This window comes from Struthio camelus, chromosome Z (genome assembly GCF_040807025.1).
Source record: "Struthio camelus isolate bStrCam1 chromosome Z, bStrCam1.hap1, whole genome shotgun sequence".
In the NCBI taxonomy this organism is placed as follows: Eukaryota; Metazoa; Chordata; class Aves; order Struthioniformes; family Struthionidae; genus Struthio; species Struthio camelus.
This window is the reverse complement of record NC_090982.1, coordinates 37853741-37997919: the sequence shown is the minus strand read 5'-3', so window position 1 is coordinate 37997919 and position 144179 is coordinate 37853741. Positions and strand designations below refer to the sequence as shown.

General features: G+C 37.4%; 3 protein-coding genes and 1 long non-coding RNA gene across 10 annotated transcripts; 3 read left to right on the top strand and 1 right to left on the bottom strand.

Moving 5' to 3' along the window:
• Positions 1-17544: 17544 nt before the first annotated feature.
• LOC104150272 (long-chain fatty acid transport protein 6) lies at positions 17545-40739 on the top strand. 5 transcript variants are annotated; one of them, XM_009684421.2, is made up of 13 exons: positions 17558-17815; positions 18364-18559; positions 21879-21925; positions 22316-22794; positions 23744-23956; positions 24764-24922; positions 26674-26798; positions 30095-30289; positions 31726-31816; positions 34300-34498; positions 34946-35043; positions 36918-37048; positions 39999-40739. In XM_009684421.2, exons 4-13 carry the CDS (start codon positions 22317-22319, stop codon positions 40173-40175), a joined length of 1866 nt encoding a protein of 621 aa, XP_009682716.1. In that variant the 5' UTR covers positions 17558-17815; positions 18364-18559; positions 21879-21925; position 22316; the 3' UTR covers positions 40176-40739. The 5 variants fall into 5 exon arrangements, with proteins under 5 accessions (XP_009682718.1, XP_009682715.1, XP_009682719.1 ...); XM_009684423.2 differs by lacking the exon at positions 18364-18559 and having other exon boundaries at positions 17545-17815; positions 31771-31816; XM_009684420.2 differs by lacking the exon at positions 18364-18559 and having other exon boundaries at positions 17545-17815.
• Positions 40740-63154: 22415 nt separating this feature from the next.
• LOC104150303 (long-chain fatty acid transport protein 6) lies at positions 63155-103969 on the top strand. The gene is made up of 10 exons (XM_068927264.1): positions 63155-63674; positions 72923-73129; positions 75234-75392; positions 76444-76568; positions 87690-87884; positions 95786-95876; positions 97675-97873; positions 98485-98582; positions 100078-100208; positions 102827-103969. The coding sequence occupies exons 1-10, from the start codon at positions 63191-63193 to the stop codon at positions 103001-103003; spliced, it is 1866 nt and encodes a 621-aa protein (XP_068783365.1). The 5' UTR covers positions 63155-63190; the 3' UTR covers positions 103004-103969.
• On the bottom strand, positions 89134-117646 carry LOC138064472 (uncharacterized). 3 transcript variants are annotated; one of them, XR_011137729.1, is made up of 5 exons: positions 117485-117642; positions 116887-117078; positions 115210-115392; positions 99558-99685; positions 89134-90357 (listed from the first exon to the last, which is right to left on the bottom strand). It is a non-coding gene; the product is annotated as an uncharacterized lncRNA (long non-coding RNA). The 3 variants fall into 3 exon arrangements; XR_011137731.1 differs by lacking the exon at positions 99558-99685 and having other exon boundaries at positions 116887-116977; positions 117485-117646; XR_011137730.1 differs by lacking the exons at positions 89134-90357; positions 99558-99685 and adding an exon at positions 113451-114042 and having other exon boundaries at positions 117485-117602.
• Positions 117647-117823: 177 nt separating this feature from the next.
• LOC104150273 (isochorismatase domain-containing protein 1) lies at positions 117824-133329 on the top strand. The gene is made up of 5 exons (XM_068927265.1): positions 117824-118300; positions 126942-127061; positions 127210-127413; positions 127802-127918; positions 131883-133329. Exons 1-5 carry the CDS (start codon positions 117839-117841, stop codon positions 132027-132029), a joined length of 1050 nt encoding a protein of 349 aa, XP_068783366.1. The 5' UTR covers positions 117824-117838; the 3' UTR covers positions 132030-133329.
• The last annotated feature ends 10850 nt before the right edge of the window (positions 133330-144179 follow it).

Below are 144179 nucleotides of genomic sequence, written 5' to 3'. Positions count from 1 at the left end.
GGAACTACACAGAACTGCTGCATCGAGTGCATGGCACTATGGATTATAACGGAGCTGGAGAGAGGCGAAGAATCTGAACAAAAAGGTGACATCTGGTCTAAGGAGCACCTGACAAGCTACAGGTTAAAGAAACTGGCTCAACTAGAGGTGAACACCACAGTGAGGGTAATGGGAGAACTAAAGCATCCAAAAAGGTTAATTTGAATGCAGACTATATGCACATATATAGTTACATACATGTACACGCCTACAGACTATAAATGGTATATGTCACTGTCAGACTCAAGGAGGCCTTACACGGCACCTAACTTTTAGATAACTAAGTTGAGATAAAACCAACCTTTTGTGCTAAAAATGAAGAGAAATTCTAGTAAACAAGGAAAACAAACAAGCAGGCTTTTATACACTCTTTGTGTAGCCCACGTGAAAGCCAAAACCAACTCAAAAGTACAAAAATAAGCACCTGTATAAATCTTTCTATGCTTAGGGTTCTAATTTCTGTGTCCTCATAGAACCTGAATGTTCTACTTAATTAGAGTTTGACTTACTAAGCACACTCCATGTAAGTCAAGACAACACAGATTTTCTCATTAGAGATAATCAAATGTCACTTTGGTGTAATCATAACTTATAATAACAACAAAAATGATACACCTTTTTCTTTAAATAAGTTGTGCTAGGTATGATACGTTCAAATGAAAGAAACAAATTTCCTTTGAAAACTGCTTTTAAGAGAAAGTATCCATGATATTCAACACGTTATGAAAAAATATCTTACTGCATGTACATATATTTCTTTTCAATATAACATATTTCTCTTAAAATACAATATGCTTATTCACTGGGAACTGTATGCTGCACTAAACCTTTTAAATCTTGGACTAATGTCAGAGTGCATGACAAAACATAAGCACAAGGAAAATGACATCATTCTATTTTCTGCAAATAGATCAACCTTTGAAAAAGCAGAAGAAATAATACATATTTTTCTGATGTTCAAACAACTTGTCAAAAATTTTCACACTGTTTTGAGTTCTGGTGAAACTGCATCACAACATTTACTTCACACTTCAAAAATTGTTAGCAGTTCTGGTAGAAGGATGAAAATCAACACGTATAGGAATGTAGGACTAAAATTAAGAAAAATTTGGTATTTTATTGCTTATAGTCTTCTAACTTCAATTAAAATGATTGTGGCAAGAGAGAGGTCAGTCTACTGAAAGGAAATTCATCTGATGGTAACAGTGATGACTGTTTGCCAGTCATGTACACTATCACGAGGTAGAAAAATGTAGAGATAGAAATATATAGAGATAGAATAATTTGCCTGTGCTGCATACTATTGAATAAATGGTACCAGTACTCCTGCTGATGCTATAACTGATTAACAAAATCTGCAAGAATTCATATTTTCTTTCCAGAGTGTGAAGCATGGTGGATTTTTATAATTCCTAATTCAGTTGGGTTTTACTTTAATTTACTTTTACTTTTACTTAACACTTACTCTACCTTGAAAGTATCTTAACACTACATAATTATAGTTTGATGTGGTCCAGTATGCCACTACATATATTACAACTTTACTTCCCTGAGTTGTGGACCAGATGGGATACATTCTCCTTAGGCATCCAGACAGCTTCTATTTAAAGGAAAATGTAACCATTTAAATTTTTTCACAGGAGAACGACTGTCTGATTTTAGTACTCGGCATTCACAGGATACATTTTAGGCCAAGTCATAAATCTTAAATCAATGTGCTATCTTTGGTATGAAGTTGTGGGTTTTTGTTTTAATTTCAGTTTTGTTTTGTTTTGTTTTGCCAGCTCAGCTAGTTCACACACAAAATTGCGTTCAAAAGACGCACTTTACATAGAATTTTCTACAAAGTGCAGCCTCATAAAGCAAAACAACTGTTAACTAAATTCTAAGGGAGATAAAGGTAGATATTTCTCATAACATTTTCTATATCCTGCATGCTAGAAATAAACCTAAATTGCCATGATTGCATCTCTCTCTCTTCCTGGAAGTTTCCCACACTTAGGAGGGGATGAGTCCTGTGAGCTAATTCTGAACAATTTGTATCTGCACAATAATGGATTCTTGGGGGGGGGGTCTTTCAACTTTTGTTTGCAAATGGAATAGGGAATTTCAGGAAGCCCAGTTCTTATTAATAGGTTGTTCAGGTTATCAAATTATCAGGGAAAATGTAAACAAAGGTAGTGAATTCATAACTACAAGCTGGACAAAGAGATCAATCTTTTTGTCTTCATTTTCACAGGTCGTACAAAATCAAAAAGATTTTCTTCTTTCTTCTTCAAACCAGGAGGCAAAATGTGGTCCAGAATCCATACTGCAATCTTTTGAGTCTGCCACTGTAGAAGTACAGCAAGGTAAGAAAGCCCCATGCTCTTCAAAATAGTAAAGATTTGGGTCAAGGAAACAGTCTTAATTTGCTACCAGATGCCCCTGCAAAGGGTGAATGGCTGTTTCCTGCGAGTTTTGTGAGAAAAGGAACCAGCAATCAAAGTGCTTCTCTTATAGCTTTGGAGCATGCAGTTCAGCCTATTTCCAAATCGGTGTCCATGAAACTGATTTCATTTCAGTATTGACCATGGACTGCTCATGCAGATTAAAACAAAGATGGACAGATAAAATGAATTTTACACATAATCTATAATAATTATAGATTATAATAGGGAATAGTGTTTATAGTAAGGTTACAGATAGTCTACAAGGAATGCACGGATTACAGATCACAGATAATAAATAAGGATTTTTACATACAGTCTATACACCTGAGGAAGATCGTTTTTTTTCCCCACTAGGTGAACAGGCAGCTGAACACAGATGGCTGACTGAGAGAAGTGAGAGTTATCTCACTGTCCCATTTTCATATCTCTAATAGCTAGCAGCAAAGAAAAATGAGAAAGCGAGATGCCAGATGTGTGTCCTAGCACGCTGACGTGAAGGAAACTTTATAAAGACTGTTGACATTTTGGCATTCATGACATTGTTCTGACTGGGGTCTAAGTGCTGAAATGTCAACATTCTTCACTTCCTCCTAGTAAAATATTTGCTGTAAAGTGTAAATAAAGACTATAGAGTTTTTCTTCACATTAGCTTGCTGAAACATCTGGATTTGTGTTTACACTGGTCTGCACCACAGGCTTATCCTTCAAAGCAACTTGCTTTTATTTTCTGTTTTTTTTTAATGGAACCCCTCAAACATACAATGTTTTTATAAGTAAGACAATATTGTTTGACTATGAGAATAGTCTTACATATAATGTGAAAAAATCCTAGAAGAAGGCCCCACTGAATCTGTAGGATGCTCTTGTGAAAGCAGGTGAAATATTGTATAATGTAGCATGTACAAAAGATGTTTACACTGTTTTTTATGGAGAAAGAACCTTTTGGCTACAGTTGCTTGACTCATGCAGCTGCAATCATGTGAAAACTCATATTTGTGAAAATATCTTTGGCATATACGTCCAATCCTTGAGGTCTAACCATGACACTGTTGAAAAACTGATAAGAGCTGCAACATAAAATGCTGGCTACCACCATGTAGTGAACTGTACAAAGTCTCCAGAGGAGAAGATGATAAGAAGTGATTGAAGCATGTATTTTAAATGAATAGGAATTGCAGTTCTCCTAAGTTTACAATGGGAGGAAGATATCATATGCTGAAATGATACAAATAAGGGTGTGTAATGGTTAAAGCAAAGGTAATAAGGTAACAGAAAAGCTCCTATTACCCAAAACATATGGGTGCTCTCCAGAGGATAACACTGTTCACCAAAATGCAGACATAAAACACAGTTCCAAGCATTAAGACAAGCCGTAAATATTAGTCATTTGGCCTCAGTAAATAAGAATAGATTTCTATTTCCTTTTTCTCTACAGTCAATATTAGTTCTCTAGCCTAGGCTGGCCAACGGAGAAAACCCATACAAACATATCATATAATATACTCATGACACCATGTCTCCAGATCTCACAACACCTTGACACTAGTTTACAAACAGCAATTCTTTTTTACCTAATTAACATTACACTGAAACAGCAGCAAGAAAGAGGCTTCATGAAACAACCATTTCATAACAGATGATCAGGACAGAGTAAATCTTAAAGCTACCAGCAGCAGATCAAAAGCTACACCCCAAAAAGTAATATCCAGAAATTCTACTTTGCTCAATGGCTGGTGATCATCCATGCCACAGCAGTTAGGAAGTATTTTTAGCAAGCTTGTCAAAGACTCCAATTCTCGTTTTAAACTTGCCCCAAAAGTCCTTCAAAGTGTTAACCACCATGAACCTCCAATAGTTCTGGGACAGTTCAGTGCAGTCAGTACTTTGCTTTGCAGGCTCAGGAACACAGACTGCAAAACCTTTTCTACTTCCCAGTTTGCAGGTTGGTTATCATGATCAAATTGCTAGTGTCTGAGTTGAAAGGTTTTAGATCTATTTTCCCCCCATGATAAATGCACACCTCTGTGTTCTATGATTTTACTTACTAGTGCTTCTGTGACTTATGCATGTTATGCATGCACATGAACGTAGGAGAAACTAAACTTGGTAAACAAAAGCTCAAAATCTCTAGTGAAGTACTGCTACTAATTCACTGTGAAATCAATGAGTTAAAAAAAAACACAGGTAATGCTCAATATGAGATCACTGTATCATGCATGACTGAATTGTGAGCTTACTTAATGTTGTGTTTTTGGAGCCACTATATATGTGTTGAACCAGAACAGGTTAGCCTGACATGCGATAGAAAGAAGAACAAGCATAAACCATATTTTCTAGTACACCAATATCCACCTATTGCTTTGATAAATTATGTCACATGAAACAAAATACAAACCAACCACTTTCTTTGTTCTACTGTAAATAATGTAGTGAAAACAAACAGTATGTTTTTGGACTGTTAATTCAAGCTGGATAAAATATGTCAAAGACATTCAAGATTTTAAGAGACAATGGCCCTCTCATACACATTTTATGTCTTTTATCTTTTAATGCTTCTCTTTTAGTTATACCCAGTAAAATAAGGAATCAAAATACTTCTTTTATTTTATACCGAAAACTGAGATCACCCAAAACAGAAACTCTAAAAAAGAGGCTTGAATTCAGAGAACTAAAATGAAGTTTTAACAGATTTATGTTAGCAAATACTCCGAAAGAGTGAAGTATTTTAAAAAGATAGAGTAAAATAAAGAGAAAGACAATAACCATTTCATCTGAGAGTAAAATTTTGTCTGATCACGTGAAAGATCTGCCCTATCCAACAAATATATAAATCTCTTCCTAACCTGAATGACAGAACAGAAATATTGAAGGCATTTACAGCTTATGTTTCTACAAACTAAACAATGACAGATTTGGACTCTATTTCCCTGTTTTTCATCTAATGCCTTTCCTACTAGTTATCATGTTTTACTACATAGGCATTATAAAGACCAGTGACATCACTGAACAAAGGAAAGTCTTTTGTTACCTTCACTTTCTACCACATATACAAATATATTTTGACAGCATGAATAAGTGATTAAAATAATACAGTGATAGAAACTCATAGCTGGTTTTAAATATGATAGCACGCGCTTAAATGGAATGACTCTTTTGTTGTTTCATTCAGCGGTTCTTTAACCGGTATTTGCATTTGAGAAGTGAAGAAGCCACCTAACCTTGGTCCACACTGAATGTGTTCATAAGTGCTCTGACTTGTGGCTTTTATTTGAGCTTATTGTTAAATTCAGCAGTTACAGTAGCATTCTTACTCCCTAAGAAATTATGGGGAAGTGTAACAAATTTTATGGCTGTTTAGCTCCAGATATTAGGACATGCAAATGCGGACAAGTAGAGACATTTGCACTGTCCACAGAATCATTTATAAGCCATAATTTGCTGCTTTACATAGATTTCTAAATCTTCATTTAAGAAAATGCTCATTATTTAAATATAATTACAGCTTGTCATACCAGTTTCTTTTTCATCATGGACTAAAACAAGCCTCCGTCATTTATCCTGGCACAAACTGAGCTCTGTCTCAAGCTGCTGCTGCTCACTGTCCTTCAGTTTCATCCAGACGTATCCTTCAGACTGAAACAAACATGAAGAAAATCCCTTACATACAGCAAGGCTTTCACTGCCAGCAGCTCTAGTGTTTTAACTTCAGAGCAACAAGGTATTACTGAGTTTATATCTTTTTGTCATATTGGATATACTTCTCGAGACACTGATTAATTTTAATGTTAAGAATGATATAATTTGCTATTAAATTTCAAGCTCCCGTTAGCCACACTATTGAGCTTTCAGAAGCTCTTTTCTTCTTTTACTCCAAAAAACAAATGCTAGCACCTGTTCCTTTTTCCTTTTAATTTTCTAAGATGCGTTTTCAAGACAGAAAAAAGGATGTGCACGACTAAAATCTGTATATTGACAACCATATTTCTGTGATTTTAAGAGCTTTGGGTCAAAAGCGATACATTTGGCGTATATTTACATGCTATGCAGCATTACAGAAAATTGCTATCAGACAGAGTCTTCCAAGCCCTACAGTAATAAAAATAAAAAAAATTAAACAGTCCAAGATAATTTAGAAAAGCCAAAATTTCCTCAGTGATTTTCAGCCTCACTCCAAGTTATATCTGCCTCTAGAATTAGCTTAATGTAAAGCTATCAATTTATTTGAGCTTACTCTTCTTTAGTGTCTTTACATTCATTATAGCTTAACCCAACTGTATACTCCTCCTTCACGGCTAGCTTCTCTTGGCAAAAAAGGGCAAAAAGCCCTGTAATGGTGGAACAAGAAGGTAGGTGATTAGTAATCTTGTTGTTACAAAACCCAGACCCTCATAACAAATCCATGCAATACTTAAACAAAAAAATAAAACTGGACCTGTAATTCCTCTTTGAAATAAAATCTATTGAGAAGAAAAATACGCAATGTGAGAGACCTCTTTTAGTAAAGATAGTCATACTATTGTCTTATTCATTTGCTGACTACATATAGTTAGCTGACTACAAGGATCTTTTCTTTTCCATTCCTACGATACTTTTTATGGCAGTTCAGTGCACTTAGCGTACATATGTATACATTTTTGTATAAAAATTAGTAGTATGCTGCTGGGGTCTGTTGGTCTGTCTGTTTATTTTATATGTGTATATTTATATGAGAAATATTTTAGTTATTAAACTTTACGTCAATGAAAAATTAACTTCCCAACACGTTTTTATACAGTAGATCTTATATTATGGTTATAGTCAGGAAAGTGACTCTGTAAAAATCGTTCTGTTTATCAGCGTACCAGTTCCTGTGTGTCTTCAAGTCAGTGGGAAGATACAGTAATGGCTCTGTAGTTAAGGAAAAAAATTGCAGACTTTACTCTAGGGACACTAGCATCTATTTTCCAGCTTTTTAAAATGCTTTAGCTTAAAGAATTCCAGCTTAGCATAAACCTACATTCAATTTATTAGCAGTACTCTAGTCATCAATGAAAGACACTTCAGAGCTTGATCATCTTGATTCAAAACTGTTGAGACTCATTATATCTGCTAATAATCTAGGAGTGGAATAGGCCCCAGAATTGTTAAGGAAAGGATGGTAGGAGTTTATTTCTCTTCCTATGGAGAAGTCAACATGGCACGTGGGAGATATGCCGTAGCAGCGCATGCAGGGAGACTTTTCTGATTTTCAGATCTTGATTTGAGGCAAACGAAAAGAATTCAAAATAAATCAGAGAAACCTCAGACTCAAACAAGGGGAAAAATGAGAACTGTTTGGATTTGGCTTTGCAGCAGAGTGCCAAAGGAAGAAAACTTCACTGCCAGTCAGAGGGAATGATAGCTGACTGTTGGCCTGACTCCTAGTCAGGTATAAAGTTTCCAGGGAGTGGAAAGTGAAGATAATTATTTTTTCTGACATGTATGTCTTTTTGTGCCATAACACATAACCAGTCTGAGCACCTACCTGAGCTAAATTAACAGTTACATATAAAGGAGTACCTATTGTAGGTAAGAATGAGATTTTTGGCATGCATGGTTGAGAGGTTTTTATTGTCTTTGTTACTGCTCAATTCACACTGCCTCGAAAAGCCACAGATTTATTTTTTCTTGCTTAATTCTCATTTTGGCTTTCGTATATTGGTTTGTTTTCCTCATACCTCCTATTACATAACTCCTGGACATAGTAAGCAAAACTTTCAAATATGGACTTTGCTTGACTGTGTGTTTTTCTTCATATATGTGACTGACTGCAGCTGCATGTTCTCAAAATGACCACAAAGTGTAAGTGACATATTTGTCATGCAGAGATATAGAAATGCAGCTATACACAGGTATATGTGTGGCTTTCTACTCATGGTACTTAAAAACATTGTGTCAGAAATTACAGTTGAAGACCTTTCAATAGTCGCTGAGTATCCCACCTCTTTCAGGCTCTGCTAATGAAGACCATGAGGACTAGTTAGGGTGAGTATTTTGGCCAAGTCAATGTCTGCCTTGGAGACCACAGAATGTACTGAAGGCAGATAACTTCTTGTAGCTCTATCTCACTGACTGACTGGCTCTCTTGTTTTGATGCTCAAAGCGGAAAAATTCATTCAGATTTGCCTGAATATCCTTGCTCTCACTAGAGCTGGGATAGAAAATAAGCTGAAGTAGTGGCAAAATTAGAAATGAGTGATATTAGGGCACTTGTGAACTACAAAACTGCAAAAAAATGTTAAGGCAAGTAGGGAGAATTGCTGTTTTGAAGAGGGGAAAATTTAACAGCTTACTGACTTGCTTCTGACAGACAGAAAGATGAAGAAAGATGCCAACATAAGCCCAATGAGCACTGCAGACAAATGAGGCGAGACATAGATATGCATGCAGGATTTGCTCTGAACTGCGTATTTATTTCTCACATTGTGGTAGCAACAACTCATTTCATGGCTGTATACAAAATCTGCATGCTTTATGCAATGCTTCACGCGTGCTCCGGAACATCCAGACTATCCACTACAATACTGTCATTTGGAAAAGTGCTGTGTTTAAACTAACAAAAAACATAGGGGTGAGCAGTGACTCTAGTGGTTTTGTGATGAGGCAACAGACAGTCTGTACTCCGAAAATGTGCTGGAGGGACCAAGGGAGAAAAAGTGCTTCAGCCCATTTACAGTACATCCACATGCTCTCCTGCAGACAATCCAAGTCTCTCTGCCTGTGCTTCTACTCAACTGGATGCCAGCCAGCTCTGAACTGGAAACCGCTGTCAGTACAGCGCTGCGCCCAAGCTAATAAGCCTTGCTGAGAGACTGACTTCAAGTTCAGAGCTGGATCACAGCTGGCAGACAGAGTAAGTTTAGGTCTGTCTGCAAAAGACTGAGTAGACATAGCTTTAGGGTAAAGGAAATCTGAGATTATACAAAATCATTGGATTAGGATTTTGCATAGCACAGCTCCCCCATGGGAGCTCCAGATAGGGGGAGCACTACCCAGGCTGACATAAACACACGAAACCTTGCTAAGAACAAGACAGGTTCGTAGAATCACTGCGAGAGCTGAACTGGGACTTCTCTAACTGAGACCCCTTCTGTGGACCAATTGATCACATTTATTTTGGGGACATATTTCTCTACTTCAGACTGATTGAGAATAGATACCAGAGCATATATTTGAGATGAATCCTACATTCAGTTTTTATTATTTATACATTCATGTGTGCATATGGCGGCTCCTCTGATCATACAGTTTGTTTGCCAAACTGAGTATTTATTACAATACTATATTTATGAACAAACAGCAATAAAATGAGAACAATACTAAACAAACACCCATTGATTTAAAAAATTTATGAACAACTAATTCTATCTAAGCATATTTTAAACCTTCTAAAAATCATTTATTAAAACTAGAACATATTTGAAAAGTAAATGCAATTATAGAAAAATGGTTGGTCTTAATTGCTTGTCTATGCCTGATAACGAATAGTTATGCCTGCTTTGAATTTTCTTCTCATGGCATTATTTTATTTAAGATTGTACGCAAAAGAAGATTTTTTTCTCTGCGTTTTTCATGCCAAACTATGTAGAGGTCTTATAAACTATGCCTTTTCATCTCCAGACACTTCACTTTTGGAGCATGTTCGGTGTACTCGATAAATATACAATCTCAGAATTTACCATGCTGTCCATTTTCTTCTAATCAGTCACACTGATGGTGAAATGGCCAATCGATATACTTTTTTTTTTCTAAGGGAGCAATCCAGTTGGTTCATGCAAAGGTAAATCTTTTTTTGAAGAAACAACAGAAATGCTGTTGAGTGCCAGAAGTGAGAATATCAAACGATGGGCTGGAGAAAAGTTCTTCGACGTCCAGAAAGACTGAAAAGAAATCCTTTCGAGCCCCACCATAGCAATAGGAGTAAAAGAAGCCAGAAGCCAACTTTACATGCAGACCCCATGAGGGCAAGACACAGGAGGGCAAGACACAGGATAAAGAAGAAAGCAAGACTGTGCAGATCCTTAGTCTGTGGGAATTATGTAGCTAAAAGGTATCTACAGATTTTTTTTTTAATTTCTGCAGTTTCTTACTCCAGTAACAACAGATCTTATTTTTGTATAAGGTGAAGAAACATTACAAAGACATCTCCTATTACGAAGACATACTGTTTTAGTCTAGAGTGAGTAAAGCACGACTAATATTGCTCATCCAAACAGATCAGTTTAAAAAAAGATCAGTGCAGCTATAACTGATACCAGAAAGTAGAAAAAAAGGCTATGTAACAAAATGTCCAAGAAGTTAAATGATACAACTTAGGTGTTGAAATATCAGAATTGATCCCATATTGATCAATATGGTAGTCTCTTCAACTTAGTTTAACGACTCAACAATAATGTCATAATTGTAGTATCTTTTCTCAAGACAGTTTAGGGCTAATATTACACATTATATCGCTACGGAAAATCTCGAACATTATAGTTTGAAAATTAGGTCTGTACAAGGCTGCTCTTTCAGCTTTGTTGATGACCCAAAGTAAAGACCCAATTTTATACTGAAGTAAGGAAAACTAAGGTTTGGATTGAATGAAATATTTGAGTTGTCTGAAGAGTTCATTCTAATAGCTTCATTTTGGGGTATATAGAGTAAATAAATGAAAGAAAGGAAAGCAACAAAGTTTTCTGAATTTTTGAGTACTTTCCAGACTCCTCCTTGTCTTCCCAGATAAAACAAACTTTAAAATAAATTATTCAAAGGGAAACCAACAAAAAAAAAATCACACAGCTCTACTTCCATTATTACAAAGCTTCAATTTATAGCCAATAACAAATTTCAAGATACTCCATATTAAACTACTGGATGGTCCTACTAAGAACAGTATATCATGGCCGGATTGTAGGAGCTGGGAAGAAAGCTTTTGGTACAGAAGAACTAGTTCTTTGGTATACATTACTGAAAACTTACGTGTTGCAAAAGGAAAAAAAAATAAAGTCATTTTCTTTTTCTCTCCCTTTCCTTCAGAATAACAACTATATGTTAAATGTTGGGTTTCCTCTGTCTCTAGCATGTACGCTTTTGGATTACATTTCGCTTTATGCTTTCAAACTATCCTATGCAGCCATAAGGACATGAAATTTAATTTTATAAAGTACATGAAAAAGCATTAGTAGGCTACAGTAACTGGGACATCAAGAAAAAACCCAAGCAACAAGAAAGGTTTTTTGGTTTTTTGTTTTTTTTTTAAATAGATGGGTGGATGGATATTGAGCTAGATAGATATATATGGGTTAATTGAAAATTTACAGATGATGGCATGTAATAGGTGTTCTCCTGTTCATCATCTACCATTTTTTTTCACATGTATTCATATATTTCCTTGCATCCAAAATGAAATTATTATGTTCAGTTGTTCATAGTTAGGAATTCATAGGCAATGATTGAAAACAAATTCTGCAGTTATGTAGCATTTAACTCTAATCCCCCCAGTAGTTGTGCTGAGACACTTAAATTGCATGCAATTTCTCAAGTACTGAAATCCCGCTTTGTCTTTCGATACTCTACACAGACAGTAGGTCTTGCAACACTGCAGTGTTTTTTCACACTAGCACAATAATTCCATTATTATGTGTACCTAGTGTACTCTCTTTGAGGCAATTTTGTAAATGTTCTCATTCGAGGAGGACGTACCATGTGGATAGGCCCCTTAGTCTATTCTAAACGTTGCAGACTATGCCTGCTATAGATTCTTGGTGGTGTCTGTTTCTCAGCATTAATATAGTATATTTTAATCATCAGTGTGACTCAGGGCAAGAAGCATTTGACCTAGATTCGTATTCAGCAGACCTCTATGCTGACAGCATTTGTCAGTGTTTTACTCTCAGTTTGTCAGGCTTAATTTGTAATCTAACATTCAAGAATAGTTGCCTACATTTTTCACATGCCGGCATGCATGGAATTGAACACAATATTAAAGAAGGTACACATGAACATATAGAGATGAAAATACACCATACGAGACATTCATTTTTTAAAAATCCAATGATGTAATTAAACTAAGATATATGTTTAGCATCAGGTATGATGATGAAACCAAGGGTGTACACTTCAATGTTTACTGAGATACTTCTTTAACTTACATTTATGTTTTTAACTTGCTCTCAGCTAACTCTGTACATGTTTTTGCTTTAAATAGTGTGTCATTTTTCTCAGCTGGAGCTATTAAAAATGTAAAGATGGAAGAAAATACTGAATATGGAGGCTGTCTTGCTACTCCTTTGAAAGTGCTCTATTGCTTTAAAAAGAAAGCAATGCCATCCAGACTCTGGAAATAAATGGATAAATAGCACAGAAATACCCTACTTCATGCACTTTCAGAGCTTGTCCTGCGAGACTTTTCTATATTGTGAGATTCAGAATGGGTATCAGGATACTATCCCCTCCTACAGATCTGGCATTGTGTTCAAGTGCTTTCTCTAATGATCTCACAACATTACTACATCAATGTTTAAATATGTTGTGATTTAAAGGGTATAGATCCATTGTGGGCGTTCGCAATTCTGCAGTTCTTAGCTGAAAACTAAACTCACAAAACTTAGAAGACTAGCAAAAACAGCCAGTCAAACAAATGTGTTTCTTGCAGTGATGGGTAAATTCCAGAAATGTAGTTTGATATAACAATAACAATTACAGTACACAACCAAAACCCCCACAATTTCACCCTAACACCCAAATTAATGCTTTCAGAAATAGTGTCTTTTTCCTTGGAAGTAGACATACATATGTGACTAATGTGCCCTTTGAACCAGTGCAGCTCCAAATAGACACAGAACTGTGCATATTTTCACATATCTACACACAATACATACATACACTATTTCAGGGTCCAGGGCCACATTTCAATTTTCCACTCACAGTCACTCTAGCTGCAAACATATTGGAAGAGACAGTTCCAGGATTTCACAATATTCTACAACATTCTGATACTTACCTTTGCTCATTTACTTGCAAAAAATCAGTAGGTCACCAGCTATCAGCTGAGACATTTTGCAGACCTAGAAATGGAAGGTTTATAAATGAGATGCATTTCTACGCATACAGTTAAGCAGTTTATTTTAACTGCATGTGGTAACTGCCTGTGCTTTAGTAAAATTCCCCAAGGATGTTACCTTTTTGAATACGAGGTGTTGTAGTTAAAGTTATTATTTTTTAATTAACTGAAAGAAAAATGTGTTAATTACTTGTAAGACTGCTTATATCATACTTCGGAAGTTAAACGGCATGCGGGGCAGAAGAACAAACCAGAATCAGAGAATGTTCTCAGGCCCCACAAGCTGAACCACTCAAAGCATAGTAAAAGTTGGGAAACTATTTGTCAAAATTAATGAAACACTGCCCTCTTCTGATTAAATCTAATCTTGAGGTAACTGTTCTTGCAATGAAAGAAAAGAGATCTGTGAAAGAATAAATGCATACAGATGAATGTATGGCTTGGCAAATAGGTTAGTCTTCTGCGGTGGTAGTTAAGTATTGAACATGCATAATCTCTGAGTGGCAAATACATTGACCCACATCAAAGCAAGAGACACAGATAGCCTAATCAAAAGCAACATGCAGTGTATCTGCATATTTTTAGGATACTATGGTAATGAAAAGAAAGGTGGTGTGAAATGCAGCTAGCAGATGGATGAAGGCAAACAGAAGGAGGCTATTCTTCTCACTTCTCAGTAATTAAGCTGTGGAACTCTTTGCTGCCAGGTTTTGTGGATGCTAAGCTTTTCAAATATTCAAAAACAAGGAATCAGAATCTCAGAAATAACATCACATTATAGAGCTATTAAATGTAAAGACACGTTCAGGAAGTTTACCAAATGCTGGCTAAGTGTTCTGCAGAAACATCACTATTTGCTTTCCTTAGTTTTCTACTCTTTGCTAGGTATTCACTACTGGAAACTATCAGTGGCTAATTTCCAATGTCTCCCATATACCTTGCTGAAGTATCTCTTTAATTGCAAAAAATGAGTTGCTCACTAGCTGCCTGCAGACCTACAAGTAGAACAAGACTCATGAATGCGATGCAATCCTACACAAATTTCTATGCACCTTTGGTCTGATTTAGTTTGACTAATTTCATGCTAACTTCCTTACAGAGAACATCTATATTTCACACCAGACTGACATGTAACATTGCTTTAGCTGTGAAGGACCACATACACAGAAAATACAACTGATTTTTGGAGCTGTCACAGAAAAGACTGGAAAATGAGGGTCTTACTCTTCTCTGAGTGTCGGCAGAACTAATAGTCTAGATGAGGCCTAATCCTTCTCATATATCCTGCATCTTCTGCTGGGCAGAAGAAAAGTTCTCTTGCTCGTTCTTTTCTTTTTTGACTCATTGGAAACCCCATGGAGAGAACTGAGGAAGCAACCCCTATGCTCCCATCACAGAAAGATCCACAATTCTACTCATCTTTTACATGCATCAAACAAAATAGAAACAAGCATATAGGGAAACTCCTGATTTCCCTCCGCCATCGTGCACTGACATGGAAAAAAAAAGAAAAAAGGAGGAGTTCTGGCATGCCGAGTTGTGAGCTACAGTCTGTCCTTAGGTACCCTGTTGTGAGTGAGAGCAGAATCCACATCACAGAATTCTTAGAGTAGACTTGGTATAAAAGCTTAGTTGCAAAGGAGCCAATGTAAGTGGAGTGGTTTGGACCACTTACAGTAACTGCTACGCTCATTTATTAATACGACTTACAAGGAAGAAATATTATCTTGCACTTAGCTACATTTCTTCACAAAGCAGGCATTTAAGAAGGTTTTTTATGTCATGTTAGAATGATTAGTTGCAAAACCATGAAAAAGATGATGTTCTGTGGCCCAATATTGTCATGGTTAAAAAAACCCTCAGTTAACTTCTGCTTTGGTATCTTGGCTTAAGCTACTACGCTAATAGTCTACACCGGAATACCGAGCCATTATATTATGGAACTTATATGTACAATCCATGTGGCGGCCTAAAATATTCCATAAAATATTCCAACACAAGCAGCTGGGGCAGATGGAGAGAAGAAAGAGCGGGGGTGTTTCCCATGGCCATTTCTGGAGTATATGCCATGCAATTTAACTGGGTGTCATATGCTTTAAGGGCATATCAGTTTCCAGATTCTTCATTTTTGACTTAAAGGATTTGTAGGCCTTCATCAGGTTCTGACCGCTGCTGGATATTTTGAGAAACTCATCCAAAATTCATCCTCAATGGAGTTTCATGGGGCCCAGATAAGTTGCTCGTACATATGAGGACTGCAAATGAGGACAAGTAGTAATTTAACTGTTTTGTTCCAATTTCCTTTTTTTTCTGCCTCAGACAAGTAAGCTTGACCCCTATGAGCATTTTCTTAATGTCTTTTCCTCCTTCAGAACAGTGATTTTGTTTACCAAGTTGTGAATAATACAAAGCTTCCTCCCAATGCTCCTAACCAGTTCTCGCTCCTGCTCTTTTGCTCTTACTAACCTTTGTGACTGTTAGCACCGAGAAATTCTTGACCCTCACTACTAGCCATTTGCTGCATGTTCTTCTTGCTCTCTAATGGACCGTATATATTTTTGCCCAATCTATTCCATAGTCATGATCTCCGTTATACTGCATCTTTAATCATTTCCTCCAGCCAGGATGATAACCTAATCCTTACCTAAAGTGCCAGTGTGCGATATGTCCAGCCCAGAATTATGTGTCCTCCAAACACAATAAATAATTTGACAAATTTAGTGTGTGAATGGAACGAAGTCTATAAGCCAAATCTGTTAATTATGCAATAAAATAAGTTGCATAAAAATAATGTCTTATGGATTTTCTAAAAACTGAATACCATAATTATTTATTGTAAATTATTTATTAGGTGATTAATCAACCCTAAAGTTCATTGATGCATTTTAAACTGATAAATAAATGGTGATTAACTAACACCTGTATGCACAAAATACATTTAGATACAAATAACTGAATAGATATGAAAATATGCTAAGCCAGTAAACACTCATACAAATATGGAAGACATCTCTTATAAAAAAATGAAGCCAATGCAGCCCAATCTGTATGTATTTAGCAACCAAAAAGCTATTCAGCTTGTAATTTTGACTTTCAGAGATTAGAGGTTTGGTCCAAATGATTTGAATTGTTAGCCAGCAGTGTATACGCCTTCTTCTATTCAGGTAACCTTACAAAGCTCTGTACTGAATTAGGGAGCAAGTAACATATATTCCTTGTATGGGAAAACGCAGAAGAATGTTGAGGAGACAGGCGACGGAAGCTAGCCAGATCGTTCCGTGGGAAAAGGAGCATCAACAGGCCATGTTGACCCATAGTCACGTGGCTGAGCCAGTGCCAGTGTGGCGCTGCACCTGAGCTTTGAACTGGAAGTAGCGATGAGCTCAATATGCTTACTGCGTATGTGTGTAGTCCATAAAAAGCTCATATAGCGCTCCCCCTAGAATTCCTCGCCAAGGCTCGACGCTCAGCGGTGCTAGGGGTTCTCCTGCTCTATTATTACCTCGACTGGGAAGTCTCTAGGGAACCCCTGCTCAGACGCAGAGGTAATAAACGCTCAGTATCGACCCTAGGATGCCTTGTGTTTGTGTATCTGTCCCTGCTGGGAGTCCAGGCGGTGCCCCCGCCTTACCCTTACAATTGTGTAACACAAATATCCATTGAAGTTTCTAGGACTAAGCTTAAAAATGCATTAATCAGAAAATATTATGAAACCTAGTAACATTTTTGTATCCATTACAGAGAACATCTGACAACATGGGAAAAATTCTGTAGAAACATTTGCTCTATACTCAGTGTCGTATAATGAGGAGTATACAGAAACATGACTGAGCTTTTTCCATCACACTCGTACTGTGTGATTTTGGTTTAACTCTGTCTTGCTGACTACAGTCGTTCTAAAGTAGATCATAGATCAAATCAGTTTGATTTCTTTCTCTTTTAAAAATTAACTTTCATTACAGTCAGCAAGCACACTGAGTTCCAAAGTACCATATTCCAATTCTCTTTTACTCACATGCTCCAATACAGATGCAAAGCTGACAAAATAAAGATCAGGAAACCTGGGACATGCAGGTGACAGACACAAGCCTTTATCTGTATGTTTAGTCATACAGACACCACTGAAACACCATATGGATGTGGAGCTTCAGGAGAACATCCTCTACTGGATAAAATGAGCATATTTTAATTACCCATGCAGCCTTCCTATGAGTGATAAACAGAGCCAGGAAGGATCTAACTGAACACAGAATGCTGATCAAAATATATAATCAAAGTCGTGGTAAGGAAATGCTTATTTGGTGACATTACTTATCATTTGGAAGCTGGATAAAGCCTTAGTGGTAAAGTTAGGTAAATGTCTGCATTTCTTTTATAGGTTATTTTCTCATTATTTATCACAAAATAGTGTTCACTATATGCATCTAAAATCAGATCAGATTCATTCCTTTATTTGCTTGCATTTATACATTTTTCTAAAGTCGACTTTGTCTCCCTGCTTCAATGAGATAGATATATTAAATAAATATATTAATTTTTTTTGTATTGATCAAACAGTACATTGAGCTTCAAAACTGAACTGCTGCTGCCTAATGATTAGCTTGCTTTTAAGCAAAGGCAGCACATTGTTTTACTGAAAAAGATAACGGAATACTGGAAAGACAGAATATTAATATGTAATTTTAGTGAATGGTTGTTTTCACTGCATTTGGAAACCTTTTCATTTCCTGTTCTTCATTATTCATGTGGTTGCCTAAATACTGAAAAATAGCTGATTGTGCATTTCAACATCATTGACTACTTTCTTAGTCTCTTGTGTTTTCCTTCAAGCTCAAGCCCTAAATATCAAGAAATCATTAAGAATTTCAGTTTTCATAAAAATCATGTTTCCAGTTCTTGTGATTGCAAAGGAAAAGCTGAAAAGAAGCAAAGAGGAAGAAAGCAGAGAGAATAAGTAAATAGAACTCCAGGCTTCCATAACTCCTTACTTTCTCGATCCCAAAAGCCGAGAGCCAAGAATAATAACGTAAGATTGGTGATCAATTTTCTTCAATTTCATTATGATTTTGTTAGCAAAATGCTGACTAAAATATTTTAATAATAAAAATTTCATAGTAGAGACTTTGTAGTGTAATACTAAGGCTATCAAAATGCTATTTCTACCTTGAAAATACAAATTTTCCACAGCAGAAATTTAGGCAGCTGGGTGGATCACTATCAAAAGTTCATGTCCAAGACTCTTAGTCCAGTACTTACTTCTAGTGTCATTGTAGTATTAACTGTACAGTCAATCACAAAAAGGGCAGAGCTCTCAGAAAACTAGGACACGCAGTTTACACCAGGGGCAACACACAAGGCTGTTTACATCCCCTAGTGATTGGCGCAATGCTGCCATCAGAACATTTTCTGGAGGGTCTTGACTTCTTTTAACCGGACTTAATGTTTTCTGTGGGGTTTCTTTCTCTCCAGTATGCCCCCAGCCTGTCAGAGCTACTCTGTATGTGCCCACTAAGCTGTGCTTGCATAGTAGGTCTGCGTCTGATGTGGCAGCTCTGTTGGTTTTTTTCCCCCCTTTTTTCCCCCCTAAGAGAATAACCCCAGGTCAGAGCCAAGAAGAGAGAAAGGGAGTTCAGTCCAAGAAGAGCTTGCAGTCAGTTTTCATTAAAGTAATACTTTTTGGCATAAGATCATTCTCATCTGGTAAGCGAATGAAGACAAAGGACTGGAAATACCAGATTGCCCATTAATTAATAAAACGCTGAGGGAATTACTTGGTTATTTCACGCTAATTGCTCAAATGCCCTTTCCAAGACATCAGGGAAAATATCCCAGAGCGCACTGACTCATAAGAATAAATAGGTCTATTTCTGACCGTGCAGGGAAACAAATCTAGGTATATGTGCAAGCAAAACTCCATTGTGTGAAATGTAGTCACAGGAATGCAAAGGAGAGATGAAGCAGTCCAACTTCAAGGACATTTATCTTACTTTGACAGAGAGCCTTGTCAAAAAAACAAACCAAAGCAAAACTCAACAGTAGGTGCGACTGTAAGATGACGACAAAGCTTTTGCAAATCAAGGATGCATTTGATAAAATCATGAGCTCACTGAGCTGTTTGCAATTATGCCTAAATCTTAAGTTACTCATCAGTGCATTAATATGTGCATTAATAATTAAAACACTTTTTTTCCAAAAGGTACTATGCTATGAGTTTGTCTAAATTAATAAAATAATTCCCTGTCCTGAGCTGCTCCTTCTTTTGAACTGTGGATTAGATAGCTGTGCTCATACATTTTCTGAATGTTTTGGGGAATCCTGCAGGCCAGGACTCAAAAGTAAGATACGCGGTTGTGCCAGGACATTGCAACCGAAAGCAGGCATCAGGCTTGTCATTATAAGCACAGGGAAGATCATGGCAGTGCGGCTTCTGGACTGCAGCTGACTGTATGACTGTAGTCTCACTCAGAAAGAGGCATACTCTTTCCTAATATTCACTCTTTCCTAATATTCACTGCTTTCTTCTCCGTCTATAGAGTCGACATTTTCCCTTTCATTTCTTCTGTTTAACCTGGAGATTTCTGTCTCATGGACAGTATTTTGCTTGAACAAATTAATGAGGACAGATTGGTGGGCCTTTCCATGCACATCCAGCTGTGAAAAGGGTGAACCTAAATTAATTCTGAAAGAACTTTGGAGACTAAGAGTTGTTTCATGTAGTCCAGTCTAGTCTTTGTCTGTTTTACTATACTACTAATTCTCACTTATACACCATAGCTATATTTGGGCATAAAAGTCACATAAGAATGTTACAGCAGGTCTATTATTTACTGAGTTTACTTCTGATCTTGGCTAAAAGAAAATTAAGGCTGCTTCTAGTCTTGCTCCATCATCCCTTTCATTTATTTTCTTACAAAATTATGTCTATGTGTTTATTGGTTCAGTTTATAAACTCTGACTTTTTTCACATCCCCTGGAACTAAATTTACTGTTTGGAGCTATAGTGAATCTTGCACAATTGTACAAAGTGGCAAAGGGAAATTAATAACTGCTTAGAAGCCACAGTCAAGGAGAACTCAATAGCGATGAATGGTATGAGGTCTTCTGTGAGTTCACTTGGCCAGACAAGTAAGTAACAAATATTCTGAAAAAGCCGAAAAATAAATATGGCAGCCCTATAAGTAAATGACATGGTGTTTCAAGGGCATATCTACTGTAAGGTTAATTTTGAGCTAATTCCATTTTTTTATATATTAAAGAAATATTTTAGCCTGATATGTGACCTGACAAATCCCACCGTAAAGGAGAATAATTGGGAAACTTGAGGTTAAGTAAAATCGTCACTTACAAATTAGAGAGTTCAGAAAGAAGCCTTCTTGTTTTTAATTTTTGTTAGACTTCAAAGTGTTATGCATGACATACTTTAATTTGTTTTATATCTTTGTATGCAATTAATGCCACAGCGTTTTCATTTTTAAAGTGCTCTTTTACCCCTACAACATTACAGAGGCTTTACAGTATATACAAGATCCTATTTGCTGCAAAAAATCTATGAGCTTGTATATTCTTTAAATATTGTTAAAAATGTAAACTAGCTTGAGAAACTTAGCCCTAAGTAAAGCTTGTCAGGAAAATATTTCTAAACTACAGAGTGGAGGCCACATTATTTAGAAAAGCCTCACAGACTGCTTAAGTGTTCCGAATACTACACTGACATATAAAAATGTTTGAAATATTTGTAGTAATCATGGCTGAAACTTTAAAAAGGAGACTGGTGAATGTTATACATTTCAAACTGTAGGGGTCTTGCATGATCTTTAGGACTCTCCTTCTAAATACTCTTGGAAAATATGGCAATTAATGATTGAAATATTTTAATGAAGTTAATAACTCCTTTGCTCTAGAGATATTCCTTCAACTCTTAGTATGTGCTTCTGTAGCAGTAGATTCATGATTTTGTTTTAGACTTCTGGGTAATATTGTAAATAATACAAAAAAAACCCCACAGCTATTAACTGCCATTTACTACAAATTTCAGAGAATTCTAGGTGAAAATTGGCTGCTTTAGAAAATGCAGAAGGGTCACCATGTGTCATCCGAAATTTGTGGATGTTCAGCAGACTACTCAAACCTACTATCTGTGGAGGATTAGAGATGGCCTCAAATTCTACCTGGACCATAAACAAAGGCAGTAAAAGAGAAGACAGTAAAAGAGTAGATATAGTGCAGATATTTGGTGTATCTTGCAGATACAGGGACTTAATATACTGTATAATATGCTTTCATAACATACATATAATATACGTATGATATTACATGATTTAACTGTTTGTTTCCTTCTTTTTTAGGATCTGCCCTGGTACAATAAATAGTCTAGACAGAATCCTGACTTCAGGTTAAAAAACTGCGTACCATTTTTTTCCTGTGTTTATATCTTCTGTTGTTCACTCTTCAGACACTTTTCAAGCTTCCTAATTTCCATCTTGTATTTAATTGTCAATATCTTAATCATTCTGCTGTCACACTGGCCACATTTTAACAGATTTTTTTCTATCTGAATGAACTCCTCTGTTCTTATCAACTGTACAATCTTCTTTATTTCCATTTTTTCTGTTCTGGGACTCTGGTACTTGGTAAACTCCAAAATGGCATTTTAAAGAGTTCTCAAGGTAATTGGTGGAACTGTAATGAGATTTTTGTCTTTCAGTCTCTATCTTCCTGAAACTTGTTACCAACTGTATAAACACACTGTGTTTTATAACCAAACTATTATTTCCCTCCCCAGCATGCTATACACGTGGCTTTCAACACTTGCTGGAGGAGCACTGGTACTATATGTCTCTCTGAAGATATTTTTCCCATATTTCTGGGAGGATCTTCTCTACTTCTTGAGACGGAAGAGGTTAAAAGCAATAACAAAGAAAAGGGCAAAAAATGGAATTCTCTCAATAATTCATCTGTTCATGCAGAGAGCAGAAAAGATTCCCCATAAGCCATTCATCATCTATGAAGGGAAGGTGCATACCTACCAAGACGTAGACAAGAGAAGCAACAGGGTGGCCCAGGTCTTCCTCCACCATGGGGCTCTGAAAAAGGGTGATACGGTGGCCCTGCTGATGGGCAATGAGCCAGACTTCATCCACGTGTGGTTTGGACTGGCCAAGCTGGGCTGTGTTGTGGCCTTTCTCAACTTCAACGTCCGCTCCAGGTCTCTCCTGCACTGTATTAATAAATGTGCAGCAAAAGCACTTGTGATATCAGAAGGTAAGTCCTGTGTCTTGTTCGATTTATTACTGACTTCCTACTGCTTTATGCATTTTCTTTTAAATAGAAAATAGTTCAAAGCTTCAAGCACTTCATATATGTATACACATATTTTGGCTATAAAAGAGGGGAAAGTGATAAGTTTGTTTGAATTTGAAGGGTATAAATACCAGAAATATGTGGAATTAATCAGCATAATAAAAGGCTTCAAGCTGAAACTCTCAAAGTACTGCACAATGGACCAGTAGAAACAATTGTGCATCAGAAAGGGAACAACCTGGTGAGAAACTTTAGCAGAATCTCATTTCCATTTCTATTTATTGGCCTATGTAGATATAAGTCCACTGACTCCAAAAAGACTTGTGTTTCCTTTGTAAGTGATTCCTTTTCAACTAACAGCTTGCACATACAAATTTACAATCACTTTCACATCGCTTAAAATTAGTTGTCCTGAGGTAACATTGCTTGGAGCAAAGAGTACAGTGTATTGAGCTATCTTTCTGACCCTGTAACTTACATATTATGTAATATTGAACAAAATTTAACTCTTCTTTTCCCACCTTTGGGAAAGACAGGCACTCCCGAGTGGCACAACTTCCATAATTCACACATGCGAATTATGAACCCGTGAAGGATCATTAGTTGGTATATCAACCATGCTTTAAAACATAAATGCTATAACATACTGATTAAAATAAATCTGATCTTTTAGTATCATCAAGTAAGATCAGTGAGTTTAACCCATTACAGTTAAAATGAGAAGGATAGGGAAATTAGCCTTCATGAGTATTTTTTTCACTATCCATAGGACCTCACAGGTGGGGTTATCTTGATGTGTGGAGTGGTAGGTTCACTGTATGTGTGGGAGAGCACGTAACTCCAGTGCAGGTAATCAGGGCTGTAATTGCAATTGTTTCAATACTAAACATATATTTCTTTACATTGGCAGATTGTTTTGGAATGATAGAGAAGGAGTTTATTTTCCATCTCATGGAAAACAATGTTACTATCTGGCTGATGAGCACCAGTTCTCCTTTCCAGCATGTTGGTACTATACTGGACAAACTAGACAAGGTCCCTGATGACCCTGTTCCATCTCACCTTAGATTTGTGACTAACCAAGGAAACACAACTATGTATATCTTCACATCGGGAAGTACAGGTGAGGATGTGTGCTAAGAACATACTACTGGAACTACCTTAGAATTCATGTGGCATAAATTTGGAGCCAAGACAGGCACACAAAAAGATAGAAGTTAAATTTTTAAGTCACGACAGTGAACTGCACAAGAATTCATTTATTTAAAAGATATTTTTGCCTTGACATAACAAGGGCATTAAGTCCAGTTAGAGAACTTTTGCATAGATATTCCATGGCTGATTTTAATTCCTTAAGTATAAGGCCCGTAAAGTCAGTCTCTAGCAGCTGCTCAGATTTCATAGTGTCAAAATTGCACAGATCTATACTAAAAAGAACTATGGTCAGCACATGTGCTTGGGCCTTGGGGTAAAACTCTTCCTCAGTGATTGGCCTGAGTAATAAAACTTCACACTACTTCACTGGGAAAGAAAGGGGAATTCTTCCTCCAGCCAAGCCGGACAATGTTGTAAAAGTTATTCCTATTGCAAATAGCAGCTGAGCGGCACAACTCTTCAGAACCTTTTCAGTTCTTGCTTTGTGGTGAGGGAACACTGTGTACGCAGGGAATCTGCATCTGCTTGTGATGTGAAGGGACTTTCCTTCCCAGACAGAGAAGAGGACATGATCAAATAGCCTTAAAGGCAAACAGACCAAATAAGCTGATAGACTAAGAAGACACAGTCCTGATCTAAAGGCTGAAGGATGGGACAGGTGCAGGCTCAGAAAAAGGGATAGTTCTACTTGTACATTCCAAACAATTCTGAACAGCAGCAAAACTGTGAATGCAAACAGCACATTTATAATGTTTTCCTCTCCTCACTTTGACAGGTTTCCCAAAAGCTGCTATCATTACTCACCTAAGAAGCCTATCTGCCTCTTTAGCCTTTACTCAGTGTGGGGCAGTTTGTCAGGATATTATGTATGTCACTCTTCCTCTGTACCACATCAGTGCTTCTCTTCTCGGCATCGGTGGATGCATTCAATTAGGTAATATTTGCTCTCCGGTGAAATTTCATTAACTTTCATTAACTGACGACCTCAGATGCTTTGGTTTCTTACAAATCATTAAGGGAGTTGTGAGGGCAGGCAAGGGAAGGGTAAAGAGAAAGAGGGAGAGAGAAAAGATGATTTGATCTAAAATTGCATGCTGCTTGTTACATACTTTTTACTAAGTCTCCCATGTGACAAAGAACACAATGAAGATATAGTTCACTCTATATTCAAAAGATTAACAGCAAATACAATATAGACAAGACAGGAAATACAATACAGACAAGAAATACAATATAGAGATGTGCTGAATACATCTCTCCCATTCTATTGACATGCCAGTACATGTATAACTGTCAACGCTGTATCATTTTATTATTTGGTGAATGACCAAATTATGTTTTGTAATTATTTTGTAATTCATTATGTTTTGTAAGTAACAAATGAAGAGTTGAATTTGTGGAAATAAAACACATAAAAAGGGAAGTGGCTCACAGTCATCACCTTTCTTGGATGTAAAATTGTGATAAACAGAAAAAAAAAGGAAGGATCTGGTAAGGAAATCTTTCCTTAAAATATTATTTCCTCAACTATGCATTCCTACTAACTTACAATTGAAATTCAGTATCTTAAGCATTCCTCTATTATTTTAAATGGTGCTTACTGTAGCTTGAAGATATTTTAATGGATATTTACTTTCTGAAATCATATCATAAACATTTGTGTACTCATTCCTAGTAAGCATTTGCTATTTATGTAAATATCAATAAACCTTTTTCAGAAATTTTATTCTATGCCTGCCACTTCCTCAACTGGAAAATAGTGAAAAAACAGAGATCTTGACCATGTTATAAAAGGCAAAGTCTCAAAATGTAAAGCCAGATCCATAGCGGTTTTCTAGGTATACACCCTCAACTCTGGGTGTGTTTTTCTCTGGTTAATTTTTATTAAAAGACTCGACCTGTTTAGTTTCTGTCTTACATGAAAACAGTTTTCACTCACAGTTAGTGTATAATGTTCCTGTGTAAAGTTTTGTTTGATTGTTTCAGCCTTTCCTTTACTCGTATGACAAGTAAATTAAATAAATTATGTCTCTTAAAATAAGAGATAAATACTACCACTTCTTACACAAATTCAGAAAACTGCCAGCTCCCTTTTCCCCCATGCCAACCTCTCTTTTTTTTCAGACTTACACTGGTAACAATCTTGAAAGAAATATAAAGGCTTTGACCTATTGCTGGAAATTGGAGACCACTAAAAGGTTGTAACAGTTTGTCCTAGCTGAAACCTGCCTAACTAACACCTAATGATCTATATAGCATATGACTAAGAAGAAAATATGGCCACAAGATTTCTTCTGCAGTTTTACATAGAAAAGAAAGAATGGGGTAGGATGCCTCCTAATATTTCGATTTAAGTGTGAAATAAGAGGACAGCGAAGCAAAAATTTCTTAAGATGAAAAGCGTCATTACAAATTTGAGTATGAAACTGGTATGAGGGGAAATCAGGTTTGCAAAGTACAATTAATTCCTACTCCTTTCTCCTTTTCATACTGTAAGTTTTTAGATTCTAGTCAGAAATCCAAGAAGAAATGCTCCATCATGCTAGGCACACTTAACAAAAAGACCTTGCTGCGAATGGCTTACTTTTTGCATTAGCTGAATTAAGAGTACGTTGACTTTTTTGTGGAAGATAGAATAGATTGTAATGGTTATTTTTAATTTCCTTGTTTGTTTTCATCATCTAGGAGCAACTTGTGTTTTGAAGAAGAAATTTTCAGCAAGCCAGTTTTGGAATGACTGTAGAAAATATAATGTAACAATGTTTTTGTATATAGGGGAGCTTTGTCGTTACCTTTGTAACCAGCCCAGTGTAAGTTCTGGTTTGTAACTGTAGCTTCAAAACATAGCAAATCTATATTTTAAGTTATATGGATTTACCTATTTCTTGGTGGTATAGTCCTTTTTATGCTTGACAGTTTTCTTCAGAGTATACAAATATGCAGTCTTTGATTGCTTGCAAATATAATGGAGTTACACAAGGATAAACCAGGCAGGACTGGACAGTTATGCTCACATACTAGCTTTAATCCTTCTATAAAGCCAAGCTTGTTTAGCTTTTCATGTGAGTGAAAATGATAACGCAGGGCAGGTCAGTAAGGAAAAGGTAAAAGCAGTATTATCAAACCCGATAATAACATGCAAGTAAGAACCAGATTAAATGATTAACCATCTGCCCTGCAGTGTTCCAAACTAGCTACTTATTAAGAGAAGGTTACTTTATCTCGTATTTAATATCTGATAAAAAAATCTCTGCAGGGCTTTGAAAGTGTTGAATGAGTTGTTTATTTTTCTGAAAAGAATACATTTACTTTGCTCCAACAGCACCTTTTGCTTCCCTGCTGTATATATAAGGATAAACCCACCCTTATAAAGGCATGCCACTACTAGTGCGGTAGAAAGTCTTGGTTGCCCCAGGATAACAGTACTGAAGGACATGGAGATAAATCTTGATCAGATTTAGGACAAAAGTAACATGTCACTGAGCGCAGCAGCAACAGAAAAGCAAACATGTAAGCCTGAAAGCATTTATTATACTTGCAATACTTGCTTCTGGATAATGATGGAAAATTACTAAGATTGGTTAACTGTCCTCGTATTATATTTGGGAGTTTGGAAGTTGCTGAAGGGAGGTGGCAAGAAGGATTCCTACCTACCACAGAAAACATCACGTACAAGTACGAGGTTCAAATGCTGTCCACCTGCGTTAGTTAGAGAATGGCGCAAGGACTAGCAACAAAGGCACAACCGAGTCCATTAGCTCATCTGAACAGAGCCTTATTGTTGTGTGGTCCGGATGTGGGAAAGGAGTCAAAGAGAAAAAAGGCATCATCAGACCATAACCAAGCCAGGAAAGCTGTTGGCCAGAACTCCAGCCCGTACAAACATGTTGTCAGTACACAGATCAAACAACAAAGGAATGATTAGCCAGGCCAGACTAGTTGTGTAAAGGTCTCTTCTGCAGGAAAAGGCAGGAAGAACTTTCTTTATTTGGCTCAATGACTGGAATTTAACAGAGAGGATATTGATATTTAACTGGCAACTAGTAAGAAGAGTGGAAAACAGAAAGCGGGCCTAGCTAAGTTCAGAGTGTTGAGGATGCCAACAGAAGTGGATCAGGGTAAAGGCAGACTCCTATCAGAGGGATTAGATACTATGCTGATCCATAATGTAGTGTATCATGCACATTCTTCCACAGTGAGACAAGCCTGTGCAGGCTAATAAACCAGGCAGCCACATTTCACTTAGCCTCCTCTGCTGTGGGATGCCAGAGCATAGCCCAGTCCTGGTGCTGCCCAGATCAGGGCTACCTAGAGGAGGGACTGCTCGGAGTAAGCTCCCTCTCACATCCAGGGCACCAGGCCCTGCTTCCTTTCACAGAGCATGAAATCGGGTAAGAACATGGATGGGGGAACCAGGAAGCACTCCTGAGTTTCTTAACATAGACATAGACTCCAGAAACCTCTCTGACTAGCACATATCTATAGGAAGGTTAACTGGCATCCATGTACCTATCAGAACTAGTAAGTGTGAAATCTGGTACTCCACAGGAACTAACACAAACAAAACAAAATATTTGCTGAGGAATGTTTTTACAGAGAACCACATAGCTTTTAAAATGAAGATAATCTAAAATTCAGAATAATGCAGGGAAGTCTTACAGACTCTGTTATATCAGAGACTAGACAAGGCAATCTTAGTCGTTTTTCCTAGCTCTACAATCTCTTGAGCTCCTGAAATTTACTCAGTCCAAGTCCTACAGTTGCACAAGCTATTTTGGAAAAAGAAACATTGTTTCATCTTGAAGCCTTGCAGCATAGAAGAAGGGTCAATATCAGCTATCAAGTAACTACTGCAGCCTGCCCACCATCTGGTTCATAATTGGGTTCGATCACATTGACGCGTGCCACGCTATTCCTTGGGGTTAATCGTCACAATTGCAAAAGAAAGCAGGGCTGGTTAAGCGGAAGAAGGGAAATCTCCATTCCTGGTTTTAACAAGTGAAAGTCAGCCTGCATTACAGCTTATTGAGGCAAAACATGTATAATTTATCTGTCAGAAATGCAGTTCTGGATCAGATGAAATTGTCTGTTAATTGTCTATCTGACCCTATTAGAGTGAGCTCACAAAACTATTTCATACAAATATTTTTAAATGTGAAAAAGTAAGAATATTGATTCTATTAAAATATTTTGATATGATTCTTAGGTAAGCTATTTCAACTTTCCATTTAGAAACCACCTTTATTTTATTTAGAAATCAACTATACTATACAATTTTCAAAATTCAAAATGACACCAGAAGGGAAATAAAATGCACTGATTTAGCTTGAAGAAATCACTTTGCTGGACCTGAAATAATTCATTTTCTACTTTCTGTTGTTGTTCATTCAGGGAAGTAACTTAATCAATCAGTTCTACCTACCTCTCCAAAAAAGTGATGTTTTTTCCATGGTCAGACTCTTGACTCCACTTCTTACCTGGAGCTTAAATGTCCTTAAATGTGCAAGGTGCTGAGCAGTCTGGCTCAGTGCCGAAACTATTCGCTTACATAAGCATCTGAGTAGCATGTCATAATAGTGACATAGCTGATGTGTAACAATGACGTGTTAACAACCACATTTTGACTACAGGTCTGATTGATAGGAGCTTTGCTGAATATGGACTTCATCACATGTAGAGCTGACTATAAGCTGTCACCAGTGTTTTCTAAGATAGTATGTTCTTTATGTAATCGGTTTGGAAAGGAATTTCCATTCTATGGGAAATGGCACTATTTACAGAATATATGTTCACATTTCCAACATAAGACGATTCTTTTAAATTTTGTGACATAGACGTCTGATAGAATTTGGAAGTGAAAACGCAAAGGAGAATGATAGGAATGAAGAAAAACTGTTCACATTTTATGAAAATCTTTCAACCTTAGGCAAATAAGAATTCTCACAATTTTCTGGTTGATTTTTATAAAACCAATACCGTCCTGTGAGCGTGTTTGTCAAGTTGCATTATCTAAAGGAAAACTGTTCTACTAGGAAATTTTAGATCAACTCTACATATTTAGACCCCTTATCTCAGTTGCAGTGTATTTCTTTTTGGCTGTTCACAGAAAGAAGGGGACAGGGTTCACCAAGTGCGCATAGCTCTAGGAAATGGCATAAGACCTGCTATCTGGAAAGAATTCCTGATGAGGTTTGGCCCAATTAAAATGTTTGAATTCTATGGATCCACAGAAGGAAATTCTTTTTTCTTAAATTATACAAATAAAATTGGAGCTGTGGGCCGTGCTGGCATCTTTTCAAAGGTAAGTGTCAGCAAGTCAACCAATCAACTCCCTTTTCCCCTTCCCCCTCCCCCCCTCAAAAAAAGCAGGTCAAACAAATAAATATGTAAGAAATTATATAGTCAAGGAAAGTGTATAGGGTTTACCTAAAAGAAACTGCTTTTCATGGAAACCAAAACCTTAGTTTTACCCCCTCCATTGACTCTATTCTCTGAGCGTACATTGTGAAGTTAAAGTATACAGAAGTACAGAAGTCTACAGAAGCTAAAACTACAGCACTCATATAACAGAGATTTCCCCCCAGAACATATGAAAAATAACCCCACTGTATAGAAGTGCCTATGCACAGGACCAATTAAAGATAGTTTTAACTGAAGTTTTTTTGTCATCCTAAAAACTCAATATATATTAAGTGATGAGGCAGAAATCAGTTTTGATTTGACTTTTGGTATGAATTAGGAGATATACACTCCAGAACAAACTCTTACACAAATTTACTCTTTGATTGCATCTTGATTCATTAAAACTCGCATCACGCCTTGTTCTCTGAAATAAGATAAGCAGAAGAGCCAAACACTCAGAAACTCATCAACCAAGAAAGATAAATATAAATCTCAAAATATCTGAAATATAAACTTCAGATACATGAGTATTGTTGAAATTCTCATTTGAGATACACATCTTCCACTCATAAAAATGCTTTTACAGTCTCAAATGTTTTTCCTATTTGTACAGACTCTTTCTGAATCATGAAAATTAAACTACAATAAAATATTGTTCAAATGATACTAAAGATTCAGATCAGTTAACATCAAAACCAGATTAATGATTTCCAAATGATTTCTGCTTTTAATCTGAGACGCTGAAAATGCCTTCCCCTGGCCATAATAATAACTCTGCAATGCTTTTGATCTTTTAGCAATCTTAACTATGCGGACAGGGGATGAAGGCAGGAAAGCCTAAATCAAACCATTGTGCTGTAAGTTTCCACTTCGATCTGACTGGAGTAATTTTTGAGATGTCTGTAAATTTAATTTGGATTTTTTTCAGAGAACCTTCTCGATTTGCATTCCAGTAATGTTAAGCCATTACTTAGAAGAGGATGGAAGTTTTTCAGCAAAATCAACAGTTTGATCAAAAGCACTGTCCTATTTTATTTTATATAAATAATGTGAATCAGAGCGTACTCTAAAACAATGGATTTCATTTCTTCTCTTCATCAAGAAAGGAGACAATATTTTCATCTGTATATTTAATGTTGCTCACCACGACACGAATGTGTTCTGACAAACATCTGATTTCTTCCCAGTAACAGTGTCAGTATATTTCAGGCTGTTCCAAACCTTCCAAAGTTAATACGGGATTATCTGTTATTTTAAAGTAATTTTAATCAGACCAGCTGGAAACTGTGTAAGACTGTGGGTTTTTTAAGTATGCGTATGCATTCTTTTATTTAGTTCCTATATTCTTTTGAATTGTTGAAATATGATGTCTGGAAACAGGAACTTATGAAGGATGAACATGGAAGGTGTAAGAAAGCACCCATAGGTAAGAAAAATTATTAGTTATCTATTAATTAACAAACAACTCTACCTGGTGATATTTTAGGGTAAGGATTAACTTAACTCTCTGCTCTGTGTGCAACACAGAGCAGTGTGCTTCTTGACATAATTAAACATTGAAAATTATATCGGGGAAACATCAACAGATATAGATAATACATCTGTATCAACAGATCTGTATCAACATATATAAATAATATCAAAAAATACAATCCTGTAAGAGTGTAATCTATACTCAAGGCTCAGAATGATTTTGCTCTCACCTGCAGGAACGCACATTTGAGTTCCTGAATAAATAAAGTATCTGAGTATTTCTGTTTTTTCCAAATAAAATGGGCAAGTAACTTATAGATAATATTGTATTTTGAGACCAGATGCTTTCTAATCTCTAAATTAAGAGTTTTGAGAAAGAACAAAGTGCCTTTACAAAATCTGCAGGGTATTTTTCACATTTTTACATTCAGCAACTGAAGCAGATTTAACTATTTAATGCCAGAGTTGCATAGAATCTCCAAATCCTACTTTGAATAGGACACTAAATCAAAGAGCTGAAGCTCTCAGATGGAAAATAGCACATCTTCACAGCTGAGAGTGTCACATTTGAGAAAAACCCAGAAAAACTGCTCTAACAAAAGGCATAGTAGGGCAGCTTAGTAAAGTTACCTTAAATCTGTGTGTGTGTTAGTATGTGTGTGTGTACGTATGCATGCATCTATGTTTGACAAAGTTAACAGTTCTGGGAAAAAATCTTTAACATCTCTAGCTTTGATAAGGTAGATTTAACTATCATCAAGATAAAGTTCCAGAAGTCAAAAAAGGTGCCTTAGCAGCTGAGCAAAATAATATTTGCAATAATAACATCAAACCTCAACGAAACATAGTAGTATTGGTACTCAAAGTAATAATCATTATTAATGATTTCTGAGACTATATTATTTTTTGATAATATCTAAACTGAGCAAAAGTGATTTTTTTTCTTGAAAAAAGGCTAGGTTAAAAACTGGACAAAATGTCTTGCTTTCATAATGAAATTGGTAAGATGCACTGGTTTCAGGGCACAACTAAAACAACTGCAAATTTTTTTGATTTTTACATGTATTTTTAAAGCCATCAATCAACGCAAAGTGAGACAGCAATGACTGTGAAGTCCCAAACTGGAATAAATAATCATCATGTAAAAACGGCTAGACCATTGGACAATTCTTTTTTTTAATTCAACATCTTTAGATGGTTTTATTCTTTTGTTATAAAGCACACATCTTATTTGCAGTGGTGTGAGTTCCTCTGGACTGTAATATGAGCTTTCATCCCAGTTTCCACATCTAGAGTTCAAAACAACAAAGAGGATTTCATATAAGAGACAGCTATGCAGCTATGAAGAAAACTATTTGTTTGAGAAACATCTCCATACATCTCCATTTCCTTCAACATCCTGTTGAAGGAAAAATAATAAAAAACTTTGGAAGCTGGAAATGTCTTTTAACCTCAGAAGCAGACTGGGAAATAAGCCAGTACCTACCATAGACATAGAACAATGAAAATGCATTTACAAGGGGTGTTCCGAGCCAATTCCAGTGAAATTAATGGGATTTTTGCCCTTGATATAAATGGGATTCATACTGTCAGCTGTAATGAGTGCTGCCCAGTAGGAAAACCCAGCAGACTCTAGGGGCTCCAGGATGTTCTTCGGAACAGGCACACCATCAAACTTCTCACCATGGCCTCCAGCGTGCGTTCCCCACATTGACATCATGCTGAGAGCAGTAACAAGCCTGTCCTTTAGAAAAACACAAAGCACAAGAAGTCAGACACGGTGTTTTGCCTCCATGTGTGTTGTCTGACTACCAGCATCCTTTTCAGATGACAAAATAGTTGTCCGATCCTTGGCAAACGCTCTTCCAGGGTGAGAGAAGAACATTGGGCAGGCTGTGAATAATACAATGGAAGAGTGGAAAGGTTCTTGGAGGAGTACCTGGAGGGATTCTTGTAAGAAGAAAATATATTTTAGTTCTGTTTCCCTACACTCCAGAATGAAGGACAAGCACTATCAGGGGAACAGGCTTCAGACACTGAAGCCGAAACCTTCTGGAAGAGCCCAAGAGGCAGAAACATGCAATCCTGCACTCCATGTGAGACTTTTGGGATGACATACTATCCATTCAAGTGCAAACAGAGAAGAATAAATGGTGGAAAAGAATCTTATGGAGATTTCATTCATAATAAGTGGATTGGCAGGCTCCAGGCTGACAAAGCTCTTCCCTAAGGTCTAGCTTTTCAGGAGAGAAGGAAGCAATATTATGTTCCCTCTTCCACTCACCTCTTTCTGCTGCTCAGGAAATAGTTATGGAAACATAGCAATAAGATGAATAGAACAGATGTGGCTTTCCAAAAGATTTTCAATATGATACTTTATGTTCTAAGTACTTCATTGTAAATACAGTTTTTGCCTCCTCCTTTCATGCCCTGCAGGTGAACCTGGCCTTCTGGTTGTCCGGGTGACACAGGAAACCCCATTTTCTGGATATGCTGGAAATAAAGAAATCTCAGAGAAGAAACTCCTGCGTAATGTGTTTGTGAAAGGAGATGTGTACTTTGACACAGGAGATCTCCTGGTGATGGACCAGAATGGCTTCCTTTACTTCAGTGACAGGGTGGGAGATACTTTCAGGTGAGATACAGAGTTACCAGTTAATCCAGTAAGATGGAAGGAAATCAATTTTCCTTGAAGGACATCACACATATACAGGACTGGATAGCACAGCTCAGACCAGAACCTTATGAACACTTTTTTGGTTTTAACAAAACCATTAAGGATCTCTTCCAGGGTACAAATGTTCAGACCCCTAGAATAGTCATGGTGGACAATTTTTAAAACTTGAGTCAAATGGCACTTCCTTTTCTTTTAAGGCTGGAGGTTCAAATTAGATGGCACTAAATCAGAACTGGGATTTCAACTAAGATGGCACTAAATTAGAAGTGGTTTTATCTGTCTACACTTCTCAGTTAAGAATAACAGTAGTCTACATAAGCAGTAGCGCTCCATCACACATAGCCATTTATAGAATAAAAAATTGTTAGCTAATATATATGTTATTTTAAAAAATATTTTCAACAGATGGAAAGGAGAAAATGTTGCCACTGTAGAAGTCTCTGAGATCATTGAGATGATGGATTTCGTTCAAGAAGTCAATGTTTATGGTGTAAGCGTAAAAAGTAAGAATCCTCTTACAGTTTGTAAATATTAAATGAAAGTAATAATTAATTTTCCTACTCTGTCTTTTCTGTTCTTATACACAAATGCACACTTATATGTAAGGATATCAGTGGAGTTAATTGGGAAATTCAGGCTTTCTTAAAGTGCGTTGAAATTTCTGTTTCAAAGAAACGGAGTATTTAATAAAGATGACACGCTGAAAGTTTATAAGGAACAACAGAAACATTTGGTTGAATTGAAACTCGTAACACAGATGTGAGAAATACAAAATTATAAACTATAGAAGACTTCTGTTAGAGTAGAGCCTTTCATCTGAAAAATGCTAAACCAGGGAGCATACTAAAACATGACGTGTGAAAACACCTGTCACCATCTCATAAGCACAGTCCTAGAAGATACCTATTTTTTTCACACTTGGAATGCTCCCAATGGCCTATGGGGCTCTATAAATGTACAATATCAAGCTGAAAAGATGTAGGCCACTGAGTTACAAGCTGAGGTGAAAAAGAACTCAGAAGATGCATCCCCTGCATGAACAGTTTGAGGAGAGCAAACTCTTATGGCATTGAATAGCTGTTCTGTGCTTCCCATGGATGAAAGCAAACAAAATCCAACATTAAAAAAATCCTGTCACTTGAAGAAGCAGCTAGCAAGATACAAGCTATTACTTAGCATCGAGAGAAGGGAGATCCGGTGCATTCAAAAAGAAACAGGATATATGAAAACTGAATAAAAAGAAGGCCAAAATCTGAATGGCTGGCCAGCAGGTGGCTAGGAAATAGTAATGGAATATGTTCATTTGGGGGAGATGGCATCCTCCTTCAAGTGGACACAAATAAAATCGAAAACTCACGTGGATAGCATACCCCATTCTCAACAATGATTAGAGCTGACAAGCTCTCCTGAATGGCTGCAGCTATCCGGAATTTTATGGCAGAGAATAACATGCACCATCAAAACAAATCCCCTAGACCTTAAGAATCACATTCATCCTTGGCTATCTTAAACTGCTTTGAGTATTAGTATAACAACATGATGGTGTTTCGTACTTCTGAATCAACTTGAGTCTCAAAAACTGCCAATCACCAATTAAACAACTCCAAGTTAATCTCCATGAAAAGGGAACGCCCACATTTTATCCTTTCAGTGCCTTGATCACACCTCAAAGCTGCTATTTCCCTCTGGACAGACTCGATCCTGGCAGCTCACTTCTTCTAATTTAAATGTTTTGTCCATTTGGAACTTTCACTTGTGTGTGAATAAAGAGAAAGTAGTAACTGTGTTTGTTACATCTTTCTTAATAGGTTTTTGTCCCTGTTTTCATGTAGAACATAATGTACTGCTTGTAATTTACTATGAGGCATTTGGCACTATATTTGTTACTAATCTGCCCACGGAGGAGAGCAGGAGCCAATTACTCGGCACTGCTTATACAATGTACAGTAGCCATTAGAGTTGGTATATACCACAATGCATATTCACATGTGACCACATACTCACTAGTCTTCGTGGAAGTGCTTCCAGCTTTTTATTGACTAGTGGTCACTCTGATTTTAGTAGACCACTATGTTAAAAATGGAAAGATTAAGCAAGGCAGGAAGGAGAGTTAGCAGCCAGCTTCAGCTCTACAGAATTCCTAATAAAAAGAAGATGCTGAAATTTTTTAATTGAGTAAAAACCCTGGAAGTAAGTAAATCTTCCAAAATAAAATATTTTTTATCTTCTACTGAATGATGCCTGAGAGGATAGGACAGATACTACAAAGGCTCAAAATCCTTGCTGACCAAAGCTAAATCCCTCCAGAAGTGACAGAAGATACCTCTTTCATGCAGATAACTTGTGTTTGTGATAATATTTTTCAATGCCTTTATAGATTACGAAGGAAGAATAGGGATGGCAGCTATTGTACTTAAGCCTGACCAACCCTTTGATGGAGAAAGACTTTACAAGCATGTTGTGGACTTCCTTCCAAGTTATGCCCAACCACGCTTTGTGAGAATCATGGTAAGACAAATCAGTTGTTTGCATTTATCTTTGGTCTGATCTGGAAATTGGTCCCTATAATTGTGGAAAGTAGAAAGTAACTTACAAACAGTTTCAAGAAGTCAAATGCAAAAGTAATACTAAGCTAACATTCAGAAAAAATTATTCTGAAGTAATTACTTGATGAATTAAAAATATATTTTGCTTTATGAATCCATTTGCACCTAATGATCTTAGATGTGCTTAATAACTTCGCAAAGTCATATTTTCCTTTCAAATTGATCACCTTTAACCAGCTTGTTTTTGCCAATGGATGACAGAGCAGAGACACGAGTGATGCTACACCTAAGAGCATCCACCTATGAAAAGATGACTCAATCCATTTAAAACCTTTTCCTAACACGTTTGATCCTGAAGTGATCATTATTCATTATTACTGACACAACATCAAAGAAATACCTAGTACTTTGCAATAAATAGCAAGATAAATACTCTTCAGTGAGGATCTCATAATCAAAGAACCAGAATGCGCCCATATGCTCTGGGGTATAAAAGTAGATCTGAGATACAAATCTTTTCCAAAGTGCATTTTAAAAGTGAAGGGATTACATCCTTTGCATGCTCCCCACAGTATGAACTCGTGCAACAGGACAAGAAAGTGTGAACTGCAAAGAGGAGGAAAGGCCCCCATGTTATATTTTCTGAAAGTTTGCAGCAGACAGCTTTCTGCTGCCAGGCTGTGCTAAGGGGCGTTCCACACTTCTCACTCTTCCTGAATACAGATGCTACGTCTGAAGGCCACAAGTTGGACTGAGAACAGGATGGGAATGTAACACAGAGTGAGATAATATAACACAGAAAGAGGAGAAAGAGAATATTATTGTTATATATTTATTTGAAGAGATAATATGTACATTTAGAGGGAAGTACGAGTATTGAAAGAGTTTCAAGAATTGAGGAAGGTTCATTTTTTAACTAATGGAAGCTACTGCACTAAGTAAAAGTATCTTTAAATACTCTCTTTAGTGCCTAAGGACAGCACTGCCCTCTCCTGGGAAAAATCTTTGGAACAGATTTGTCTTTATGTTTTTTTTCCATACCCAGGAAAAAAGCTATGAGGAGCTCCACTGCCTACGCGATCTATCATCGAGCTGTTTAAACTTGATTGAATTTATATGTTCTCTGAGAAAAGCTTTTTTTAGCTAATCGAAGGAAGCTATCTAGCTAAATCATCTTTGATGCTGTTGTTGAAAAGTAAGATATTGCCAGTAATAATTAATGGATATCTAAATATCCATAAAATCTCAGTAAAAGAGATAAAACCAATTTTATAATAAAATCAAAAAGATTTAAAAAATTACTTTAAAAAGCATCCTAGTGGAGGATAATAGAAAATTTCTAAAGGAAGAGCGAAAATTTTCTGAGTGGAGCTGGTCAGAAAATAAAGTCCCTTTTCTGGGGGGAAAAAAAAAGAGGAACGGTTCATCCTAATCAAGAGTGAGAAATAAAAACACAAAATTCCCATGCAAAATTGGATTTCAAATAAAACCTGTCCTAAAAATTTTTCAGCTGTCCATACACAGGCTCCTTCTAATTTGGCTTGCAGACCTGGTCAATTTTGTGAAAAACGGAGCAAACGAGAGCATGAACTGTTTTTCTCAAACTCTCTGACTCTAAAAATGAAGCTGAGGCCCAGAGAGAGCCATGCAGAGAATTAGGATACTTGGAGGTAGCAGATTATTTCTAGACTTTTGCTAACTTCATTTTCTATGTGGAGGAAGAAATTACAAAGAGGTTTCTGAGAGCATCCAGGGAGTTATTCCAGTTTTGTGTTTTTGTTCTGTTCCGCCCTCCTTCCCCCAACAGTATTTCTCTGTGTAAAACTCCGACTTTCTACAAATAGCATCAGGGGATCATTTCATTAGAAAAATTCAGCAATCTCTATTCACAATATATGTTTGAAAATACTTAATACCTATTTTTATTAAACTTTTCATCTTAATCATTGCAACTTTTAAAATAACCACCAAGAAAAGATGTTGGCTACTCAATTTGAAGCAAGCCCAGTTGGTAACGATTGAATCCTATTACCATCTGGCAGCTATTCAGTGCTTGTGTGAAATGACTTGGTGGTCTAAGTGTGGTTCCTATCATAAGTGCTGCCAAAAACAGTGAATTAACTGGCAAACTTACTAGCAGTCTCAGCTTGAAAGCCAAAGATTAAATGATCTGAGACTTCTGACTATAGAGTGGCAGGGGGAAGAGGAAATTAGTTATATTACGGATCAAGAGGAAAAACAAACAGGACCTGAAAAGTTGCCTGTTTCAGTTTGAAAAGAAAATTAAAATTTTGGCTACATTGAAAACAATGTACAAGTAAAAATAATGCTTAAGAATAAGGCTTCTTTAACTTTTCCCGTAATAAGAGCCACATTTTAATAGATTAATTTATATATCGCTTCCGCTCTTGAACACTGACTATCGTGTGCAGACCAACTTGCTCTTGAACTGGCAATTGTAGAACTTCGGTCCAGCAACTGCAGCAACTGCTTATACAGAGAAATAACACAGGAAGGTATTTAACATATTTGTATTTAATGTCTTAAATGCAATTTAGCAGCTGGAAACCAGAGAAAGGCCAGCACCATAAAATCAGCCAGCTCTCTGCAGACCACCACCAAGTGTTCCATAAACTACAGATTTTGTGATCAACTGCATTAATGAAAGTTTAAAAAATGCTTATTTTAAAACAGAAACTTGTGAACTTGAATGTGGCTTTGATACAGAATATGAAATAAAAGCTGCCTTTAGATTTAGGTTTCACCGCATCTGTGAATCAGATCACTCTTTCTAACTCAAGCCATTCTACAGCAAAACTGTACAATCTATTTTCTTCAGTAACTGTATTTTTTTTTCAGTGATATAAGCAGAAATGGAATGTTGGACTTTACTCAAATTGTTTCTTTTTTAGGATGTTATGCAAATTACTGCAACTTTCAAGCATCAGAAAATGCATCTGGTGAACGAAGGATTTAATCCAGAAATTATATCTCAACCACTGTATTTCTTACATGAGCCTGCATGTTCCTATATTCCTTTGACAAGAGAGATATACAAAAAGGTGATTTCCGGTGAAATACGTTTATAAAGCATATATACAAAAAATGCTCTACAGCACAGAGAATAAATTTTAAATATATTCCTGCACATATTTCAACAAAAGCCAATATACCGTATTTGTTCTAAAACCGTAAAATAATCAAATTTTCTCATTGTGACAGTTTGTTCCATCATAATAAGACAGAGCCACAATTGTTATGCATATTGCTTAAGCTGCACCTCATCTGTTCAAATTATTTCCACTGCTCACACATACAAATTTTTGTCTTACGTTTCTCAGTGATTCAAATTACTATTTTTGTCTAAGCTACCTGCGGCCTAACTTAGTTGAATATCTGACTCCTCCATTAGCTCTTAATACTGGTTCTGCTTCTAGAATGCAGATACTTGTAATAAAATTTTAGATGAATAATGTCATAGACATTAATGAAATACAAAATAGGCAATCAGAAGCATAAGCAAAATACTGCACTAGCAGTTCATGTAGACTTCTGTTCAATGGTTGTTAATTATAGCGCGTGTATCTAATTGCAGTATTTTATGTTATGTGTAATTTCAGATTTTTATGGGAAATAAACATACAATGCTGAAGTATTGTTACAGTATTTAATTACCGGCATAATTCACAACTTGCCCCAGAACTGACACAGTTTAAACTATTCACAAAGATTCATCCATGCTGGCACATGACTTCTTCCTTTACTTACTGATTGTCTTACACCTGAAATGGAGTTCACGTGAAAGGAGAACAGAAAAGGCGATAACTTCTATAACTTGTTGTCTTCCAGCTTTTGCTGGAAGCGAACACCTAGAATTTGTTAAAAGGTGCTACAAAGATTCCCTGGCAGAAGCAGATCAGAGACTGCAGTATTAGCACATCTACCGGATGGACTAAAATGTTTGATATGTACTTTAAATATTTGACTACATACAAAAATCAAACAAATCCATACTTAGGCAAGCGAAAGCATCTCTGTAAATCTTCTTAAATTCACATTAGCTTTCTTTTGTCTGGATAAATAATATAGCTATTGTATTAAGGTCTTCTTCCCCATTCTTTCCATTTAAAGGCTTGCACAGTTAGCCTTTTCCTGAGCATAACATGAAGCTTATTTGTTCCTAGGTTTCAATAGGTACTACTACTACCACTGCTACTATTACTACTGCCGTTACTACTGCGTAATGCTTTGAAACATAATAACTGATCAGAACACTATTGCTTCCTATTGTGCAAACACAGAAGAGACTCTGGTCCTGCCCCACAAAAGCTTATTACCTAACATAAGAAATAATTTGACTAACAAAAAAACTTGGCTCTGATCATAAAGGCCTGTGATCCACCGTGTTCCCCAGCAGACAAAGTACTATGCAGTGTGTCCATTATCATGCCTCTGCCATTCCAGCCTCTGAGATGGACAAGACCTGGGGGACAAGACCCGACACGGCAGGTGGGAACGGGCTGCCGGAAAGCTAGAAGCTGACAATTAAAACGAGTTTTACAGAACCAGAAAGTGGCAGCACCCTGCATATAAGCATGGCCCCCTGAGATCTCCCATGAGACTCACAAGGGTTCTGAGCTCGGAGATAAGCAGAGCTCCGTGAGCAAAACAGTCTCAGAAGTCCCTACTTGTACGAATTCACCATTTGTGGATCAGGAAGAATACTGAGCACAATACGGGGTCAAGGAGGGCCCAAGGACCTGCAAGGGGTTGGAATTTAATGTGCGACTGTAAATCACCAAACACTTCCTATGACTGCAATGGAAGGGAACGAACTTTATTCGGCTTGCTGACAGTTCTCAACTCATGGGCATCGTAGTGTCAAGGATCTATCTTATAAGTTGACATCCTTTTTCCAAAATGTCAGACATTCTCAGACCATGATGTTTTATTGAGAGAGCTCTGAACTGGTTACAGTAAACAGAATATTTGTATTTTTCCTGCCATCTAATACCTATAAAACACACGCACACCCCTCTGCATAGATGTATCATTAAGCTTTATGGGGGCTATCCATGTATAACTGTTAATACCAGTAAACACAACTAAGTTTGCAATACATGACATTGAGAGAAATCCCAAAAGTTCAGACAAAACTGGTTGTCTATCTGACTTTTATTGTCACAAAATATAGTGCTTTAATATTGCTTGTCTAACCATTATTTCTTCTTTCCTTTCTGACCATTTTATCCTCTACATTCAGCTCTTTTCCTGCATTCACTCTTCAGAAAAGCAAAAATAATGAAGAACACAAGATAACAATTCCATCCATGGCTGCCCAATCAAAAGTTAATAGCTTATTCACCCGTGTATATGCCAACTGGAAAAGATTTACATATAATTTGCATTTATCTTAATAGAACTGACAGTAAACATAAAACATCACTGGAAAGCATTCATACAATGCATCAAAGAAATGCTTCACAGAGAGATACTTGAAACACTATTACTGATTTGTAGTCTGATTTTTAAAGGAACAGTAAAACATTACATTATCGTTAAAGATTACTAAACTTGTTATCATGATTTACTAATCTCAAGAAAAATATTTCAAGAGCTACAGACAATAGAATAGTTTTATAAGGTAGGTATGATCCTGTATTTAACAAACTATAGAAAAAACTTTTAATATAGCACAATCTTGTAGATATAATAATGCACTGAGATGATAAATGCTGCATTTACTACAGCATGCTGCATTCAATACAGTATGTTGTGCACTAAATCAAACAAAATAAATTACCAGCATAATAATTTTATACTGAATATAAAGTATATTTAGCGATAGTATTTCAAACATCTTTATTTTATACACACTGTAATCAATAAACCTCAATATATACATTTTTAGTAAAACAAATTGCTAATGTATGCTCTCTAATGAAAAAAAGAAAATCTTTCCAGTAATGAAATGATAATATAAACAGATACTGACATAATGCTTAATACCAGGAGAGTGACACTTAGAAAGACGAGGTGTCATGTGCCATCAAAGCACTGTATTGCAACTACAAAATCAATGGCAATAAAATATTTACAAAGCATTACAAGAGACATTAGTTGTTATCAAGTCATTATATTCATATATTCATGTTAAAAGCAGGACATCAATTGTAAGCTCTCCACAGCAAAGGACGTCCTTTTCTTCTTCTGCTTTGCGTATGACCCCTCACCATGGCATTTGGTGTCATAAATAAATCTTTCATATGCCAGTAGACTACAGATTACTTACTAGTCATTTATAATAACTTGTTGTAAAGTATTTAACAGGAATTTCATTTCAAAAACAAAAGTCTAATCTACTGAATGGAAATACTACAGCAATATTAAGGATTCACAACACTACTTTGAGAGCTCCTCTTAGCAGGCCCATACACATTTTGCATAATTACATACTACTTGGGTAAGGAGTTGCCTTTAACAGTGCTATCTGTGTACTCGGTCATCTCAAGCACCACAAGATGGTAGCATTTCTGAACAATATTGCCACTCACTTTCCTCTCCAGTAAGTTTCAACCCGCAGAATTTTCCAAAACAGTAATACTTAGATTTAGTTTTTTAATAGAGATTTTAAACATATTTATTATCCTTTTAAAATAATAAGCATAATATAACTTAACATATTGGTCCGTATTTACAGGCAAAAAAGGATGTCCTGCCTCACTACCTCTGAAAGTGACTATCCAGTGTACCTTCTAAAAGCGCTAGAGAAAGTGCTGTTTCGTGTCCAGCTCAGTTCAATATTAGCATATGAATTAACTCTCCGGCTAAAGGAACAAAAGATATACTAATAATTTTCTGTCCACAGCAACGCAGGAGTTACCAGTACTTTGGAGGACATAAATAGAATGCAAAACAGTCTTGATAAACTGGAGACCCAGAGAGATGAAATTCAATAAAAATGTGTAAAGATCTAAACATAAGAAAGAGTCAGTTGTACCTATGCAAGGAGGAAAATAACTAAGCAGCAACACTTTGAAGAGGAGGGTTTACTGCTCAAAATGGTGAAAACCTCAGGACATTTCTTCAAAAGTAGGTACAAACAAACCTGGTTGTTCATTCTCCAAGGAGGCCACATAAAGCAAGCTGTAACCACAAACCATCGCGGTTATCCTGACTACTCAGCACTGTACTCAAGTTAATTTGACCTGCATGAAAGCTTATTTTTTCCGCAAGGCTAACATAGTTAACGCTGCTTCCAGAATAGCTCAGAGTGCAGAGACGAGGGCTCAGCTATAGCTGCACTCATCCATGAAGAGACAACTGAGACTGCTAACAGGCAATATTCATGATCTACAACTGTTGACATACAACCCGCCTAACTAGGCATGCAAGCTGCCTCTGAAAGCTCCTACCTCTTTCTAGTAATGACAAAGCCTTTCAACTCTGGGTGCTTTGAGCTGCAATTAAATTAGATGCCTACAAAAGACTGGAAGTAAGAAACTCTGAGCTAAGGGCAAAGACCCTTGAAAAGAACTCCATTTTCCCATGGGTCTCCCCTCATTCTCCCCGGGCCCCACAAAGGCAGAGGAGCAGCACCGACTTTCACGAGCTGCAGAGCCGAAGCTCAGAAAGGCTCTCAGGATAAAAAGCTCTCAGTGGCCTGGGCTCGACTCTGAACCACAGGCTGCTCTCAGGGTGAGAGAAGAAAACAAGGCAGTTCAGTATTATGAAACACTTTCTGACACGAAGTGTAGAAATTGGTAGGTTGCTGAGGAGAGCTATATGTTGTTGAGAGCTTTTAAAAAACCATGCCCCAGGCTTTTGGCTAGGCCATTTTCAATAGCTTGCTAGGGACCTACCTGAGGACATGATACTGTGACTACAGCAGGTTGCCACCCCGTCACAATGGCATAACAGGAGATCAGGGATGCTCATATGGGCACCAGGAGTGGTCACGTGAATTATTCCGGAAAGCCTTATCTTTTGGTGAGGTAGACAGCAGGAATACCTGGTTTACAGCTGACAGGCTTTTAAAGTGAAGATGTACTAGATGACTTCTCAGAGCCCCTTCCAGCCTTAAGCTCTGTAACTTTCATTCAAAAAGTAGGAGTTTTACCTCAGGACTGAAAGTAATCTGCTTTGTAAGCATCGATAAGGTCTAGGTGACCTGGCAAAATCCAGGATCTGTGAGGTTATTCTGGTAAGAATAGAAGTGGATGGCGGAGTCGGGTATTTTTCCATACCTTTCATCTGCTTCACAGTTCAGAGCCTTTATCAGTCACCTCTTTCAGTGTCAACCTTTCTTCCATGTTTTCTTGCTTTTCCTAGCATACTTTCCGTGATTGTATCAGACTTCAGCATCTTGTCTGCTTTTTTCCGTTGTTTCTTTCTCATATGACTGAATATCTTGTTCAAAGCAATACCAGTAAAGTCTCTTCATTTGCTACTTCAGATTTCCATTGGATGCTTTTGTTTTGGAGGAAGACAAGTGCATTCCATTTGGGAAATGATATTACTTAAGAAACTTACTTTCATAAAATAATTGAAGGGACTGTACAACTACCTTAAACAAGCTGAAACCAACTCTTTAAATCAGATTCAAACCAATTATTATAAACATTAATTAAAATATTATGAAAAAAAGGCTTTTAAAATACAATTTTTTAATCTATGTTGTAGAACAGTGTTAAACAACACTGACCTATAGAATGATACCCCTAAAGAAATGGAGGGATTGAATACTTCATATGCTGACCAAAATACTTGTAACAATAAGATAAAAGTTCTACAAGAGAAAAAATAAATACTTAATACTTTCAACAATAAGTAGAACATTCATTTCTTTACTTGAAATCTGGAATACCTTCAGCTGTAAGGATACTAAGACTTTTATCTGCTGACAATGCTGCCTTTCTGTTAAGATCTGAAGAAATCAGGTGACACTTACATGCTTTTGCCATGCTACAGGTAAAGAGAACCTCTGAAAAGAAGTTCAGAAGGAAATGTGTTCACATATAAATATATGTGCTAAAGCTGTACTTACACAGAAATGTGTATACATACTACAAGTGAGAAAGCCTTTCATTAAGCTTATCTATCAGTAAAAGGGACAGAAAGATATGTATCTATTTGCAGTATGCAAATTATTTCGCAAAGACATGCCTCTTGTCATCTCTGCCAATAAATTTTTGACATTAGTCTCAGAAAGTTTGCTATCATCACCGACCATTTTTTCCAATATAACTCTCAACTGCTGATCAAATTGCAGAGTCCAGTCCCCACAGCAACACTCCCCACCATCAAGGCTCCTGTCTATGCTGGGGTCACACACATAACAGTCCTGCAGACCCTAAGAGGATGCTCACAGTCCGGGCTGATCTGCAGCAAAACAAATTCATCATTCTACTGTTTGTGCATGTGATTTAACTTGCGTAAGAACAATCTCTACCTATGAATAAATCTGTATTTACAAAATTGAATCAAGTCGGAAAATAAGCCAAATATTCAAAATATTCCCCGAGAGACTGGAGAAGAGAGTACGTAACGGAGGGGAAGGAAGAGAAGGCATTAAAAAAGTAAAATGTTTTGGAAGAACTAAAATTAGAACTTTTTAATTATTCACCCACAAATCTTTGGACTCTCATATTCCTACAAAGCCAGGCTGCCCACAGTCACATCATTTGAAAGCCCAGACTCTCCAGGAGCCTGCAGCTTGACAGCTGTGGAGCACAGGAACCTGGAAGCCTGGGAAGTCCAGAAACCTGGGAAGCCATTAGTCTGTGCAAGGGCATGTGGGAGCTCCGTGATGTGGGCAAACAAACTGGCAGGAAAGCAGGCTAACCTCATTAGCAGTTCAGGGGAACGGAAGGGTTGCATAGCATTCTGCTTCACATTCTACACACCGATTTTAGAAAGTAACAAAGTTTTTATGCAGCATTACCAATTTTCTCTTAGGCTTAGAAACACTTATTTTTCTATGCTTGCTTCCAGAGAGCTAGAAAGAAGTATAAAAGTTTTAACATGAGCTTGACGTCTTGCAACATTTTCTACAAATGGGAGTTTTCATTAAAAGGACGCTTACAGAAATCACCATTCTATATACCCTATATATCATTGGCAAAAATTCTGCCAAGTTACACAAATGACCTCGGTTTAGGTCAACAGCAACATATATCCAAAATGAATGAAAACATAAATATAATTAGCAAAGGAAAGGACAAACTAAAGGTTTACTCCCACGTTCGTTCAAAGAAGTTTCATAAATGATGGTTTGCAATAAGCAAACCAAGCACATTTTGCTACCTACATCATGCTTAAACTTTGAAAGTCAGACCAAGAGAGAGTCACGTCTACTGCAAATATGGTGTGTTTGGCTTCTTGAAGAATAGTAGCATATTTACCAGTTTTGCTTACCCCAGTCCAAGTAATTCTGAGCTGCTCATGAGGCCTCCTGCAATAAAGCAACATGAGAGCAGAATTTGGTCCTTAAACATACTGAAATTGGACAAAAGAGTGAAATAAAAGTTCAAAGATGAGGGATCCCTAACTGCAGAGAAGACAGGCTAATGACAAACAGACTGAAAGTAGAATTTCAAAGTAAACTGCTTATACTGCTTATTTTACTGTTACTTCTCTTCAGGAATCATATTTATACTATTTTCCAAGGTCCCACAGATAAACCACAAATTCTGAGAGACCTCAAGCTTGAGTCAAGGAGACGGGAATATGTACAGAAATAAGACAAAATGTGAGTTTTAAGCTGTTCACTGTTTCTTAAGATCTAGAGTTAAATAACATGCCTCTCAAGATTTAAAAAAACATGATAGCATTTTAAAAACCACAGTGTGTTTACTACTAGACAATGCTTGCTTTAATATATTTGCTTTAATATGCAAAAGGTTTCCTTGAATTTTAACAAATTCAATAAAGCTCATCAAATTTTTCTTTGAAAAGCTTTGAAGGAGAGCATCTAAACTAAACAATGCTGGAATACTGCATTTTAAATAACAGCCTAGAAATTGCATGCACTGCAGTCTTTAAATAAGATCATCCTGGAATTTGGAGAGATGAGTTAAGGGAAGTGTTTGTAAAGAAATGTATTGCGTTTTTAGTAACAGAAATTTGGTAACAACACGGCTTCTACCGTGTTTCGCTTTGCAGGCACTGACATACACATTTACCCTTCATATAGGATATACAAAATTTTCGAATAGTGACTTTTTGTGAGCAATGCACGTGCTAGGTTAAGAAATTGTTCCAGAATGACTACATTAATTTCAATGTGTTCTAGTCAATTATGGTAATGCAACTACAGTATGAAGTTATTGGCCTATTTTAGTAACAGATAATGGAACTACGTTTTATATTGCATGCCTCTTAGAGTGCATTCATTCCTACATAGGGTGACAGCTGTAGTTCTCAAAGTAAAAATACTGAAGAAATCCTTTCAAAGTCTAAATAAACTATTAGATCATGTTCCCCGCCAGGTAGAACGTACTTTACAAGTAAACTCACGCGTAGGCTGTTTCTTGCTCCAAGACATATAAATCACGCTAGAGTGCACAATACTTTGAACTTTAAATAGTAAACAGAATTACACATAATTAGCAGGCTAGGATTGCCTCTATTTAAAAAGCTTGTTATTTACTTGTACAAAGTAAGTAATATAAAAATTTAATCTATTCTCACTATATACGTATATAAGCTTATTTTTACATGATTTTTTTTTTCTATTAAGTGGATATCCATACTGACACACAAATACTCACAATGCATTTTGGTATAGAGACTAACTCTATATTTTGGTATAGAAAGAATCCTTATCCAAAACTCTGTGTACTTTTTCTAAGGGATTTAAAGACAAACAAACAAAGCTAGAGCCGTAACATTGATCTACTTACCTCAGTAAGCAGAAAATTAGGGAAATAAGCAAAAAATAATGGGAAAAAATGTTCATCCACACATAACAATAAACTATGAGCCCCAGCCTCCTTCCCCGAAACATGGGAAATAGGTGGTACTACAAGGACAAACTAAGGATAAACAGACATAGACAATCTTAACACAAGTACCGTTTTCGTGGTAAAATAAACATCATACAGTATGCCCCGAGGCCTGGGCCTTTTTTGACCTTAGAGTTCAAGCTCAGAAACAATATTTAATTTCAATTGTAACAGTACCCCATGATCTTGCAATGATCTTGGCAGCAGAATGGCAAAGACAAAATGGCAAAGGGATTAAGGACATTCAGAGATAGAGACGCATTTTCAGCCTCACAGTGGTGATTTGTGAGACAGTTGGAAGGGATGAAGATACGTGGGAAGGTTGCATGTGCCTGCTTCTGCATGTTAGAGACAGTAAATGCATGTTTGGGGTCTGCCTCTCGTGAGGAGGAATCGAGAAAGGCATGGTCCAGCAGCAGGTCTTTATTTTAATTCATGTCCACAAGCCCTATCAAATGGCTTTTCTATACACAGGATAGATTCAATGGCAACAGAAAGCAATATTTAGCAATCACCACTGAAAATATTGTAAAAATCTCTGTGTTAAAGCATAGTTAAAAAGTAACAGATTCCCAATTGTGAAATCCTTAACAGCGACGTCTATTAAGTGGTTGTTCTTCTAACTTCTGATTATATTGTTTACCCACATCTCTCATACCATTTTTCTACTCTGTTTTTAAAGCTTCAAGGAGAAGATTCTTGAAAGGAATTTGGATTAAAATACAACATTGATACACCATCGCACTCCTGCATTTCTGGTAACGCAGAGCATGTACCCAGCCTTGCTGAGGCAATGTAGTGCCGACGGGGAGAGGAGAGAAAGGGAACAAGATAAGGAGTGCAGCATGTCATTAGCCTCTGTATCCTTCTTTCTGTTGCTGACGTGGCCTTCCCCTCCCATCTCCTACATCCTCTGTGCTCCTTCCCCCCATCTCCTTCTTCTTCCCTTCCTGCCCCCATTGCCAGAAGGGTAGGGCAAAAGCTCACTGGTTTTTTTGGGGGTGGTATTCTTCACTTGAAGCTGCTCAAAGAAGGTAGTGCCTGAAGGAAGTGATTTATTGGCATGCCTGAGCCAGTGCTGTCTAGGCGGATTGCCATAGTCACTACTACCACAATGGGAAATACTCTCTTCTGCAAGCTGCGTTTTTTTCCCCCAATTAGGCAATTCTCTGCTTTGCTTATTCCAAAAGCTAATCAGGCACAAACTCTCCTGCCTTGGGATCTCCTGCCTGCAAAAGGAATTCTTCAGCTCACCTTCCCAAGCCGTTATTTTGCAGCTATCATGGGTCACAAACAGACTGAAATTTAGGAAGACGTACTAACCACAAAGACCCCAATCAGACATAGGGCAGGCTGCTCATCTTTGTACATCTTTGCACATCCAGCTGACCTGTGGAGCGCCTCCTGAATTCCTTCTGCTTTTGGTCATAAACAGCGTCAACTACTTCATGCTATAACAGTTTTTCACTGTCGTCAACACAGTGGCACTTTAGATGTAGTCGACAGCGGGCTAGCTGAGAAAATACAAAATGGAGTTACCTCAACGTGTATTAATACTTTATTGGCCACTAATACTCCTTCTGCAAAGGGGGACTCTGAACACTGTAAGTTGAGATAGGAGTACGAAGTTGTGATTAGTGACACTGAAAAATCAGGCCATTTATTAAATGGTCATTGGACTAGTGTACAATACTGTACAATAAGGTGCTAATGTACAATACAGTAAGTCCTTTATAAAAATTTGGCCCCTGCACACAGGCATATCCTTGAAAATTGCATTTTCATCATCCTGGCATGAAGGCTACATTTTGCAACAAGATCATTCATACAGATATAAAAAGTTATTAAACTAAATCCAATTGAAGATTTTGGCAGGAAAATCTCTTTCAGAAACAAGAGCATAGTTATTTGCTCACATAATGCTGATTTTTCATAAGTGTCTACGCTTGCCTTGTTGTTACCATTTTCTTTTTTCTTTTATTGCCAAGCTAGCGTTTGGAGATAACTACATGTTTACCCTCCCCATTCATAAGATAACCAGTTAATAACACAGACACATCCCAAGCAGTTGGAAACTGAAAACGGCTGATTTGTGTGAAATATTCACGGCCTACAGCTTAGAAACACCATGAAGTGACACATACACATGCAAAAATATTTTCTGTGCATGCAGTAGTGACTAGATTAAATCAATGCAAAGTTAATGACATATTAAAATATGTGATTGAGTCATCCTGTTTCTCTTCAGCCTCATGAGGTCTATCAATCAAGGTAGTGGCATATGACAGATCTCATTTACTTTTCATATGAGAAGTTACATAAATGAACATGAAGGATTACTTTTTCAGAAACACTTCTCAGAAAACTAATAAACACTTTCGATGCCAGCTGGAATCAGCAGGTGCTGGAACTTCTTAGGACCTCTGAGAATCAAAGCCCAGGTGATGTCAGGATGGGCAACGGCCTAACTGGCTGTCAGGCCCTTGCCAGCATTAACTGGCTTTAATGGCCCTGATGTGCCTCACCTGGGACTGCCACCTACAAGCCCCCTGCCTATGGGCTCAGGAGCTCTATTTAAGCTCAGAAAGAGCAGTCTGCTGTTTTGTCTCCTAGGTAGATCTTGGTGTATCCTTGTTTCCAGTCCTACCTCTAGCCTCATCTCCTGGATTGACCTTGGATCTCATGCATCCCCTTGCCTCGTCTGAGCCTCTTGATGAGTCCTTAGACCCTGCTGTGTTTAAGTGCTGTGGGACTACCTCCTGGCAAGGGGTGGGCACTGCCTGTGTTGGGGGAACTGCTGGCAGTTGTCCCACCTGCCTTGTTAAACAGCACTGCTCTTGCTGCTCCTTGATACTGGCTATGTGAAATGTAACTACAGAAATGTAAGTAGGTATTTTTTTTCTTTAGATGTCTCTCAGAGCAAGTGTGCTTGTGGAGGGGGGAGAAAGAGGAATGGGAGAGAACAATGAGCATGTCAAAGCATTGCTTCAAGCAAGCTTGAATTTCTGCTGTACCAGAAACTACTGGCTGTAAAGAACACAAGCTTAATACAGAAGACTACAAGAGAAACTGTGGTCTACAGTCTTGTTTTTTGTAATCATGTTTTAGGTAGAAGATGCTTGAGGAATGAGTCTCCCATGCATCAAAATGACTGTGGTTATAAGGATTCAGAAGAAATGCCCAAGTACCTTTAGGTTACTTAAAAGCTCAAATACTATCTAAAATTCTCTTCTTCTGATGGTGCTTTGGCCCCTGGGGGAAGAGAGTTTCCCCTCTTCATTTCCAGAAAACAAAAAGAGCATGTGATGAGAAGAAAATGGAAAAACTGAGCATAAGTTTTTGCCATAGAATTCACAGAAACTAGGCTTTTATCATGCAGTCTAGTTATGCCATGATGACAAAGTACTTCTGAAAATGGTGTTGCATGTAAGATGCATGTGATCTCTCTTAATGTTGTGCTCACAGATTCAGAATTGGGTGTATGTGTACAGGAAAACTGCTAGCAAGAAGAGGCTGTGGGAGGGAGGGAATCTGCTATATTAGCTATCATTAAGAATAACACCTTGAAAGTCAGGTAAATTGACTTTAATGAAGTCAATCCGAGTGCAAAATAATGAAAGAACAAATCAGTGACAGATGTTCTCTGGCATACTGTTTAACTTCATGATGGAAACATGAAAGCTGGGAAAACAGACAAGTTGAAAACTATCTTAGGCATGCCTGAAGGCTCAAGAGGTAAACACCTTGTTCCATTCCTTTGAAGGATAATTTCAAGTGCACTTTCACCTAGAAATTCAACAGGATAATAAAGACTGAATGTTTCCAACTGGTAGCTATTCAAAATGCCCTAATTAGAGTTATGGTTGATGCTTAAAAATAAACTCTGGTTTTTCTAGCAAGTGCCCACAAAACAAGAGAGCAAACAATGGAAGTGCTAAGCCTCTAGCTCTGAGATGGTTTCTTAGAGCTAGAATTAGTCATGTTTACTCATTGCTACAGTTTTTGCCCAGGACCTTCAGGTTTCAGATGTGCTCCTCAGTTTTGTCAAGAAACTTGCCTAGGGATCACTGGAAGACTTTTCCTGCTAGGTTTCTGTGTTATCCTATTCCAAGACAGATAAAATCAAATAAGTGTTTTGACACCTCTTAAAAACGTATTGGGATACTAGACTCTTAATAGCCTAAAACAATTATGAGGGTAACCAAAAATGAAAGGGAATGGGATGCCTGCATGTTAGCTGTGTACCTTGAAATTGCCTGAAACCTGAGCTAAGTTTCACTAACAATCAACAAATACTTAGTTAAAGGATCCAAAGCGGTGCTTTATTCTAAGACAAAAATCTCTTTTTCTGTGTCCAGCTTGTTTCCTTTCTGGCTTTCCCCCATGCTTTAAACTTTTTTGTGTACCTTACATCTGAGACTGTATTCTCCAGAGTACCCTTTAGTCTAACCCTTTCTAGAGGGGTTACATTCAGATTCAAATTTTCATCTCAAAGTTAACTGACTCTGAAGAGGTGCTTTTGATATTTCACCGCAAATGATTAGCGGTCCTCAAGAGCTGAGAAAGGTAAGGATCCCTCTTACAGATCAGGTACTACTTCTATATTTGACTAACAAGCCAGCAGTTGTGTGGGGAGTAATTCCAAAAACGCATTTGCCTGAGCCTATCAGGGTAAAATGGAAAACTCTTCCGTGCTGTCAATACTACTTTGTCTCAAATACATAAACTGACAAGTAAAAGCAAAAAAGTGATGTTTATCCATGTAGATTGTTAATTCTTCATTCAGATCCCTTCTGCATGGCAGTGAAATAGAACCCATGTCTATACTTATTCTATATTTGGGGATCCAAAGAAAACCAACTGTGGATGCCTGTCTTTCAGCGGTCAACACAACTGCTCAAGGAGCAAGACAATCTGAATGCTATGCCTTGATTTCCTGGGAGGTTATATCTGAATTTCACTGGAGTATGAAGAAATTATCATAATACATAGGCAAATATCTCCTAGTACAAACATACCTTATACTAGCAAAACTGCAACTCTAATAGAGCTTATTCTAAGGAAATTAGTGCACAAAGTACTTTTTTATGGTCTACTCAGTAAGGCTTTCTGTTAACACAACTACATTCATCAGAGATGATACTTCCCTACACCCTAGGAAAGCTGACAGAAGTCTGTAGTGTTGATATGCCATAATGAATGACCTGAGCATCCTAAAAGATTACAAAAGTGATTCTTCATTTCTTATGGATTTGAGGCCTAAATGCTTTGCAATGATCAAACCCTCCCATGATGTCTCACCTCTGCCACTGCAACAACCTCCTCAGGTCCCCATGATACCTTTAATGTGAGTACTCTGCTTGTGTTTCCCAAATTAGCACATCCCCTTACTTAACAAGAGTTAATGTTTGTGAGGCTGGCTTAGTATTATGACTTAATCTTCTGGTAACTTAGCTTAGGAAATACTACCTTATGAAACATGACTAGAAAATTGAGACAGTTTCATGTTCCTGAATTGATTTATACTGCTCAGTCATGAAGGAGAAAGTTTTACTTGTTAGTGGGCTGCATGCCCTTCAGAAGGGCTAGGGAAGAAAACACTGACCTCAATTCTACTTCTAGTCAGAACACAAATGCATTCTTTCATACAGTCACTGTAATATCTGTACTTTCACTCCATAGCAACTTTTAAGTGGTATATCATGGTGAAAATGCTTTAACTGTTCAGGAAGGAATAAATAATACAGTGCCATTTTCTCCTCCTGGGTGGGCTACTTGTGCTAAGAAATTCTATGGCAAGGCTTGCATAGTTCCCTATGAAGCATGTTCATAAGAATGGCCAGAACATGAAAACACTTGTTTTATATGCCAGAAATCAAAATGCTGCAGTAGGTGGAGAGCCATGATAGAGTATCTCTTCTACTTCTCTTCCCTGCTGTTACACGCATTCCTGATCTCCTACAGTAAAGGCAAACTGAGATTTAAATTCTGCCCCTACTTTACCAGCTGATCCTGGGCTCCTGCAATTATTTTCTTATGTGGGGTCTACAGAAGTTTAGTCTTACAGAATAACATCACTTAATGTATAAATTGGTGCATCTCCCATAGATGTGACCATAAGACCTTTTGAGGTGTTTATTTTTTTCTGCACTAATAAAAGGTGCCACTTCTGTCTCTTCTCAAACCCTCTGATGCAATTAATGCAATTGCATTAAACTGAGAGCAAGTATTTCGTAGCTGTCATTAACTTGAAATTTGCTGCTGATGTTTCAGATTAAAGAAAGGTTTAAAGAAGGGCTTGTGTAGCTGGAATAGAGATCTTTCAAGCTCATTTTGTCTCAAAATACTTATCTATACAAACTTTGCCTCACTGAAAAGATCTTTAAATACACTTCCTGTAATGTTGTTTATGTTGGACAGCAGTGCTGGATTCTGCTTTAATCCTGTCTTTGGACTGTGAGTTCTTTCTAATGTCTGGTTTGGTCTTCAAGTGATATAGCAACTGCAGAACAAACAGTAAGTATAAGAAAAACCTCCAAACCCCAAGGATGTATGCATTTCCTAGTGATCTTACATAATTTTCACTTAATGTTCTCCACTACTGCAAGGCTTTCATTTTCTGATGAATCTTACAGGAAAAAAGCCTATGAATCCTTTCCTGTTCTAAAAATATAGAAGCTGTTATACCTTCTATTGTGTATTCACCACATGGCTAGGACCAATTTCTGTCCATTTTGTGTAAATTCCACAACTTTAAAGAAATTTTAGTGCAGATTTGAATAGCCATGTACAACCCCATTCTATTTTAAGAAGTATGAGCCAGATTCTTCAAATCTTCAATATGCTTTTAGATTGTAAGTTAATTTTTTGATTAACTGAAAAGCTGCATTCCAGTGCCTGATAGTCTTTTACTAACTGTCTTAATTTGCATTTTGGTCCCTCTGAAATGCAAGTGTGCAATAGGAAAGGGTCAAATAATGCAGTATAAAGCCTTGCAAATCAATGGATGAGCTGTTGAAAATATTTAGCAGTGTGAGACATTGAAAACAATTCTTAGGGAAAAGCTAAAATACAAATAAGCTGAAATAGCATACAATCTTAGTTACCCAAACTGCTTGCTTTACCAGGATACTTACAATCATAGTAAGACCTATTTAGAAAAAGCCTAAAACAATCTATCTCTACTATTATTCAGTCATTCATTCCAGATTTGCTTTTTTCTTGTTTAGTTTCAAATTCTAGGACTTAATTATGTTTCCACAATTTATATCTAATAATCTAATTTAAATCTAACAATTTCTCTCTAATAGAGAGGTAACTGATTAGTGATATGTGAAGAGTTAGACTGCATTTGCAAGGAATATTTTATGAATTGCATATATTATGCAACTGTTCTTAAAAATAGAAAAGGATTCAACAGATCCTAAGAAGAATTCCCTGGTGGTGAACAATCTGCAAGACAACCACCACTCTGGTGCTGTTTTCTTCCCTCTCTTTGCTTCAACTTTAATCACATTTTACAAGAAGAAAAATTTTCAATCGAAAATTACAACTCCTTATACTTCATTGATGCTCAAGAGTATAGTGTGACCCAATAATGTTTTCTGCTGGAGAGAAACTGAGCAGAATAATTACAGAATACTAAATAATCCAGGGCTCAGTGATTTGTCTGTGTTAAGAGGTCTACATAAAGAGTAAATTACATTCCAGCTCATGAAATATTACAAGAAGCTGGTTAATGGGTAAATTTCTTGTTACACTTTTGGGCTCTTATTTACTTAAAAGTATATATCACATCTAACATTTTTTAGAGTTAAAATTATCAATGGGCCTTAAAGATTTTTGTGCAGTATGAATTTACCACCTGCAAGCATGTGTTCTTTGAATAATTTTAACTTCATAATTGCATACAATTTCTCCCAGAGGACTACTGCTTTATTCAAAGCATGTAATAGCTGATACTCCCTTACCAGTAATCCAGCATTTCATGTTGCGCAGACCAATGCACGCGGGAAACTTAATTTTAGGCTTAATGCCAGCTAGCTAATACCAGCAGCAAAGACAATTTTATTGATTTCTTCTTGAGCCTTTCGAATGCTGTGTTATTTGTTTCAGAAAACATGAACGTGCATACTTTTGCATTGGGTGAAAAGATGGAACTGCCCTTCAGGTAGAAAGCCAAGTTACACAATGTGGGATTCAGCTCCCCTAAACTCAGGGGCTAGACTCAGCCACCTAGCATTATGTGTAAAAATACGGCTCCATCTTAGACTTCATCTGTAGTTGTGGAAGCAATGACCAAATCCAAGAGTCTGAGTGCCTTGAAGGCTAATGTTAGGCATAGAGCACTGCTAAATCACCCTCAGTTTGAAGAGGGCATAAATGGTTAACCAATATCACATGGGATTTCTGTGGCACAGGTAGAGAATAAATCTAATTCCAGTATTGGTTTACTTACATTCTATGACCATCTCGTTTTTATTGAAATCTACCGCCTCAACTTATCTAGTCTCAACAAATGAGAACTACTGAAAGTCAATGCACACTATACAAATTCCCCTCTCCCTTGGAGGGGAGAAATTAATGCTTACTTTTTACAAAGGAAAACTTGGATAATGAGTATAGAGCACTAATAGTTGCTGTGCACAATTCAGAGGAACAGGGACAACAGATCACAAAAACAATCCTCCTTTAAAGCTAAGTATTTCAAAGTATCAGAGACTTTATACCGGGTTCTGGCTCATCATTTCTTTTCTCTGGGATTGGCAGCACAACAACATCTGAAGCACAAAATTCTTTCTCTCTGGTCTTATGACTAATGTCTTTGATATGCTAGTCATTAGTCACCCTAGTTAATGCAATCTCCTGCTTATTTGCCTGTCTCAGAGCAGTATAGTTATAGTATAGCAGCTTTCTGCCTTTGAGGTAATCCTTGCAAATGTAAGTATCTTTCAGCCTCCCTCCATCTTTCAAAGCAACACTTAAGCATACATCTTCTATAAAACAGTTTTCCATTGCACATTATTTATATGCATTCATAGTTAACCATGTGAATCTCTAAACAAAAAACTTCACAATTTGTATATTACTTTAGGCACAGGTTACCATAGCATTTAATTTAATAAATAGTTTTAAATGAAAACTCTGGCCCAGGAGGCTAGTCACTTAAGATGAGCAAATAAAAATCTGTCTCCTCATGAAAGGTCTGTCTTGAAGTGATACAGAACAGCTAAAAACTGAATACTGCTGTCTTCCTATAAATGTATGTGATAACCCAGAAGCAGATACTTTCTTTGCACCTGACAATTATATAAACTCTAATACATCAATGCAAAAATACCAGCCTACTGCTACTGTCCCCTTTGAAGAGCTATCAAATCTATTTGTAATCAAATCTTGCATTATTTAATTTGCCTGAATTGATTTCCAGTGGATGTTCAGACAGTACCTATATAGTAGTGTTACGTCTGTATTTTGTTCATGAAATCAGGCCTCTCAGTGGTTAAGACAGAAAAAAACAGTGCTACTGCCAGTTGAGAATGCAGGACAGCTTTGTTCTTCTCCCTTTCTTTACAGCATAGCCTAGTGAGTTAGCCTGGAACTAAACTTTACAATATTGTAGTCAGTGAAAACCAGAGTTTTGAGCTGAAGTAATAGACTCTAGTGTGGAGCTGAAAAAGAGATCACTCATTATTAACACAGTTTGACTACGCAGTGAAATAAGGAGAGGCCCCAAGAGGGGGTTAGGGGAGCATTCTTAGGGTTGAAAAGTGGTGTAAGAGGATACTGCTAGCCACTTCTTGCCCACCTATTGCTGCATCTCAGTCCACTTCTTTTACCCTGATACTGTTGTTCCATTTTCAGTGCACAGGGGAGCTCAGGCAAGATGGTGCTTATGACTGTTTACTTTCAATGCGGGAGCTAAAAAGCTTTCTCAACTCGCATCAGAAGTGGGAGCATGAAGCTGAACTCTAGCCTGAGTCAAACATATAGTGCAGACATCTAATAGTAGATGTCTGCTAGATGTTACCTACTTGAAAATCCTCCTGTTATCGATAAAACAATCTATTTTCAAACAGATTTTTCCATGAAACTGCTACCAGTAGGTATAATATTTCAAACAAAGGAGTCTTTTTGCAAAGGTGTTTGACATTTTCTGCCAGTGTTTTGCCAGTATCTGGGCAATTCTTGGGATATTACTGGAGTGTAAGAACACTTTTTTATATAGTATATGATAATTTTGACACTAAAGTATTTATTTTGATAAGTAGCTATATTCTGGAAAGTTCAACTACATTTAATTTTACTAAAATTGAGTTTTATTCTTAATTAAAATACCAATTCTTTCACTTTCCAAGCTTGACTGACTGTTAAGAAGAAATGGTCTCAATTTCACTTGTATTGGACTTTCTGAAATGTATGTGAATAGTGAAAACATTCTAAGAAGGTCCATGCTATGCAATATAAATAAGTAACTAAAAATTAAATACCTGACTCACTTTGTATGCTTCTCCATCCTCAGCCCTTCAAATCTTGTCTGTGCGAAAGTGCTGCACACTGTAAATGAAAATACAAAGCAGTTCCCTTTCTATTCAACAGCATTGAGAAAGTTGAAGCATTTCTAACAAATTTCACCTTTATTCTTTCTATTCCTTTTTTGTCTTAGGAATTTGAGCAAATTGGGCACTTTGAGGTAATCAAATTTACCTTTTTAGCATTAAAATGTGGACTGGGCATTATCTAATTGTTACAACAGTTGGAGTACCCAAGTGCATTTAGTAGTTTTGGACAACCTGAAGGGGATATTTACCTTGTATATCTACCCAGCAAGCTTCACTTCTGTTAAAATGAAAGATTGCAGCAGGTGTTGGTATTGTAGGAATAAAAGCAGATGAGTCAGATGTGCCTGAAAAATCACTGCAAAAATACCATCATGCTACCTATGTAAAACCCAGCTCAGCATTACCTGCACCATTAAACAGCCCTTGTCTGTGTTTCATAAAGTATTATGAAGCTCATAAAGCTCTTCTCCCAAGGAAATTGCTGATTCACACCCTGAAAAGGGGAATCTGAGAAAAAGGAATAGAGGACAGGACCACTTTCACAAGAAAAAAAAAACAAGCACTGGCAACTCCATTCTAGCAAATTTACCTATAGGAAAAAAGCCAAGTCATGTTTTTAATTTGTTTTATATCTGTACAAATCAAATTTTCATCATGTTATATAATAGGCAGAATGAAGTTTTCATTATTCCATGTGTTCCATCTCCTCAGTTTCACAGGCATGAAAAGCAGAATGAACTGTACTTTTTCTACTAAGATTAGTGGGGGACTGGTAGATAATCTACATCCAGAAGAAGACTGAATCAAGTCTTTCCCCTTAAACAAGTACCTGCTCTCAGACTGCATAATGTGGAACATCCACTGAAAAGCCTCAGGAATAAATGAATGATTCATTGGTTCAGTTGTTATCCTTTTATAATAGCTCTTTCAAACAGAACTTTTACATCAACATTAAGGAAGGTGCTATGGATTGTGATTTTGAGTGATCTTTATTCATAAGCTTTTGTGTTTACAAAATAGAAATCTGTATCATTTACTAGGGAGGGGGTAGTCTTGTTGTAATACTAATTTGAGAAATCTACTTACTTTTGAATTAAATCTCCTGGGTTCTTCATTAGTTCTATTGCAATTATCTTGGTCTAATGGGAGAGCAATGGCATGTGTGATGTGCTGCACCTGTGTTGCTGCCATCTTGTGAGGATGCAGGTTTGTTCCTTAAATAGTCCTTTGTGCTGTGGTCTAATCAGTGTGGGCCTTTCCAGGCTTGCCAGACACAGCATGTTCCTCAGTTTGATTGCATGGGAGCCATGTTCTTCCACACAACTCACCTTTTTAGGCCCTTTTTGCTGTTGCTTTCTCACACACACTTCCATTCATGCTTCATTCATATCACTTATCACTTCTGTTGCAAGCCTCTAAAAGAGGCTGAGGAGATCCTCGGACACAGAGGAGACAACTTGAGCAAAAGAGGGCAAGATGCTGACAGGACTTCATAGCTGAGGTAGCCAAGGCTAGCTGAGGAACCCACAAAGGTTAGAGAAAAAGCTTTGTTTGAAGTAGGGAATTTTTCCAAGTAAGTTAACTATTGGAAGAAGGCCTCTGGAAGAACTCATATAGTTCACTTACTGTATGTAATGTTTAAATAGCATAATGGTTATATGTATTTACAATATCTGAACACTTGGAATGGTGATATGCAAACTCAGTATATGTCAGAAAAGCAATATAGTATAGGCTGTTTTACAGACTGGAAGAATGACTGATATTCAGAGCAGGAGAAAAAAAGCTGTAGGCTAGTAGGAATAGAAAAATGGCTGGCTAATGGAGAGTTAGAATGACAGACAAGGATGACAGGCTAGATGCAGGCTGAATGACTGGGATATCAGATGAGTTAGAGAAAGAAAGATCAAGGCTGTTATGCAGTGAGAGTGGAGGCACAAGTGCTCAAAGAAAAATGGAAAATGTGAGGAAGTCTTGTCTAGAAGTAGTAAGGCAGGATTCTAGAAAGAAGTACTGTCATTGGTCAGGCTTTGTGCTCAAGGTTTCTACTGACAATTGTGCTAAAGAAGGTTGGCACAGTCTTTCAGATATCCCCTTAACTCTGCTCATAAAATCCAACAGGAGTCTGGAAGATACCTCTGGGATATAAGATCGTCATTGCCTAGAGAAAGAAGACATTCCTTGACAAATTCCAAAGTGCGCAAATGACACGGCAGGCTGGTTTGGTACCTGAAGACGACAAGGGAAATGAGGGCTGTGCTGTTGAGCAGTCAGATTTCAAAATTAAGAGAATTTCTTTTGGGAAGAAGAGAATTTCAATAGTAAGTGTAAGTTGGTCTGATGAGAGGTACCTTCTCGTTGGTACTGCCAGAATGCTCAGGAGCACCAGCTCTTGACTACATTGTTTTGGTGTAATATTGGCAACTTGTAGGCCTGTGGTGTGAACAGAGTTAGATGAGGTGCAGAAAAGGAACAGACAGTGCAGAGGTGTCTAGGCTGTGAACTGCCAGTACTTAGAAACTAGGGAACTGACTTCAGAAAGTCAAAATTATCCACAAATACGCTTACATCCTGTAAGTAAATACACTTGCTAGAGTCTACACTTAAATACCTTCTGATCTTTATTGGGCTGCAGTGGAGTTACACTTTTGAATTTTTTTTGTGACAAACCTGAGGGCAGAGAGGCTGCCATTTGTAAAACATGACCTCAGCTTCTTGGGGTGCATGTAGTTTCAGGCTCTGCTGCCCTAGAACACACAAACACCCCATGTCGTATGACTCACCAAGGGCAACTGCTGTGGATGCCTGGCTCCAGCTGCATGTGGATGCACTTGAGGTGACAGACCGGAACAGCAGCGGGGCCAATGTCGCATGCGGGCGCTGACTGCTGCTTGCCGGAGATTTCTCTGCCAGCAAGTCAGTCTTGGGGTGAGGGGTGTACTGACCCCCTGGTCTAGACCAGCCACTTCCCTGGAGGGGTGGAAGTTGTGGAGGTATCTCCGGGACCCTGGTGAGAGGTGAGGGTCTCATCAGTCTAAAACTGCTTCTGAGCCCCAGGTGCTCTGGCTGGCCGGGGCCGAGGCCTGGACAGCCCTCGGCGGCGCCCTGCCGGCTGCCTCAGCCCAGGGCAGCGCACCTGGGCGCGCGGCGGGGCCGTTACGCGTAACGGATACCGCCCCGCCGCCTTCCTCAGAGCCGCCGGGCTGCGCGGGGGCGGGGTGGAGCAGCGCAGGCAGGAGCGAGCGCCTTATGCAAGCGGCTCAGGCAGCCGCCGCCGCCTCGCCTGCAGCGGCCCGTGAGTGCCGGGCGAGGGGGCGGCGGCGGCGGCCCTGGCCCTGAGCAGCGAGGGAGGGCGGGCAGGCGGGGCTCGGCTCGGCTCGGCTCGGCGGCTGCCTCCGCCCCTGCCCACCTGTTGCCCGGCGGGAGGGAGGCGCGGGCCGCTCAGCGCCTCTCGGGCTTTGCCCTCCAGCTGCGCTGACCGCCGCCCCGGGCGGAGGGGAGGGGAGGGCGCGGCGGGCCCGCCGCGCTGCCGCCACGATGCTGCCCGCCTGGGTGCCGGGCGCCGCCGCCGCCGGCGTCGTGTGGCTGCACCTCCTGCAGAGGCTCCTCTTCCCCTACTTCTGGGCCGACCTGAGGTACCTGCTGAAAGTGCTGAAGTATGGGCTGCGAGGGGAGGTGTACCGGCTGCGGGGGAAGATCGTCACCGTGCTGGACAAGTTCGTGAAGCTGGCTGAGAGGCAGCCCCACAAGCCGTTCCTCATCTACGACGGCGTGGTGCACACCTACCGGGACGTGGACAGGAGGAGCAACAGGGTGGCCCAGGTCTTCCTGCAGCGCGGCACCCTCAGGAAAGGCGACACGGTGGCCTTGCTGATGGGCAACGAGCCGGACTTCATCCACGTGTGGTTCGGGCTGGCCAAGCTGGGCTGCGTGGTGGCTTTCCTCAGCTTCAACGTCCGCTGCCGGTCTCTGCTGCACTGTCTCAGTAGCTGTGAGCCCAAGATGCTGGTTGTGGGAGCAGGTAGAGTATACACCTGATCTGTGCATCCAAAGCTTTCAATGTCACGTTCCCCCCCCCCTCCCCCCGGGTCTACGCCCCTCCAGCTGCTTTGCTGAAAACTAGATTTTCCCGGACGGTCGTGGAATCAAAGAAATCTAGGGCTGGAAAGGGCTTCGGGAGATCGTAACGCCTAAGCCGTTTACCCCCGAGACAGAATCGAGCATACTGTTCTCCAGGGGATATCTATTTAACCTGCTCCGAAAAAATGTACGTTGCAGGAGTGTTTACAGCAGCTGAGCGCGGCTTGCTACAAGTGCTTAAACAGCTCAATAGTTGCTTAATGTGTCTCAGAGAAGATTAAAATGGCATATTAAGAATCATTTCCCATTCCTAACTTTTTAAATAGTCGATTTTAATCTTACTGAGACTTGTTCTTTCTTTTCCTGTACTACACCACCATCCTCCTGGTGATCAAAACTACCGTGAACTGGGAGACCTAAGTTACAGGTTGTACAATTTTTGCTGCACAGTTATTTTTGGAGGTACGGTTGTCTTCTGCGGGCTACGACATGAGAGTTTTGTTTTATAGGCATGGCACGTAGGAGGTTGGTTTGAAACAACCAACTTACTGCTGACATTGGATTGTAGAAGAAATTGCTTTGCTTTGATTGAATAGGCAGTAATAGTGTGCTTTGTGTTAGTTTCCAACTTACTACACTTGTATTAAGTGCTTCAAAAGAATTAAAAAAAACTTTGACCTAGTATTGTAATTGGGTTTTAATTATAGAGATGCATAAACCAAAACCTGAGATCCAAAATTGAAACTCAACTTGTAGAGGCTTTCAGCATTTATGGTCAAAATTTGCAAGTGAACCTGCAATGCTAAAAGATTGCATAGAACCTTTTGTCTTTTTCGATGAAGGAGGATATTTCCAAAGATCAAACATTAATGTTGTCCCGCCTCGAGAAGTACTCTTCTTGAGTGTACTCTGCCCTGTTTCTAGTTCACCACTTCTGGTCCTATTGTTATTATGCAGTTAGCAGGCTGTTGCTACCGTGACACCTAATCTGTGCAATTTCCTTCCATCTGCTCTCTGCTGCTGCAAATTTGTGCTTTAAAGAAACTTACTTAAGATTTTTCTCTTGCAGATTGTTAATTATAAATGTTTTTATTCTGATTGTACATATTATGCTCATTAAAGAACAGTAATTAAAGCAAGCTCATGAAATGAGAGCCAACTTAAGTATGGTCACAAAACAATGACATATTTCTGAACAGATGGTTTTGCATTTCACCTTCTAACTTAATAAAAAAATCTTGTTTAAAACACTATCTTGCTCTTGAATACGTGCTTTTCAGAGTATGGCTTGAGGAATGGAATTCGTCTTCAGGCAGTTCTTGCTCATCGATGGTGATTAAGGAGAACTTTGGGTCAGAACTTGTATCTAAGAAGAGTTTTTAATAAAACGAGGTTAACTAATGAATGAGAAAAGTACTGGTGAAGCAGGAACAGGGCCCGTATTTCTCAACTTTTAGTCTGCTAGCTGCAGCTAACAAAAACAGAACTATGGTGACCTAACTTGTTCTAAGACTCCTACTGGGCCAGTCACCCTTATACCTCTGCCTACTAGAGAGGAACGATCTGCAGACAGATAATAAAACAGAGAAACCAAAAAAATCAGTCTCAGAGTTGATCCTGTGTGAGCTGGTAGTCTTCCTCTCTTTGTGGGTTTTGGTCTCTGCATTAAGTTGCTCAGACCCTAGAGCGTGGTGGATTCTTCCCAATATTCTTCCTCAGGATTTAGGGACTCTTTTTTATCTCTTGTGAAAGAAGATGAAGTTCTATGTACCTTGATTATTGGCCATGCCATATGAAAAAGGAGCTCCTCCTCCAAAGGGGTCCAGATTTTGCATGGAAGATTTGTATGCTGTTCTGCGGCTGAGGGTTAACTCATGTAACTCATTTTGCATCATAATATGGTTTTGTCTGATTATTATACATAAAACCTTCTCCCGAAGTTTTATAAAAATTGTTGTTCAGTAGTTAAGACTGAGGATGCGTAGTCAGTTGGACAAATTCTCAGGTTTCTGTTAAACATCTTTTTGTCAGGTGTTAGTACATTTTTTTTCAAGGACTTCTGCCTTGTGTTATCAGTGGGCATGATCTGGATTTTTTGGTATGTTTTGCTGTTATGGCATCGCTTTCCACAGGATTCTGGATAGCCTGAACATGGTGTGCTAAACAGTATGTTCTTTTGCAAAATATTTACGCTCAAGACTAACTTGTAGTTCAATCTGTCCTTGCAGTAGTCATGTATCATGTTTGGTAACTAAAGGTTTTTTTGTTTGTTTGATCCTTTTTAATCGGTGATTAAGTGCTTAGCGATTTCAGTATGTAATGATATTATGTCTGGATAGTCGAAATCCTAATTTTCAACAGTTTGTACTTTTCACAAACTACAAACAAATCTAAGCCATCTTTGAACCAGGTATCTAAAATGTCATTGGCATATCTTAATATAAAATATTAGTAGCTGTTCTGTTTGTTCTTTATTATGTTTTTTATTTTGTCACAAATTTTTTCATGGATTCCTATTTTACAGTTTATATATATATTTTTAAATCAGATCTCATTTCAAGTATATTTCCAGGCTTAACTTAGTAATTCCATGTAACTGAATTGAAACAGTAACAAAACTACATTTTCAATATTTTGGGCGACTTTTAATGTACATTATATACTGCAGCACAGTAGAAACAATCTCCCTGTAATTTGACCACTAATTGTCTGTGCTCAACAAGACCAGATTTTCTCTTTGAAACTCTTGTCTGTAATGGCACGTTAGATCAGGAACCCGCATTCAAAGGCACTTTAATATTAAGATTTCATTTGTGTTGATGGGGATGTTTCACTTTGGGTGATGTCGGGAGCAGTTCCCCCAGGTAGCTGCTTACTGTGGAATCATCTCTGCTGAGAATGCTGCTCTAGCCTTCCTCTGGGTGAGATAATTGCACCTCGTTTCTTCTTTTGGTACATCCTGTCGTCGTCTTTTTTTTCCAAAATGGTTTTGCTTTTTACATATGTAATACCTTTGCCTGAATAGGCTGGGTGCTACTTATGTTTGCATTTTCTTCCACACCTTGTTCAGTTTTTCATGCCACCTCTTGCAATATCGCTCTCGTTTTGAGGCTTTTCTTTGAACTCTTCAGTTCTGTTTTGTATCTGCATGTTTTCCTGAGGTTGTGGTTTGGTAACCCAGTCCAATTAGTAACATCTTGTCTTTCTGCCAGCACTTGCAGTCAGATCTTGTTTTGGTCTGACAATTCTGATGTTTGGATTGATTTTTCTAACTCTGTATTGGAATCTTCTAATAGTCATTACTTAAGTTTTAGGGCTTGGTTTTGACTTAATTATTTCACAAACGCTCTGCAATTGAATATTTGATTTTAAGCCCCAATGTGATATAAAAGCTTCCAATTTTCTCCCTGTTGTTGTTTTCTCATATGAAATGGATATATTTAAAAGTCGTTTCCCCCCTCCCTGCCCCAGAATGCAATATTCTTTTAATTCACTTAGCACAATGAAGTAACTTGGTTTCTTCCTTCTCATTCCAACACAGGCTATAAAGCAAATATAGACTGTCTGATTTGCCAATATTTAGACTTTCCATTCATCTTCCTTTCTAATATTTCCATTTGGCTTTGTGGTAGAGACAGTTTTTGCTTTAGCCCCTTTCAGTTATCTGCTGTATCCCCAGAGCATTTCAACTGCTTTGGGATTTTTAGCTCACGCTTTAATTTCTAGTCTAATATTTTCACTCTTCCATTCCCAGGGAACAGTGTTTAACATCCCCCTCCCACCCCTATTCTGAGGAATGTTTGCTGAAAGACATTAAAAAGTTGGAGTGTAGAACTGCACTTTAATAAAACAGCAGTTAACTAACATAACATGTAAGTTAATGAGAAACTTGCGAAGGAGAACTTCTCTGTATCAGGCTGTAAGCATTAACTTACTCTTACAGCAAAGGCTTCCAACTGCAACAGTCTGACCTGTTTAAAAGGTGTTTGTCCCTGCTACCTTTGTTACCAGATGCTGCTACCCTTACTCATTTTAAAACTACTGGATAAACTGAGGAGTAAGGTACTGCCTAACAGCAGCTTTTAAGATGCCAAAACACCGTGTCCTTCCTAGAGATTATTTCTGGTCGTTGGAGTCTTGCTTGAATAAGAAAGCACACTTTATCTTTTGAGCGGTAGTTGTGTGAAAGCGATGACTAGTGGACGGTATTTATAATCCCACCAGAGAGGTACACGGGGAGTTTTCCAGTGCCTTTACACTGTGTAGCTACTGGGAGGAGTTCAGCTCAGGAGGACATCTCGGGTTGCCATCATGAGTTCTGATTCAGGGGTTCGGCTGTGAAAGCACTGTGTTACTAAACTCTGTAAGTTTGGTTTACATCAGTCCTCATAGCAAAGGGAGTGTACAGAATTATATCTCTTAGCTGTTCAAAGCAGAGCATTTTCCTGGCCAGGATTCTTTACTCTTGAGGCATCAGTAGTGCCTACAAGCCTTCTGGCCCAAAGAAAAACCGCTATTGCTTTCTGCCACTGCTGAATGTATTCTGCACTTTTCATCATGTGAGCTCTGAAGCAGCGTTTATGCTGGCAGGATGAAGTTCAGCCAGAAATGAGTTTACATCCCGGAGAAAGTAAACAACATCTTTTTTGGCATTTGTGAATTAAGCTCATATGGTATGATATACAATTAGCAGGATCATCACTCAGATATTAGTCACTGATTGTATGAAAAATGAATGGATGAAAACTATTAGTACTTTGTCAAATATCTCATCTTTTCTTAACTCCATGGAACAAATGATCAAAGCTATCTCTAAACATCCAGGGTAAAGGAATAGTGAAAGACCTGCAGAAGACACTCCTAACTGCTGTCTTTGACGCTGTATCTCTTCAATATCTTGCTTGCTTCTCTTTTAGTCTGTAACTCTATCACAGATATCCTTTGATTGGAGAACAGTGCCAACTGTTTGTGATTCCCAAGCCTGCTTGTGTTTACTACCTTTACTGCCTTCAGTGGCATTTCAAGATGCCACACTGATCCTGAGCCACACCTGAGTTGTAAAGATTTCTGTTATTATTCCGTAATGAGAAAAGGGGGCTCAGGGGACTGAGCGTAGAGAGTCACTGGGGAATCACGTGCAGGTACCAGTTATTTTCAGATGCCAGACAGGGTGGGAAAGGGTTTAGGTTTGCCATAGCTTACTGAGCATATCAACCAGGGTACGCATCAAACTTGTGTAAGAACCATTTCATACAGCTTTTTTTTTTTTTTCCTGAGTAACTTTCTGTTCAGTACAAGTTGATCTCATGATGTGATTTATTCCTTTCATCTGTTTCGGACTGTGTCTGCTTGCCAATAGGCCGCATTGTTTCTTTGTTAGAAAATAGTATAAAAAAACTTCTGTGCAACTTGAAGCCAAGGACAGTAGTTTAAAGCTAAAACATATTTTGCCAGCTTTCTCAGAAGACGTAACTGACTTTTATATATTCATGTGAACTTAACATACTGTTTCACCAACTTTCTGTTAAGCGATGAGATGCTTTAAAGGCAAGAGGGGAAAAATGTTGGGAGAAGCATCTTCATTTCCAGCAATTACAGATTTTTTATTTATTTATTTTAAGCAGAAGCAAATGGTGAATATTCATATACACAGTGTAAACAGTGCACACAGAACTGCTGGTTATTGCCAAACTTTAGATAAATAATCATTTCTTCCAAAGCAAATAAACCAAAACCTGAATATAATTTCACAGTTTGAAATGCAAACAAGTACCTGAGATGAACTGCAAGCTTGAAATATCTAGATTGCTTTACTACATGGTGAAGTACACCTATTAGGTATCTCTAGAAATAATTGAACTATAGTTTCTCCATCTAGTCCTGACACATGGGCAGGACCGTACATAAAGACCAACAAGCTTTTTACAACATCTGGCACAGAAATTCTTTGTTCGTGGAACAACGCATTAGCTGCCTATGATCAGAATTATTCTCTGGAGATATATTAGTACAACTGAGAGCTCTCCTCAAACACCCCGTATTCATCCATGTTCCAGAAGCAATTTCAAGCTTCTGGCTCTTTGAATACAGATGTTTTAAATTACCACCCCTTTTTTTTCTTCAGGAAATCACTTATTGTTTCTGCTGTTTTCTGCTATCTAACCAGAAATCTCTTTCAAGATAACATACAATTACAAACAGTTCATAAATTGTTCCAAGTACTGAATTGCTGCGCACAAGAGAAAAATTCTATTGTATAATCAGTTCATAGAACCAATGTTCAGTACTAGTTTAAAAAAAGCATGCAACAACAAAAACTGTAGATTATAGGAGTAAATCTGAAGAAATAGCAAATCCACCTCAATTATTTGGAGTAAATGTTTCAGTCTACTAAAAGGGAGCTAGGTCTTGCTTTCATTCTTAAATAATGATGTCTGTATAACTGAAAGTAGTAGTTGACCTTTTTCTCCCTTCAAAGGGGGATACTTGATTAGGCTTTATTGTAATATATTGTAAATATGCTTATTGTAATATTGGAAATATGTTTAGTTGTACTAAAGTCCACTTTTTTATAGACTTTCACTTTACATCACTCAGATACATAAAGAATTCAGTGCACATTTTATCTGGAAGTACTGTACAGTAAAAAATTAGAAAGATGTGTGCATTTCTTCATGTTGTGTAGCCATCAACAAAAAATTCTTCAGTAGAAAAATCAACAGTTGGTAGGTAATACAGCTTCATTTTCATAATTTCAAAAACATACATAGCAGAATAATTTAAGAAACTGAAAGCAGGAATGAATATTTATGGAAAGTAAGGAGATTCAGTAATGGCCCCTTTGGTATCTGCAATCTCTGTGTTGTCTAAAAAATGGTGATACGTGGCTGTTTTTTGCCATGTGTTTTGCAAGAGAATAGTTTGCAAGTAAACAACAGGTAAGCTTTCAAATAGAATTACACTTTACTTACAGTAAAAGTGATAATCGTATATGATGACAATTATTGGGCTGTTTTTCTCAGTATTTGTACATCACACTGGATATCTGGTAAAGATGCGAGACACAAGATGGCCAACTGGGTCTGGGTCAAATGATAACTGGCTGTTGGAGAAACCAAGAAATCTTCATCATTAGCAAATCACCTTTGATTCTCCTTTCTGCAGTAATTCATGGATTTGTCTGTGCACCAATAAACAGCGACAGAGACTGCTGTACTTTTTGTAGCTTTTTTCAGAGCAGAAATGCAGCTCTAGCTGCTTCAGACACGTGTTTCTCTTAATAGGTTCTCACTTAACCCAACTCGCACCAGACAAACTATTCGTGTGTTTAGGACACATGCTTAAAAGGAAGACAGAAGTCAATACCAGAAGCTAAACAGCATATCGTTATCTGTCACGCTAGGTTAATTAATAGCTATTTTCCGTTAGAAATAGTACTGTTTTATTTTCATATTTATGGCTACAAAAATATGCCCTAATTTTACATTATGGCAGCAAAGCAAAATTACTATGCCAATGGAAACTTCATTTCCAGGGCATCAGGTTTTTCTCAGAAAACACTCTTGTCCTTAAGATTGCTTTCCAGTCTCAATATTTTGTCTGTTATTATATATAGTGGAAGGGAAGTATTCTAATTTCACATAGGAGACTGTCTTTTATATTTCTTGACGCGATTTCTTCCTGAAATCATTCTGCTGTGTAAAGAAGTTAGGACAGAAAAACATAAACGTCACGCTCAATCAGATATATTTGCTAAATCTTATATAGAACACCGCAAAAATTCATAGAATATACAGAACTTGTCCTGTATGGGCTTTAGGCTGGTAAGATATTTGTTTAGTCAGGGACTATAGGCTCTCTCTGTATTATGGTAAAGGAAATTAATATGTTAGTCATTAAAACATATTCAGTAGTCTGACATTAGAAAAGTAGTTTTCTGAAAGATTAAAAATCTTTGCTTATGTTAGTGTAAAATTTATGCAAGGGTTTTTTACTTGTATCTGTACCTTTGAGAAAAGACTTTGGGACTGAAGTCAGGAGTTCAAATTCTGGCACTGGCAATGCCTCATTATGAGGTTCTGGGCAAGTCATTTCAATTTTGTTTTTCCGTCTATAAAAACTGAGATAATAACTTACATTTATACCTGCAGGGCTATTTACAAGATTAATTATGTAGGCTGCAATCCAGCAAAGCACTTAAGTATAAATGTATCTTTAAGTGTATGAATAGTTCCATTGACAATATGAGTTTTCCTCTTCTTGAGAATTTTGCTAGATTAGTACTTTAATGTCTGTGCAGTGTTCTGAGAATGTGGCAGACTGAAAAATTACTATAAATAAATAAAAATAAATACCAAATGCATTACTTAGGACTTGGCTTCTATTTATATATTTTCTTCCTGTTTAATCTGGGACTCTCTATCATTTTTTCTTTCCTGCTTATTTATGCTACTGTTTTTATTTTATAAAATTGAATTTGTATTTATCTGCAGGAAAAAGCTAATAGAAGGAATGGCTTTCAGTGAATATACGCGTGGTTCTGAGAAAATTTTCTAAGGTAGTTAAAATCAGATTTGCCGAAGTATATGAAACACCTAAAGAACCACATAAGTACGCACATGGTTTTTCAGAAGGGTCTGAATAAGCTGATGCCTGTGCCATATTTTCATTCTGTGAAATTCGGGCACCTACATACACGATAATGTGGACTGTTTTCTTTTTTAATGAGTCACTTCTGTGCTTTTGGAAAAAATCCTGCTTGACGATAGATTGCTGTTGCGGGAAACCTGGGTTATAATTACTGGCTGTGTATATATTTGCCTTGCATCATTAACTGATTTCTTGATCATTTATTTGAAGCTGAAGCTTAACTACACTGTATTCTGGTCTTAGAAATGATCGATGGTTATGCAAAATGAGGTGGGAACCAGAAGATAGCAATCAAGGCTCACTATTTTCCCTTGATAGCTTGTTGACATTTAGATCGCATGGGGTCAGCAATATTTGTGACAAATTATACGCTATTTTCAATGAATTTCCATTCCAGTTCATCATTTTATTGTATGCATTTATGTCCGTTATTCCTCTTTCTATTACAAAGATTAAAACTGTCAGAGGAAAAATACTTCACTTGAATTTAGTTTCATGAAGATGTAAGGTAAGTAACGTTATTTTATATTGATTTTCAAGATTTGCTTGGGACTCTAGAAGAAATTCTTCCTAACCTCCAAAAAGACGTTAGTGTTTGGATAATGACCAAAGACTCCGCTTTGCCAAGTGTGCATACCCTTTTAGACAAAATAGAGGCTGCTTCTGAAGACCCTGTTCCAGTTGATCGACGCTCTGCAAACAACCTCAAGTCATCTGTTCTCTACATATTTACTTCAGGAACAACAGGTACAGGTCTCCTAAAGAGTCAATATTTTCCTAAAGCTTTCTTCTGGAAACTTATTCTTTGGAATCTGTTATGAGTCTTTGTATCATTTCATATCTAGAAGCATTATGGTAGGAAATAAGCATGCTTCTTATCAGTGACTATTTATATTTATTGTTTTAGGAGCTTCTCTTCCTCCTTTCTTGCCAAATTGCGCAAATAGTATGAAAGAAGTTTTATCTTCTTTTATTATGTAACAACTAATGTAGTTACAAAATGTTTTGCCTATTTTGAGGATTTACAACTGTAATAATACTATTTTGTGATCACAAAATACAGTATAGCTAATATAGCTCATATTTTATCCAGAACACTAGAAAGCCATTTTAAAATAAGCAAATACACGTTTAGTTCTTCTTCCTTAAGTCATCTTGTATGCAGGTCACTGTAGAGACAGAAAATAGGATTAAGTTACTAGCCCTTTTAGTTTAGAAACAGATGGCTGAATTTATTACCAGTGCTCCAGCAGCTAAGAAGCTAAGACTTTGTAAAAACTGATCACTGACATGAAAAGCAGCGTGATGTTGTTAAGATAAGCAGATTGGCATTCTCATTCAGTTGAATGCTGCAGTTTTAGCCACAAGAAGATTTCAAATCAAAATGCATTTTATGGCTTGATTCCCCCACACAAATAATTATGTGTTTGTTTTGGAGTGTGGGAAATAATTTGAGAAATAAAAGTGTAGTTCTAGAATAGGGGGAAAAAAAATAAAAAGCTCTAAATATTGTTCAGAGGTCAGGTATGTTTGAAATACTACTAATACAAATCTAGTTGAGCTTGCTGGTAAAAGTGAGGAGTTCTGGCGGAACAATATTATGGAATCCTCCAGGGAAGCTGCAGTCTTGTTCTTGTAACTGCATTCAGAATCTCTGTGTAAGGTCTCGATGAATTTTAGTCATGTGGGATTAAAAGTATTTTTGAATGCTTTTATGTGTAACAGTAGTTTACATTGCATTTCTTATGTGTACCATGTAATTAAAAAAAATAAGGGTTGTTTAGTCTGAATATGGAATACATAGTTCTAATCTAAAATAATTCAGCGTTTTCTCACTTTCTGATAACGCAAGAACACAGCGTTGCTCATATAACTAATGGCCAGTAAACTTGGTTAAAAGAAAGTAGTATCTTGCAAAGTCTGTAGTTAGCTGTTTGTAAAGGCAGAAGGAAAGCAACTCAAGACTTTCTCTAGAACACCCCTTGCTCTAAGTGATTCCTTGACAGCATAGGCTTATTTCCTATTCCCATCAGTATGAGGGGTTATGGAATTCATCAGTTCTGTTTCATTACAATTGTACAAGTTCCCTGTGCTCCTCATCAGGAACAAGCCTGGATTTCTTGCATGTGTGCATCTGTGTCTAGAACAGATATGAAGCAAGAACCTCCCCCCCCCCCCCCGCCCCGACTCCACACAGTGAGTACCAGAGAGGAGCCCAAGGAGAGCTCTTAGCTCTAGCATGTCGGTCTCTGTGTCACTGAACAGAAATTCTGTGCTGAACCTGAAGGATCTCACTGAGAAGAGCTAATTAAGAGTGGACTCTCAGCATCTTTTGCTGAAAACGTTTAATTCTGTGTAGCCTTCACAGTGTTCTGAATCAAGTAGCTAGATTTTAGAGGAACGCACTTTTAGATTAAACAGCCACTTTTTTACCTGGTATAGACCCCATACATTTCCTAGGCATATTTCGCTCACTCACTGTGGTTCTTGCCTAGAATGCTACTTCGTATTAAAGAAGTCCCTGTGTACCATAAGTGCTTTTTGCTCCCTATTGATTTTATGTAATCTGATAGTGCTGTAGCCATGGAGTTTCCTCATGTTTCCCTCTATCTGAATTGACTTGACATCTGATTAAACAACTAACACGGGGTTACAAACTGGCTTACGTATCTTTATGTGTATAGAACAAACACATATAGTACTGTATTAAACACCCAGTTGTCTGTTTAGCTAAATGGATGGCTGAAAATCCGGCTACGAAAGGAAATATTGATTCTGTTACAATTGTAGAGGCCTCCCAGAGAAAAAAAGGAATTTTAACTTCTCTTTAACAGATGCTTTTTCATTATAGGTCTTCCAAAGGCTGCAGTTATCAGTCACATGCAGGTTCTAAAAGGAGCTGCTGGACTGTGGGCTTTTGGTGCTACTGCAGAAGACATCATTTATATTACTCTGCCTCTTTATCACAGTGCAGCATCTCTCCTTGGTATCGGTGGATGCATTGAATTAGGTAAGGCTCATTTAATTTAATTGCATTGTTAATAGAGAATGTATTAAAACATATTTAGGTTCACTGGCATTAGGGGAACTAATGTTTTGCCTAAACTGAATGAAAATTATTTTCTAAGTAGTTTTACGGTTCCATATTTTTGGGGTAGAGGGGTGCATTGCAACAGAGAAGGATCTCTTTTACCAACTATTTTGGGGATATTGGAAAAGGATTGCTTATAGTGTTTTCCATCATGAATTTTTTAATTTTCTTTTATATTTAGGGAAAAAATGTAGGCAGATATGTAATATTTTGATAGTGTGTATAGCACGTTAGTCTGTATACAGACTGAGCATTGTACATTGCAATAGAGCTAACGTGCTTAGGTAAACTTAAAAGGACTGAAAAAATATTTATAGTAAATATATTCAGTTTTGTGATATATCATTACATGAAATAATAACTTTTTATATTTGTTTAAGTTGTATTCTGTTTTGGCATGGACTACACAATAAGTATTTTACTGAGACAACATAGGTGACCTCAGTAACTCTCTTAGGATAGATTTATTTGGAACTTGATGACAAACGTTTCCTGTTTTCTAAAGCATCAAGCCAGACAAGCCAGGGCAAGGGAGAAGATCAGATGCATAGGATTATGGATTAATTCTGTCTGAATTTGCATCAATGAATACTTTCTTTGCGGAAAAAAGGTTTCAGTGATCACCAAATTATTTGCTAATTCAGGCTGAATTTGTTGAATATTTTCAGGTGAACTCTTTTTGGATAATCTCACAACACCAACAAAGGAAAGCTGTCTTCTTCCTGTAACCGCTGTGTATCGGTTGGTTTACTGGTTCAGGAAGAAGAGTGGGTTCATCTGCCTTCTTTGTCTAGCAGGGTTTGAACATGCATCTTCTAGTAAAACAGCTTAACTACCAAATTGTATGGCTCTCTGAATGAGGTTGGTCTTGGTTCCTCTCGTGTTCTGTTTTGTAGAAATAAGGAAGATCTCTAGCTAAGCTGCCATATAGAGAAAATGTTTCATTTCCTGTTCTATTGTTTCCATAAAGGTGCAACTTGTGTGTTAAGAAAGAAGTTCTCAGCTAGTCAGTTCTGGAATGACTGCAGAAAGTACAATGTGACTGTCATTCAGTACATTGGAGAACTTTGCCGTTACCTTTGCAGCCAGCCAGTGGTAAGTGGAATCAAAATGAGGGCTATCCAGCTGTAAGTTCTTTGTACATTTATTGCTCTTGCTGTATTTATGTTAAAAGGAAAATAAAACTGTACTGAACTTGTCCCTCTGCCCCTCTTCTTATGTGAGGTTCCTCAAGTAGTTGGTTGTCTGAAAACTGTAAAAAAAAAAAAAAAAAAAAAAAAAAGGTTGAAATTAGGAAAAAGCATATTAAAGGAAAAGATTTACAGTGAGGCTGAAAACTGATTCAGTATCATTTGGTGGAAAAGAAATATTGTTTAAAGTTTCACAAAGTGAGTTCAGAACTCCTAGATTACTGAAAAATGCCTCTTCAGAATTTTCAGAACTTTGCTTCTTGGCACATAAATGAATGAGACATCTCAAGTTTTGTAGGTCATGTTTTAACACTATTTTTGGCTTGTGGGACATGCTTGAATTTAGATCATTTAGACCATATTTTATAATTTTGAGGAGACTCGGTCCCGGGCAGCAGCTCAAAAGAAAAATGTTAATTGTTCTAATTAGAAAGCTGTTCCAGACAACAAAGGTAGTTTTGTTAAAATGCCATTCCTGCCTGAATTTATTAGCCCTAATTTGAAAGTACTTCTTTTGCTATGGCAGTCATCAGTGTTGTCTATCTACAGTGTATCAAGTACTAAGTATGTTGAACCGGTTGTAAATGCCATTAAAAACTTACTCAGGTTAACTGAATTAATTCACATTCTGGCTACTTTATGGTATGTTCCTGTATCTTCCCATTGGTGATGTTTAGGCTAAGTTAAGCATCTAAAATTGGATAGAATTAATTCAAGACCTAGTATAGAATAATATAGCTAGAACAGATCAAGGCCATAACGTTTTGCACAGCAAACATAACTTAATTTCTGTCCTCGAGTGCTTGGTTTAACTGTGTCAAAATGAATTTGCAATAAACATTCTTAGTCTAGTAGTTAGTAGAAACTGAATTTCATCTTGCTAATTCTGGTGACTGCTCTTCCGTCTGTTTTATCCATCTAGGCTGTCCTGTTCTGTTTCAATAATAAGCCCTAAATATGAAATTATGAATAATCTTACCTGGTAAAGCATTTTAACACTCTTACACAGTAAATGATGAGCATAAAGAGCTTTTATTTTTAATGCTAAATAAAACTAAATAACTGCTTGCAAGTACCTGTATTACATTAAGCAAAAAGAACGGTATCTTCTTTTAATTTAACACATTATTTAGGAAAACACAGAGGTTTGTGAAAATGTGCAGAAGGTAGATGCATTGCACCTAATATCTCTTTGAACATTTTCCCTTTGCCTCTGTAAATTATGATACTTTCATTTTGCATTTCAAATATATAAGCAGAGGATTATTTCCTTTCCAGTGGATTTTATTCAAATGACTCCTGTTTTAGGAAATGGTGGCAATAATTCAAATTAATGAAACTGAAAATTCTTTTCTAATCTAAGTCTCATTTTAAGATTTTCCAGAATAATAACCTCCTCCTTCAGCAGCATTTAATTAATTACAAAAGAATGTAATTCAGCCTTTTTTTCCAGTGGAATAAAAATGTGCATTTATATTTCAATTTGCAGACCAGAGTAGTTAATCGGAAAACCTAGTGTTCAGAAGACACTGTATTTTTTTTTTTCTCCGGAAAATTTTCAGAAGTCTATTTAAGTAATGTAGAGGTAGGATCAGAGATCCTGTACCACTATCCATGCTTGCCTCCCAGCAAAGAGGTTATTTCTGGATTAAAGCGCATCTGCCATGTCTGATGTCCCAGTGACCACCACTGGCTATGATGTGAATTCAGAACACTGAAATCTCCCCCCTCCCCTTTTTTTTTTTAACTTTATAATTATGTAAACATGAAGGTACAGTATATGAAAAAACCAAGCTCAAAACTATGGGGAAAACCAAAACAGCCAGCTTTATATATGGTAATTTTTCTTCATTATGGGCTAACATGATTTCCCCAAAGCCTTTCCCCTTCTATTCAACACTTTCCAGCTTATAGTGTTTGCAACCTCAGATCTTAATTATTTCCCCTTTTCTGTCCTATAATTGTACAGTTAGAGCATGGCATTTTGTTTTAACTATTTTATCCTGTTCAGTGTCTTAAAATAAGATTAATGTACCTCATTGTCTAACACAAAGTTTTTATTTCGTTTCTAGATCCTTCCCAGACCATAATAAAGGAGTTTTAACTCTCACAAATAATGTTAGCTGTGCTATCATTAAATAACCTCCTATTTGTGAATAGGAGATGGCCTGTGAGGCTACTTTTTTACTAGCAAGCTAAAGAGAAACCTAATGTTTTTTCTCAACAAAAAAAAGTATAAAATGAATCCATTTTATATTTATTAGATTGTTAGATTAGACTTAAAGGAAAATACTAACTATTTGTCAAGTAAGAACTGGAAGAGAAACTTGTTCCCACAAGTAAGTGGAAGGATTCTAAATATATTATGCAATCCACTATTATTTTTCAAGTACGTGAAATAATTTGTCAGCTTATTATCTCTTTTTAAGTTTCATTAACTTAGAAGAAATACATATACTGTCAGCATGCAAAAGATCTGGCTAAGAGGAGTTTTAAAACTCTGTCAAGATACTGTGTGGACTGAAGGAGCAGTGTTCTCAAGGTTAAAGTTCTATACAGCCCTTCTAATGAGCACATCTTAAAATCAAAGGAATTCTCTAAAGTGCTTCATTTGTTTCTTTAAACCTAATACTAAATTTGAAATAAATTGTGTATTTGTAAACAGTTCATTATGGACTTCTAGGCACAACAAGCCATAATAAATGAAGTGCTTTTTCCTCTCCTGCTTATAGATGCACTCTAGTACAAAAAGCCATTTAGCTGTTTTCCAAAATATCTTTCTCACCTATCACCTACCAGTTCACTGGTATGTCTGTCTTATCCCTTGTGGAAAGAAAACAATAAGGGAAGATTTATCAGGAAGTTCTGTGGCTGAGGCATCAACGTAGGAAAGGCCCACACTGTGGCCTCTATCATGTGAAATTACTGTCATGATGCTTTTCATTTTATACATTTCGGACAAAACTCTTGTCAAGTCTCCGTGGTAGCATATAGATGCTTGTCTTAGCTTTCCTTATTAGTTCTGTTTTGTTTGATCTTTCAGCTTCCCACTCACATCTGCCACAGCTTTTGAAGACTCTCTTACTGTGGAATTTCTCTGCAATCTGCTCTGTAACCGGTGTTGTAGTAACATGTGGTGTGGAAAGACCACTCATTAGAAAAGGAAGCCTCGTCAGCAGCTCTCCCCCACCATGCTTTTTCTTCCTCAAGTACAAGTACAAAGACCTTGAAGTGTGTGTTGTGTGTAGCTTTTGCTGGGCTACTAAATAAGGGAGTCCTCATGACTTCCTCCCTCCAACCTTTTTTTTTGCTCTCTTCTCATGTTAGTGAAAGTATGAAAAGCATCAGTAGCTAGAAAGTACTCTAATACATTAGCGCGGCTACTTCTATAAAAGAGGATATTCAGAAAATTCATTACTTGGTCTTGAGGGTTGACTTTGCTCAAAGTCTTTATTAAAAGATATTGAGCAAATAGAGCAATTTCTTGCTCTAAGAAATTTCAGAAGAAAGTATGACATAGCATAGCTCCCTGTTTCTTCTTTAAGCAAAGGCCTTGGAAATACTTTTATTTGTGGATATATTTTCCTTAGAGAGTTTCATTGACCATTTAAAGTGTATACATAGTCTTCCTAATGGACTTGCTGGTTTGTTTCAAATCTGAAGTACAGAGTTACTAAAATGATAAAATCACTCTGGAAGCTTTTGGAAAGATATGGATGGTAATGCAGTATCTCTTTTGTGCTTTTCTGTAAAGGAGACCTGGATTCTGAAATAGTTTACAAGTACAGATTAGAAATTGATTTTCTAGATCATTGTGTCCTGTTTCCTGCTCTCATTACTTGTTATATGTTATGATCTCAATTGTATGATTTATGATGCCTTGTATGAACTTGTTAAGGTCTATATTAAAACTAAAGTTTACTTCTACTCATATTGAAAGTCTGTTTCACAAGCCATCAAATGATTGCTTAGAAACTTTTTTCAATATCTGTCCTGTTTTATCTCCATTTGATACTGAGCAGGTGTTATCCTTTGGCATCAGTAACATTTCCTTGGGGTTACCTGCAATGTATAAGAGTATTCATACTGGCTTTCAGACATTTTATTTGTTAAGCTGAAACAAGCCAGTCTCTCTACTAGCTCCCGTTTGGCCGAGGTTCCTTTGGATGGGATTAAGCTCTCTGAAGTGTCTTTAGAAAAGATGCTTAAGGATTTATTTTGTTAAAACTCTTCTGTCTTAGAACAATAGTGATTTAGAAGGGGAAAACAAGGAATTTGATGCTGCTGGGATCAGCAAAAAGGATGCACACTTATTTCCCTGCTGTTGACTCAAGTGTTGTGGGAGGAGAGGAAGGACAGGGAAAATATTTGTTAGATAGGACTGTCTTCCACGTGGAAATTAGTTCCTTTGAAGGAAGGGAATTTGATAAAGTAAGGAAGAAAGGAAAAATGAGTCAGAGGGCACCACTCTACAATGCAAGATTTACTTGCTATCCTGTTTTATTCCCTGTTGGAGACATGCTTTTGTTCAATTTATATTCGATACTAGATATTGTTCTCTCTCTTATCATTATCACATGGAGTGGAAATTTGACAGAGCCTTAGCAGGTTTGCAGCATAAACATTTTCTTACATACCCCAAACCGGTAACATATCACAAGTTACAGACAGCTACATCTCCACCTTCCATCAAAGTCTCTGAATACTCTCTATATGACATTATGATTTTACTTATGTCAGGGTGCGAATTTTGCAATTCATCTACTCTTCTTGTAACCTGTGCTTTTTCAATCTGTGACCAGTTGTGTAGGTACTAAGGAGAGGGCATTCTTAATCCAAGTTGTTACTGATTTACTAAGGTATGAACAATGCCCAAAAGGGGAATGTAAACTATGTTAGTACAAGGTAATAACTCTTAATGGAGTTTGAAAAACAGATAGACTTTTAGACTGGGAATGTATTCGGCACATCTGATGAGAAGCTAAGAAACAGACCTGAAGATTGAAGTGTGCGTCCAAAACTATATCAATTGATCTAATAAAAGATACTATGTATCACAGAAAACTTTGCCTGTATGATAGCCTTAAACTGCCATGTCTGAAAAACAGTGTTATTGACAAAAAGGAATTTAGAAACAACAGTCTATAATCTTGTCTATTTTGCCTATTGCCTTCTGATATTTAAGTCCAATGGCCTTACTTCCCTTGGTCTCTGTCCATAGGATGATTATGTCTCTCTTCTGGTTCTTTTTACCAATGACCTTTATCTTCCTGAAAAGGTCTGCTATAATGCTCCTAGAGTTTCCTTGTTTTTAGGGAGCAATGGTTTTCAAAATCCAAACCAGCACTGACGGCTAGTTGATAGGTTAGCTAGCACGATGTCTCAAGAGTTTTTGAGTCTTTAAGAGGTCATGTAACTTGGCCAATTCTTTTCCTTCTGGTTTGTTTTCCTAGATACTCATCCTTTTGGTTGAACTTCTGCAGTCATGCAGAAAATGTCCCAATATTGAGGCCAAGAAACTACATTCATACATTTACAAAGGGAAGCTCCATGTTGTTCCCAGGATTTGTAGGAATGCAGAGAATATTCCGTGCCTGCTTTAATTCTCTGAATTGACCTTTAGAAAGTTCTGTGTATTATGTTTTCATTTGTGGGCTCCTGAGACAATCACCAAAAATACAAGGGTCTACTTTGTATTTCTGGGTGGAACATGGACAAAAGTGACTTTTTATGTTCGTAGATAGTCTCTAAGGTAAAAAGTAAAAGTAAAGGTAAAGAAAACATTTTCCATAAGAATAGCTAAAGGAAGAACACTTCTGTTAGAATCTAATCCTGTTAGATTATCAGGAGATTCATTAATGAAAGAGTGCTGAGAGTGAGCAATGCTACAGAGCAAATAACCAATTCCTGAGCTGGAAGGAAGTGTCTTGTTCCTCTTTATAATAAATCTAGAATTCCTGTTCCTTTCTTATGGTGCCTGTCTTTTCAATACCCTTCATGTTTTCCTTTCCTTTTATTTTTAAATTTGAGTATGTACTTCTCTGAGGAAAAAATCTAGCTGCAGTTCATAATGGGATATTACTGCAAAGTGAATGTAAGCATATATCCTGAAGAATTTATTACATCTGTCAATATAATAGCAGTAATGGCAGTACGATATCTGTCATCTCTACTCACTGTACTAACTAAATTACCTGATTTTTTTCTTTTCTTTTTACAGGGCTTGTGGATCAATGGGATCTTTGTGAATGTATTGTTACATACACTTCTTGTAAATACATGAATGTAAATCTAATGTGGTCTGTCCGTATTTTGTATTTAACAGATGTTTGAATTTCTCAAGCCCAGGGATTGCTCTTAGTTTCACCAAGGCCATAACACAGGAAACATTTCAAGTCTCCTTTGCTTAAAGTTGCCTTTGCTTCTCTCCCACTCAGCATTTCCTGCTGCAGAAATGGTAAAAGTAGGACAATGAAACTATTTTCTTGGATTCTTTTAAAGCAACTGCTGAATACATTTTTATATAGCTGCAGCCATGAATCCTTCCCACACCCAATTAATATAGTGTTGATGGCACTTTAAAAGGTATTTCATTTATCAATGACTTAACCATGTATAGTTCACTTGGTTTACAAAGAAAACTTAAGAAGGAAAGATTGGCAGATGAAAAATCCCAGCTATGTGGTGTTTAGTATAATAAGGCAGATCTTGACTTGTCAATTAATTACTATACAAATGAAACAACCACTCAGAAAGGAGAAATAGTGTATCAGAAATTGATTTATGATATATGCAGACCTTTGGTGTGTGGTTCAAAGAGCTTGGCTGAATATGCTGTGGAAAAGTCCAGCTATAAGATAACAAAAATGCTTGTTTGTTAATGCTTCAAAAAAGTATTGTTTTTACCTTTACTGTTAAAAACAAGTGAATCTAGATCGAATCCCCATTTTACTTCAAAGTCACTCCATGAGGAAAGGAAATCACAGTGCAGGAAAATAATATAATTTCTATACTTTTAATAACTTTCTAACTATTTAAAGTTAGAAAATATTCTTACTTTCGGTTATTCTACAGTCAGCTTATAAATACTGCCTTTCTCATCACCCATAGAGAACTATTAATCACGTTCAGAAACACAAACATAAACAAAGCATGAACAAATTATCACAAGACACAAGTTATTTGAACTGATCTTTGACAGTCGGCCAGGGCAAGGCACTGAGTCTGTGTAAGCAAGGTATTATGAGGGAATTTAGCTCTCAGTGAAGGAAGTGGTGGTACTGCACCGTTGCAGCAGACTGAGAATGTGCAAGCAGATAATTATTGCAGAGCAGCTGATGAACAGTAACTGCTGATCTGCCACAACTTGCTCAGGTGTCAGGAATGGTACAGGGACTGCTGCGTTTACCTGCCAGCGAAGGTGTGTACTATGTGACTTCTTAAAATCTCTCCTAGTCCGTTAATTCTGTGCACCATAACAGTGGGAAGCTAATTTTTGGTTATACCTGAACATGGCAGAAATTGAAGCATGATTGTTTGGTGCCCTAATCTGTTTAAAGCAAACGTGCCTGCATATTTAGTTTATTTAGATTTTCATGCATATCGTAGAACACGCTAATTGTGTACCTCTCAACCATATTTTTAGAATTTGTTGGCTTTATCATCCCTCCCTTTTCTTACTCATTACGTTTTATTCAGAGCCTAAGCTTTCTGCCACAGTGACCATGGATACCTATATGCGTGCACTAAATTTGGACTCTGGCAATGATCTGGACAGTAATACAGATGATGAATACTAATAGATTAAATCATGAAAAATGTGTTCTTTAAAGGGTTATATACATTTTATTGCAAGTGATTCACTTTCCATAGCAAATTAGCTACACACAAAGCTAATAGCAATTAATATCATGTATTAGTTGCAAAAAAGAGCTATATGAATTTAGTTACCTGTAAAACTAATGTAAATTATCATTATTTTAAGTTTAAAGTTTCCCTCATTTGTAATCATTCTCTTTATACTTGCTAAACATTAAACAATAAGGAGATTATATTGCATAGGGTTTCCATTCTTATAGTTGAAAGACTGCTAAAATGTGTGATGGTTTTAAGGCTTTTTCTCCAGAAAGCTCTGCAGTACTCTTCAGTGAGTCTTGCATCAACAGATGGGTACACAGTGACAGAGCTGACTAAATGAGTACTACCGTTGCAGCAATGCAGTCTAATAGGAAATTTAGCTCAGTTGTGAATGATGTGTGAGTAAATGAGTTACTGTCCTCTGTTTTAAGAAAACTTGCTTTCTGCAGTCAGGTTTTGATGACTTCATACACCTTTGTACTTCTGCAAAAGGGCTGAGCCTTAAGAGACTAGCTCCTGAAGTGCAGTAGCTGTGCCTGGTATTGTTGATAGGTATTAATGTTGCAAACACAGAGGAATTCTGGCCAGAGTATCAGGGATAGTTTGCCTCTTTTCCACTAGAGAAAGCTTTAGAGTGACTTTGCGCTGTACTAATGCAAACCAGCTAGAATAATATCAAGAATTGAAGTAGTTTACCCTATAAATAATGCTATATTTGTCCTTGTGGGGGAAAAAAAAAAAGCAGAGAGTAGGTGATTGTTTTCTAGTTCATCCTAGTTTGTGTCTCTCCAGCAAACTTTCAACAATACTCCTGTTATTCCTAAAGTATAAATCTAGAAGCAAGCTCACTTGTTCATTACCTTGATCTCTAGAGAGTTTGAACGTTCCTCGCCTGATGAATGACCCGCTCAATTAGTGTGTACGCATGCACACGTATTTGTCTCTCCTGTTCACTGTGGAAAAAATGATTTCTGTGAAAGGATCTCTTGTGCTATTTTTCATATGTTAGCAAAGGCTGCACATTTGAATAATTCAGTGACCTCAGCAAGGGGTAAGTGCAGTTCACTTACTGACACGTTACTTTCAAATTAATAATCAAATTGAAAGGAAAATATCACATATCGCAGCTTAAAACAGTGGACAGTTTTCTGGAAAAAAGGTTAAAAGCTTTCCTGAGAAAGTTCAAAGTAGGACCGAAACACTTTCTCTTTAAAAAAAGATATATATACATTTATATTTATATTTTTATATATATATTTGTTGTTCATTGAAAGTATAGTGATCTGTGAATGTCTAATATAATAAACATTATTTCAGATATATGAGGATCTACACTGTTGCATTATAATATTGCATCCGAATTGAAAAATCGAATCACTCAAAAAAAAATTACCTCTCTAAGCCATTTTAGAAGCTTTGTTTTTGGCCACGTCCACCTGCAGTTTCCTTGTGCTGTGTAATGCAGCTTATGTTAATAATGATTTGGCAGGAGATTAATGAAGTATGTGATTACCTGTTTAGAAATGACTGACGAAGCTAAAGTAAAGTAGGAGAGGAGAAAGAAAAAGGGAAGAATTGGGCTGATGTAAGAGCATAATTGAACAGAATGGTTAGTGACAGGGGGAGGCTGGTCAGTGACACAGTTTTGGGATAATATAGCAGGATAACGCTATACAAGATCCTGATCTGCCAAAAGCTATCTGTGTATAGTGAAATATGTGAATTCATTGCTGGATCATTTGAGAAAGACTCTGAAACTCCATAAAGGACTTTTTTTCTTCCTCCTCTGAGTTTTTGATTTGGAAGAGGGAAGAAGAGAACTTAAGTCTTCGTGATTTAGAGCAGGAACTTGAAATGTCACTCTGGGTGCCCCTTTTGTGACCGAAGTGAGAATTTACCATCCTCAACAAAACCTCCCTGAATTTAGCCAAGACATAAGCCTCTGAGGAACAGTACTTTCTGTTCATTAGGCACTTCCTTGTTTTTAAGCTGCCAAATGTTTAAAGATTCTCCTGTCAGTCAGCACACTTGGATATCAGGGCATGCACGGCTGACCAGATTGCAGCGGGGAGGGGTGCAGTACATTGGAATAGAAGAACAGAAAGAAGGGACTTCCTGTTTTCTATAAAGAGTATGTGATCAATATAATTATTATATATACAGAGAAAGACAGAGATATTTATATACAGATAAAACTTTATGTATATATATATAGTGTGTGTGTATGTATATACAGGCAGTGTACCAATACCAAAGTAGTATGCAATTCTAAATATATGTGATAAAAAAGGATATCAAACTCCTATATTTAATTTGTGCTGTCTCATGGCTAGAATATTCTGTACTGGCACTTGCAACAATTGAAAAGGGAGTCCGATTGTAAAACAGTGTAGTAAAAAAATACATTTTAGGTCTTTTGCCTGCTAATGCTTCAACCTAAATCTGATGGTATTTTCAGAGTGCTCCTTGCAATCACAAGGTTTAGAAATATATTCATAAAATTAGATATTCTCACTGAAGTGGATGAACACATGCTATTGTGTTTCTTGTATTAAAACATGAGATTTGGCAACAATAAAGACTGAGAATCACCAGGAAATAATGTATTCCAAGTAACACTGAACAAAACCTGCAAGTGTTAATACTGAAAGAAATACAGAAGATAACTCGTATGTTTTGAATGGGAAGCAACAGAAATTACAACTGCATGAAATCTTGATTGTTTCTTATAAGCAGTCTGAAGATACAAGAAAGAAACTATTAATCTCTGCTGACTTTAATCCCTTGACAGAAATAATGCCTGCCTTCCTCTCTTTTTTCAATTTTTCTAACTGCAAAGTGGAAAAGGCTAAGTGGAAAAGGAGTGACAGGATAAACCTTTTTAAAATATGGAAGCACTTCTATGAATTAATGTAGTCATTATTCAGGCAATATGTTGCTTGTGCAGTAAGTTATCAGCATACACATAATAGGTGTTTGATTGCAAAGTTTGCTACATTGTAGTTGTAGCCTAGCTGTGACAGCTTTTTTAACTGTTGTTTTTCTTATTTTTTATGTTGTATACTTGATTTATTTAAGCAGGTACATTTCCTCCATAATATTTGCAACAGTCAAATACAGTTATCATAATATAGTTATTGTTACACAGTTGTTTTTTTTCTTTTAACAGAAGGAGGGAGAAAAAAATCACAAAGTCCGCCTAGCAGTTGGAAATGGAGTAAGAAATGATGTATGGAGAGAATTTTTAGACCGATTTGGTGCTGTTAAGATCTGTGAGTTTTATGGTGCTACTGAAGGAAACATTTGTTTCATGAACCACACAGGAAAAATTGGATCTGTGGGACGTACCAATTTCTTTTATAAGGTGACTATTTAATTCTGTTTTACTTTGGAGGGAGTGCTGAAGGTAACCGTATTTCTCAGTTTGACCACAGGTTATAGGGCTGTAGTCGTAAGTCTAGGGTAAAATTTCTAATTCAGTTATTGCAAGTTTAATTTACCCTGTAATATCTTGGAAGCGGCCCAAGTATTGCAGATAGTGCTTATTGCCAAAATAAGTTATACATTCAGCAGGAACACCAAGATTTATCTTAGAATTCAAGAGAGTCAAAAAGGTCTTCTCTTTGGAGAGTTTTGAGTTGATTCGGAATATCTGTCCAAATCTCTACCATATTAATGCATAACAGAGGAAGTTGGGTTTGTTTTAATACCTAAGAATTTACGATCAGTGAAATATACTTGCAAGTCCCGTGTCCTGACTGAGTGTTCTACAGATTATGTTTACAGCTGTTTTCAAAGGACATATTTGTATTGCATGCTACCATATAAACATTTAACATAAATAAGGATTAATGGTAATAAAATATAAGCAGAAATACCTTTAAGAGATATTTTATACCTATGCACAGTTAAGAAGAAGTAACTCAAACTACTTTACATCCGGTTTATTTCATTATTCCTAAATTTCAAAGAGAAAAAGTTAAAAATATAATCACTGTTTTTACATATGACACAGTATTTTCCAGCTGTGTTAATTAAAAAATTCCATGCCCCTTTATCTATCATGTCTGCTATATTTAGTTTGCACTCGTTTACTAAAACCAAAAAGACTCTGCAGGCAGGAACTGGAAACGCTCAGGAAGAGACCACAAGAGAGAACATGTTTTTCAGAAACCGTTCAGAGCTTGGCAATCTAAGCAGATTTACTCTGCTCATTTTCTAAGTACATGATCTATATAGTCTGTCGTAGGCACAGTGGATGTCTGGTTCTGACAAATGCCTGTGAGGAACTCCAGAAAGGTGCAGATGCACTATACAAAACTAGAAATCGAGAATTTAGGGAGTAGTAGCTGAATGAGGAACCTTAAAGCTCATGGTCACATTTGTTTCAGACTTTTCTAAGCCACATGCTTTAATTATTTTTAAATCTCTTTTTTTCTTGGAAATCTTATAAAAATTTTACTTTTGTTCCAAACCTGAGTAAACTTCTTTTCAGAATTTCACAACTTTTGACAGAGTTTTGTTGTAATTAATTAATCTTCTGGAAATGCCATGTATAGGTTACAGCAGATAACCTCAGACCTAGTCCTTTATCTATTTATTGGCTTATTTTTCTGTATTTTTAAACAACCTAATGTGTGAAGTGTGATACTTTGCGTGTGTTAATATTGGCATTTCATATACCAATAAATACTGTTTGTATTTCCAAAAGGAAGATTAGAATTTTTTTTGCACGTGAAATGTGCTACTTATTCTTCTTTAATGATTAGACTTATGATTTGAGTTAGTCACTGCAAATGAGGAGGAAAAAAAAAAGCTTCTGAAAACTGCAATTAAAAACTAAATGCAGTTGTAACTGTATACTTGACCTCACTAGACATTTTTGCTATAATTTATGCATTATTCCAATTGGAACTATTTTAGTCTATGGAAACATCAATATAGTCTGTTAAGATAATTATGGATTGTCCCCCTGCTTACTCAGTAGAAATATGGAAAGACTATAAGATATTTTATGAACCGGAAAAAAGCCATTCATTGCATTTGGCTTGGCTTTGAAATCAATTCATATTCTGTCTTTTTCAATACTCTCTTTTCCCCAGAAATAAATCTACAGTAAGAATTCAGTAGTTATTTCTGTACTTTCTGTTCTAAGGAAAGTAACTAAAGCACATATTTGTGAGCGGGCTGAATATTTAGCTATTACCATTCTCCACAGGGGCCTGTGGTATATACTGGCTCCCAGCCCCTACATCAACGTATAACATTTGGCATTCAGTGTCTGTAGAATCTGAGAGAAGAATAAAGATTGTCACTGGAAACCAGATCCAATGTGGAGACAAACTACCTCGCTTTGATTACATGGGCATGGTGTGTCTAGCCAGGCTGGTGGGTGGATTATATGACCCATTTTATATGGGAATAGATCTGTCCCAAATATCTTCCAAATGGAGGAGTTTTCAAGTACTTCTCCAAAGCTCCATCAGGACTTTTTTTCAGAAGTAATGTTTTGACGCAGAGCACCTCGGGCTGCGTGGCTTCCCTCTCTTTGGAAGAATCCTTGTCCGTGAAACAGCATGGCATGTTATTTTTTTTTTTTTTATATATTACAGTAGTGACACATGTCATATTAAAAGTCCTCCAAAGAAAGAATCTGTAACTACTGGAGCTCTGATGCTATTGCCTATGCAGTCTCGCTGGAATGACCGTTCCTTCAATCGGCTTCATGCCACTTTCCAGTTTGCAGGAGCAGCCAGCTCCCCCATACGTTGAAACAGAGTAGTGTTCACGTGAAGCAGGGCTTGGTTAGATTTAGTGCAATTTCAGACAAGAAAAGCCTAGAAGAGGTGGAGGGAGAGTAAAGGAATGTTAAAAATATAGTGAGATATACTTTGTTGTATGTACATACATACATATGCATACATAGTTAAATAAATACTAAAGTTTCGGGACCTTCTTTTGTATGTGTTTTTGATTACTCTGCAATTGAGTATTGTAACACAAACTATCTCTGTATTATAATGATTTAGATAAGTTGATTTGGATTGAGTTCAGACTTGTTGTTGTTTTTTTTAAAATACATTTTACATGTTTCAATCATCAGACAATGCATCTTGAAGTATAACTGTTGTTTGTTTTACGTCACTCTGAATGACATCCACTGGACATCTAGCAGCATGTAAAGGAGAGCAGCTTTATTTCTGTTTCTCTGACCCTTGAATGATCTGCAGTTGGTAAGGGAGACTGTCTACTGCTGGAAGCCAGAGAATGGCACAGAGAAGGCCCAGGCACCCAATTCCTAAGTGTTTCTGTCCATATAGTTGTCTGAGGGAGCAGAAAACATTACTGAAATCTGAGAAGAGGAAAAAAGAACTGCTACTACAATTTTTGAAACCTTATTCCCTTGACATGTGGGTCAATGTAAGGAGAGATCTTTAGACGTACTCTCTGGGGATTTTTGAAACACCTGTTTCTTGAATTGTGAAGAGAAAGAAAGAAAACTGAGAACGGGGGAAAAGAGAGTTGTGTGTTCATGTATGTGATATAGCAAAGGAGACAGAGGAAACATACTCTTTCTGTTGGCACGGTTGCACAGTCAGAATAAAGTAAATGCAGTAGAAAACTCCATGCATACAGATATTGAGAGACTCCAGAATAACAAGAAGTAGGTTCAAAGTATAAGATTTTTAGTGGGGAAAAAGGAAGAGAAACAGGAAGGCTTTTTTGCTGTAGGCAGTGACAATGGCACAGTAAAGGTGAAATACAGATAAAAGTTACAGCTATACTGTAAAAGACAAACTGAGCACCCAGAATGATGAAAGGGAGTTTTCTGTTATTAACTGCCAAAAAAAGGAGGGAGGGGAATGAACACTGATGATCAGTATTGGTGTTCTCCATAACACATTATTTTCATAAATAATTTGGAAGAGACAATAACAGGCGCAAGCTACCCAAGAGGAGTTAATGACAAAAGGGAAATAAGTGAATTTGTGGAGATAGCGATAATCCCAATTTGACATACTTCTAGTTAGTGGGAACAAATCGGTGACTGTTACAGCAGTTTGTCAGACATCCAAGAAGCCACTGTGTTTGAAGTTGCTAACTCAAGGCAATGTTCTTGTTTGCACTTGTTTTTCACACTACTAATATAAGAGGGATTGGTTCATGTGCTTGAAAGCGTCACTGTGATATATGAATAAATCCTTCAGTAAGGACGTCCAGCAGACTCAAAGAACAAAGCAGTAGAAACCTCTGAATAGCTTTTTAGCTGCAGCTCTTGAAATGTTTTACAAGAAGATATACAGTGTATGGATCAACATAATAAAATAATACATTGCTGTTTAATATTTACACTTGACATTCATATGTACATATGAATCATATGGTTAATATAAATCTTATACATTATATACCTATAAAAATTGATATGGGGAAAAAGCTGTAAGACTCTCAGTAGCGCTTATCAAATATGTGTATTAAATCTCTGTCTTGCACTTAAAAGAACGGTGTGACAACAGAAAAAACGTAATGGGAGAGCCAGACTGATGAGAGCCAAGGAAGCTTATAATAACGGCAAAAATAATCCATGATGAGCTCTCCTGAAAAACAGCACTGAAAAAATTCATGTTCCAAACTTTATTTATAAATGTAATTTTTTTATCATTTTGAATCTAAATATCCCAAGTATTGCAGGAATCTAAATCTCTCATACTCAGAATTGAGTGGTTTGGAATCAGCTGGGAGCTGAAAAATGTTTAAATCTTATTTGATGGAAAATGGAATACGATAACAAATTACAAATCATTACAACATATAAAACATTTTTCCTTCTTCACAACAATGCAGAATTGGTGTTATGCGCTTTTTTATATGCTTGTAGAACTTGAGTGGCAGAAGAGATGCATTTTAGCATAAAAGCAAAACTTGAGGTCAAGTTTGGCCAAATGTTAAGACCTTGGAAAATCGTATTCACAGGAAATATACTGATAAGTGTTAATCCAAGCACTGGAAGCACTTAAGTTCAGGGGGCAATAGACAGCAAAGACTAAAACTTAGTATCTGAAAATTAAGTGTTGTTGCTGCTTTTTTAAGCTTTTAATTTTGAGCTAAAATAATCTAAGGTACTTCAAGTATATTCCAAGATGTCGTCTTATAATATTATGTAATGATCCAGTTAATATCAAGCATAGTTTTAAAAGCTTTTTTGCTTAGTTTTGTTTACTTTAGCTAACCGAACTATGCAGAGGACCTGCACATCTACTCCTTTAGTGTAAATAAAACATTACAAGGATATTTTTAAAACCTAGTTAAGATATGATGTTACTGCACTCCAGATTTTTTTTATTTTCTGCCACTTCACTTTTTCAAGATGGTTGGCCTGATAATTGTAGCACTTTATTTTATGAACAGATATTCTCACAGAGAATGCAACAGTTTATCACCTCTAAAACAAATAAGACACTAAATAAAAAGCAATAGCTTATGATCTTTCCCTGATTAAGGTTCTCTGATCTTTCTTCATAAGTTTAAACTTTACGAGTTTCAAAATTATTTTCAAAACAATATTTAAGCTCACTTATTTCCAAACAAACTGTTTAAAAAATAAAGAGGGTTGTGATGTCATTGTTAGATAAGATCCAAGCAGTACAGTAATAGACAATGCTGTTGCAGTTCAGCTCGTTACAAGTTTCAACTAGTCAAATGCTGTTTTTTGTTTGCTACGTTTATGTGGTGCTTTAGGGAATAAATTATAGATAAAAATAGATGAACACTGTATGCAGTAGGCTGTGAGAATAATATGGTAATGCTTCAATAGTTCAGGCCCCGTTTTCCAATAATTTTAAATAATGAGATAAAACAGATGTATGCCTGTAGCTAGACTAAAAGCTTTGCTCTAGTGCTTACATTTCCTCATATACAACATGGAAAAAAAGCATAAAGACAGTTGTTTGCACAAAATATATGCTAGCATCCAGTTTCATTGTACAGGTCTGATGCGGTCTGTGCTGTTTTCTTCTTATTTTAATTGGATATTTGCATGACTATTATTTCAAAGAGCTAACTGGAATTAGCATAGTTAATACTAAAGTTGCAAGCGCTAAAAGATGCAAGCAGCAACATAAAGAGGAAAACTTCCAACAGTCTTTGTTAGATGATCTCAGATACTAAATTACAGCTTCTAAGTATTTAAAACATCTTACAAATAATACATCATACAAACTAATAAATTGACAAATAGCTATTAGGCTTTGAAGCAATGAGCAGATAAAAATGGAACGGGGCACTCACTTGTGCCCTAATCAAAAATATCAAAATAACGTTTCATTTTATACTATTTAATTGTTATTATTTATGCTTTTCACTTCACTTCATCTGTCATATAAAATCTATGATAGTAGTAAAGATCAATGTGTAAAAAGAAAGAAAGAACAGAAATTGAGTGGATGGAGCCAAAGAAGAGACCCCAAGAAAAAAATTACTTCCATTTATTATGACTACCTCCCGATCTGTTTTAGCAAGAATAGTGTAGTTCTAATTAAAATAAACTCTTTAGCTTTCAAATTCATGACTTCGCTAAACATTACAGTCTGTAGCTACGAAAAAATTTCCCTTTCACTTTATTAGAAAAGAGTGTCTGATTCTTGGATCATGACTCAAATTTTCACACTACAACCTTGTTCCTTTGACCAACAGTTAAAAATATCTTTTTGTTTCAGACTTTGGGGAGAAGTGAGATACAGTGGTGAATTTTGACAAGACTCAATAGATCAAGTCTGTCCATGAGGCTGAATCTGTGTGCTTAATGTTTGGCTTCAGGTTGCTATTTATTCAGACAACCTTGAGAACAAAATGATGTGATATAGCTGCAGCAGGATTTCAAATTAGGATGAAATCACTATGCAACTGTTCATCCTAATTAATTGCAGGAAAGAGAAGGGTTTTATGTTTTGGCATCCTACCCATTACTTTAGTCACCCTCATAACACCATCCTTCAATTACATCTCATTTCTTGCTAGTAAAAACTACAGGTGTATACTAGCAGCTTTTTATTTGTTTTTTTTTTCCACTTGGTATGCCAAGATTTCTTCAGAAAAAGATAATTATATATCTTTGGTTAGTCCAGTCATGAAATACACTGCTGATGCACTTCTTTACAAAAAGGGAAATCAGAAAACTCTAGAGCTGGGCAAATTGAATCCTTGGGAAAATGACTGCAGACACAGCGGTCCATAGAGTATCAGTGATACCGTATCTGTCAATATCTCTTAGGTCTAATTTGGATTTATGTCACCGTGGAAAAATAAAGTAAATGATGCATATTTAGAGAAAAGAAATACTGTGATATCTAGTATCGATATGAATATGTTGCCTTCTCTGTCAGTTTACCTAGTGCCACGTTCTTTGTGAGCCTTATACAAGAGGGAAGCTAGCTGTATAACTCACGCAGTGTTTGCATTCAAGGGTTCACAGTATTTCAGAAGAAGGCAGAACTAACCCTGACTTGACTATGGAACGCGCACAACTACATAACCACATCAAATGACCTGGGAATACATATCGTTCTGGTGGTGCCGATGGCAGCGCTTTCCAAAATACGCAAATCTGAGAAAGTCGGAGGGAAGAACTGAGGCTAGTTAAGCAAAAAGGAAGCAGAAAGCCCTGAGAATGCTTAGCAAGTACAGATTGCTGCTGAGCAAACCCTCCTTGCAATGTTGCTTCCGACATAAGGCTATGCCAATCAGGTGAAACCTAAGCCTCATCGAGTGCAGTGAAACGGGACAGCAAATTATATTGCTGCTGATCTATCCAGAGATTTTTTTTCCCCCAATATTCTGTAATGGTGCCTCCAAGCACAGCTTCGGTAACGACCAGTCTCACTGAAACTATAAGCCTGACTTTCTATGTTATAAATTGGCATTTCTGAGTAGTCACAGGAGCTATGCTGATTAAAATCAGAAAAGAATCTGGTTCCAGAAGTAGCTTTGGGTCCCACAACTCAGTTGTATGAAAATGAACAATTACAAATCTGTGTTTTCACCGAGTATTTTTGAATGTTACAAGATCATTACAATGTTCTGACGTTGCTTTTCTCCAGCAAATTGTCTAAGTTTACGTACAGAGTATTTTGCAGTTTTAAATGAAACTGCATTCAACGTTTTGATGAGCAACAATGCAGTAAGAAAAATGGTTTCCTTGCTTATATTTGCCGCCACCAGATGGCACTGTGTATATTAATAACTGATGACCCTTTCCCCCTTTTTTAGCTTTTTTTCCCATTCGATTTAATCAAGTATGATTTCCAAAAAGACGAACCCGTTAGAAATAAGCATGGTTGGTGTGAGAAAGTTAAGAAAGGTAAGTATGCATTATAATAGGCTAAAATGGCCTTTTGATTTTAATACAAGATTTTTTTTAAGGAACCTTGCTATTGTGTTACTGTACTATGCCAACATCCGCTTTTACTTTTGCTCCTACAAAAGCGGTATGTTTCTTGCTCTAAGGCAGAACAGCATTAAGCACAGCTATGCTGACAGAAGAACTTATGAGATCCTTGAATATATTCACAGAAGAGTAATGTACGAAAGTGATGAGGTGATATTATCTCTGAATATGGAGGTAATGAGATTTGGGATTTGCAAAGGAGATTAACACATTGAGATGGTTGCCTAAAAGATCCACAAGAAAGACTGCTGGATTAGAGCAAATGTTTTTTGGTGAGAGATTAGTGTTTCTCTATTTAGTTTATTAAATATATATAAAAAGAGGTAAATTGATTATGGCTATTTTCAAAACACTTATCAGATGTCAGTTATCTCTTGATTAGACATATTTTCAGTGTTTATCACATACTAAGGTATCTCTATTGTACTATAGGAAGGTGCTAGCTGTAACTAATGCCAGGAAGCTGAAGTGAGACAAATTCGTGTTGAAGATCAGGCACACAGTTTTAACAGGGAGCTGAAGCAGATTTTTCAAAGGAGGTTGTGGATTTCTCTAGCAGGTTTTAATCAAAGCTGGACACCCTTCAGGAGAATATGATCCCCAAAAGGTTTAAGTGGGTAAAATTTTATAGGAAGTGATATGCAAGTATGTCAAACTGATCTGGAATTTTTTTTCCAGTTATACCAGTCAGTTTAATAAAAACTATTATCTCTGCCAAAGACTTTGCCTTACGCATGTCCTATATCCTTAGACCATCATGGCTAAGTGACACTACCACTGAACTAAATTTTTTTACCTTAAGCACTCCTGATTTATGGAAACAGGTACAGCTCTTTTATGAGGAGATGATCGTAAATTATTTGTGAAAATTCTGCATTCCTTTGTATATCTATTTTTATTTGTATGTATTTTCATTTGTATAATTCTTGTCTCTGATAAAGTAATTAACCTTACTTAAGTGAGCTACTTAAGTAACTCTTTAAGTTTTATTGTTCAGAACATGTTTCCAGAATGGTGAGGGGTTCATACAACTACTCTGCTTTCAGCAAACTAACACACTGATGCTGTACATGTATGACAGGTTTCGCCATCTTTCCATGTTTTTTGAGTAAACTTTATATTAAAATTTCTATAGTTGACTCTGAAAAGAAAGCAATGATGCTGTACCACATTAATGAAAACTCTTCAGAAGTGTTCTCAGAACTTCTGAAAGGAGATTAAGTAGGTATTTAATGCCTGGATTGAATACCTGCCTTAAAAAAAAACTTTTTAATTCAGAAAAAAGCAGCTGAAGCAGAGAGTCTTTACTACAAAGTCAGTAAGTTGTGGGGAATGAGGTATAATATTCACTTGGAGTGCATATGGACTTTGTGACAATAATGAATGTATGAGTGAACTTGACAAGAAGATGGAGGATAATTCTGAGAAACAACTGTTTACTGAGTCATCAAGAGTAATACAAAATATTGGTTTCTTGAGTTGGCAGTATTGTTGTGTCTCTTTGCACGGTCACTTTGCACCTAGAGGTGACTACACAAGTTGCAAAGCAGTAGAGTAAGTTGCTATTACAAGGTCACACATACTGAAAGAACCCTGCCAAATGTGGCTCGTGGTCTTTTAAAGTTATATGTAGCAAATTAACATTGAGGTAAAGTACAGGAAATATAAAATGGTATCTTATGTTTACATTCATTTCAACTTCTCTGTGTAGGTGAGGCTGGTCTTCTCATTTCCAAAGTGAATGCAAAGAATCCGTTCTTTGGTTATGCTGGCAATAAGAGACACACAGAAAAGAAGTTACTCTGTGACGTGTTTAAGAAAGGAGATCTTTATTTTAATACTGGGGATCTAATGGTTCAAGACCAAGAGAATTTTCTTTATTTTTGGGACAGGATTGGAGACACATTCAGGTATAATCATCATTTCTTATTACATTTCCTCATTAAAAAGCATAGACACACAGAATAGAATACTACTGTTTTATTTGTTTTCAGCCATGAGGGCTTGATTTATAACTATCTTGATATTGTTTATAACAATTCTGAAGTGGATGATAGGGGCTTCATTTTGTAAATAATGCACCTGCACAGCTGGCTGTCTAATTTTCAGAAGGTCTTGTAGGAATTATAGCTTTTTGAACATTCCTTCCAAGGAGCATACTAGCAAATGATAGATTTGTTGGGAACAAGGAGATTTGGATATGAAACTAGAGAAAAATATGCCAAATGCAGAAGAATAGTGATATTTGACACAGCTAGATGTATATCAAAATTTTGAAAACCATTATATGGGATTTTGATGAGCTTTCATTGTCCTTTAAAGTGATATCTAATATCCAGTCTCATTTCAATGACAAATGATGTCTTCTGGTGCTCAGACTACTAATCGAAGGTGACAAGTTGGAACAAATATAAGGTGTTATTAATCTAAAATGAATGGAGTTCCTACTAAAATTAATGTTTTTTAAGAGTAGATGTCCATACGGTTGCATATGATTAAATTATTTTTTCACATGCTTTAGATGGAAAGGGGAGAATGTTGCAACCACTGAAGTTTCTGATGCGATAGTAATGTTGGACTTCATACAAGAAGCAAATGTATATGGTGTATCTGTGCCAGGTAAGAACAGCTTTAGCTGTGTGGTCTTTTTTTCCTCAAGATTTTGTTATTAACCCTCATAACTTTTATTTCATGTTATAAACCTATGAATCATTTCTGACTGAGTCAGCTGTTTAATACCTAGCTAAAATGTAGCTGCAGATAATAAAAATACCAACAGATTGTGAATAAGAGTGAATCATGCCTTTTGATGTGTATTTTTGAAAAGGTATTTTTCCATGAATTTGTGATAGCTACATAATTTAGTTTAAAGCACTACTAAATTCACATCTGTGGAAAATCCACATATCCGTATGTCAGATAAAATCATGTCAGCAAGGTAAGATTTAAAGTTACTCTAAAGAAAAGTATATTCATTACTAAGTGAAGCAATTTTACTGTCTTAATTCACTTTTACTGAGCCTAATAAGCCATCTAAAACCAGGAATTTTTCAAAAACGAAGGACCAGATAAGAGAGAAAAGCAGCCAAAAATAAATAAATTATACGATAAGAAAGAAAAGAATATAATTTCTTTTCAATAATTATTTTTTAGTTAATAGTCATGCAGTAATCTGGGTCTGCTTTCCGTTCCGGCTAAATCCTCTTTAGAATATTCTTGAGTGGTAAAAGTTTTAAATTTGATAAAGGTGTCATTTACCCCTATTTTAAGACCAGCACACAAGAAAAATCATAATAAAGAAGAGGAACTGAAAAGTAGACTCAAAATTAAAATGTGAAGGTTTCTCATTTTATATACAACATTTACCTGCAGATTCTTACCCTTATAAAGAAATAACTGGACCAGTTTATGCGACACTGTCTTGATAATTGTACTTAAATGTGCACAAAACAATTTCACCACAAAAGTTGTAGCATTACCAGAAAAGGATTGTAAGGAGGCAATGGTAGAATGTCTCTGTTGTTATTGCTATCTGATGGTTAAAATGAGCAGTTATTTTGATTGCTGAAGTTTATTGTTTTTATAATATTTTACCTGTTCCAGTCTTTCTCATAGACCCAAAGTGGTGTCTCCCTTCCGAAACAAACCAGTTAGAATTTCTTGACGCTTTCGATCTCTCTCTTAGCTGACAACATTCAGATCCACAGCCTTGAGAAAAGATACTAGCAAGAGAGAAAAACTAAAACCAATGAGAAGACATAATTGGCAAATCTAGGAAAGAGGCTTAGTGCTCTGTTTCGAGAGAAGGGGATGGTACTGATGTTTATCAACATGTATTGATTAATACTGAACATAGATAGATGGTACTCCATTTATGCTTACCTGCCTAACTTGTTTATGGCATTATTCCTTAACTGTAACAGCACAATCTCCAAAAAGATGCAACATCATATCAGATATAAATATAATTTGCTTGTGTTACTGAAACTCAGAAAATTATATATTATTATCAGTTTATTAATGTGCTATAGCTCTTTTTTAAATGTAAGGTTGATCACAAACATCTAAATTGTATTAATCTTTAAAATTTTATGTCTCCCTTCTTTTCTTCCAGCTCACGAAGGAAAAGCGGGAATGGCCTCTCTCATTTTAAAGGAGAATACAACATTGGACTTGGAGAAAATGTATAAGCAAGTTGTCACCTATCTACCAAGTTATGCCTGTCCTCTTTTCTTAAGAGTCCAGGTAAACTGTGTTACCGCACCATACACATAAACATCTACTTCATGTGAACACAGAAATGGTTAAACAAATAAAAGTCAGTATGGCAAACAGAAAGAAAATGTTTGCTCACATATCACATAATTTAGTTTTTTTAGCTTTTAAGTATTTTTTTGAACTGGTCCTATTTACTATCTTTGTTAATGGAGTTTTGGAAGAGAAATTACATAAACATTTAATGAAATTTGCAGATTACGTTAAAGTGGGAGGAATTGCATATATCCGTAAGGACAGAGATCATACGAAAGAATTTAGGGTGATTAGAAGCACAAATGAAAAGGTTCAGATTAGTAAAATGAGAACCAGTGCATCTGGAGAAAATAATCTAAAATCCATTTTATTTAGTGGAAATGAGAGAGCAGAGAGGTAAAGCCAAAGCAGGAGACACACTGATAATGCACAACAAATGAGATGTTATTTGCAGTGTAATACTGCTGCAAGAAGGTTAAAGCGTTTTAAAAGGTATCATATTTATTGGTCCTGAATTAAAAATGTTTATTATTAGTGCCACCGTCATTATCATCAGAGTGCCTGTCATCCCTAACTGTGTACTAGTACCTTGCTGTGGTTGCTGCCCAGTTTGGAATAAAAAATTAGACCCTCCCCTAAAGAATTCCTAATTTAATATAGGAGACTATATATGGCTAGGAATAAAGGCAAGGGTATAGAAAATTGCTTATCAGCATCTTAACTTTTGATAAGTGTTTTGGAAACATCATGACAAAGGCAAAGAGCAAAATGTTTTTGAAGATGTTTATGAAGGAAGTCTCCTCATTCTGAGGGGAAGATGAGAAAAAAATGCTTGTTTGAAAAGAGAACACAGGATATGTTAGCACTCTGGGCCAATCAGAGATTGCAATTGAAAAAACGTATTTCATTACGTCTAGGAGGATACCCTTTGCAGTAGCATTCTGCTATGAGCAAGCAAAAATACACAGAATGTTGCAGCAATCAGTTAATGAAATGACGAGAACCTACACTAGATAAATTGCTATAGAGATGTACAGAAAAGCCTTTATCACAGAGATGCTGTGCAGAAGGAAGCCAAATCTTTGATGCATCTGGAACTTGGCTTAGACTGAATTTGAATTAAATTGGCTACATTAGATGAGTAAATGGTGGTATTTCTCTCATTAATCAGGAGAGGAGCAGGTGGAACTTCAAGGAAAAAAATGGAAATTAAAAACCCATTGACCTTGATTTGATATGTAATCATACATTAAAATACGTCAAAAAGTTTTTAGATCAACTAAAGCAGGTAGATCTGGATTAGATACAACTCTGAACTGTTGGAGATGATACTTTATTTTCTGTTTGCAGAGTAGACACATGTATGTAAATGTAAAGGTAGAAGAGAAGATGACAGAGAGGGGTCATAAAGTGTGCGGGAGAGGATAGGAGGATAAGGGGAAAAGAAGCAGAAGGCAACAAACTCTCAGAAGTCCAGGGCGCATGGGGTAGTGTCAAGAGCAGAATTAATGAATGCATCGAGGTCTGCTAACAGCTCAAGGCAATAAGCAATGCTAGCACTAATACTGCGTAAGAAAGAGGCCATTGGGAATTTGGCAAGAGTGTTTAAGGAAGAAATGGAGTGCAACAGCAGAGACTTAACTGGAATGATCTAGAATGACAGTGGAGCTGTTCAGTCCAAGATGGATCATAAATCATATGCTCAGTGACACTTGAGGTGAAAATGAAAAGAGGTGTTCGCTGGAGAGGTTAGTGGTGCCTGCGGCAGAAATTTTTGACGGAAAAGGCTAAATCTTATTTGTTTTGAAGGTAGAAAGGACCAGGCAAGTGTAGGAGTGTAAGAAGAAAGGAGTAGGGAGAGGAGTGGAATTACTAGAGAAATGGATGTGTTAGAGAAACAAGGCAGACAGAGTTGTCTGTTGCTGTGACAGAAGACAAGAAACAGGAGCTGTACTAGACATGACTGCAATGAAAGGAAAGGGGAAAGAGAGAGAGGAGTTGTATATTGTTCAAAGTGAATGGAAAGCAAGACAAAGTCTAGAAAAAAACCTTGAAGAGCAAAAAAAAAAAAAAACTCAGTGGAGATGCCTCCCACTACTTTTCCCAAGGGAACATGCTGACATTAAAAAGAACAAAACATTACAAAATGTGTGGTGAAGATCAGTCTTTATTTGGACCAGGCTGAGTGGTCTAATATGACTCTTCCAATCTCTTTTTTAAGGTGACAGTAGTCATGGATACAGAGAAATCTATGAATTGTTATCAAGAGCCAGTTCCTGATTATGATAGTTTTTACTCTCTCAGATTCCTTCTGATGTGTGATTTTGTAATGTGCACGAATGAAGAAGCTAGGTTGTCCTGTGCTGGATGGGGATCCACTGAAGACTTTGATTTGCAGAAAGTGACAGGTTGCAACCTGTTTCCACCATATTTCCAGCTGTTGTTCCATAGCAGCACAAAAGTTCAGGGAAAAACAAGTGTTTTCCAGACTAATGAGAGTAAATAGAATTACTCTTATATCAAGTAAGACTTCTTAAAATAAATGTGAATGTGAGCAAAACAAAAGGAGCTCAGTCCATCTACTGAGTAATAAATCTTTTGTTCTTCCACAGGAAACAATGGAAATGACTGGAACTTTCAAACAACAGAAATTTCGATTGGTGGATGAAGGTTTTGATCCATCTACAATCACTGATCCACTTTATTTTTTAGATAGCTCTAAGCAAGCATACGTCTTGTTAACCAAAGAAGTACATGAGAGGATCTTATCTGGGCAAATGAAACTTTAATTAACCTAATGCTAGGTTATTAAGAGACAGTCTACATGAGCTACTGTGCAAGAAGCAAGAACATTAATCACCAGTATTTATATATAGTTATCCAAAATAACATTTTATATATTTGATACTTAAATTGAGATGTCTCTTGTATCTTTCCTCATTTGATCATTATTGATCACTAATTATTTTCTACCTCTTGAGACCAAATATAACTAGATGACCTGTTAAACATGTCTGAGATCTTTTTTATCTTAATTTTGGAATATAAATGCCTCACAGTTTTTCTGTGTCCTAAATAAAAAATGAGGGATATGCAGAATGATATGTAGAAAAAAAATCTCAGAAGATGAGAAATATGTGGTGATGAAGGTTATTAATTTGAGAGAGAGAAAATGTACCATTAACGTTTCTTTCATTGTAGTTTCCACTTCATATATATATATATATCCTTATGAATATATATTTTAAGACATAAAGACTTGATAAGTGGTTGGAAGAAAAAACAACCCTTATGCAGAGGACTTCGATGGAACACAAGATGAAAGAGAACAAAGCAGAAAATGCCCCCCAAACAACTCTGAAACTAAAAGATTTATACCAACATCACTGCTGAGACTTTTTGTCATAATCCACGTTCTTTCTTTTATTTGTAAACTTGCTGCTTAGATTGTCAAATTCTGAAGACAGGCCATACTTCTATAATTTGTGTAGTACCAGATCAGCAATAGGCAGAGACAATGTGTATACTTAAAGGGGAAAACAGCTCTTATAAAAAGAATGATTAAAACAATAATATTAGCACTTTGTATCATACATATTGACTGACAAATAGCTTCCTCACTCTTGTTAATGACTGTTAGGGATTATTATTTTATGGGTACTAAAATATAGCAGAAATTTACAAATTCTAAATCATGTTCTAATATACTACTTTTAAAAAGTTTTAAAATAAAGTATAAATTCATTTAAAACAAATTCCACAGCGTCTTGGTTTGATTTAAGTCTGATTGTATAAAGTCTGTTTTCTGGTTTGTTCCAATACACTACTCACGCAGTAAAAATATAGGGACAATGTCCTCCTTTTATGGATTGTGATGCTTTCACCAGTTGCCCTAACAGCCAGAAGCAATATCATAGAATACTGCAAGGGAGATTCTGTTCAACACTGGCCATCAGAAGTCCCTTTTCCAGCATGACTGTGATATGAAAATGGCCTGAAAGATCAGGACGTAATTACTTAAAGCTTTCTTTTTTTCTTTCAAATTTGTTTTTAAACAAGATGTTAGAACTTTCTTGAAGTTGTGTCAGCTCTTAATTTTCTGTTTATGATTTTGCCCTGATTTTCCTTAAAAACACCAACCAAGGATGCAGAGAAACTAAAAAGATGTTTGAGAGTGTCACCATACTGTCAAGTCTCTAAGATGGAGAAGAATGTTTCTGTGTGGGGAGGCTGGGGGAAGAGGGAGGAAAGAGCACTAGAGGAAGAAAAATGCATACGTGCTATCTTTCATGCTATCTTTCATGCTCTAGCTGCTACTAGGGCAGCTGACTGGTGATTCCCAGCTCTGCAGTGTATTATAGCAGCAGGAGGACTCTCCTAACTTAACCGGCTTGAGTAGCCTACAAGTATTTGCCCCCCAGCTGCTACAACTAGAAAAATACAGAATTCCAGCAACTCCCTTTTATTCCTTAGTTTAACCTTGACAGTCTGGACAATCTGCCTATTTTCAAGGCCTACTAAAAGAGTTCTGTCCTGTACCCCATCTCCAGAGGTAGGACGGTTGTGATGTCAAGAATATAAAATAGGAAGACCTTTAGGGCTGTAGGCTCTGTTCTTCCTAGAGGAGTGTATTATTTGTAGTTCAGTAATTCTTTTAGCAAGTAGGTTAGGAGCCAGCGGATGAACCAAAGCATGTTACAGCAAATTGTCACATTTCCCAAGGAGATGTAAATTGTTGAACTGGCACTGAAGTTTGGCTGAATGAAAATGTTTATGCAAAACATCCAAGTAGGCCCTTACTTTAATAAAATAGCTGAAATATTTGTACCAACCTGTTCTTTCCCTACCCTCATGCCCAGATCAACATGCAGAATGGGCTGAGAGCTTGAGCGTTACCGCAAAACCATGTGGCAGTAGTTGCCCTGGAAGTTTCATTTTGTGTGGTAGTGGGGAAAGAAGCAGCTGAGGGTGGCTGGGGTGCAGCTGAGAGAGCAGCTGGGGTGCAGCTGGGAGAGCTGCTCTGCTAACATCACATATTAAAAAAAAAGAGAGAGATTAGAATAAACAAATGTAATCTCCCATTAGTAAACTACTGATTGTCTTCTTTGGTGTACGCATAAAAACCTAATGATGTCACTGATTCAAAATGCCAAAGTGGAGGTTTAAACTTTTAAAAAAAGTACTTTTGCCTGTCAGAAGCTAAAAAGCAGGACTGCTCTTAGGTTAAGACAGAATGGCATGCACTCTAGATTGCAATGTTAATGACATGGAAAGCAATGAAATAAACTTAATACGTCTAGATAATTCTATTGTTGTTCTAAATACCTGAACACAGTGTAAGTGAAAAATACTATACCTCTTAAAGATTGCTATTATCTGCATTTCATAATGCTAAATTTTGACACCTTTCCTGCACTTTTAAAACTGAAGTTGTTAAAGAAACTGCCAATTAACAGTGAGCATGATATATGCCCCATGAGACACTAGAACATTGGGAACCGGAGGTGACTAAGCCAATCAGATATAGTGAGATCCAGGAAGGAAAGAGAAGGTTTCAAACTCTTTACTGCCTTCAGCTAGAGAGTAGCACTTTTGGCTATGTAAGGTTTCCTAAGAAAGTGGAATGGAGTCTTCAGGCTGTCAAAATTCTTTTAAAAAACTGGAATCAAGACATTAGCTATGAAAATTTGAACTGTACAACAGGTTTTATAAGTGGATCTTATCTCTGTAATAGCCCAAATCAAACTTGGATACAAAGATTATCATTTCGGAAAAGCCTGGATTAAGTTCTAAAGGCACAGCACATTTTGAAGCTCTGCTGCTTAGAACGCTTCCTGTTATAAATACCATTACCATCTTTTTATGTACTTGTAAGCATATCTGTATCTTGTAACAAATGACATGTACGTTCCTGCTTTATTTGAGGACATTAAATGGCTGAATTAGGAACAAGCGTTCCTCATCTTTGAGGCTAAATAGCTGAAGGAAACACAGCTGCTACAGGCATTGTTTCAGTGCCTAATTCAAGAGCTCAGATGCTTAGAGGAATTCACAGATCTCACTTCGGGTGGTTTGACAGCACCTTATAAAATGTACAATGAAAGTTATATGCCTGAGAATAACATCCACAAAAGCCAGCTTGTAGAGCAAGAACTGCCTAAATCAACTAGTAGGGAATAGTGAGGAGAAGATTATGTCTTAAATCATACTTCTGCCAGCACTTAGAAATCTAATTCTAGTTAGCTGGGAGCACACAGATATTTGTGTGCACTCCTGGAATTACACACAAAATTTTGTGCAAATGTTCGTTAACTCAACAAATTGCTGACAAAATGATGGCAGTACGCATTCAGCTCATTCTCTATCCAAGCATTTCATTAGAATTAAATAAGAGGTAGGAGAGGAAAATATTTACTGAGGATATATGAAAGCACTGTAATCAGTCATATACCACTGTCGTAACAAGGCCATATTCCCCCGTAAGATTTATAAAACCTCTTTGTAGTATAAGCAAAAAGATTCCATTTCTATTTTGCTGGCCAAATCCAATTTCTGTGAAGAGAAGCTTACATCTATACAAATACCTGTAATCCGCCATTAGCAAACTGGTTTTGTTGGGATATTCTTATGTCCACAAAAACATTAGGCGTGACTCACCGTTAGTCTAAGTCCAGTCCCTTTTATACTTGGATATCTCTGCTACAATGACAAATCCCTATGCTATTTGTCAGGTACATTCTGAAATAGCTTCAGGCAGTAAGTGCTGTTCAGATACACAGATTATTTTTAAAGACCTTTCGGCTTCCTCTTGTGTTATATAAAAATTAAATTTCATTAGAGAAATGTGTCATACGAGAAAGCAAAATGTTGTCAAAACAACAGCCTAAGATGCCTCACTTTGTTCAGCTATCTCATAACATTAAATGAAAATCAACCCTCCCTAAAATGTTGATCCAGTATTTTTCTTTAACTTTTCTACATGTCCTTTTTTTCTTGTGACCTATGTAAAACAATCTCCGCCTTGCTTCAGTGACCAAAACCAGACAAGTGACCAGAGTCAGAAAATGAGTTCTCTGGAAGCAGTTTCCAAGACTGAATGAGCATCAGTGAATCGTTAGTAGCTTTATCAGATGAGTCTGTATTTACACAGGCTGGCAGTGGGTGACAACTACCCTCATGTTAGCTACGCCATACACATTCTGTTGGTACTTCCCACAGTTATGTTCAGAATGTGTGTACTCAGTGATCTGCAGAATTTCTACAGAAATCATTCCTTCTGCATCCCATGAACAATAGTATCTCACCTTGTTTCACCAGTATCGTTTCTTTGATTAATAAAGCTGTTGGGTATTTTCAGTGCAAAAGTCTGCAGAGCCTTGAAACTGTACAGACAAGGTGATGTAATATACTAAACAGCATACAGTCTACTGAATTTAGTATACTGAAATAAGCGTGTATGACTCATTTTTATGTCATTTTATTGAAAAAAATAGTACTAATTAAATGTTTCTTAAGCTGCAAGAGAATTGTATGTTTGCTGTGACATTAAGACTAGACTCACCCAGAAACATAGTTCTTTGAAAAATATGTGTCCGTTTTCAAAACTGTAAAGTTTTTTTTTCCCTTTTACTACAAGACAAGTTTTTCCTAACAACAAGAATTTGTAATACAACTGCTAATTCACACATCTGCCAACCTTAGTCATAGCTGAGTTACTCTCATAAGTTCTCATAAGAGAACAAGATTCTCATAAGTTCTCATAGAGAACAGATCTCATAGTTCTCATAGAGAACAGATCATTAAGTTCTCATAGAGAACAGATCATTACCACTAGCAAGCTGGATGGGTCAAGGCCATAATTCTGCTGTCAATATTGGAGTTCTGCTTTCCCTTCCTTTTCTAAATCCCAAATAATGCTTATGCTCATTCTGCTCCCAAGCATTACTAAAAAGAAAAAAGGAGAGGAGGATTTCAATTATTCAAATTCTTAGTAACACTGATGATGCCATTTGGTGGAACTCAAGCTGCACAAGGAATCATTTTGGTCCCACACATCCTAGAGTATCCTTCTGTATTTACATAGCCTAGTTCAAATACTGATTTTTTTAAGTTCTGACTTTCAACAACTATCCATTCTACAACGCGTATTTGAACCATCAGTCACACAAACCCTATGCCTAGTAGTAAAATCCCTGAAACTAAGAACTTTCAGGATAAAAAACACTTTTTTTTGCTTCGGGATTTTTTTTTTAATCTCTTGCTTTATAAAATGGATGCTACTCACAGCGCTAAAGCCCACCTCAAGAAACAGTTTTTATACTTACCAAATGTCTCAGACACATCTGTGTATTTATTTTCAAAAACAGGCCGATTGCCACTCAGCCCTGCTGTCGTGAATGCAATCTGTTAATTATGGAGGTGTTGCCAGACCTGGAGCGATTATGAGACTATTCATTCTGTTCCCTCAAAGATATTGGCAAAGATTCTAGTTAAAAGTATCTTTGCTCTGGACCTCTTTTCTCCTACATTTTTTTTCTCCATTAAAAAGGTCAATCTTTCTGAAAAAGGAGGCAAGAGAGAATTCTTTATTTAATGCAAAATCACTCATGGATTAAGACTCCTGGAATTAAACCTACAAAACTCATGAGGAATGAAAACCACATTTCCTTCAATAGCTGTTAACGCAGAGGTTTGTCAGGCAGATGTTCCGAATGGCACTAATCAAGTTAGAAAGCTTTTGAAAGGGCTCTTGAGTTTGTAAATTACATCCTCGAAATAAAATATTTAGAATTGGGAAACTAAAGACTAGGGTGACTGATGTAAAAATAGATACAATGGAGATGAATGCTGACAGTTAAGGAGCCAACAGAAAATATTTTTCTCCTAAAAATCTCAGTTAGTTCCTTCATATGTTACTGATGTGTCGCTGATAAACCTGTTAAGACTGGAACTATACTTTCTGATGTAGGTCAGAAAGCACGTCAAAAAGGAAAGCATTTCAAAAGAAAATGCAAAGGCAAGATGTGATAGAAAGCACCTCGCAGATTCTGGTGTCCAGTCACATGGGAAAAGGAGCAGAGAGCGCAAGAATTTGGATGTAGCTATACAAAGACTCAAGAGTTGAACTCAAAATAGTCTACTTGCATTTTTAAAGGCTGACTTCTTCCTCTTACTGTATCTGCCAGAGCTGCGCTTCATGCTTCATACTGCAAGGTTACAGACCTTTGTCAAAACCCTGCATGCACCAAGAGGCTCTGCGACCTCCCCCCTCCCAGGGGTTGGGCAGTCTATGCTCAAGGCCAGCTCTGTAGGACCGCATCCTTGCTGGTGAGAGTGCTGTCTCTGCCTGCCTTGCCATCACCCTCACCTGCCAGCTTGCATTCTCTGGTCGAACAGCCCACTCATACAAAATACACTCTGCAAATGCAGTCATTTCTAGGATCATAAGATAGACAGCTCTGAGGGTTTTGCAACCCATAAGGGCAGATGCATTAGAGAAAAAAAAAAATACTAGTTACAATTCCTTGAGGCCCCTTAATTGAAATATTGCCATTGGCCAAATGTAGCGTCTTCAAGTAGCTGACTAAGAATCATAAAAAACTGGAGAGAAAAATGGCAGCTATTGCAAACTCAGTTCTGTACTCAGAATGTGACCGCAGGGATGACTTCAATTTATCTTTGATAGCTGAAATGTTTCATCATCTTAACTACTGAAAAGCATCAAATGCTATCCTTGTTTAACTGTAAATGTAAACTACTGCTGTAGTTACTACAGAAAGGCCTTGCAGTTTATAACTGGAGACAAAATATGCCTTAAAACAATGAACTAGATCGCACAAGAAAATGAGTAGCTTTTGTCATTCTGTGCACACAAAATCAGAATCACAGAACAGTTGAGGTTGGAAGCAACACCTAGAGATCATCTAGTTGAACCTTCTTGCTCAAAGCACAGTCAACCAGAGCAGGTTGCTCAGCATATTTTCCGGTTATTAAGAACAAAATAGACAGTACAGTTTGAAGATCTGAATTATTCTTATTTGTGGAAGTGTCATGCCCTATAACAGGGTGCTAGGTGTCATTTTTAAAGACACAACGTCCACAGGAAAACATATCTTTCAACGTGGAAAAGGCTACCACAGTGTACTGAAGGGGAGAGTTTGCTCCTTACGCAAAGAACTAGTCTTCTCCCCGTAACTGTTCTTTTCCACCCCTAAAGGTGATCTGCACCCTCTCTCCAAAAGAACCCTCTTCCTGAGGGAATTTATTGCTTTAGGATGATGTTTAGGACCCCAGTCAGAGACCTGTGAACTTCCATACTGTACACGGTCAAGGCTCTCCACATAACTACTCAGAAAATCTTGCTGATTCTACCACAGCTATAATCAATGGCCATACATGTAATATTGTATCAAGTGTATACTATCAGGTATTACTACATAAATATACATATATCCACACACACATATTTATTTTGCCTGCTGTGCAAAAGGGAAAAACACAATAGCTGAGAACAAAGATTGACTTCATGCTTTAGGATCCTGTGAAAGAGATCATAAAAGCAGAGCTGACAACATTGAAAAGTTAAACTGAACTGGTATCCACTGGATTGTGAATAAACCGCTCATTTACAGGGATAAAAATGTTAGAAGTTTAAAAAACTTGGCTATTTGGGGAATCTAGATTTGTCTGATGGTTCTCTGGGAGTCTGTCCATCTAATTAGATAAACTAGAACAGCCCATAACTGCTAATAGCATGAATGAAGAGAAATAGGTGTCATTTTAGATATGAGACAGCACTAAAAGGTCCTGCCTGCTAGGCAGCATAAGCACTCTTAAATTTCAGCACAAAAGGTTTGCTGAGATTGTGGAAACTCAACAGAATCAGCAGTTACCAAAACACTGCCGTTCATAAAACATTTCTGCCTTATAAACAAAATTAAAAAGAAATGAAGCAACCTCAGAACACACAATGGGATCAAGGAAATCAGAACATTTTGCTGAACTGGGAGGAAATTACACAATCCAGTAAGGGACTGGCACAGAAAATCCATTCAAGAATAGCTTGTGACTAAGGCTTATTTGATCCAAAAATGTGCAAGTCATTAAAGAAGTAAAATAAACTGAGGGTACAGACAACACTAACACCTGTGCCTTCGCTATGGCAAATGGTGTCCTATGTGATCAAAATTTCCTTATTTAAAGAAAAAAAAAAAGTAGAAACTCAAAAAACCAACCTTCCAGCACATAATGATGATGCAAGAGTGACTGCAAAAGAAAAAGATCAATCATATCATAACTGAAATGTCCTAAGTTTTCAGGTTCATCAACAAGCAGGTGGCAAAATGTATTCCACCAAGTATGACGTACTATCTCAATCACTGCTTAATTTAGAAAATATTGTTTGCTTTTTTTTTGTAAGAGGAATGAGTAAGACTAAAGTGGAATTTGTTACACATAACTGCAGTATCTGTAATTTCAAATAGTATTATCGGGGGAAAAAAAAAGAAAAGAACTTGGTGCTACTGAAGTTTATATGGAATAATTCTTACTTTGGGCATTATCCTAGAAATGCTACCTTGTTGCGAAGAGCACTAGCCAGCTCTTCACAACAGGGAAGGAAGAAAGTCCTCCTATTTGGTGAGATTCTGTCTAATAAAGCGTATAATTTCTGTATATTTACTTTTTTTATTTTTTGGTAATAAACTCGCCTCAAAAAAACTTGGTTGAATTTTTGGACAAACAGCAGGTATCAATTCAAGTGATTCTGCAACCTTAAAACAAATAGCAGTAATACTTGATCTTGAAGAAGAAATAATTCCTGAATTTTGTCAGCTTTGTCTGTTGTCTTCTGTGATTCAGAGGAAGGTAAATGGTAATCAAAACATTAGGAATGTACTTTAATAGGATGATTGTAGTCCATTAATGCCAGTAATGAACAATGTAGTTACCCATATTGGTGGAAATGTGAGAGTTATTAACATAGTTGAAAAAGGTTTAACACATTTTGTTTTCACATATCACACTGAAAACAATCATACTGTCATCTGCTGAGTAATGCTTTTTAAAAGAAAAAACATTTTTTATCAATATTGTTATTACTGCCACATTTAGTATCCTGTTCCAACTGTTATTACATACAAAAAACAATTTAGGATATAAAAAAACAGCCTAAGTAACATGGTACCAAATTGATTATTTTCAGTGACACTTTAAAACACCTATCAAGCTGCAAAATCAAGTAATGGATAGAGATTTGTCCCAGTAATGCACTTTTTACTTTCTTGTAGTATTATTACGTAGTGGACAATATTAAAAACAGAAATAAAATAGCCTGAACACTCTTTACAAAAAGTACCTATCTAGCTTCATGTCACCATCTCCCTCCATTTCTACAACATTGCCCATACTGCTTATAGAGTTGGGAACACTTACGTACAAGCTGTGATAAACAGGGAGGTGTGCATATGACAGTAGAAGAAGCAAAGCTAAGGACATTATCAGTATTAACTCATTTCCAAATTTTTCAATGAAATAAAACTGAAGAGGTGGAGAATGTTTTCTTCTTCCAGGAATTCCAGGAGCTGTTTGCCAGTCAGACCTAATTTCATCTACACTGCTGCAAAAAAGTCTCTTTGAACATATAGGGTCAACTCAGCTAACTAATGTGTTACCAGCAAAGCTTACATCTATGCTACACTTGAGCTGCCTGATCTCAGGGTCAATGTGAAGTCTGGAGCTCCCCAAAGACTCAGCCGCTCCATATCCAAATTACCGTTACAGAAAATTGTAGCAGGAATACAGACGTCTCTTGGAAAGGATCTTGTGCCGGTCGGTCTTCCCAATGTTGTTAATACGGTGTTGCTGCAAGGGCAGATGAGATAAATGGAAGAGGCTGAGCCAGGCCAGGCCAGGCCAGACTACAATTGGCAGCAGCCTACAGCATGAAGCATGAGCCTGTGAAGTTCTCCGCCCTGGAGTAGCAGCAGAATTACCACAGAGCCAGCACCAGGGACGCTGTCTCAGACATGTGACATGAAGAGCTAGAAAATCTGGCTGTAAGCCCAGTTTCAAGGCTAGTTTTAAAATGCAATGTAGATCTAACCAGACATATTAAAGTCAGCACAGATCAGTTGGGACTGCAAAGCGAGAACTGCAAAATCAAGCCATTTGGGCTGAGCTGTGTGAAAATGTGGTTGACTGTCTTCCTATTGGCTCTATTCTGTGAATTGCAAGTAGATGAGATGCTAAAGAGAATAATTTTGAGCTGTAAGAAAAAATGTCAGCTCTCTGATTTTAAAACTACTTCACTTTGGACTTCCAGAGCTCAAAACTGCTAACTGTAGGACATGCCGTACCATTCACATTGTTCTCAGTGTTAGAGAGGGCATCGCCAAAGCAGTAGTTTTTTCTAGGGCTTATTTTATGATGTGATTTTATAGTAATTTTCAACAGAATATTATGTGGAGTGTGTAATTTTGTCAGATTTCATATTCCACTTTGTTCTAAAAAAGGTAACCATATAATAAGGGTTTCAGACAGACTGAAATAAATATGTAATATAAAACAGGAAATGTCCTTCAGAAACTTCAAAGTTGAGAAACTCACATACCTTCATCCAGAAGTTATAATTCTGAACTGGGTTTGTCTTACAAAAAAGTAAGTATTTCCCTTTTCTTTACTGAGTAAGTTGTTCACATTTTAATGCCTTGAATTCTAACCTTCAATCTGAAACCTAATGCGTGGTTCTGCTTCATAAGCAGACATAGCACGAGCTTCCATCTTTCTGACCTTGTCCATACTAGCTCTTGATAGAGGTGCTCTTTAACTGCTGAAAAGGAAAAAAAAAAAATGCTTTCCAAAGGCTACAAATCAGATGAGCTTGTGCAGTTCAGCTGGAGGAAAAGAAGGTCTCACTCCACTCAGAATGCCAGTGGAGTCTTAACTTGTTAGGAGAACTTTATACAGGCAGAAACATTTCAGAATCAGGATAAGAAAATCTGGCCTTCAGTTAAAATCGTTGATACTCCAATAGATTTTAATGAATTTCTTTATAGTACGTACTGTATGTACTATCCAAGAGGCATATCTGCTATGACTATATCCTGCTTTTTTTTTTTTTTTTTTTTTATGACTTTGGCATATGCCGAGCTTGTAAATGTAAGGTTTGCAGCATCTTAAAAAATAGGGTAGAGATCAGCGTATGTGACTTCCTAGCAGAAGATACAGTTCTCTGAAATAGGTATGAGGGCTGATTACACATTACTTGCTACACGAAGTGCCAAAGAGATGTGTAACAACTTCTCTCACACAGTTTTGTTGCTCAAATTGGGTACAAATTACATCTTTGCTTTAGCCCCAAACAATATCAATCACTGGACATTTTCCTCATGCAGTGCCTCATATACCCCCTACTCTGTGACTCAGAAGCAAAAATGTCATTAAAAAGAAGCTGGATTTTCTAGGCAGGTTACAACCTCACATTCATGATGGTGCCATACAAGCTAATGAAAACCAATCTGATCAGCCACTGTCACAGGAACCGAATGACTAAAAGGCACATGAAAAGTCAATGAACCTATAACCAGCCAGCAACACTTAAGAACGTGTCTCTTCCCAAGTTTCAGTGTTTTAAAGTGCTACTTTGAAAAGCAAAGACAAATAGAGGTGGAGGAGGGAACATCTGTAGTACGACAGTGAGAAAAATCACAGTAAGATTTGCTTACATCAGAAGTCTATTCTAGTATGGGGCAGTACAGTCTTAAGTTCAGAAGGCTATTCAAGAAGTATTTAAAGTGCTTTCATTTAAAAAAATAAAATTACATGTGCAAATACTGATGCTGCCTTTGCCAGGAGAAAAGAGTGAATTTGAAATGTAAAAAAGTTCTGGGTGATATAGTAACAGAAGAGAGGAGTTAAGATGCAGATAAAGGCCAAGGTGAGGCGTCACTTGGTAGGGTCACATAGGCTGTGTAGTAAAAAAGCTATTAAGTTTTACCTTCCTGTGTGTGCTGGGATCAGACAGTTGTGCTCTCCTCAGCTGCAGCTTTTTTCTGCCACTCTCCTGGCGAGACCTGGCATTAGCAAGGGAAGACGGGCCCTCTCTGTATATGTCTGGGTCCAACTCCCTCTTTGATCTCAGATGGGGAGGGGGGTGACAGTCAGGTGCAGTAGAGGAGACCTTCATACAGATTTCAGAGGAATCTAGGTGTTATTGCCTTGCCATTGCATAAACCTAAATCTGTTAGCGAAGTGTTTTCTGTTACTTAAGTTTGAACCTTGTCAACATACCAAAATATTGGTTATATATTCTGCATAATAACAAAATAATTTGTATTCGAGTATATTCATTGTAGACAGCAACTGTAGAAAGGTAAGAACTCACTATGGCATATTTTCTTATTAAAGATAGCCCTATTCATTCCAAATGGAAACAAGATGCAGATTTTAAGACACCATTAATCAATAAAACCACTACCCGTGCTGTGTTTCAAAAATATATTGAATTTTAGAATGACATTCAATTAAAATAAAGTACAAATTAAGAACTAGAAACCAATTTAAGTCACAGAAAATAAATAGAATTCACTGAGTATTGAATTTGTCACCTTTTCATTTGGAAAACTGGAAATGATTCAAGTTAGCTAATGACTGGGCCATAAAATTGTTCACCCTGTGTGCCTCTACAGTAATAGCATTAAGTGACTGTCTGTATTCATAAATTAAATCAGCAGAACAGTAAGCATGGACAAATAATTAAAATAAACTCTGAACCTTGGTTGCTGGATATTTTTATGGCTGGCAGACAAGGTGGAATAAAGTTGCATATACTCCACAAAAAGCTCTTATATATGTATTTCTGGAAGCAAAAATTTCTGTTTTCTCCAGCTAAATATTTTCACATATGGGACTGGATCAAACGTTTAAACAGAACCAGATGGACTGGATCTCTTGCATTTTCACTGTTAAAAAGAAAATATTTTTTTTATCAAAAAAGTGTGTTCTGTTAGACTGACAATATCTACTTTGGAAAGCAGGTGCAAATTCTGTATAAACCCCTTGAGTTCACTCACAGCAAATGAAGGCAGAATCAATGTATATTTTGGATTTGCAATTGAATCTTTTTCAAATCTTACTTCATATAACTTCTGCCTAGAAACAGTGCCATACAACTTGCATGTTTCTCCTGTAATATGCAAAAGCCATAGCACACTTGTTGCTTGGATAGCATGTAAAATAATCACTTCAAGCTGCTTGAGCGTCTGGCAAATACGTTGGTATGGAAATACGTCACTGTGAAGGCCTACTTATGCTTGTACTTTTGAAATTAACTCATACAGATAGCATATTTTCTGGAAAAATTCTAGTGAAAACAGAAAATGGTCATTCTCTGTGAAAGCCACAGATTTCCAAAGTCAGGAAAGCGTGTAGCACGTAGACGTTTAGCTAGGTGGACATCCATTACATCCACCATGACCCCTCCATCTGCCTTATGGTGCTGCCATTGCACTGGGTAACACCCAAAAACATCTACTTGAAATTGCAAGAGAACATAATTAAGGTGAAGTTTTCTTTCTACGAGAGCAACACGCTGCCCAAATCCTCTCCCCCCCAACACACCAGAGCACAACAGAAAACATGGTAACAACAGCAAAAAGTAGGTCAGTGTTTCTACCTGCTGTTCTAGGCTGTCACTCAGGCAAAAAAAAAACCGGTCGATGAACCTGGAAATTCTGTAGCAGAGGCCAGGTCGGAAGGGACAAGGCCTGGAGACAGGAGACGAGAGTCACCTCCTAGCGGCTTCTGTGCAAACCCAACTGCAGCTTCAGACCCCTGGATACATCCAGCTTCTCAGAAATCAGCATTTCTGAAGAAAATAGTTGCCTTAAACCTCAACAACTGTCTCCCGTGACAGGAGAGCAAGGCACCACTCCCACCCTGGGCCTATGCCGCGGCTGGGGCTGACACCCGCTGCCGAGGGACCAGCTGCCCTCGGGCCGCACCAACAGGTCTCCAGACCGCTAGGCCCCTGGGTGAGGTATTTCCCCTACAACACACGCACAGAACTAACAACGCGCCTGCTATTTAAAGGGTGCCGCGCCTTCCCGCACCCTATATTTACGGCTCCAGCGTGAGGTGTTAACGGTTCTCTGCCTGGGCACCTGCCATTAGCGGCAGCGGCGCCCCAGCCCCACGACGCCCCCCCGCCCCGCTCCTCACGGCTGTGCCCGTGCCCTCTTCCCCACCGCCCGGGGCGGGCGTTCCTGGAGCACCTCCGCCTGTTTCAGAGGCGCCTCTGCCTACGGGACCCGCGGGCCGGCAGAGCCCGGGGCGGGCAGTGGCGGCGGCGGACTCGGGGCTGCGCTGCCTGCTGTGGGCAGGGCTCTCCCCAGCCGGGTGGTGCTCTTGCCTCGCTCCACCTGCCCCCTCCCCCCCCCCCCCTTCTTATCGGCTGAAATTTGGGTGAAGGGCTCCTCCTCCCGCCGCCGCCCGGCTGTGAGGGGGAGGCACCCGCTGCCAGAGGAGGAGGCGGAGCGGCGGCGACAGAGGCGCTGCCCGCCCGCCCGACTAAGGCGCCCCAGCGGGCGCGCCCCGCGGCCCGGGCGTGCGGGGCAGGGCCAGGCCCCATGGTGAGGAGGAGGAGCCGCAGCCGGGATTGGGGGCCGCCGGCGCCGCCCGTCTGGCCGGGGGGAGGAGGCGGCAGGAGGAGGAGCAGCAGCGGCGGCGGCGCCGGCTGCAGCGAGCTGCCTCGGCTGCCCCTGAACATGGCGGCGGCGGCGGAGGCGGCGGCGGCTGCTCCGGCCGGCGGCGGCGGGGGCTGCTCGCCGGCGGCGGCGGGGGGCGGCGGCGGCTCCGTGCCGGTGCTCTTCTGCTTCTCCGTCTTCGCGCGGCCCTCGAGCGTGCCGCATGGCTCCGGCTACGAGCTGCTCATCCAGAAGTTCCTCAGCCTCTACGGCGACCAGATCGACATGCACCGCAAGTTCGTGGTGCAGCTCTTCGCCGAGGAGTGGAGCCAGTACATAGACCTGCCCAAGGGCTTCCTGGTCAGCGAGCGCTGCAAGGTGCGCCTGGTGCCGCTGCAGATCCAGGTGAGAAGCCCCTCGGCCGCCGGAGCCCCGCGGAGCCGCTCCCACAGGTGCGGGCGGCCGGGCACCGCCGTCCTGCCGCCCCCGGAGCCTCGCGCGGAGTTTGGGGCGCTTTCGTGACGCGCCCCGTCCCGTCCCGTGTAAATACGAGCCTCCCTAGCGCTGGGCGCGCACCCGCGTGGGCGTGGGGTCCTGCCGCGGCAGCCCCCTGGGCGGGAGAGGGACCGTCCGGCCACAGCGCTGCTACAGCGCCCGGAGAGAGGGGGAGAGGCGAGGCAGCGGCGGCGGCGGGAGGCTTCCGTGCTGGCTGAGGAGGGCCGGGGAAAACGCGAAGCCGCGAGGGAGCGGCGCAGCAAACCTACTTTTTTGTGACTGTTGAGAAACACTGGTTGCCCCCAGCTGCGGGGGCTGGTGCGCTCCGCGCCGCCTGTGTCCCAAAGCCGCGTTTCGGGTTTTTGTCTACTGAATGAGCGCCCGTTTTAGCCGGTGCATGAGGAAGTAGTACAAGTGGCCGCGATAATAAGTACTGCTCCTTTAAAAGAGGCTGCTGGTGTTACTCGGTTTAAACTAGGGACGACGTTGTTAGGTGGAGTGGAGCCGAGGGGAGTTTACTACTGCACACGCAAATGTCGCTCTTTCGGGAGGGCTCTGCCAGAGCTTTTTTTCCACAGGTTGTGGGTCCCCAAGATCTTGTGTCCGTTCTTGCACAAAGCAGAGCTCCTTATGACTTACAGATTCACAGCTCACTAGTTTTGTTGCCATAAACCAGAAAAACCAGACTGCCAGACAGAGTACGTGTGTTTCATACTAAGATACCTCTCTATGCATCCTGGAGGTTCATGCCAGTGATGCTGTAATAGTTGCACTCAAAACAAAATTGCTATCTCTTTTCTTTCTTCCAACTTCAAAGACTTCACTTTTTTTTTTAATTACAAAGTTAGCATTTTAATAACATTAAGAACACACTTAATTCTTAGGTAAGAAGTTTTACTTTGTCAAGCCAGAACTATTAATATTACAAAAGTGATCATAAACACTGAAATATTGCTAGCCTTCTCTTCATGTTTCCAAAAAGATCTAGTTTGTGCTGTTTGTATACTCTGCTCAGTCATAGTGCTGTGAACTCATAAACTGTCAAGATGGCTTTTTCACTTACACTATATCTCAAAGACCCTTTTGAGGCCCCCCCCCCCGCTTTTCTTAACCACATGCTGAGGAAGGATGGTTAGGAACATCATACTCATTTAGTAGCTTATTTTGCCATTTATTATTCATTTTGTCATTGCTCACTAATTGTATTTAGCTTAAAGCTTTTCTTCTTTTGTGTGTTGAAAACAGAATGGATGGGGGTACAGCTGCAGAAACTGGAAAGGATAGTCCGCCCAATTTATAAAAGCAGTTTCAGTGGTGTGATAAGTAAACGAAGTAAACAAAGAGCTTAAGTAGCCTGATGCTGTATCAGTGATGCAGGTCAGAATTTTGTTTCTTATTTCTATGCGCAGATCACTGTTCTGCAAAGACTCTCTTGCAGATTGCTCTCTGTACTGAAACTGTAAGTGCAAGCCAAGCATTTGTAGCAGGATGTCCATCTTGATAATAAAGGTCAGTACTGGAACATTGAATGAGAGCGCATTCTCGGAGCGCAAACGCACTAACACAGCCTTAACTGAACGTGGGGATTCGGGATGAACAATTTAATGCATAAACTGTCTAATCGATTAGCTGCTTTCACTGATCCTATTGCAATCCTATGACAATGGCAACTGTTGATATGAAAAGGGTAGTACTTGTAGGTTATTTTAGTTGCCTCTTTGATCTGTTTCAGCAGCTGAGAATGAGGTGGAGACATCATAATGGTGTCAGCTCTCCTTGAGCCATCAGCAGGTGCTCAGAGATCACTTGATTTGAGAACACTTGCTCTAATACAGTCACAGCTGCTCTTTCTAAGACCTTTAGATTCTACAAGATGCATGGGATTTACTGATGGGAAGGCTATATTTTCTCTCTGTATCTTAATTCATGCATTGCCACTATTGTATGCCTTTTTCCTGAGAATTTTTCTGCAGTTATGCATCACACAGGTTTATAAACTCTGAATGTGGTACAGTCAGTTGAAATACCATTTTGAACGCCTTGTGAAAGGCACATCCTTTCCACACTGATGTGATTTGACTTGCATATTTATAAAATATACTGCTTTTTGAAATAAGATGCAGCATCAGTTTTTGTAGACAAATAATTAGAGTATTTTTTCTGTGGGTTTTTATGAAATATCTATATATATTTAATGATAAATGACTTTTTAACCCATAGGACAGTAGCGTTCATGAAGTAGAGCAACATTCAGCCATTTAGATTCCTTTTCTAGGTAGACTTTTATATGGAAGAGTATATATTTTGTCACAATAGCTCAAGAAATATCAGCACCAAATGCTGTTTGACTGGAGTATTTCAATTTCCTGTCTTTGCAATGCAGGGAGGTTGTAATCTCACTGAGAAATGACCATATGTTCCCCTCCAAAAGCCACTCTGCGCAGTTCAGTTTAAGGCTTGATCTACATAGGGATATTTGCACTAGGTGTTTGTATTCCAGTCGTATTTGGGCATTTGTGCTGTGTTCAGATACACACATTTTTAGTTATGCTGGCACAAAACAGCATCTCAAGGTTTTAAGCGCTATCTAGCGTTAGGCAGACTGAGGTTGCAATAAACCCTGATGTTCTATTTGGCTACTAATCTTAAAACTTCACAGCCATATACTTGCAACAAAGAGGCAAGTTTTCTTTGGCACCCTTTGGTGAGGCGGGTATTTACTTATTGCTCCAGGGACTGAGTACTAACAGAAGGGAGCTGTTTACTTTTCAGGGAGTTTACATGTATTAGAGCTTTTTAAGAGAATAATATTTATACTCTGGGAAAAAAATGAAGCTTTGCTTTGGCCCCTTTTAAATCTAAATACTATTAATTCTAAATACTGTTAAATAGTACTGCTAAAATATTGTGTTTTGCTGTAATTGTTGTAGCCTTCCTTAGAGAACAGGAACAGTAAGAAAAAAACAGTTTGGAGATATCAGAAGGAAAGACAAGTATGTTTGTTATGGCCACGTAGTAGAGGAGTTCTAGCAGCACTGAAATATATGGCAGATAGGAGGAGGATATTCCACTGTAATTTTCGTAACTTCAAGGTGACCTCTCTTCAGTAATAGTTGCAGCCTACATTCTTAAACTTGTAATCTTAAGATGCTTTGGCTAAAAATTGAAATTATTGAAATAATTACTTAAGGTACCTCTATGTCAGATTGTTTTTAAAGAAACCTTAATGTCTGCAGCACATCTTACTTGCCTGGAAAAGCAGCTTGGAGAATTGTACTTAATTATTGCTGAAAGATAAGTTAAAAATCTGTGTATAAGTAGTTTTATTTTAAAACGTCTAGTATTGCTGCATTCAGATGCTTCTGAAATACAAATAGCACTGACTCAGGAACCTTAGGCTTTTTTCCAGAGATCAGGAAAAGCCAAAGTATAATTTGCTGTATACCAGTCAGGCGCTTTGGATGGAGAGTTGCATTGCTTAAACTTCTCTAAAAGCAGTTGTAAATTCTGATATGTGGTTGCTGATGTTAAATACAATGTGTTTAAAAGCAGTGCCTGAAAACTTAGTGGGGGAGGGGGAAAAAAGGACTGGAAAAAAATAGGAAGATAGCTTCCTTCAAATCCAGACGCCTTCTTAGCATACGTTTAATCTGTGCTATTTTGATCACTTCTGACTTTATTAAAGAATCTAGTATGATCTTAGTACAAACATGCTGTGCTTATCTAACTAAATCTGTACTTTTAAATGCTGGTTTGCCTATAAAGGTCTGCATTTTGACTTAACATAAAAGAAATAACTTCCTAAATTGAAACACTTGTAACCTATTTTCCTGTGAATTACATTAAACTGAATTGCTTTGCTTTTTCTCCTTGTGAATGATGAAAAGCAAAACAAAATCAAATTTTATAGATGTTTTTAGACATAAAGGAGGAGAAAATATACTTGGCTTCTCTTCGTTGTTGCCTTTTTATTCTGTCTTTGAAATATCAAGGCTGCAAGGTGCTCCGTTCTGCCATTTTAGTGGATAACCTTGGCAAGAGATTAGTAAGGTGACTAGTGATGTCACATGAGACTATTTCTCAGCTTCAACTCTCATCCATCACAAATAGCAGGAGGAAAATTGCATTTTGTATGTGTAATGGTTCCCTGAAGTTTGAATAGGGGAAGTACAGGTAAAGAACCCGCATGTATGAATATTTTTGTAAAATTAATTCTATAATTAGTTCATCACAGTTGCATTTTGTGTAGTTAATAATAATCAGCAGAGATCAACTAGACCTAAAAAAAAAAAAAAAAAAAAAAAACCCTGTCCTTTCCCACCTAGGCCTTTTCTAGAGTAGGATTTAAAGCTGTATGTAACTTGTGGAAGCATACCTTTAAATCCTGGTCTGGACAAGGTCCTAGAGATGACTTCTTTAGCTGGGTAAAAGAGCTGCCTCAAATTACCTTGTCCTGTGACATAGCTCTTCCAGTTTTGCTGTAGGTCGCTTCCAACTGGAAGGAAGAAAGGCCTAATAAGTAAGAGGGATGGAGGGGACATGAAATAAAACAGATGAAAATGGTTATATACGATGTGGTGGTAGTTTAGATTATTATTATTATTTAACCAATTTAATAGCATGGTGGCTGAGTAGATGTTATATTCAGGGTGAATTCTGGCAGCTACCAAGCAACTGCTGTGGCTCACAATCCTTGCTAGCCCAACCTGCCTTTTTATTTGAAGTAAAATTAAACGCATGCTTTCATGTCAGCCAAGAGTTTGCCTCCACCCTAAACTTACTTGCTGAATTTTGCACTGGACTAGTGCAGGCATGTTTTCAGCTTTGCCAGTCTGATGCTGAGGCAGCAGTGTTTTCCATCGTCACAGTGACTTTTGAGGTAAAGGTGTGTCAAGGACCTAACTCTATATGACAGTGAAAGACGAAACAGCAAGGACCACCTTTGAGGGAAAGTGAGTAGTTTGGTTTTTAAATGTGTCATGTAATCCATAAACAAAAGCTTTTCTTTATGCATAGCTAATAATTCTTATGAATTTTATGGAATCCGTTATCCACTATCTATGAAACTTAATTTTAAACTATTTCTTGTTGTATCCTTTACTTCTCCAAATGGGCTAGTCAAAGTAATAGAATGGCATCAACAAATGTTAATTTTGATTTCACCCTCTATTTCTTTCAATTTCTTCTTACTCTAGCACTGTGCTGCATGATTTTCATTGCAGACTTCAAGTTAGTAAGAAATTCATAAAAATGAATATGAGAAATACTCGTTAGACTTCCTAAAAACTTTTCTGTAGAAAATCTGTCATTCCAGCTTTGTTTAAAATTGCCCCGATATAAAACTGACGTATGTAAATTAAAATTATGTTAAACCAACTTGATAATAGAGGAAAGCAGTTGTAAGGCTTTTGCTCCTGCTTCCTGTGATGTTTGTCATAAACAAATGGGATTGTTGATTCAGTGGAAGTCTGTAACAAAGATGCTCACCGATATTCTAATCGGAATTATCTTTAGTGTTTCACTGTCAAAATGGAAGAATATTGAACTGGTTTCTGTAAGATCTGTTTTGAGTCTGATATTTGTAAGTCTTCAGTCATACAAGTCACTACTGAAATTTAGGGCAAGCGCTGTTTTTGCAGAAGATGCCAAGCTGGGAGGAGCTGCAAGCATTTGAGAGAACAGGATTCAGGATTTTCTTGACAAGTTGGAGAAACGAGCTGACATAAGATGCGGTTCAAAACGGGAAGAACGCAGCCCTACACTAAGGTAGAAATAATCAACTGCACAAATAAAAGCTGCGAAACTGTTCAAGTAAAGATTTTTGAGGTTATAATGGACCTCAGGAGTCAGAGCATCAACAACTACGATAAGAGCGAATAGCATACTGGACAGTGTAAACTGAATAGAGCCTGCAGAGCTTGTGGATTGATTGATCTTCTCTGAGGCTTTACTAGTGCTGAGTATGGGTAGAGAAGTACTACTGGGGTAGTAGTACTGGTTGCACCACTTCAGGTTGCAAATTGAAAAGGCCCCCAAGGAGAGCAATGGAAATGATCAGAGATGTAGGAGGAAAGATTGAAAGTATTAGTTATGCTTTAGAATAAAGAAAAAATAAAGGCTAAAGGGAGACCTGATGCAAGTCTTGAAATATGTAAAAGGGAGCTATGCATGATTATACCTATGGAAAAGGAAGGTAATGCTGCTGTTCAAATCCACTGTAGCTAGAACTGGAAATAATATTCTTGAGTTGTGGCAAAGGAGCTATGAGTGAGAAAAAAACTTTGAAGTAAAGATAGCTGAGCTGTGGGGTGGGTTGTATAGGTGCTATGTAAATTATGTATCGCTGGTGGCTTTTAAAAATGGGCCAGACTAGATATCTGTGAAGAATATTTGAGTTTAGTATATCCTTCCGTATAAGCATGGGGTAGACTAGGGCAACCTCTTGAAAACCCTCTAGTGTATTCATACTTGTTTCTCTGCTAAGGATGCTAGTGTTATCTGTTGTATTGGGTGGGAAGGTGTATACTAAGGCAATAGACTGACTCCATGTAGATCACTCTACAGTCCCATGATGGTTTATAGTAGTTCAGAAAAATTTTTAAAATTTTTAAGTGGTGAATTGATTTATAGAAGAAAATAATGGTCTTTTACATGTTTCCTGAGAAAAGACACACTTATAAATATTGTCTATTCCAATCACTCTATTTTTGCTGCTGAGCAGTAGGAAAGGTAAATGTCATGATTAAATATTCTGATACTAGTAAGTGTCAGAGTTAAAATGGATTATAATAGTGTTCACTGTGGTGTTTAATTGTACTTTAATACTTCCCTCCAGCTGACTTCTGTGTTCAAGCATGTAGATGGGTGGTGCTCAAGAGTGAGGCAGTTATTAAATATTTAAAGCATTCTTGGTTCCGAGCCTCATTTATTACGCAGTGTAGAATCTCAGAAGTGATAGAGGGGATGACTTGAGGTCATCTACCTCAGCCCCTGCTTCAAGCCAACATTCAATCAAATCAGCCCTGGCTTTGTGTAGCTGAATGTTGAAAACCTCCAAGGATGGAGGTATCGCCACTCTGGGTACCCTATTTCAGTGCTGCTCTACCCTCCTAATGAAAAAATTTCCCTAATATCTATTCTGATCCTCTTCTGTTTTCCTTTGACCTCAGTGGATCCACTACTAGAACATCTGCTTTACAATCACTATTGAACGTTATTTTCATAGCTGTGCGTGATAAAAGTATTGCCATTTCACAGAGGAGGGCTTGAGGAACTGTAGTTATGAACATTTACAATTTTGGTAGTAATGGCATCTGAGATGCAGGAATTTACAGTTATAATGCACCCCTTTAAAAAAGCATAACTTAGTCTTGTATAAGTGCACATAATCTTCTCAACAATTGGAGCAAGCCATTCCGTATGCTTGAGCATGGCTATTACTGCCTTTGAAATTGAGATTAAAGATCAGAGACATAACGATGAATTAATGAAAACCTTAGGAGTAGAATTTAAGGATTCCTAATTCCCTCTTCTTTCAGGGTATATTACTTGTAAAGTAATTTTATTTTAGTTTAAAACATCTCAACCTCAATTTCCAGAAAATGTGTTGTATGCAGTTAATGGCTAACCTTCCTTTGGCAAGTAGCCAGTCTGGTTTATCACTCTGGTGAAAAGCTCCTCAGTGGATGTAGTTTCTCCAGAGCTGCCTTACCACTAAAGGATAGTATGTTGCTGCTTTCTTTTCCTGTAGTCTTCTGCTTGAGCCTTACCTTTGCTTCTACAGGTAGTGCAAATTTCATATAAATACAAAGCACTTCTCATGTGTGCAAAAAATGCCGTCTCGGAAAACTAGAAGATGATTTTTATCATTAATATGTGTTCAGCTCAGTTTCTGGTAGTAATACTAGCAAGCTTTCTCTGCTTTTGTTTTAGCCTTTGGACTTTCATCAGGCTTGAGTTAAAAGATCCTCATAGAGTGAGGAAAGTGACTACCCAATGAGACTGCTGAAAAGGGTTCTATATAAGATGCTTAGAATGTATAATGTAGAAGTTGATTTTTTTGGTTTGTTTTTAAACTTTAAGTTATCCTGATCTTGTTCCACTAAGAGTTGCAGATTTTGAAATGAATTTGAGGAATGTAATTGAATTGTCAGTATTTGTTATTGTATTTTTTTCCAGTACTTCAGGGTTTCTTTTATTTTTTAAAAACCTTTAACACATACTCTGGGGCAGAGTGCTCCCATGTCCCCCCACCTTTCAGAGTCCGGAAATTTCCACACATATTTGACTTGATTTGCATGTGTTTCCTGCTTAATAAAGTCATGATTACCTATTGATGACTGTAGTATATGGCTCAATATCAAGGCAATGCATTTAACTGTAGGAGCATACAAAAATCAGTCTTGAAAAACCTTTCTCCATCTGTTTCTGACTTAAAGTAAAAGGAAATAAATCCATTACCTGACAGCAGCTTTGCAAACTTTCTTCTGCTTCTCTGAAAAATATCTTCATTACTGTTAAAAAAAAAAATTCTCTGTATTTTCCTTTTCAGATGACTACTTTGGGCAACCTGACACCCTCAAGCACTGTGTTTTTCTGCTGTGATATGCAAGAAAGATTCAGACCTGCCATCAAATACTTTGGTGATATCATCAGTGTAGGTCAACGGCTGGTATGTTTGTTTATTTGTGGTAGCAAATTTTGATCACACATGTAAATCATTATTTTATACAACAACCGGTTAGTGGGTAGTTGATTTCAAATAATGATGTCTGTGCTTTTCATTCTTTAATCTTTTTTGTGCACTTTTTCTCTTACAGCTCCAAGGTGCACGGCTCTTGGGAATTCCGGTTATTGTAACTGAACAGTATCCCAAAGGTCTTGGCAGCACTGTACAAGAAATTGATTTAACAGGAGCTAAACTTGTACTTCCCAAAACAAAATTTTCAATGGTATTGCCTGAGGTAGAAGCAGCATTAGCAGAGATTCCTGGAGTCCGCAGTGTTGTCTTGTTTGGAGTAGAAGTACGTGCCCTGCCATTCTTGTACTGTTTTCTGATATTATATGTTGGCCAACAATAACATTAAGCATTGATTTCTGCAATAAAAAAGTAAATTTATATTGCTCAGATATCTTCTACAGGTTAAATTATTCTTTATTGTGCTAATTCTCTCTAAGATTACTCATAAAATGTAAAATTGGACACTTGTGAACTGATAACAGGCTGTTATCTCATACTCAGCTGATGTTTAAAACTCACACTGAGGTTACTAGTAATGTCATGGGTGGAAAAAATACGTTTTAACCCTAACTATGTACTCCAATTGAGGATTGTGCTACTTAGGTTTTATAATTATGATCTGTTGTTGTCATTTCCCTCCCCACCCAACTGCCCCCCAACCTTCCTGACAGACTCATGTCTGTATCCAGCAAACAGCATTGGAACTGATTGGCAGAGGTTTGGAAGTTCATATTGTAGCTGATGCCACTTCATCAAGAAGCATGATGGACAGGATGTTTGCTCTTGAGGTAATGTTTCCTAACGAAATCTTTTTCTGCCTTGGATCTGTATGTTAATTTCCATTTTTTTTATAAGCTTAAAAAAAGTTCTGAAGTCAATGACAAACAGACAAATGGAGACTTGAGAAGAGGTGAATGCTGTGATTCTCAGAATAGCTTGCAGGATAGAGAAGGCTTAATGATTTATATTTCCTTCTTAAATAATGATTTAATATGTAGAACCTCATTGTGATTGTTTTATGCAATACAGGTTATTCTAACCACTAGCTTGTTAGGATTTTTTTTAAAGGCATTTTTATCTGTACAGCAGAGGACGTTCCACAGAGCTTTTATTGTTCTGAGTGGAATTTGTTCTGTTCTGCTGTCTAAGTTCCTTGAAATACAACGGGATATTTTAAGTGATTGTTTGGAGCTCCATTTTGAATGTCTATCCCTCTCTCTTCTTTATTAGTATGAATTAAAGCTTAATCTCCACAATCTTTAGTTATATTAAATACTTCCCCCCCCCACCACCATGAGCTTAGTCTAAATGTTGAAAAGTAGAGATAGATATAACCAAAAAAGTACAAGCCTGTGCAACTTTGTGGTAGCAAAATCATGCAAATGGTTTTATGATACTGTACTCTAACTTGCCTACAGGCATCATTGTTGAAAATAAAAAGTTGGTATATACAGGTATATATTGCAATTTTTGTCTCAGTTTCTAAGAAATTTTTGGAAATTAAAACCAACAGTAGCTAAAGCATTTTATGCTGTTTTCATAGAATCAGAGTTGTAACTTCTGAATCTAATGAACAGGACAGTTTGGGGCTAAAGGACAATCATCAGCCTGTAGCATTTGATTAAGCTCCCACTTAATCAGTCACGGATTTTAATGTAGTCTGTCCTGTAATGTATTGCGATGCACATGGAGCGCAAGAATGGCTGAAGTCATGGACTTCCCAAGTCAATGCAGTGTAGTAGTAGACAAAACAAATACAGAAAAACAAAACTGAAATGTTTGCCTTGTTCTGTATGTGTTTGTGTGTCTTATCACCTATACAGTGTCTGCAAGCATAGAAATCTGTTTAGAGCTTGAAGTGCTAAAAAGCTTTGCTTTTTTCTAGTCAAAAAGATAGTGATCTTAAACATAATTAATTAGTTGCAAAAACTGTAATCTGGGCAACTTAATCAGGGCTGGAGAAGGTAAGAGCTGGACACATTAGGGAGTAGGAGACCAGGAGAAGAAGGGGCACACAGAATATTAATGATCTTGATTTACCATGGTGGTATTTTATTAAGAAGGTGGGTAAAACATCAAACCATTGGAGAATTCTGGTTTAGACTAACTGTACAGCTCTACTGACAGTTCCTAATCTTGTTCTTATCATTCGTGTGTCAGGGGATGGCTCCATTTCTGGTGGACTGAGGTAAAGCACCCTGGGCTGTAGTTCCCTGGAGCTGCCTTATCTTTTGTAAAGATGGGTGTAATATTTGCCTTTTTCCAGTAATGGGGATACTTCCCTGATCACAGTGACCTTTCAAAGATGGTAAAGAATGACCTTGCAGTGATTTCAACCAGCTTGCTCAGCATCCTCAGATGCATCCTGTCTGGTCCCACATTTACCCTCAGTTCTCTGTTTTCCTTCAAGTAGCATGTCTTTGGATGACTGGGGAAAGTGGCTAAAACACTGCAGAAGTATAAAAGGAAAAAAAAAAATCAGTGTTCCTTTTAACAAAATTTGAGCTCCTTCCATATTGTGAATGTTAGGCTGAAGGCATAATTTTCTCAGGTGCAATTTAGCTTATGATTGTAGTGATTCTTTAAATTGTATATGCATGCTCCTAGATCTGCTGTTGGTCAAGTATTCAAGAGTCCAGAGTTCAGCATCCATATGTGCCACAGATCTTGAGCATTACTTTAGGCAGATTACCTCAGATTTCTGGTGTTAACGGTATCTTCATGCAATGCAGATAAAATCATTGGTTTGTGATAATGTGCTTACTGTGCTTATAAAGAACGTATCTAAACAGGTATGTTAAGAGGTACAGTTTAAATTGATAGCCAAAGCCTTCAGGTCTGCCTGAGGGCAGACTCTGCCTCTGCAGTGTGCTTAAAAACAACAGAAGACAAACTTGCAAAAAAGAAAATATAAAATTCCCATTTTTAAAGATAATTCAACCCAGCTGGTCAGGGTTGTAGCTACTCTTGATCTCTGCCCTATCTGATAAAGTTGTGTGTTATCACTGGCTGGTCTTGCACAGAGCAAATTCTGTTCCTGTTGGATTTCTTTACTATTCTACACTTGTTCTAATTGTTTCCTGCTATGTAGACACAATGTATGTTTATTTCTTGTGTCTGAAAGAGGATATTCTAAGAAAACTTTCCCTGAAGAAGGTCACCTAGTATGCTTAGTAATTGTATTTCTTCATGTCTAGTAATTGCAGAACTATATAAATTGTACTTATTCTTAGAAGTAGAGTATGAGTCAGTGCCAGCATTTTGATGTGGTAAGTTTTACCTTTTAAAGAAAAGACATATTACCATTTAAGAAAAAGACAATTATAAGAAATAGGCATGTCTTAGAAGGTAGTGTTCCTTAGCGGTCTGTTTTATTATCTGTATTAGTTAATGTGAAATTCTGTGTTACTGGAGATCAGCTTAACACATTGTCATGTTTCATTTTAATTTTCATTTTCTTTTGAATGTATATGTGCTTTAAATGTCATTGTACAGAGTAGAAAAGCTGGGGGAATTGCTTTGTTTCAGCTTAAGAATATTGTAAGACTTACTGTCATCATCACATTTTAGAAGGATTAATGTGCATAAACCTGTATTGGTTACTTTATCATTATATAGACTAGTGATAGTGGCTTCCTGAAATAAATATGGTAGTCATTAAAATTAATTTTTCCTCATCAATTACTGTGTAATGGAACAACTAAGCAGCTGTGATCTCCATCTGCCCTAGAAAGGGCAGACTAAAGGAAAGATTCCTTTAGGAAAGACGCTTCCACCTGAAGAAGTACCTGTTGTATTTTCTACCTCTTACCCTCCTTTGGGTCTTTCAGGACACTAGCTGCATTAAACTTGGTGGAACATACAGCTAGGTAGAGAGCAACAAAGGGAAAACTGGATCCATGATAAATTTCACTGACTAAGTGTTTGTATGATTGCTGGGAAGCTGATGGAAGAGATCAGCCTTTACTGAAAGATAACTCTGCTATATAGGCAGCAACTATAGTCTTAAAAGTCTGAAAACTTTGCAATGCACAACTTGAGCTAGGCAAAGATCTGCTTAATTGTGCACTTATGAAATCTAGTAGACCTCTTTCAATTTGCTTTTTTTGTTGAAGGTATTCTGTAGTCTTTAAGATGATCTAACTCAGGAGCTACTTAAACTGAAATGAGATGTTGGTTAAAAGTAACTGTTGGAGTATTATGATATAAGGTCTGTAGTAGAGTTCTACTCTCTCTCTCCTGAGATTACTGTTACTAGTGTGCTGTATAAATCTGAAGACCAAAATGCTAGTACGTAACAAGCTCTGAAAAAAATTCAGTTGGAATTGTATTTCTTGATTAATGCCTTTATCTTGGACTTGGCTATTTTCTTTTTCCCCAGGTCTTTCAGATCTCCTGCAAGAGTGGAGAAAGCTATCCTCAAGAGTGTACGGGGGAGAAAGGGATACTAATAGAAGTGGGGTGGGTCTTGTGAAAGCTTATGTATTAACTGACTTGGAAAGAATCCGTTCCAAGTAGGAGGTCTCTTCTGTAATCCAGGACAGCCTTTTTCTCCCATGAAGTCTAATAAAGCAGAGCAGTCAATTTCCATCCTAGTTTTATCAATGGCATTGTTAACAAATGCTGGCATGGAATTGGTAATACTTTTATTAATAGGAGATCTTTTTAAAAATGACTTCTTCCCATCACAGTGCATATTCATTCACACTTACAAGTATTTCACATTTTTCTCTCTGCTCTTTTCTCTTGCAGCGTCTTGCCCGTACTGGAATTATAGTTACTACTAGTGAGGCTATATTGCTGCAGCTGGTAGCTGATAAAGAACATCCGAAATTCAAAGAAATCCAAAATCTCATTAAGGCAAGTGCCCCTGAGTCAGGGCTCCTTTCCAAAGTTTAAAGAGGACATGGTGGAAGAGAATTGTATTGTCTCCTTTAAGGATGAAGGAAAGCTGTAAGCGCACATGCACACATTCTTTCACACAAACTCTGGCAGAAGTGTATAATTAAAAATTGACGTATTTGTGTTTTCCTTAGCAAAAACTGTTTGGTTATACTTCTTGGTGCCGGTGTATTCTGTTCAGTCACAGCTGTCAAAGGTTATGGATACCATAGGACCCTTTTGTCAGATTTCCTATTTATTTAAAAAAAAAACTTAACAGAGGTGCCTGCAAGTCTATTCTGTATCCAATGATTGTAACAGCTCAAAGTGCATATTTCTGTGAAACTTCTTCATTGTGCACTTTGTAAAAATGTATTGTGGTATTATGTTCTACTTTTCTATTAGTAGAAGATAACTATGTATTGGATAAACGTGATGTGATAAGCTCTAATGTTCTACATAAATGAAACTATTTTAATAGAGCATAAGTTAAAAAGATATGTGGACTATGTGTGCATTTCTGTTCTCTAAGTTAAAATTTAAATACTTTGCTTGTTCAGTAGACAAGACACACAGATCAAGCAGCAGTTGATATTTGATTGCTTTAGGTAGCTAAAGCGTGTATCATGATTTTTGCTTATACTGAACTTATGACTACCCAACCTTCTTTATTTGACAGTATGCATAAAAAAAAACCCCCAACCCTGTCATTTAGCATGACTGATGTAAAGTCATTCAGAACTAGCAGAAGATTACCAAAGGTTTAAATTGCCATTTCTAACCAGTTAAAGAACAAAACTTTTCAGCTTTTAATACTAAATCTAGTGCTACATTTAAATTTACTTTTTTACATGAGATTTAATAATCTTCATCTGATTCACTCATATGGCCAAGGAAGCTCTGAAACAAACCTCAGCTTCTCTAGATGTGTGCATAGTTTTGTAGGCTGCAGTTGGAGATATAATGGAATCTGGCTGAAGAGTGTTGGTCAGAAGAATAGCATCTGTAACTTCTTGATATATATTTTCTATCTGAAAACAAACTTTTAACATGTGACTGTTCATAAAAGCACTTTCTTCATGTTCTAGTGGCTTAAAAATGCTATATAAAGTTTACAGGGCAACTGTGACATTTATTTTTTTAGAAGAATTCTAGAAGATGTCATACTGAATGCTGATCTCTTTGGTAGAAAACTAATTGCAATACATATATTGTTTTAACTTGCTTGTTTTCCCCACAAGATGGCTCTAAAAGAATTGTTTCAGAGAGTTATAACCTTTATATGTTCAAAGCAAATAAAATGTTAACATTTACTGTCTCTTATGCTTGTGGTATTTATTAAAAAGCAAATCCTGAAAGCTTAGTTTACCTGAGACCTTATTCTATTTTGGGCAGCTGTGAAATTTCGGTAGATGTCATGGGAATTTTGTGTAAAGATCAAGAATGGATAATGTCCAATAATTCTTGTCTTGTGTCTTGTTATGGTGTTATTTAGTGTTCCACAGCTTCAGAAATGAACATTATGCTTCAAGTTAGAGGCAGGGAGGGGAGTTCAGTTGAAGAATCCTTGTCCTATATCACTGACCTACTTTTACCTTCTTTTCTGGTGTATTAATCATGTTGCCTAGCAGTGTAAAGTCCACTTATATAAATCAACAGCTGTGCACAAAAATGCCTTAAATTTCTTATGAAATGTTACTTTATTTTATGTATTTATGTTACTTAAGAGTTAGTAACAGAAGGAAAAAATGCTAATTCTTTTTTACATACATTTATTTTTAGAAAAATGTTTCTTCAGTACCAAGTACATAATTTTTGAGGCACTTGAATTTGATAGTGAAAAGTTACTGCTTTTATGCTGACGTCAGCTGGAGAGATGTCACAAGTTGCTTTCCACAAAATCCTTTCCTAAAGTTTTTACTGCAAGTAAGATCATCTGGGGACAAGGTGTCACTAGAGAGTCTTTTAAACAATATTCTCTGTGATGATTGTAATATTTATTTACTGTTTGCATAGCTTTTTCTGGGGGGAAAACATTTTTTTCCTCAGGGTCCTCAACTTGTGGGGGTTTTTCCATTAGCTTAAAAAAAGGGGGGGAGGGGAATAACCGAAGTGTTATTCCTTAAAAATGAGCTCTTAAATGTGAATTAAAGGACAGAATGAGTGAGGTCTTTTTGTTTTCGTTAGATATGTGCATTGATCAGCATCACACAGATCATTCAAATGAGATTCCAAGAGTGATTATTTAAAAAGGAAAACAAAGTGATGGCCGTATTTCATTTATGGAAAGTAAGTTTATTCCCAGGGTAGAATTTTCCTCATTTCCTCCTGCTTTTACTCAGCTGTTTTCTGTTCTCTGAGAAGTGGGTCTTCCTGTGGAGCAGATGATCAAAAGTGAGGAGTGTGAGAAGAGCTATGTAGGCCCATCTTGGACAGTACTGCATACCAGGAGCTCTTGTTATTTTTCGCAGAAGTTGTGGTGCGCATAATCTCTGAATATTAACAGTAACCTTTTACTGAATGCAAATGATTTTTTTTTTTTTACATTGGCATGAAAACCTAGAGAACTAATATTAGTCATTATTTTTAAGCTGACTGTGTTTTCTTCCCTTCTCAACACAATACCTTGGTAGCTTTTTCCTCTTTTCCTACAAAATGGCAAATCAAACTGTTCTTTGTAATCAATCTTTAAATGAGCTGTGTACTGTTCTTAGAATGATAGTTGCGTTATGTAGTGTATATACAGTTTTGCCCCCCCAAGAGTAGAATAAATTAATGAAATAACCAGGGGGAGAATTCTTTAGGGCATACTGATGTGATTTTTTTGAAGAAGCTTAATTCTTTACTGCCTAAGTGCTAAACTGTCCTTTATCTGAAGTCTTCACCGCAGTTATGGGTATGAAACAGTTAACTGCTTCAGAATAGCTGAATTTCTCTTTCCAGGAAAAAGTAGGAATATAGTCCTTGATGGAAAAAGATTGATTTAGTTTCCTCAGTAGGTGTTCTACTGCAGCACAAAGCTGCTGATGTGTTCTTGATCTCAATGGAGTAGCTAATGTATTAATTCTACCCAAAATATAACAATTTGGGTATGTGTGGTGATTGTATGTGTGGAAGAAGTAGGCAAGGGTGTTGTGGAAGCAAAACTTAGAGAAACTAAGCTTAATGGAGGGTGCTGTAGCATAAGACTGTGGCAGCGCTTTTAATGGTGTTTTGTTATTTTGTTGTGGGTTGTTTTTTGTTTTTGGACAGTTCAGGTTCTGAATTTGAAAGATGATCCTATCTACTCTCAAAACTGTGGTCCTGTTATTTTTCCTCCTGTGTGTTAATTTGATGTGAAGTAAAGTAAAGTAACTAAGGTCTCCAGTACCCTTTGCAAAACCTGAAAATGGAGAATAAATGGAAAATCAACCATTGCTAGCAGATATTTATTACGGTCATCACAAATGGCTGGAGAAATGGTGTTGGTCTGCTCAGCCATCATTTTTGCACTTGCCTGACAGCAGTTCTCAGGTAAATCTGCACTTCAATAGATCGTGCTGCTTATTGATTATGTTCACCATTAGACATCAGTCCTTGTCCTGTGTTCCCCCCCTCTTTTAGTATTTATTACGTTACCTAAAAAATGACGTTAGTCTTTCAGGAGGCAAGAATCGGTCTTTTTTTAGAAGGCTTACAGATTTTTGTCAAGACGTTATTGTCAAACAAACTATTGTACTGCTGCAAATTTGTTTTCTTATGTAAGGGAAAAGCACTGACTGTTCAATGCTTTGTCACTTCACAAACCTTATTTCAATTAATCGTGATGTAGTAGATACAGCTGTGGAGCACTGAATAAAGGCAAATGATATTAGGGAAGATAAGGCTTTATTTTGAAAAGATATATGATATTAGCTAGTATTATTATGTAGTGCACTGATAAATATCATTCTTCAGAGTATTTTCTTCTATATTAAATGCTATGGCAGTGACAGGAGTCAGTGATTTGTAGAATCTGTTTTGCACCTCTGGATAAATTACAGAGGATAAAATGTAATAGACGGATATAACAGATGTCCTTCAGATAGGTTTAGAACATCTGCTCTACGAAAGGGTTATGGCAAGAAATCCTTGAAAGAAAGTTATTTTGTGATTGTCTGGTGCTGGCTTAAAATGTTTTTGGGGTGAGATACTTTCATGAAGCTGATATTAGACCTTTTTGTAATCTCAAGAACTGCTCCTGGTTATGATAGAGGTTACAACAGATGACATTCTGTTTTCTCTCGGGCAGAACTATTTATAAAGATAAATGCAGAAGGCGTGGTCTGCTCTGCAAGTACTCATTTGAATTGCATAACTTAGTTTTTCATAGGAGATAAAGGAATATTGGCAAAGGTCTGCTGTGAATAGATGGAATTTATTGAGTATTAGCATACTTAGATCAATGTAATTGACTTACTAAAACTGCCAGAGTTGGCAGCTCTCCTGCCACTAACAGCATTAGGCTTTGCTTTAATTAAACCTTTTTATGTGCTCAGGAGAAAAGACAGAGCAAACAGATGAAAAGAACTGTTAATAGAGCAGATGGTGAAGTGCAAAGGTAAAATAGAGAGAAAAAGCTTTTTCTTTTTTTTTCCTATTTACTAGTGTATTTTTTTTCATTGGGATGTGAAGAGGCTGGAACACTTAAAACAGAATTGCCTACCTAAAGTTTGCAAAAACTGATTATGTCACAGTAGTCCTGTCTTTGTCATTACTTTATTTCCTTCCTGAGCTCTTTTTACCCTATTTTCATTACTTTAGAACTGTCCAAAAAGCAGACTTCGCTAACCTTTCTGGTTTCAACTGGAATCGCCACGTTTTCTGACTAGAACTAGAAGGCTGAATACTCTCTTACCAAAATCAAAAATAAAGGGAAGATGTTATAGCAAAGACAAGATACCAGATACTGAGCACTGACGTCCCAGAGGCAAGTGTAAGCGGTTACCTGTACTGTGGGTTTGAGAGGAGGAGTGTGCACATTTGAGACTTGGAGACACTAAAAGCTTTCCCAAAACAAAGATAGCTAGACAAAACTGGAATAGTTTTACCTATCGAGAACATGGATTTTACTGAAAGAGCTTCATGCATCTAAAACAAAGCAAGTTAGAACTTGACTGTCAAATTCAGCAGGGCCCTGGCATGGTATCAAGTCACCTTGCCTTTCCCAGAGGAGGCGTAGATCTTGGATTGGGCCAAAATTCGTTAGAAGAGGCATGTCAGCTTGCTGCCTCGGGGAAATGGGCATTCACAATGAATCCTACCGAGAATATTTGAATTATTTTTTGAGTAAACATTTGCAGGATAAAGGTTCATTAACCTTTTGGTGAAACCTTAATTCATTGGAACACTTGGAGCTGGGTTTAAAAAAAAAAAAGTTCATGTATCTAAAAATGTGAATGGCAAATTGGTTAAGCATCTAAAAATGTAGGTGATTGGCTACTAGATTTTTTCCAGAAATTTTAGGAGCTTCTTAATTTAAGACTAATGCTGCGACCTTCTGAAATTCCATTTTGTACTCTGAGTACATGTATGGTCCATTATAATCTCATGTTCTCCATTATGAGAATCCCAATAAAACACATTGGGAAATTCTAATCTTTAGGTTCGGATCCAGAGCTTAATGATTTCTTTGGGTATCTAGTGATTTCAATGCAATTTAAATTAAGGTGTTGAATCAAATCAGCGGGGAAGACTAAATCCAAATTTCCATCCAAGTCATAAAGTAGAGAATGCCACTAACTGGAGAATCGGGGAGTAAGTTGTCTAACTGTTCACCAGAGTTTAATTGATTCATTGGTATCAGTATTTCCGAAGTAAGTCTGTAGTTAACTTAAAGCCAAATTTAATTTCAGTCTTCACAGACTGTATATATATGTACATATTATATTTTAATGAAGAAATAGAAGAAGGATTTAGATTCAATAAATTAATTGGGACTTCTTTAAGCTGAAAGAGGACTACATCCTCAGTGTAAGAAAGTTCAGATGTTGTTGCAGTAATCCTCTACATGAATGATGACATTAGTACACATGAGTGTGCGACAATGTTGAAGAAATTATCTTGAATAAGATGTAGCACATACACAGTAACTACACACTACCACTATATATTCCTAACAAGATTCTGAAAATTGTGGAATGTTTGTCATGTTTGGCAGCCCTCTTGGGTCTTCCTTGTCAAAATACTTTTATCCGAGGAAAGCAGAGAATTGCTATATCACCTACTAGCAAATCCAAGGGCACTGGTAGAGCCTTAGTGGAAAAAGACAAATAGTCTAAAATTAGGAGAACAATCCCAGATGGGAAGGTGTTGTCACTGGGAAAACTAACAATGGTTGCATACCTAGCAGAGTAGAAATATGGTGAATATAGGTTTTTGCTTCTGATGGATGCCTATTCGATGCTTAAAGTATAATCACTAGTGGCTCCCATGCGCCAAATATCATAAGGTACCTACACAGTTTTGTTAGTCTTTAGCAGACATGTTTGGGCTGAGAAATAAGATTAGAGTTACTAGCTCAATAAAATCACCAGAAACAACATGTCACGGGAGGTGTATTACTTATAATCCAGTAAGAGCCTGCTAAGCAGGGAGACGTGAATTGTTGTGTTCCTGTTTAAAGTATCCTGTATCCAAAAATTCATATTTCAGTAAGTTCCAGTGCAAAGACTAATATATTAAAATTTGAGATAAGGAAATATAAATATAAAATAGAGGTAAAATCTCTCTGCAGTGGACTACATGGAATTTTTATGAGATGGGCCAGGATTTCGGTCTCTGTTTTGGTTCCGAGTGTGCAGTTTACTGAGGTCTGGCTTAGCAGAATGGAGTTGAAGTTAAGCATATGTTTATGTTCCTTGCTGGGACAAATGTAATCGGTTCTGATGGTGCATTAATTCCTTTCTGGTCTGTTTTTTTTTTTTTTTCTTGCTAGTGTTTCTTGACATATGGCTAGCCCTTATGTAAGTGAATCTGTTCAGAGAGCTCATTAACTCTTGTCCTACGAATAATCACTAGCTGGGTTCTGAGTAGTCTGCCGCTGATAAATGCTACAGGAAATATGTTTTAAATTTTCATACAATTAAAGGAATTCAGTGTCCTTCTGTGTCAAGGAGCTGCCAGGTAACATCTATTATCACTAAGCTGTTATATTTCAGGGATATGTTTTGGGTGCAAGCTGAGAGTGAAGAGCATATTCTTAAAAGTAAGAATCTCCCCACCACCACCTTTGACAAGCCTCCTCCCTCCCCCAAAGTAAGTAGAAGAGTTTCGCTTAGAAAATGCCAGAAGTGGAAGGAGAATCTGACCTAATCTGTCATGGTCAGATTCAGGCAGTGAATCCATTACATTGCTGTTATCAAATGAAGCATATCTATACCATAAACCTGCCTGCCCCAGTACAGTGAGCTAATCAGCAGCGTTCCCTGATCACTGTGACAGGAGGTGACAAGCTAGGTGATCAGTGCTAGGACCAGCCAAAGTCTCAGAACAGGCTTTGTCATCTCCAGGAGACAGACCTCTGCAGTTCACAATATCTGCCACTCTAGGGAAGCATTGCAAGAAGCCTCTGAATGCAAAAAAGCAAATTTCCTCCTGCAAAGGAGAAGTGTCTGAATGCGTAGATGCGTATGCTGTACGGAGGTGCCATTAAAGGGAAGAGAGGCTAAAGCCTCCAAAGGAACCGCTCCTCCCACCTCCGTGGTAAACATCTCCTCTCACAGTTATGTGGAGGTCAGGCATAAGGCTAGAACCAAAAAGCTGAGGAAGAGCAATTGCATTGTTTCAGACAGTTATTTTAATGAGCACCCAGGAGGATACTTGAGCAGTCTGCCGAATGGGTCGAGACTAGCAGTGCGTGACTATTTGAAGTTCCGTGCTGGAAAAATATTGACGATTTATCAAGCTGCAGTCTGTAAAATGAGATAGGGTTGGACAATTTTCCTAAGTTCACGATTTGCAAGGACCAGTGTATTCTAACAAATGCTTGTTCTTAATCCTATATCCAAGAAACATGATTTCTCCTATGAATAGATTGTCATCATTTATTTCTGCATTTAATTTGGAATGGCATATTTTAGTCTTTTTTTAGTTCCTAAATTTTAAAAAGCGGTTCCTATTGTCATTAGTTTAAAAGAATTTGGAAACATATAGCAGGTTTACAGTGTTTTTTCTGGTGAGTATAGCTTATGTGGTTTCCTCATGAAAATGTATTTTCATATTAGAAAAACTCTGTATTTCATGCTTTGCACATGGTTTCTGTCTCTAAAAGACAAGCGGCAGTAGCTGTGTTTCACATTATTCATGAGTACAATCCATGCATTCCCAGTGGAAAGCAAGCTAAGAGAAGCTGAAGTGATGTGCTAAAGTAATTTCCTCTGCAAAAAACCTGTTCCAAGCATGCAAAGAGTAATGACAAAGTATTTCATGAAATCCATTACAGCAAGGAAGCAACTTAGGGTGTGTAATGAAAAACAGAACAAAACAGAAGAACAACGCAGGGATATGCATCTTAGCAATGGAGGTACGATAATTTGCAGACGGCTTAAGTTTGTGTCTGAAGGTGATTGTTTTTGCTTTAAACTAATTAACTCAGGGAGGTCATCTGTATTTCCAGTGCTTGTCTGGACGCAGTAAGGAGTCTCCAAGCCTTTCCTGTAAAAGAGAATCTATACCGACTCTGATGTCCTAGATGCCTAGAGGAGCTGTTAATAACACAGTCTGTTTTTTGTAAAAGAGTATAGAACTTCAGGAAATAATTTCTGCATCCTTTAACTTGTACTCAAACTAGAATTTAGTTCATGTTATTTAATGTCTCTAATCTTGAACAAAAACTTCACATTTTCTCGCTATGCATCTTCCATACACTTTTATACCAGAACACTGACTTGAGTCACAAAGGTCAAGCAGTGACACAGCACAAAAGTGCCCCAGTCTCCAGCTGCTTGAAAATCTGGGCTTTTAGTTCCCCTTTCTTTATATATGAGAGAGGCAGATGGAGATTCTCAGTTTTCTATGAGTTTGTAGCCAATCAGGCACAGGCCCCCTCACCTCAGCGTGCTGCACATCCCTTCAGAACTTCCAGGATACACTGTGAGGAAATCTTTCTATTTTTGGTCACATGGAAAAAGTATTCACAGTAGAAATAATTGCAGCCAAACTTAAAAGTACGTATTGGCATATAAATAGTAAGAGTTTCTGCTATCTTCTATCTCTTTATTTCACATTTTAACTATTAAATGGCGATTTTTGCCATTCAATTCAGGATGTGCAAATATACATCAAATTCAGTAGGATGGGGCAATGCAGGATTTGGAGCCAGGTACCAGAGATGCTTTGTAGTCATTAGCAATTTAAGGCACTAAATACATATACATATATATATATATATAGGAGTAACTAATCCGAAGAGAAAGACTGATGAAGAGCCAATGTCAATAAAAGTGTGAAGTGAAGGTGAGTTTACACTGACATCAGTACAAAATAAAGGGTCTTAATGAAACCTTACTCTAATATTGTATGGTATGTGATGCAACTCCCTTCCTCCATGAATTTAATGAATGTATTTCTCTCTCGTGTGTGTATATAGGCAGCAATAAGAGATAACTCTTTCCTGGTAAGAAATTATGGAAAACAAATTTCAGAGTGCATGAAAAAGTATTTTGGAAGCAAAACATAAATGTGCACGGAGACTAAGTCTTTCCAGCAGTGTTTTTGCAGGCATTCAGGTAAAGGATGGCACCCAGCACCATATTGTTTTACCAGCCCCACCACACCTTATTTCTGAATACCACCGGAATAAATAAAGTGAAAGATGATCAGGACGGTATTTTCAAAAGTAACTTGAATTCAAATATGTATTGGAACTTACTGGAAACATCTAGCTTAAAGATGGACAAAATCACTTCGTTTATATGTTTTTGAAAATTCAGTCGTTAATTTTAAAGAAGACAGACATTCAGATACTGTTGAGAGAAAAAGTTAGGGTATTTCTAGCTATTGAGTTTTGAACTCATCCTGTTTTGGTCATCAATATTACATGTCAGTTACCAGCACATGCAGAGCATTAAATGTTTTTAAAATCTTGGCCCTTTCACAAGTATGTGCTTGTATTAAAATTGCCCTATTTTCACGTATCATCCTTTTGTTCTGCAAATTTGAGGCAGTTCAGATGCCTCTACGTTGGCCACTTGACTTGCATTCAAACTACTGAAGATAGCTAGATTAATATTTATTTTTTGCAGATCTACTCTAGAATCCAAATTATGATCCAGATTTATTTAGGTTAATGGTCAGATAAACTCATATGTAATCTCACTGACTACACGGAGAATAGCAGCTTCGTGGAGTGCAATAGCTTTACCAGGTCCCAAAGAGTACGGCAAAGATGCTCTTTAGTTTATTATTGCCACAGCTGCACCTCTCCTACCGTGGATCTGTCAGATAATCCCCTGTTTCTGCAGTTTATAGTAAATGACATATATTTTTCTTTTCTCCTAGGGAGAGCAAGTAATCCTCGTATGCCTGAAAAATAGGTAAGATAAATAGGAGCAAGCACTTTCTCACTGCTATCTAAAATAATAATTAATGCTTAATAATTATTAGTAACATTTTGTTTCCGCAAGATGATACTTGTATTCTTTTTGTTGCATACAACCTCGCAAAGACTTGATTATACTTTTAGCCTTTTTCAATAACTGTTGCAGTAAACTTCTCTATCAAATGCCAACTATTTCTGCTGAATAGAAAGCAAAGGTCACGCCTGTATTATCATACCTTATTTGATCCCATCGTTTAAAAAAAAAAAAAAAATTCTATAGCGTTCAAAGATCAGCACAAAGAGAATTCAGGCTGTTGGTGGACAAGCATTAGCTGCTTCCTGTATGCAAGCAGTTTGGTGTGGTAAAGGGTCCAATCTGGCTGGGTTTAACCATCAAAGCGGAGAGCTGAGACTGTCACAGCTAAGAGACAGTTTAAAAAGCTGTTCCTTACTGCTTGCTAGCTGTTGGCTGCCGTTGACAAACGGAGAGGCTGGTGCCTGACTGGGTATTATTTTGGATGCAATAAAAATGTAGGAGTCTCAGGCACTGGCCAAATATGCACCATGAACATAATTTTAAAATGATTGGCTTATAAAACTTGTAGAATGAAAGGATATATTTGCTCTCTGTATAAGCATCAGGAGATAAACACTAGAGAGGAAAAAGAAAAAAACCCGATCTAACCTGAAGAGCTATACTGGCAAAAGAAAAATAAATCGGCCTAGGAGTGGCTGCAGACTGGAAAAGAGAAGATAATTGCTAATCATCGGAAGAATGAGTTTCTCAGGTATTCCTCCAGTGGAAGTAGTGCCACAAAACCCAACCTGTTTCAGATGGGAAGTGCAAGTGTAACCTGTATGACAAATTCTCTTTATAAACAGAATTATAAGATACAGTTACTCGCAATAGCAGGGAGTTGGTCAGGGTTTAAATGCTGAGCCAGACTCTGAATACTTGCCACTTCATGCAGGTGCGCACTTTACATCTGCAGAGACTGGCAGGCCTCCTCACAGTTGCACTGAGTTCACTTGTGGGTTAAGACCATAGCCTTCAGCCAGGGCTTATTCAGACCATGCTTCAGCAAGCTGCAAGTCTTTTATCAGAAAAAAAGTTCTTGGGGCTGAGTCATGGTCCCTTAATAGGCTCAGAATTTATCCTTGAATAATATTAAAGTTATAAATCACTTTTTGTTTCTGTAAGGATAGATAACTCATTAGCCTATTTACATAGAAATAATTCTATTATCATTTTTAAAAATTATTTATATATAAAATCAATTCAGCCATCAAAGATTTATGACATACCGTACTGAAAGCAAGTACCAAACACAGTGTTTGATGAGAAACTGTCTTTCTCTTACCATACAACTTGCATGCACCCAGACACCCACAGTGGAGTCCATGCAAATGAGTCCTTTCATTGTGATCTCTCATCTTTGCTTATGAGAAAAAGAAATGCTGAAAGGTGATGATAATGCTCTCATTATCCCAGTGTAATTAACTCTTAAGTTTACTATTTAGTTCCTCCATACTGTCCCATTACCAATTATTAATGGTGGAGTTTCTTGGCAGTATTTACTATTGTTTCAGGAAAAAGGAATGGAAATCGG

What these genes read in the sequence shown, in the direction of transcription:
- LOC104150272 (XM_009684420.2), top strand. Translation starts at nt 22,317, where the DNA reads ATGCTATACACGTGGCTTTCAACACTTGCTGGAGGAGCACTGGTACTA. An exon ending in CTTCACATCGGGAAGTACAG is followed by an intron (nt 23,957 to 24,763) that starts GTGAGGATGTGT and finishes TCACTTTGACAG; the next exon opens with GTTTCCCAAAAGCTGCTATC. An exon ending in AGGGTGGGAGATACTTTCAG is followed by an intron (nt 34,499 to 34,945) that starts GTGAGATACAGA and finishes TATTTTCAACAG; the next exon opens with ATGGAAAGGAGAAAATGTTG.
- LOC104150303 (XM_068927264.1), top strand. Translation starts at nt 63,191, where the DNA reads ATGCTGCCCGCCTGGGTGCCGGGCGCCGCCGCCGCCGGCGTCGTGTGG. An exon ending in ATTTACTTCAGGAACAACAG is followed by an intron (nt 73,130 to 75,233) that starts GTACAGGTCTCC and finishes TTTTCATTATAG; the next exon opens with GTCTTCCAAAGGCTGCAGTT. An exon ending in AGGATTGGAGACACATTCAG is followed by an intron (nt 97,874 to 98,484) that starts GTATAATCATCA and finishes CACATGCTTTAG; the next exon opens with ATGGAAAGGGGAGAATGTTG.
- LOC104150273 (XM_068927265.1), top strand. Translation starts at nt 117,839, where the DNA reads ATGGTGAGGAGGAGGAGCCGCAGCCGGGATTGGGGGCCGCCGGCGCCG. An exon ending in TCAGTGTAGGTCAACGGCTG is followed by an intron (nt 127,062 to 127,209) that starts GTATGTTTGTTT and finishes TTTCTCTTACAG; the next exon opens with CTCCAAGGTGCACGGCTCTT. An exon ending in TTGTCTTGTTTGGAGTAGAA is followed by an intron (nt 127,414 to 127,801) that starts GTACGTGCCCTG and finishes CCTTCCTGACAG; the next exon opens with ACTCATGTCTGTATCCAGCA.